General features: G+C 46.6%; 3 protein-coding genes and 1 pseudogene across 7 annotated transcripts; 2 read left to right on the top strand and 2 right to left on the bottom strand.

Annotated features, from left to right (window-relative positions):
* The first annotated feature begins 6,194 nt into the window (after window positions 1-6,194).
* MIDEAS (mitotic deacetylase associated SANT domain protein) lies at window positions 6,195-71,134 on the top strand. 5 transcript variants are annotated; one of them, XM_028091586.2, is made up of 13 exons: window positions 6,195-6,283; window positions 49,178-50,857; window positions 52,032-52,331; window positions 57,269-57,614; window positions 59,586-59,652; window positions 60,164-60,306; window positions 60,408-60,511; window positions 61,243-61,318; window positions 62,007-62,095; window positions 64,223-64,372; window positions 65,545-65,757; window positions 67,210-67,406; window positions 67,779-71,134. In XM_028091586.2, exons 2-13 carry the CDS (start codon window positions 49,409-49,411, stop codon window positions 67,957-67,959), a joined length of 3,315 nt encoding a protein of 1,104 aa, XP_027947387.1. In that variant the 5' UTR covers window positions 6,195-6,283; window positions 49,178-49,408; the 3' UTR covers window positions 67,960-71,134. The 5 variants fall into 5 exon arrangements, with proteins under 5 accessions (XP_027947387.1, XP_027947301.1, XP_027947580.1 ...); XM_028091500.2 differs by lacking the exon at window positions 6,195-6,283 and adding an exon at window positions 30,412-30,921; XM_028091718.2 differs by lacking the exon at window positions 6,195-6,283 and adding an exon at window positions 44,627-45,810.
* Window positions 71,135-72,057: 923 nt separating this feature from the next.
* Window positions 72,058-74,712, top strand: PNMA1 (PNMA family member 1). The gene has a single exon (XM_028102244.2). The coding sequence runs from the start codon at window positions 72,859-72,861 to the stop codon at window positions 73,918-73,920; it is 1,062 nt and encodes a 353-aa protein (XP_027958045.1). The 5' UTR covers window positions 72,058-72,858; the 3' UTR covers window positions 73,921-74,712.
* Window positions 74,713-81,448: 6,736 nt separating this feature from the next.
* On the bottom strand, window positions 81,449-115,317 carry DNAL1 (dynein axonemal light chain 1). The gene is made up of 8 exons (XM_028099734.2): window positions 115,285-115,317; window positions 108,719-108,757; window positions 105,867-105,976; window positions 103,109-103,164; window positions 96,902-96,957; window positions 87,219-87,345; window positions 85,766-85,906; window positions 81,449-81,816 (listed from the first exon to the last, which is right to left on the bottom strand). The coding sequence occupies exons 1-8, from the start codon at window positions 115,285-115,287 to the stop codon at window positions 81,776-81,778; spliced, it is 573 nt and encodes a 190-aa protein (XP_027955535.1). The 5' UTR covers window positions 115,288-115,317; the 3' UTR covers window positions 81,449-81,775.
* On the bottom strand, window positions 94,043-94,173 carry LOC114208746 (U4 spliceosomal RNA; annotated as a pseudogene).
* Window positions 115,318-124,307: the final 8,990 nt, after the last annotated feature.

Genomic DNA, 124,307 nt, shown 5'->3' on the forward strand with positions numbered 1-124,307 from the left:
ACTTTGCCTGGCCCAGCCAGCCAGCCTTCCTGTCCAAGTCATGGTCTGAAAACTGGAGCTCCTAATACACCATGTAGCACATGCAACTAATACATGAAGCAAACACTTCCCAGAAAACACCATATTTAGGAAATGCCATTGTATTCGTTTTCCGTGGCTATTGTAACCAATTACCACCAAATTGGTAGCTTAAGACAACACAGGCTTTTATCTTAAGGCTGAAACCAAGGTGTCTGTAGGGCTGCATTCCTCTCTCGAGCCTCTAGGAGACAATCTGTTGCCTTGCCTTTTCCAACTTCCAGAAACCACCCACATTTCTTGGCTCATGACCCCTCTTCTCCAGCTTCAAAGCCAGCACATGGCCTCTCTCTTCCAAAGTCGCATCTTCCTCTGACTGATTCCTCTTCTGCCTCCCTCTTCTACTTCTAAGGATCCCTGTGATCACATTGGCCCATCCTGACAATCCAGGATAACCTCCTTATATTCAGATCAGCTAATTAGGAAACATAATCCTATTTTAACCTTAATTCCTCTTTGTCATGTAACCTAATATATTCACAGGTTCTGGGGATTGGGACATGGGCATATTGGGGAGGACTATTATTCTGCCTACCAAGTCCCTTCCTGAATTACATTTGGACGATCAGAGGTGAGTGAATGTAAAGACTTGCTCAATGTCTACCTTCCCAACTGTACGATCTATAGCTGATTTGATTCTCCCCATAAGCTGATGGTTGGGGGTGGGGGTGGATCTGTAACAGAAAGTCCAGTTTGGGGGTCTTGGAGACATGTGATATCCATATAGAATCCTTTTTGTTGGTGAATGATTTATTTAACTGACGCTTAACATATATATCAGAGCTTTACAAACTAATTTATTCTTACAATAACCTTATCAAGTCCGTAAAATTGTTATCATCATCCTCATTTTGCAGATAAGGAAACTGAGGCATAGAAAGGCTAGGTAACTTGTCCAAGGTCAGACAGGTGGTGTGTGGAAGAGATGGAACCTGAAGCTAGGCAGTGTGTGGACAGTCCAGAACCCTTGTTCCTGACTACCATGCTAAGCTGCCTTGTCCTCTTGGTTTCTGCCTGTCCCCAGGCCCCTGCTGCTACCAGCTTTGGTAGGTGAACTGGTGGTCCATTCTTCAGCAACACCCCTTCCCACCTCCCATCACTGGCTTCTCCCCTTTGTGACTTAGTGCTCTTTTTCCCCTCTGTTCTCTGTGGTGCAGACCCCTGACCCTCCCCAGGTTGCCTTGCCCCACCAGTGCAGTCACACAACAGGCTGCTTGCTCTCAATGTGATGTCCATGCCATGTGGGAACCACGGGGACTCAGGAAAGCTGAGCCCCAGAGCCTCTCTGCTTACCCAGGCTTGATCACCAGGTCACTTTGACATGGCTGCCCCTAGTTTGGTATAAAACCACCTTCGGGGGTGCCTGGGTGGCTCAGTCGGTTAAGTGTCCAACTTCAGCTCAGGTCGTGATCTCAGGGTCCTAGGATTGAGCCCCCCATTGGCAGGCTCCCTGCTCACAGGGCAGTCTGCTTGCCCCTCTGCCCCTCACCCCACTCTTGTGCTCTCTCTCACTCTCTCTCTCAAATAACTAAGTAAAATCTTAAAAAACAAAACAAAACAAACACCCTCAGGGCAGATTCCTCTCGGAATCCCAGTGGGAAGCTGGGTGAAGGCCTCTGAACTGCTCACTGTAACATTCATTAGGTAATGCACCTTTCGGGCTCTCATTGAAGACCTGGAGAGGAGGAAAAAGCATGATGACCCTCCCCTCTCTCCTCTTTCTCCTTCCCACCATCTGGCTGGCCAGAGAAGGGGTGGCTACTCTTTCCCTGCCTTAGAACTGGCCTAACAGTCCTGGGGGGCAGGGCCCAGTGCTCTGTTCAGAGAGGAATCAAGGAGCTGCTCCTTCAAGCTTGGCCTTGATTTACTAAGGGCAGAGAATTTGGAAGGATTTGGAAAATCTCTTAAGTCACGGCTGGTTTCTTCAACTACCCAATGCAACAACACTTTGAACCAAGCCTGTCATAAGCCCCCAGTGTTTGGGGGTATTTATTACTCTCTAACCTACAACTTTCACGCTTCTTGGCCTGCATGTAGGAGATATGTTTTACACTGTGACTCACACAAATGTATACATGTATATTATCAACAAGCTAACTAAAGCTACACAAACAATACTTACTGCTTAATGCAATGCATCCGATCATTTTTAATGTATGCTTTTTTTAAGAAAAAGAAAAACCCTGGTGGTGACCCATCATCATTCCTATCCCCAAGCCAACTAACTTGCTTCCTTCTCTGGGATCCAGGGTGCCCTATGCGAAGCTCCATTGTAGCGCTTCTCAGGTCACATTGTAATTTATATACCTTTGTCTCCCACTAGGGAGAGACTTTGTCCTTTTCATCTTGGCATGGCCAAGCCCAGATACCAGCAGACATTTAGTAAGTGTTAATTAAAGGGGTGGAATGAAAAAAAAAAGGCCAGTGGTTTCTCTTTTCATAGCACACATCACCTCCTTCTGGGGTAGAGAGCTTGGAGCCTGTCGGTGAGAGACCTGGGCTCAGGGCAGGATTCCTGTGCAAGTTAGTTCATATGCCTCCTGCAGAATGGACCATAATGTGCAAAGAAGAAGACCAGAGACTTTATTTCCCCTCCTTGGATTTTTTTTTTCTAAGCTGACCTGTTTGCATCCCCATGCCAGAATGCCTTTATGTCCTCCTCCACGGTAACTGAAGGCCGCCAGACTGTGGGGACGCAAGATCCAGGGCACTTGGCATTTTTGCAAAGCCAGACTCTAGGAAATGTTCCCATTGCTGAACATACTGGATGTGGTTTAGGTAGCAAAGCAAATGACCTAACAAGGAATATATGTGCTGAGCCTAGTTCCTGTTAAATTAATAGATTCACGTTCTGGCACATCCACAACCTCACAAGTCATAGCAACCGGATGACGGCATGGCAACCCAGCAGCTGTGGCCACGGCACATGAGAAAAATCAGAGCCTGGTGTCTCCAGAGAGAAAATGATTTCTACGATTGCCAGCTTGTACGGGGTTGGCCAAGGGGAGGGGGGACGTGGGGGCAACCACAAGTAGATGCCTGCCCTAGTTAGGGATGAAGGAGTAGAACATCTCTCCCGCTTCCTCAAACTTCGTTTTGTATTTTCAAAGTGAATAATTTGCTCTTGTCGGAGAGGAAATGATATTGAGAGCAAGATACCATCACGTGGAGAGAATGTTCTTTGGGGCCCTGGAAGCAGTGTGGAGGCGATTCTTATCAGAGACTGTCCACCACCTGCTCTTCAGCTGCAGGCCCATGAGCCTTTCTTTCTAGTTTTAGACCTGCACTGAATTCACCACCTCTTCTGGCTGCCAGGCTTGAAAGCCCTTCTTTCCAGCTCTCCTTCCAGGACCAAGGCCTGACGCCACCAGCCCCCGGGGTGTGCCAAGGCCTCAGGAGCAGGGTAACTGCTCTGAGGAAGAGGAAGAGGACACCCAGACAGATGTCAGTTCTTGTGAAACAAACACATCTGCATGTACTATCAGGTGGGTGACACCCAGCCCCCCAGGGCCGCCTGGGCCTGAGCAGCAGCCCACACCCTCTGAGCTGGTTTAAATTCAAGGATGACCCCAGCTCTGCAAAAGGGGTGAGGGCTGGGCCTTTTGTACTTAGGACTCACGTGTGCCCCTTAGGTCTGGTCCAGGCCCCTGCCTCCTCCTCCATGTTCTGCTTTTTCCAGGGAAGGGACCAGGAATCTGTGTGGGGTTGTCATTGGGCCCACATTGACTTCTCTTTTGGCCTGTGTACTAGTTAGTCACGGCTCTGCGACAAATGACTATAAAACATCACAGCTTAAAACAACAAACGTTTATTACTTTATAGTCTCTGTGGGTCAGGAATCCAGGCAGCTTGGTCGGACAGAGGCTTGGTTGGGGTTGCAGGTCTCATCTGAAGGCTCGATTAGCATAGGGAGAGGGGGAGGTATCCCAGGCTAACTCATAGTGGTTGTTGGCAGACCCTACTCCTTCTCCATAGGGCTGCCTTAGGACATGGCAGCTGGCTTCCCCGCAGTGAGTGACCCAAGAGAGAGAAAGAGAGTGCCCAAGATGGAAGACACAGTTTTTTAATAACCTAATCTCACATGATTAGGGATATCACATGATTTCTGCCATATCCTATTTGTTGGAATGGAGTCAGTTAGTCCAGCCCACACCCAAGAAGACAGGATTACACAAGGGTATGGATACCAGGAGGCAGAGGATCATCAGCAGGGGATTGTCTTTGAGACCGCCTACCCCAGCGTCCACACTGTGGTACTCTAGCAAATGCCACTCTGTACAGAGAAAAAGCAATATATGTGTGTGCATATATACGTGTCAGGCCTTCACACATTTACACCATCTGCTAATTATTCCTGGGCATGCAGAAATCCTGAATATTCATGAAATTGTGACTGAGAATTCAGCATCACAATACGGAACAAAGAAATATTCTGCTCTAAAAAAAAGGAAATATTCTGCTCTTATCCTAGCAAATACAGAATATCACATGATTGTTTTTAGAAGTCTGGGTGACATATTGTCTTTACTTCCCTTGATTATATCATTGCTTGCTGTAAGCAGAATGCAGGAAGGAATGACTTTTGTCTATCCCAAAACTGAAGTGGGCAATCTCTCCACCGCCACCCCCACGAGTGTGATGCAATAAAAATTTCAGAAAATTGTAATTATTAAGAGTCTAATAATGCATGTATACTTCTAAAAGCAACATTATTTTTCCTACGTGGTACATTTTGTATTTATAAGGTGCTGTTAATAATGTCTGGGTAGAAGTCAGAACTAGCACATAAGGGCTGCAGTGTGGGGGATTTCATGTTGCTAGGAGAGCTTCATTTGCATACTCCCCATCTTTGGGTGAGTCTGCATTTGTGGCTTCCCATTAGGTATTAACGCAGACCTGGGGATCATTGCCCAGATGTCACTTTCCATCAGTTTCACATCCATCTTTCTGGACAAAGCCATGGAAAAAGATGAAGCATTAGAAAGGGAGGTTCTGTGATCCCGCCAATGTGCTAGTAGAAGCAGTTATTTGGGGAAAAAGGGAAAATTGTTGAGCCCTAACGAATGCTTTTCAACCACCTTTAAAAAGCTCCCTGTTTTCCACAACAAGCTACAATGAAGCTAATGTTTCTGTTATGAAAGCCCTCCACTGCAGTTTCAAATGTCTGCTTCTTTTTTTTTTTTTTTTAAACCACAGCAAAGGCTAACCCCGTTTTCTCTCCAGATTTACCGGAGAGAATTCTTCCCTAAAGACTGCTGTTTAACTACTTTGTTGCTATTTATCAAGAAACCAAAAAGGTGGGGTTTTTTGTTGCAGTTTTGAATACGGTGAGCGAATTTATTTTGGGCAACGGTAAATCTCACAATTATTATTGCCTGAAGCTCATCTTCTCAGGACTCCACCCTACCCTCTAAGTCACTTTTGGCCCGCGATGAAACACGGAATGCATCAGGGCCCAAAGAGATCTTCTGAGAGTTGAGCGTAAAGGAAGAGGTGGAAGTTGCGGGGGAGGATGAGAACATTTTGCAGCCCCAATTTGGACGCTGAAATAGCTCCCCTGAAGTGTGATAAATGGTAACCGTCCGGCGCATTTACAACCGGTGGAAATGACGAAGGACAAGCGTGCAGACCTTTGGAGGGAAAGTGGAGAGGAAACCCGGGTTTTAAGGCCCAGCTTAGGCATTATTTGGCAAAACACAGAGCACTTCGCTTTCTGACTTGACCGTCTAGCCTCAGCGCGAAACTGAAAAACTTTCTCTTCCTCCTCTCCCACCCTTTTGCTTGTGGGGTGGGTGTGTTTCCCCTGGGACCCCCAGCTCGCCAGGATCCATGAACCCCAACACCACGTTCCAGACTCAGCCTTGAGAATCCAGGTTCGGTCGCATTTCTTCCGCGCGGAAACCGCCCGGAGGGGTGCAGGCTCGCCGGACAACGGCCCGTGGCCCCCCACACCCGGGGGCGCGCCGAGCGGGGGAGTCGGCGCCGGGGCAACCGGGGCGCGCAGAGCCGGGGGCGCGGGCGGGCTGGCGGCTGCAGGGCCCGGCGCGCCACCGCGCGAGCTGCTGGGTCACACGCCGGGCCGCGCCGCCCGCTCCGCGAGGAAGTGACGACTGCGCCGTCCCGAGAGCAACAAAGTTTTGAGTCTGCGGGCCGCGCTCGCCTGCGCCCCGCGCCCCTCCGAGCGGCCCCGGGATCCAGCGCGTAGGTGAGCCGCGGGCTGGGCGCCCCCTCCGCCGCCGGGGCGCCGGCGTGGGGCTCGGAAACGCGGGGGGCCGGGGCTTATCCCGGCGGGCGGGGTTGTGGGGGGCCGGGTTGGGCCGGCCGCGCTGGGCGCGGGGGTGCGGGCGGCGCTGCACCGGGGCAAGGGGGGGGCGGCGCGCTCGGCGGCCCGGATCGGGGGCGCCAGGCTGCTCCCCTGCTGTCGCCGGTTTGCCGCGGGGCTTAAAACAGTCGCGGCTGCAGCCGGGCCTCTCCAGGCGCTGTTCGCGAGAGGAGGGGTGCAGGGAAGGGCTGCCCGCGGCCTGCGTGCGGGGCTGGTGCTCCTCCCGCCGTCCCGCATCCCCACAGGCTGCGTGCAGCCGCCCCCCTCCCCCCAGCCCTGCCCGGTGCTTCCCAGGGAAACGTGCTCTTCCTCCTCGCAGCCTTCCGTGAGTTTGCAGGAAGGAAGTTAAAGGAACTTTCCCCCCACTTTTCTTCGTTCGGCCCTGCAGTGACGAAGAGCAGAGCAACTCGGCCGTTTGGGAAAACAACCCTACGCACATCTCAAAAGCAAAACCAGAATTGCCTCCCAAGCCCCCTCTCAACAAATCCCTCCCGACTCCCGCCCCCCACACCAACGTCCCGAACCTGACAGTGATCCCTAAGGCCTAACACTTTAAAATTTAGCCATAAAAACTGTCAGCACACCCACGTACATATGTGAGTGCTTTCTATATAAAACTCCGAAACCCGCTTCCAGTGCACTCTGTGACATCTCGCTCTCTTCTGTTTTCTAAAACTGCTAGGGCTGCAGGATTGTGCTTGCGAACTTTGCTGCTGGTTCCCGCCGCCCTCGGGAGCCTCGTGGCGCAGGGCTTTTTAAAGACCAGCTGAGAAGTTTATGACATCCCTGCAGAGTAACTAGGGGCTGGCAGGCCGGGCGGGCGGGGGGGGGGGGGGGGGCGTCGGGGCTCCCTGGCTGGGAGGCTGCAAGCGTAGCAGCAGCCTCCCGGGACGCGTCGGGGTGCGCCGGAATGTCCGTCGGTGCCGTGGAGACTCCCGACGTGGGACGTCTAGAGGTTGAATGGTGCAGTTCCTAGCAGCAGCTTCCTGCCGGCCTGTAATTACAGCGTGATTGCACAGTCAGGCATTGTTGGCGTGGATGTTTATACACAAGCTATTGTGCAAGACCGTGGTGGCTGCGAACAAAACGCAGATTTGCATTGCAAATGCCCGGGACAGATCTGGGCTTGAGCTGCAAGTCACCAAGTTCTTTCTGGCCTTTCACCTTGGGTAGGTGATTTATTTCCTGGCCTCTCCCTTAATCTCGGACCACTTGCCAAACACCAGAGAAGTGAAGTAGACCCAGGAGGGCAGCAGAGTCCCTCCACTCCCATCTTAGGCAGCCTAAAAACTATCCCAGGGATTGTACCCTTATTTGTGTCGGTAGAAAATGTGGGATGACGTCAGCAGGAAAAGGAGATGGGAGATGGCTATCAACCTCCCTAAACGGGAAAGCAGTTTGAATTAGCAAAGTTGCACCGTGGTGGAGTGGGGCCTGGTTGCAAAGAGGACACGTCAGACTTGTGTGACTGAGCTGGCGAGCTAGACTTTGAGCCTTGAAGTGTCAGCTGCAGAAACTTAGTAGGTGGGTCCTAATTCCTTTATTGTGTTCTGGGCAAAGGGAAAAGTGCTCGGGCTTGGAGACTGGGTTGTCTGTGATGGTGTCTGGGGTGGGCAGGATGGGGGTGGGGGTAGGGAGTGACACCCCCAGAGGAGTGACTCAAGTACATTTTGTCCAGAAGAGCCCCAGGCCCATTTCCTGAGCCAGGCCTGCAGCACAGAGAAGGGTGGGGGTCCTCATACCTGCTGAGCTTCTGTGCAACAGGGAGGGAGCCACGCCTGCAAGCGTGGAAAGAAGGCAAATAGGTTTTCCTGCAGGGCCTCGGATGTGGCTAACGGTAGTGGAGGGATTTAAAACACAGTCAAAAAGCATGTGTAGGATACAGGCAGGGCTATTCTGCTCCCACCCCATGTCTCAACCCGCTCTCTCTTAGAGACAGAGTGGCCTAGGTGGAAGATTCTCGTGGGACAGCGCTCAGCCCCGCACCACGGGGGTGCTGTGTGACTCCGGGGCACCCTCCCACGGTGCTCAGGCAGCCTCCCTGCTCAGAGTGGCGGGAACGGATAGCCCTGGCACCCTGGAGCTTCCCCATGCCTGGCCATCTCCCCAACCCAGTAACTGAGTTTCACCTGAAGGAAAAATGCTGTTTTGCAGCCTCGTGCCAACTGTGTGTCATGGGCACAGTGACAATTTGCCAAAGCAAAACATTAGGGCATAGTCCCTGGCAATCTCCTATGTGCTTCCAGAGACTCGAGGAAACATGTGAAGTCAGCACATTTCTAGGAAGTCTGGGACATACAAGCCCAGTTGCCGCCACAGGGGAATGAGGTTTAGAGCAAAAACACCACTATGGTAGGGGGTCCTGAGCTGCACAACTCCTGTTCCTGGTACGTTTGGGTTTTTCCTGAACTTGACTGTCAAGGTTCTGGTCAGCTGCATCCCCTGACCTGGTTGCTTTCTTAAGAATCTACTGGTGCCCAGCACTAGCCTTGAGGGGCAGAGGAGGGGAGCATTCCCTTATGCCCTCAAAGAAAAGACAGCTTTGAGTCGCAGTACTTTGTGTTAATTTAGGCTGCAGAGCCTAAAGATGCGGAAAGGCCCTCCAGCGGTGTAGGCAGGAGAGCGGTGGAGAGGGACCCCTTCCTTGTAAAGGCCAGAGAAAGAAGAAGGAGATTCCCTGGAGTTGCGGCCCCACCAGGTGCCGTTGCCTACCCACATCTTCAGGTCAGCCTGGCTAATTTTTGTGCCTAACTCAGGCCCTTCTCTTGGCTTGCCCCGATTTGTCTCGGCGTTCAGAGAGCTTGCCCTGCAGTTGTGCACAGCACAGGGCAAGGCCGGAAACAATCCTGACTTCTCTCGCACCTTACGTAAATGCTGACTTAGGGCCCGAAGTTGCTGCCCAGTTCATGGCCTCTGAGCAGCCCTGCTGCCTCGCCATGCACAACTAGGAACAGTCTTGAAAAAGCACTGAGTCAGAACCTGACAGTTTACAAATCATTTTAAGAGGAGAAACCATTGGAGGTAACTCGCAACCTCAGCAACTCTGTCAAAAGCCCCTACATGCCACTGAGAGAGGCAGATGAAGTCTGCTGCAAGACGGTGGTCTCCGAAAGAAGACCTTTTATGCTCCCCAGGCCTGATAGTTATATTTCTGTTCATCTGCCTCCTCCCAGCTGCCTCACTCCCTACACCACAATCCAGTGTTTTGACACCACAACTAACCTCCAAAAAAGGAGGCAGAACACCCCCAGCTAAAAGAGGGCATGCCAGACTCTGAAGAAAGTGCTGCAGTTTTCCAGATGCCTGGTGGTTCTGTGCTGCACGTTTGTTTCCTTCTTTAAAATGTTCTCCCCTTCATTTCTCGTACTCACTGAAGCATCTCTTTGTGAGACCCTTAAACCATTTTTTTTCCTCGTCTACATGACACAGGGCTTTGCTTTGCGACTTTCTGTATCAAGTGCTACTTGAAATATACACAAGGCTTTGCATAAGCCCGGGATAAAGGGCTGCCTGTAATGTCACTTAAAATGCCTGGTTGCAAGGGTCACTGTCTTGCTCAGCAGCCTTCAATGGCTCCCCACTGTCTGCACGGTAAGGATCAAACCTCTAGGCTAGCAGTCAGGGCCTTCCACACACGGGTCTGGCCACCGCTGCTCTCCTGCCCTAACCCTCTGCTCTGACCCAGTGACCCACTCTGTGTGTTTGTCCAAACTGCCGGTGGCAAGCATTCCTACCTCTCATGCTTCCCCGGAAGCCTGGAATGCCTTTTTCTTCTGTTCTACTTGGCTCGGTCTTGCTTTCCCTCCAGCCCTGTTGATGTTCCCCTCTTTAGGAACTTCCCCTGTCCCATCCTGTGCTAACATTCATCTGGGCCCTGTACTGAAGAAAACCTAAAAACCTGGACTAAAGGATTTTTAACATTGCCTTTGGGCTTCAATCACTTCATTCAGCTTCTTCTTTAAAAAAAAAAAAAAGATTTTATTTATTTATTTATTTTAGAGAGAAAGAGAGTACGAGCATGAGGTAGGGGAGGAGCAGAGGGAGAGAGACAAGCAGACTCCATGCTGGGCGTGGAGCCTGACACAGGGCTCTCGTCTCAGGACCCTGAGGTCATGACCTGAGTGGAAATCAAGTGTTGGACACTCAACCGACTGAGCCACCTAGGTGTCCCACCTTCATCCAGCTTCTTAAATATGCCTTTGGGTGGACCACTGTTATCATTTTTCAACTAAACTGGAAGTCCCTGTTTTAAATGTATTTGTATCTCCAAGCCTGGTGCCCTAACTCATCGCAAGTCCCAGTAATTATTTGGTGGTGATGATGACGATGATGATAAAATGGCAATAGCTGTCCAATACTGTCTGCTTGTGTATAGACAAACGCAACCACACCAAGCACCAAGGACCATGGTTCCTATCCTGTATTCTGAACATTTACCCAGCTTTGTCTCCTCCTGCCCATTAGCCTTTCTGGTGCCTCCTGGTTTTGCACTTCATCATTCTGTTCCATTTCCAGAACCTCTTCCCCGTGGGTGCCAGATGGTATCTGTCCAGCTTCCACACTGGCTCCTCCTTGTCCTGATTTGAGCCCAGCTGACCTGCCCACAATGTCCTATGCCTGAGCACCAGCTCTCCGGGGAGAGCCTTCGTCATCTGTGTTGGCCTGTCCTTCCAAGGGAACCAGTCTGATAGGAGGTAGGGCCAACTCTCAGGCAAGACTTTGGGGGAACACGAAGAGGTGCTTCCTGGTTCATTGCGGGTTTGTTTTGCCCGAAGAGTCAGTGAACCTACGAAGCTAGGCTAAACTATAAAACTGAGTCTCTGGGAGATCCTGGCTAAACCCTAACATTGGCCTTGACTGGGCCAGTTCTCATGTTAATCTCAACTTTGTCATATAAGCTAGATTCTTTTTGAATTGAGATATAATTCACATACCATAAAATGTACCCTATAAAGTAGATTCCTAAAAAAATTGTTTTATTTCTTTCATTTTTTTAAAAGATTTTATTTTTAAGTAATCTATACACCCAACGTGGGGCTCGAACTCACAACCCCAAGATCAAGAGTCACACACTCTACCAACTGAGCCAGCCGGGTGCCCCCCAAATTTTGTTTTATTTAAAAATAAAATCTGGTAGATTCTCCCCCCATTTTCTATTTAAAAAGGTAATATATAAATAGGGTTCAAAATTCAAAAGAGATAAGTTATGTAGTATAAAGTAAGTCTCAAAAGTCATTTCAACATTAGACAGGAGATTACTATATATATTATGCCCATATATACAAATGCAGTAGAATTAGAAAAATATCTATTTCAACCTTGAGGGAAGGAAGACCTTCTTAAGAAAGATACAAAGCAGAAGCTGTAAGAAAATATTGATAGATCTGGTAACATGAAATTTTCAAAACATAAATTTCCCATTCTCTAATGTTCCCCATTTCTTCAGTCCTTCAGTGTCCTTGTCTTAGGCAACTATGATTTGTCATTTTTCAGCCATGCTTCCAGAGGTAGCCTCTGCAGATTGAAGAAAATCTGAATTTATAAGCAAATTCTGGCATACTATACACAGGGTTCTGCGTTCTGTTTTTCACTTAATGTATCTTGGAGATTATCCTGTAACAATGCGTGTAGAGCTTCCTCATGTTTTCCACTGGCTAGGTTGTATTCCCCTCTATGAAAATGCCATCATTTATGTAACTAGTCTCCTACTGAAGAGCATTTGGGCTGCTTCCTGTCTTTCTAGACTACACACAATGTTGCAGTTAATATGTCTAATGGACTTTGAATTGAAAATTCTTGAACAACATACATGAGTGAAACTGGGATTTACATAGAAACTATTTCTGAGAAGTTATGCATAAACTACATTTAATAAACCAATAATTTCTAGAATCTGCGGTTTCATTAAGTAATCAACTTTTATTTATTTATTTTAAGATTTTATTTTTAAGTAATCGCTACACCCAACATGGGGCTTGAACCCACAACCCCGAGATCAAGAGTTGCATGCTCCACCGACTGAGCCAGCCAGGCGCCCCTAAACGATCAACTTTTAGAGTTGACTAGGACCTCAGGGACTCTTTTCATCCAGCCCCTGTTTTATAGTACCCGCGATAACAGCATCTCAGAGAATCCTGAGATTAAGAATTTAAAGCTGGGGGGGCACCTGGGTGGCTCGGTCGGTTAAGCGGCTGCCTTCGGCTCAGGTCATGATCCCAGGGTCCTGGGATTGAGCCCCGCATCGGGCTCCCTGCTCTGCGGGGAGCCTGCTTCTCCCTCTCCCTCTGCCTGCTTCTCTGCCTACTTGTGCTCTCTATCTCTCTGTCAAATAAATAAATAAAATCTTTAAAAAAAAAAGAATTTAAAGCTGAGAAGGGCACCTCTAGTAACTCTCATTTTTAACTAAGGTTCAGAGACGAAAAGTGTTTTCTCTAAGGTCACACAGCTGTTGAATGGAAGGATTGGGGCACAAACCCCACAATCCATTTCCTTTTGCCATCCTGCATGGATCATCTTAGTCACCATAATCATTAGTTCCACCATGTCTGTAAGTCAAGGATTCTCTCTCTTCGGTTTCCTTAAGGCAGTACACAAAAATTTAAAAAGAAGAAACTTGGGGCGCCTGGGTGGCTCAGTCAGTTAAGCGTCTGCCTTCGGCTCACGTCATGGTCCTGGAGTCTTGGGACTGGATCCCGGGATCGAGCCCCGAGTCAGGCTCAGCAGGGAATCTGCTTCTCCCTCTCCCTCTGCTCGCCCCTCATGCTCTCTCTCTCTTGCTCACTCAGTCTCAAATAAATAAATAAAATCTTAGTAAATAAAAAAAAAAAACAAAAAGAAACAAACAGCAACAAGCTAGGGGGTTGGAGGAGGAGGTCTTTAAGAAGAGAGTGGGATGCTTTTTTCATAGACTTCTTACCATTTTATTATCTCATTACAATCGTCATTGATCTTAATTGCTATCAACTTGTTGAGTCCCTAAAAACTCCTAACCCGGCTCAGTTGGCCAATAAGATTACTTGGTATTTTCTAAGCGCAGGATGTGGGTTGGGCAACACCGAGGAAATGGAGAAATCCTCCCAGTTCCTAAGATCCCAGTCGTCTCACGAGCGTCCCAGGAACACACTTTTCTCTGCCCTAAGGCACTAGCCCTCTGTTCACTCTGTCCCCTCCCCAGTCTCCCTGTCGCAGGCCACTGTAAGGAGCCTGCACGGATCGTCCACGTGAGTCTGTGTCCACTCTCTCTGTGGCTTCCAAAGAGCAGGTGTTCTGTGACAACTGAGGAGCCAACAGCCACTCCCCAACCCCATTTCCACTTGCCCTAGACGTGGTGAAAAGCTCAGAATTTCCTCTACCATTTCCCCAGGAAGGCTGTGCTGAGCCACCCAGCTGGCATCTAGGATCTGACTTGCCCAGCGCCAGAGAAAAAGAAAACCGGCCAGAGCAGCAGTGGTAACCCCGCCCAGCACAGTTTGCAGGGTACTTTCCCTCGTGTTCTTGATTCTCTCACTCGATCATGCAACATGCACTTATTGAATCCCTACTCTGTGCTCTGGGCTAGGTCCTAGGGGTACAAAGATCAAGATTCAGCCTCCCCCTTCAAGGTGCTCACGGTCTGTGAGGGAGGCAGACATGAGCAAAACCCAAGGACAGTTAGTGGCATGGATGTCAGTGTGAATGTGTTCAGGGGTCTGCTGAGGGACTGGTCACTTCTGCCAGGCCAGAGGAGACAGGAGTGTGAAGAAAGGTCCAGGGTGGCCCCAGTGCCTTGCATGGTGCCTGTGCTTGGTGAATGCTGTGGAATGAATGAATGAGAGGCTTCCTGGAGGTCCTGATTTTGAGTGGAGTTCTAAGAAACTAGTAGGTGTCCACCAGGTGGCCAAGAGAATCAGGGCATTCTCCAAATGGGAAGCAGCCCAGGCAAGTGGGGTGGAGGCGTGACATGGCCTGGGACACTCTGGGAACTGCAGGCAGCGGGGTATGAGGGAACACTGGTGGGACAGAGTGCCGAAGGGGCGGGCAGGGGCCGGGTCTCCCGGCAGCCCTTTGCGTCAGCTAAGAGGTTTGGACCCTACTGTGAGAGCAGTGGGAGCCACAGAAGACTCTGGAGGGAGGGCGGGGGAAGAGGGAGATTGATTTTCTTTTTGAAAGATCATTCAGCTGTGATGTGGAGGGTTGACTAGAGATGGGGGAAGATGGGCGGCAGAGAGACCAGTGGGGAGGTCATTGCAGTCACTGGGGCAAGATGGAGGAGTCTGAACCAGAGCAGTGGGGGAGGGAGGAACTGGATTAGGAAGCATTCAGGGAGTTGGGTTGACAGGCCTTGAGGACCAACCAAATGTATAGAGCAAGGGAGAAGTCAGAATATTTGCTGAGGTTTCTACCTGAAATATAGGAGGAAGAACAGGTTTTAGGGGAGAGACAATGAGTCTGATTTCAGACATGTTGAGTTGGAGGTACATCCAACTCATGAGATGGGACATCCGAGAGAGAGATGTCTAGTGGGTAGTTGGACATACGGGTCCAGGCAGGAGATCCCAAGAGATGGCGAATGGGGGATGTTGCCCTTCTGTGATCCCTAACTAAGCCGTCCCAAATAAACATCATTTAAGTAAAAATGATTACTCACCAGGGCGCCTAGGTGGCTCAGTTGGTTAAGCTTCTGTCTCTTGATTTTGGCTCAGGTCATGATCTCAGGGTCATGAGATTGATCCCCGTGTCTGGCTCCGCACTCAGCAGGGAATCTGCTTCTCTCCTCCCTCTCCCTCTGCCCCTCCTCTCTCTCTCAAATAAACAAACAAACAAATAAATAAATCTTTTAAAAAAATGATGACTTACTGTGCAGCTGCAGCTTCAAGACAAGTTCCAAAGAAACCCAATTACCTCCCTTTAGCCCCTCTGTCTATCAGACCTTCTGGAGCAGACATTTGGGGATCCGAGAACATAGATGGCAGTGGAGGTGGGGAAGCTGATGGCAACACCGAGGAAGAGCATACAGTAGAAGGTGAAGGTGAGAGGATCACCGTTTATGAGGTGCAGTGTGAAGGAATCAGCAGTGGAGACTGGGAAGGAAAGAATGATGAGGAAGGAAGAACCCCAGGAGAGCATGGTGTCATGGAGCTGAAGGAGGGGGGAGCTTTGCATTTTATGAAAACAGGGACCGTGATTTTTGTGCACCTAGTATGGCAGGTGGCACATGGAAAGTTCACCATCAAAGTATTAAACTAAGTTGAAATTGATCAATTATTGATCACTGGGGACGTCAAGAAAGAGAGGACTGAAAAGAATGATTGACCTAGGAATTAGAGGGCTTCTGGGGCTTTGCTACGGGGGCTACTTGTTTGATTTCACCTCCCTGTGAAATAGGTGGTGCAGGTATCACCTGCCCCAGGGTTGAAGTGGCACATGCAAGTTCTAGAAGCCAGGTTTCCTGGCTCCACGTCCACCTTTCCCTGAGTTGATGGAGAACTAGGGAAGAGTCCAAGGGAGTGGCAGTGCCTTTAATTTCTGATACTAATGCCCCAAGCCAGTAGAACCAGGGATAGGGAGGTTGTTATATCCAGCACTTATGGCATTTGTCCATATTTGTGATGATTAGGTGGCTGCAGTCCTCTCAGATGTGTGGGTATTTAAATTAGACTGCCTTCACAGAGGAAAAGATAGAAGCTTGAGTGTAGATGTTACCTTGGGGGGCCAGAGGAACCATTGTGGAGGTAAAAGGACGTAGTGGGGTAGTCCAGGCCTTAGGACTCTGGCTAAATTAGGGAGAAAAGGAATGCATCAGGACAATACATGGTGGCTCCCTGAAAGCCTGAAGAACAAGGGCTCGGACATCGGTCAGGACCGTGGGGGCGCTGGGTGGCTGGAACCAAAGTGAAGGGGATGACGCTGCTGGCCTTGCATCTCTGCCACTGGCCGACCCTGGAGGCTGCTGCCCCCTCCAGAATGAGTTCTGAACGCTCCCGGCTTTTCTGTGCCACTCACTCCAGAGGCAGAACCCAGGCCGAGCATCTGGTTGTCCAGCTCAGGTCACGTGCCCATGATCTCCCTGCTGGAGGTCCTGGAGAATGAGGCCCTGGAGGTTACGGCCTCCCCAGCAGCAGGTGGAGCTCTGCCTCCCACCAGGGCTCACGCTGCCCGATGCCTGAAAGTGGACATGGGAGGAGGAGACGGAGCATCCCCCTTAGGCTATTGAACATATCTACATCTTGATCGTAATCTTTTTTTGACATTTTTCTGAATCTTTTAGCCTCCAGCTAAACTGCAGGATTCTTATATGCTCTGGAGAGCTAAGCATTTCATTAGCAATTAGATTTCTGCTCAAGGAGTCTGAATGATTCCAGTGGAAAAGAGAGGTCATCCCAGCATCTGGATCCCCCCTGCACATTTGACTCCACTTGGAAAACTTTATCGCTGCCTTGTGAGGACAGAGTCCAAGGCTTGGCTCTCTCTAGCTAACAGCTTGAATTCTGTTTCTCCTCTGGGGTGGGGCAAGACTCTCAGGGCCATGAGGTGCTTGGGAGGTCCTACCTTGCTTTTTAGACCGGAGGTTGGTGGTCTGGCTTCAGGCTTGGTTTGTGGCATGACTGAGGTCTCTGGTGCCCCAGCTGTCCAAGGCAACAGGACTGGGCACCTCTCCAGTCCTGAAGATGTCAACCTTGTTGAGATGTTCTACCCAGTATCCTGCTTGAGAGGGAGAGCTCAAGGAGCGAGAACTTGCCTGCCTGGGGCCGTCAGCATCTGCGGTCACATTCCTGCCCAGTTTCCTCATCCACACAACGAGAGGGCGTTGGGTTGGGTGAGTGCTGGCTCCCTTCTAACCCTCCGATCCTCTGGTTGTAGCTCTTTGAAGCAAGGGCACCTTGACTGAAATCTTGATCATTCAGTCCCAATAGCCTTATACAAAGGATTTAATCTCCTTTAAAAAGAAATAGGAAAATGTAGTTTTGAACTTCCTGGACTCAGGCTGAGGGGACTGCCGGCGATGCAAGAGTCTTTCCCCCTGGTCCCTGCAAGTGGGAGCTGCCGCCTGTAGAAAACCAGATCTGTCACAGGCTAGCTTCTTACAGCCCGGACTGGAGGCAGTCCTGAGGCGAGGCTTGGTTGCCCCTGTGGGGTCAGGATGGCCCTCCAGAAGGACAAGCAGGCGTGTTCCTGGCCGGGACTCTGGCACAGTTTATACTGACTTGTGCGTTTTTGCCCCCGTGACATGAAATCGTGTTCAAAGCAGCACTGAAATGGAGAAGAAATCTTGAAGGACCTGGTTATTTTACTAAAACAAAGCTTTGCTCACATTCCCCCCTCTTACATACCTTCACGAGCTGCCCACGTCCTGCAGGAGAAAGCTCACAGTCCTCGGAATGGTGCGCGAGGCCCTCTTTGGAGGCCCAGAGCACCTTCCTGCCTCTTCCCTTGCCACCGTCCCCTTCCCCAGCATGGCCTGTGTTCTCTCTGCTGCTCAGTGCGCTTCTGCTCCTCTGTGCCTGGTGTACCGTTGCTCCCTCTCCCTGGGATGCCCTCCCTGCCCTTTTCTCCCTGGCAGATGCCCACAGGAGCCTCCGGAAGTCACCTGCTTCCCTGCTGCCTTCCCGAGCCTCCACCCTAGCGTCTCTGCCATGGAACTTACCCATGGCCGGGGGCTGGCTCCTCACTGGTGCAGAACTGTGCCTGGCCACCGTAGGTGTCCCGTGGTGGGACCGGAAGGGCAGCCTGCGGGGATGGGAGGGAGTAGTGGGCAGGCCCAGGACCTGGCGTGGACCAGGTGGACACGGCGTGGTGGGTGAACTGTTGGTCTGCACGCGGCCCTCCCTTTGCACCTGTGGGTGGAGTCACAGCCTTGGTGGCTTTGCTGTTTGTCTGAGCCTGCCAAGTAGGCCCCGGTGAGGGTGGGAAGGGAACTTAGGGCCTCAAAGCCTAGCACCTGGGTCCCCCTCACACTGAGGGGGACTCTGAGGAGACATCTGTGATGAGGAACCGGGTTAAAGGTGGCACCCTCCTCCTGATTCTTTAAAAAGGATAAATACCAGCTTCCCTTAGAGAATCCCTTAGTTTTCATGCCTGGCACTGTCTGCTGGCCTTGCACAAGGAAGGAACTAGGGAAAACGAGTCAGCAGACCATGAGAGAAGAGACTGAGGCTCTTTAAAATGAAAGCCTCATTTAATCAGGTGACAGGACAGGACAGGCCGTGGCTCTTCATGTTGGGTGAGAAAGAGAACTAGATCGTCCTGACAATGATTGCAGGGTACGGCGGGAGCCCCAGAGCAGGGACTTGGGGTCTCAGTGTGTCTGTGAGAGGCTTGGACTACGTGGGGTTCTTTCCTGCTCAGAAATCCCACAAGCCTATGAACAGAGTCTGGCAGGTGGTGTCTTGACGGTGCATCACAGTGAAACCTGATTGCTCTCAAGGGCATTCCTGGGACGGAACAGCTGTCTGGGGTCTGCATGCCACTTAGAGAGTACTGATGAGAAGCATCTTCCTGCCATGGCTGATGGGGTGGACTTTTTTTCTTAAAGTTGAACCACACTTAGGGCTGAGCCCACACATGCATGGGCCTGCTTCACTAGTGATGAGTGCATGGCTTATATTGTTTACCGAGTATGTTTCCAGAACTTAGAAACCCATAGTATTTCTAAGGTCTTTAGGAGCGCATTCAAGTGTGTTTTTGTTCTTGGCTCCTTGAAGATCAGCTTAAGCGGAAGCTTGGGTGGTAGGGTAGGTTTGATGTCTAGGGAGGTACTGGCTTGTTTTGGAAGGGACAGCCTGTGGGATTTGCCTTTGTTTCTGCCTCCATGGGGCCTACTGCTCCCTCCTCTCCATCCCAGGTCTCTGCCTCCCTACCCATATCTCTCTGTCCTCCTTCAATGACTCCACAGTAAATCAGCTGAGTTATCTCCAACATCCATGCAGTCATAAGATGTGTGCTCCAGAGGCCTGACCCAATGGGGACTTGTGGAAAGTAGATTTTAAGAGTAGACCTTGAAAAAAAAAAACAACAAGTAGACTTTGATTGGTAGGATTGGGAAGTATTGTCAAGAAAACTACCTTGGAAAATAGGCAATCCAGGTAACTGACACAGAGTTATATATATATATGTGTGTGTGTGTATATATATATATACATATATATATAATTTTTTTCTTTTCTTTGAGAGAGAGAGAGAGAGAAAGAGCATGCCTGTGCAAATGGGGGATGGGGGAAGGGGAGAGGGAGAGAGAGAGAATCCCAAGTGGGCTCCAAGCTCAGTGAGGAGCTGACAGTGGGGCTCAATCTCACGACCCTGGCACTCCTGAACAATATATTTTTAAAATGTAGAATTTGAGGGGCACCTGGGTGGCTCAGTTGGTTAAGCGCCCGACTCTTGATCTCATCTTAGGTCTCGATCTCAGATTATGAGCTCAGGCCCCATGTTGGGCTCCATGCTGGGCATGGAACTTACTTAAAAAATGTAGAACTCGAAGCTATTTAAAAAATGTTAATTTCCTTTTACCTGTAAGTATTACTCTTGGGAATTTCTTCTTTTTTTTTAAGATTACTTATTTATTTACTTCTTTGAGAGAGAGAGAGTGAGAGAGAGCGCACACACGAGTTGGGGGAAGAGCAGAGGGAGAGGGAGAAGCAGACTCCTTGCTGAGCAGGGAGCCTGACTGGGACTCCAGGATCATGACCTGAGCTGCTTAACCAACTGAGCCAGCCAGGTGCCCCTCTTGGGAATTTATTCTAAGGAAATAATTCTAAAGAGGAAAAAAGCTATATGCATAAAGATATTTATAGCAACATTGTTTAAAATAGCAACAAACTGTAAACAGCCTAAATGTTCCACGTGGCTATGTAACTCATGAGTTCGTGATACCTAGATCCAGTGGAATATTGTGCCATTGTGAAATTAATATGAAGGTGATACTAATTCATAGGAAAATGTTGATGAATTTTGGTGAAAAAGTGGTTTTTGTTTTAGCAGGCAAAATTGCAGATACACTTGAGTGCATAAAAACTAATTACACTGGCCATAGTATAAATTGGCACAAGGTAAATGAGGTGAAGTGGCTATGAATAGAGTATTTTGTGTGTTTGAAATTGCTTTAAAAAATATATATACTTTATATACTTTTTTTAAAAAAAAGATCTTAATGTATCAAAGACTTTGGCTCTGGGTGGGAAGGCCAGGGGGAGGGACCTCCAGGCCTCCCATCTGTTACCACCCGGAAGACAGAACTTCTGTGTCTTATCAGCCACCTGCACTGCAGGGGCTGGAGAATTCAGATTGGCTAACTGAGTCTTTTAGTGATGGAAGGCCTGACCTCACAGGCTGGCTAATTGTATAACTTCGGGGCTCCCAGCGTGGACTGCCTGGTGCAGGTGACCTCCAAGTGGCCTCAGAGCCCCAGATGATTGCTCACACCTGGTTTTCCAGGGAACCAGCCCCTTGAGTACGTGTGGCCCTGAAGCTCAGCTCTGAGCCACCCGCTCACCTCCAGGCTGCCTGCCTGGTCCTGGGGGCCTCAGCCACAGGGGGAGGCAACTTATTCTCTCTTCTGCAGTTCCGATAGGCAGCGGCGAGGTATGCTTTGCACACTGACCTCTTGCGGCCCTGCCTAACCCAGGTAGGGCCCTAGTGAGTTAGTGTCTTGGGTGTTTGCAGATTGTATATATTTGTTATAGGATTGAAACTTTGAGTTGCCCTTTATTGCAAGCCTCGGAAAGCCCCCCACATGTATCCAGTCTACCTCTGCCTGCTTAGCAGTCAGGGCTTTCTGAACCCCCATCTTGCCATGAGCTCTGCTGGGACTTGCAACTGTAGGTGTCGCTTTGTGGCTGAGCAGCTGACCCTCTTCTGACCACCTTCTCATATCTCTGGCATCTCATAACCTTGGGACGCCTAGTGAATAGCCTTCTCACTGTCCACCCCACTCTGGTTCTGCCTCCTCACGTGTGTGTAGCCTTTTCTTCTTAATGGGGCACTTTCTTGACATGTGGAGTGTCTGTGTGGTGGGCCCTTGATTGTCCTTTCCCTGTGGCCAGTGTGATTCAGGGCAGGCAACGGAGATTCCTCGGTGTTGTTTGGAGTCCTGAGGTGGGTGGGAGCTGGAGAGCCCTGGGCAGACCTTGTGTAGGCAGGTCGGAGCCTGCTAAAACAGAGGCCACGGCAGCAGTGCGCGTGTGGAGAGATGTCGGGGCCCTGCTGGGGCCCTGGTTATCTCGAGCACCTATCTGTGGAAGCCAAATTCCAGAACTGTCAAAGGTCTGGAGTTTCTTTGTTCTGAGATCAGACTGAAATGGGCCCTTGTGGCTAGAGGTTGGCCAGGGTCAGGGAGAAGTTGGAAAGCTTGTGGGCTCAGGGCTCACCTGAATGCTCCTGAGGGGTACAGAGGCCAGTTTCATATCTTCCGTGATGTGTTTGAAGGCCAGGCGGGGGTGGGGGAGAATATCCATGTGCTTCCCTGGAATATTCCTAGATGCCAAGGTCCCATCCCCACCCCATACAGCGGCCTCCAGCCTGCTCTCATGGGATCATTGCTGGTGGTGTGCGACACAGTCTAAGTAAGAAGCTGTCTTCCTGAGCCCAGGACCCAGCAATAACTGCTCGTCTCAGTTCCCTAATTTAGAGACCACGTGCATGCCCCAGGGCTGTCAGCAGCTAGATTTCTTGAAGCTTGAAACACATTTCCATAGAAACAATGCTATAAATGGTGGTTGAGTTCCTAGGCTAGCCCACAGAGAGCCCTGGTGTCACCTCTGAAGTTGTTGAAATAAGGTATTAGTGAAATTGAGAGCGAAAATGCAGCAGCGAGATCTAGCACCCAGGACGTTAGAGGTTAAATGGTGTGGGTTTATTTGTGTAACTTTGTTTCTTTAGCGGGAGGTATCTTTTCGAGCCCTCCTGCTAAGGGAAGCTCTGGGGCCATCCTGCCCACAGTCATAGCCCTGTCTCTCCCAGCTTGCATCCGTTCTTCCTCCCTCCTCAGGCCAGGAGCCTGGGCTCACCTGCTTCCCGGGAGCTGGGCTGGGTATCTTTATGGTGAGGAAATCCTATTCAATGGCCCTGACATTATTATCATCGTCGTCATTGTTATTTAAACCATCTCCATCTATTTAGAGTAAACATTACACCTTTGCAATTTGTGCTGTTCAGGGTTCTCTTCTGACTGCGGCTAATGTTCCCGTGGATGTTTTAACCTAGTTTGTAAGTCCACCTTTACTATTTCTTTGTGCTGATTTTGTCACATAGCCTGATCAAATGGTTTCGTCAGATTGTTTCCATGTGCCGATCCCTTTCAGGTTTCGTTCTATTACCATACCATACCATAGCCGGAGTGGATTTCAGTTTTGGAGGGTCTGCAAATAGGTGCTATGAGCCTCGTTTGTAAAAACTCCTTTGTGGTGGTATTTTAGATTATTTTCATGGAATCTGGTCTCCCAGTCATAATTACCTGATCAAGGTCTTCAACTCTTGCAACACAGTGCCAAGTCACATTCTGGAAAGGTTTGGACAGGTTCCAGTGGTACAGCAACATCTGTACGGCTGTCTCCTGATGGCCCTGCAGTCAGCAGCTTTCTTGTTTATTTACTTATTTACACGTGGAGTCCAGGCCATAATGGGTCCTTAATGACGTTCTAATTTGCGTATCTTAAATTGCTGGTGAGACTGTACATTCTTCCTCCCGATGATTTACTGTTTGTGTTTCCTCTTGTGTCAAACTCTGTTCATCTTTGTGTCTGTAGAACCTCCCCACTTCCATCTGTCTCCTTAAACCACTCTCCTATCGAGAGACACAATGTCCTGCTTTCCTCGCTCCCTTGCTCCCTCCTGGGTGGGCCCCCCCCCCCATGGCCTGGGCTAACCCGACACCCGCACCTGCCTGGCTCACCCCCTCACTGGCTGACACTGGTGCTCTGGGTGCAGAGGGAGGGGAAGGGAGGGAGAGGAACAGACAGACACTGGAGGCCCAGTGATGGAAGTCAAAGGGGGGGTAGGTGTGGGGCCGGGGCTTGCCTGAGTGGTTTCAAAATAGGTTCCTAAAGTGACCTTCTTGTGAGGGGCTGCTGGGGTGGTTCTGGGGGGAGCCACGCAGGATGTTAGGGCTGGAGAGGGCATTGGAGTTCATCTGGTCTAAGGGTCACCCACTCCAAGGCCCATAGGGAACAAGGGCATTCTCAGTAAGAGAGGCTGGCTGGGTATAGGAGAACAGCACAGGAAAGATAGTAAGTGGCCAAGGAAGCAGTGGAAAGTTGGGGTGTGGGAGTCCCACTGCAGTGCTGCTCCTTTCTACTGCCGGTCTCTCATAATGCCACCCCCCTCGTGTAGCTACTCTGCCCCACCTCCAAGAAGGAGGGCTCAGTGTGGCCAGTGTTCCAATTTTTTTTCATGACAAACCAGAAATCCTGATTTTTATTTTTTTATTTTTTATTTTTAAAAAGGTTTATTTATTTGAGAGAAGGAGAGAGAGCAGGGGGAGAGGCAGAGGGAGAGAGAGTCGTGAGCATGGAGCCTGACACAGGGTTTGATCTCACAACCCCAAGATCATGACCTGTGCTGAAACCAAGAGTTGGACACTTAACCAACTGCACCACCCAGGCGCCCCCAGAAATCCTGATTTTTAGTTCAAATCTCCTGATTTAAAAAAAAATGTTGATAGTAAATTTAATTCACTTCAAATCAAACACATTATATGGGTCAAATAAAATATATCTGGGGGTGAGAATGGATTGTGAGCCTCCAGTCTGTGACTCCTAATTATTCGGCTTCCTTACTGGAAAAACACAAGCCCCGGAAGGTATCCTCATATATCAGAGAGAAGGACTTGGAGAGGCCAGTGATTGAATTCCATCTGTGTGACCTTGGAAGAGGTGTTTAACCTTTTTGAACCTCAGTTTCCTTATCTGTATAATGGGAATCATGGCTTCCTCTCAGGGTGCTGGATGGACCCATTGGGCTCACATCACATCAAGCATTTAGTAGACCTTTAATAAATGTGTTGCTAGGTGCTGCGTGGGACCATCCAGAAAACTAGAGGAAGAACCAGGCTTAGAACTTTGCTCTCCTGACTCCCAGTCCAGAGCTTGTTCCACATCACATTGGCCTGCTTCCATGGGAGTTTCAGGAAGCATCTGGAACAGGGGTCCTTCTGATCCCTGGGAAATTGCAAATCACTTTATGAAAGCTTGATTGCCGCACAGCTACTGAGCCCAGGCAGTGGAGACTCTCAGCTCTGTGGACTTCGTCCTGTGGGCTCCAGAACCCAGGAGATTGAGTCTCGGTAGTAGTGGTGCTGGTAGTAAATAGTGGTGGTGGTGGTAGCAGTAGGAGTATTGACCCTAAGATGCCAGTAACTATCAGATGCACCGTTATTTTTTGCACAACTAAGAAAGACAAAAAGCTGCTGATCAAACCATGACATGCACTCTGAAAAAAAATTAAAAAACAAACAAACCCCAAACCATGACATGCTCTGTTGATTGTAAGATGCATCCTGATTTTGGAGAGGTTAATCGTGCATTTGGGATGGAAGAAATAGTAATGAAAGCAGTGATAATAATAATAATAATGTTACATTTTATTGCTTACCTCAAATGTTCACATGTATTCTTTTTTTTGTGCATTTATCAACAAGAATTTACTGAGTACCCACCATGTGTAGGCGCCAAGGATACATACAAGGCGACTAAGATCTAGACTGTGCTCTGATCCTAGTAAGGAGATGGCTCAATAAGCAGAACAATATATTAGGATGGAGGAAAGATGAACAAGGGGGTGCCACGGGAGTTCCTTAGGAGCAGGGACAGAGGCAGTGAGGGGTGCCTGGGATTGACTTAGGAAGTGCTTTCGGGGAAGGGGATGAAAGAAGCAGGCTAGAGTGGGGAGGACATTATGCAAAAGCAAAAGAAGGATGTGCTGCCGCTGGAGCTAGGTAGCTTCAGCCAGACCCCACAGGGATCCCACAAGTATGACTTGCACCATCACAGAATTGGTTCCACCCTGAGATGGGGGGGTTGAATTTTTTGACCCATCCCCTTGCCCCACCCCCTAATCAATCACTGACTCTAGAGCTCTCTGCCAGCAAAGGCTCCCTTTGAAAAGGGGGCAGCTATGAGCCCTTTGTAACTAACACAGTAGCTGGGGGATTGTGCACCAGTCTGATAAAGGAGATCCAGGAGGGCTCCAGCTGTATATACTCCAGTGGCCTTCCTCTGCTGGGAGTGGTCAAGGAAGGCTTCCCGGAAGAGTTGCCATTGAGCTCAAGTCTGATGGGAGACTAGGGGGGTGGGTTTACCTGTGGATGAAGGTGGGGGGAGGAGGGGCATGTGTGAGCAAGCAGGCATGTTGAGGAACTTCAGCTTGTTTGGCTGTGTGACCCTCGGGCTGGGAAGCAGGACAGAGCCCGTAATGCCTGAAGTGTCCACACCTAACAGTTTGGCCAGTGGGCTCAAAAGGGATGTGATCACTCTAATGGCAGTGAGGATGGTGAGTGTGCCAGGCCAGAAGCAAGGGGATCAATCCGGAGATGAGAAAAAACGATAGCCAACACTTGGAAAAGACTTCGTGTGTGCCACATACTGTGAAGCTCTTGTCTCCATTTTGCAGATGAGAAAACTAAGTGGTTAAGGAACTTGCTCAAGGTCATCAGGCTAGCATGAGCCAAGATTTGGATTTAGGTCTCAGCTTTTACTCTTAAACTGTACACTCCCATGAACACGAACTTGGGATTCTAGTCCATGACCTATCAGTATTTGTTTTCATTTAAAAATAATGTTTTTAAAGCATGCCCCATTGCACACACTCGATCTTGTGGGTCCTGTTCCTCCTGGCCCACGGCCACAAGGTAGGGAAGCTGAGCTCCCGCCAATAGGCAGTGACGGAGTCTGTCTGGGGCTGGTTCCGCAGGGGGCATGGAACCGTGCTGAAAGGAGGCCTTGGCTCTGTGAAGAAAGGGTGCTTCTGGCCCGCCCTCCCTGGCAGCCACACCTGTTGTGTCCTTCCCACTACACCCAGCCAGACGTCGCGCCCCGAGTGACAGCAGCAACTGGGGACATCTGCAGAAGCTGCCTCTTAGGCTTGACAAAGGCACTAAGAACCTAGCTCGGGCCTGCAAGAGAGGGAGGTGGAGGCGAGGGTAGGTGGGAGGGCCAAAGGATGCAGCCAGCTGCGGGCTGGTGTGGCAGGCGCGGCCCTGCCCCAGAACAGGTGACGGAAATGTGAAAGGAGGAGGAGGGTCTCCTGGGTTTTCAAGGATAAAAGAGAAGACGGTGCAGGGACTTCGTGGCACACGGTGGCTTAACTTACTGGCTCGGGTGGTTTTGAGCTCCCTGCCCCCTCAGAAGGGACATGACAAAAAGGGGTGAGGAGAAGGCAATGGCCATCCAAAGAGCGCCCCTCCTCAGGCTGGTGGGTGGCACTGGGGAAGAAGAACGGCGGAAAGGACACGAAGAGACTGGGAGGCGAGCCTTGGAGGGACACCCGGATGGAACTCTGGGTCAGGGTTGGAAAGAGTCTGGGCTGAGCCCAGCAGAGGGTCACCCTGAGGCATATGGGGATGGACCCAGGGGTTTTCAGAGGGGAAAAAGATCTTGCCTGGACTAGGTTCTTGAAAGAAAGAAGCTAGTTTTCGGAGAAGGGGATATAGGCTAAAACAGTAGAAATAAGAACGGTTGTAACCCCTTAAGTGTACATAACATGATACGGTCATAAAGCAGTTTTTTGCCCTTGGAATTCTCCCAAGCCCATAGAAGGTGCGTGTTCTCTCGTTGTCTGTGTAACAAATTCAGTACATCTGTTTTGGGCCCAAAAAAGTGAGGCTCAGAGGTGTCAACTTTCCTAAGATCACGCAGGGTGTTAGCTGTAGTTTGGCAAGACTCCGTCCTGGTTCACTGTTTTTCCCACAGCCTGTCTTTCTTCTGTTGAAACTGCAGGTAATGAGGTCTTAGAGGCGGCACCTTTATTCTGCAAAGGGAAACGACAGCAGGGACACAAGGAACCCAGCACTGTCGATTTGTGATTTCCCCAACTGTATTTGTTCCTCAGTTCCCCAGACTCCAGTAAAGGTTGCTTATTCGCTGAAACACACCATTTGTGCTGGCCTCCATGGAAAGATCCTGACAGAGAAGGGACAATGGAAAAAGGGTAGGAATGCAGGCTGGGGTTTGGGGGGAAGAAAACCCCTGTTGAAATAGTGACTGATGGCAGCAGAAAGTTCGTGGAGGTGGGTGTGTGGGTAGGGACGACCTGGCTTCCTTGGAAGCTTTTTGTTCCCTCTTAGTAACACCTTTTTTGGAATATAATTCAATACCACAGAATTCACCCTTGGGGAAGCTTTTTACTGGTCTCGGGTTGTCCCAGAAGTGGACACTGCTGATGGCCACTCGGAGCCAAGTCCAGAGAGCTGGTGCAGCCCCAGGAAGCCTCTGTAAGGCCATTTTCTGCCCTCATCGGGACCCAGAGTTTGTAAGCCTGTGTTGGGTGCTTTGCCTCCTGGAGTGTTTCTCAGCAGGCACACTCCCTGGGACCTGGAGCTCTGTGCTCCTCTCTTCCCTGCAGCTTGTAAAGGTCGAGAGAAGCCCGCTGTATGGGGAAGGTCCCTAGAACACCTTATTTTCTTCTCCAAAGGGCACCCTTCTTGGCTGCCCCAGAGACTAGAGCTTCTAAAACCAAAACTTTCACTTCACATGTCAGTGATTCTGCACTGTCATATCTGCAGCAAAACTGACCTCCAGGGCTTTCTCGGAAGAGCTGCAGCTGTGTGTGCACATCCTCATCGGCCTGCCTGTGGGAGGCGGACTTCTCCTGCAGGGGGGTGGGGGGGGGGCGTCGGACACCATCTTGAGCCCTCCTCCCCTGCACGGACACGTGCCCCTTTCCTTCCTCTCCTCTTTCTGAAATGGCCTGAGTCTGGAAGCTGAGTTGGGGTGAAGGGATGTGCTGTTCCCAGATGAGCAGGACTCCTCCGGGTCCAGGGAGGTCCTCCCTGACTCCTGTTTCTCATGCACCCCTGCCACCTTCCCCCCTACTCCTCCTGCTGCTTCCTGGGCCCGAGGCCCAGCAGCCCGGCAGCCCGGCGTGGGACAGGGAGGAGGTGCTGGCGGGACGAGGCTGAGTGAGGAGTGCCCTTTGGAGTGGCTCCCACTCGTTCCCTGGAGGTTGGGCCCTGGCTTCATGGTGGCAGGCTCTTCTAGGAATGTGCTTCCCAGCTGGGTTTTCTGGTTGGTTGGGAACATCCCTGGGCTTGCTCTGGGCTGGCTTGAGGCCAGATTTCGGGGTTAGGCCCTGGGGCAGGGGGGGAGAGGAGGGCAGGATGGCCAGAGGCCTGCAGACCTGGCAGCCGTGGGCACTGGACACGAGGTAGCTTTGCTTTTGCTTCCCTCACTTGGATGAGGTGTCAGCGGGAATGAAGAAATCAGACAAATGGAAAAAAAACCAAAAAGCCTTTACACCAAACCCCTGCCTGGGAGTCCTGAGAGTCCAGCCTCTACTTCGGGGCCGGGCCTGCATGCCTGAGCACCCCGGTCCCTCAACTGCTCACTGCCTTCCTCTTGGGGGAGCTGGGAAGAGGAACAGAGAAGTGACAAATGTTTGGCTTGCCCTGTGATCTTGCGCGAGTCACTTAACCTATCCGAACCTCCGTGTGCTCGTCCATAAAACGAGGGGGATAAAACTCTCACACACGTAGGGTTGTTGAGTAGGCTGTGTGGGGGGACGCACTTTGAGTATTGTCAGGAACAATACCGTCATTGCAGATGCTAAATCCTAGAGCCTGGGCTTTTCTTTGTTGGAGGTGGTTTCCCTGGCTCCTCCATTCACTTTTTACAATCACGGAATCCTGGATTTTAAACTGGAAGGGATTTTAAGAGGTCATCTGGTGCAGTCCCCTGGCATACTTATCTCTGTTTGGAAGATGAGACTGCTTTAGGTTGTCCTTTTGCCATATCTGTTCTACCCTGGTACAGTAAGCCCTCTTCCTCCTGGGTGAGGTGTGAGCTCTGGGTGCACACAGGTGCTCCAGCCAGCAAAGGGGTGGGACAGCACCGGACAGTGGTGCTCCTCAGGAGCAAGGGTGGGTCTCTGTCATCTGCTCCCCAGGGGCAAAGGCCCTTGCCCTGCAGGCTCAGATGGTCTGGGAGAATCCCATTCCACTGCCTCTCCCCTTCTCCCTGAGAAAGCAAGAGATGCACTTGCTCCTCAGGACTGGCCACGGGGGAAAGCAGCTGCCAGGACCCGGTGTTTTTTCCTTCAAAGGCAAACCTTCTGACCCATCTCTTTGGGGGAAAAAAACAAAAACAAATGGAAAGAACCTCCCCTGGACTTTCTCCTGGCCCTGAAGCTTCACTGAATGTGGGGGCCAAGAAGAACCTCCTGAGCAGCAGAAATGTTTCTCATCTTCCCACCAGCCAGGCAAGACGGCATGGGATGGGGGGGCAGCTAGGAGGGAGGGGGGGGAAATGTGGGCATGCAGTGAAAAGCTGCCCCAACTGCCTTCAGTTGCTATAATGAAACCCAGGAGCTTTTCATCACCTCAGTAACTGGGTCCTTTATAGGGGCTGGGACGTTTCTCAATAACCTTTACACCACCAGGATGCTGGTGAGCCAAAAGTGAAACTTGGAGAAACTTTAATAAAGTGCCTTAGAGAGGACTGTGCATGATTTACCGTATCCAAAACCAGAGTTCTCTTTGTGGAAGAAAGCGACTTGTGTCCTCCCCAACATCACATACACACTTTCCTGGCAGGCCCGATGGGTTTCCAAGCATTTCGTCACCGTCTCCTTCTGACCTTGGTGTGAAAGGAACGAGCCGCGTGGCCTGTTGGTTCCAGCAAAGCCATCGGGGGCGCGGGCCTGGGCTGAGGGAGGAGGGCGACCCACTAGAGAGTGGAGGCGAGGTCTGCTGGAAATCCCCAGCCCGGACAGCCGCCCAAGGTTTAAGGACGCCTTCTCCGGCCTTATTTGGTCGCAGGAAGTGGGCGGCGCCAGGCCTGCCGGCTGTGAGGCCGACCCGAGACAGTTGTGCTGATGAAGTGGTGGAGCTGGTTCCTGCTCGCCGCCGTGCCGCGCGCGCCGGCGGCCGCTGGGCGCTCCGCGCTCCCAGCCCGGAGTTGTGCAATCCTTTGTAGCACGCCAGAGAGTCCTCCTCCTTCGCTGTTGCCTCTCGCCCTCTCTCTCTTTTTTTCAAGCTGTGAGCTCAACCGATGAGTCAGAGCAGTGCAATCCTGACACTGCATCGCAGGACTGGGGGTGACACGGAGGGAGGGAGAGCGATCGCGAGGCAGACACCGCGGGCGCGGGGTGCGCGGAGGCTCCTGCGCCGCAAGCGAGGGGTGACAGCCCGCGCGTCCCGCCCGGGCCCCGCCAGCAAACTTCCCAGCCTTGGGAGGCGCGGGCTGGCGGAAGCCCTGCGAGCGCCGCGGGGAGGCGGAGGCGCCTGTTTGTTTTTAAAATCCGGGAGTGCGTGCAGGCGGCCGGAGCCTGGGAGGCGACCGAAGGCGGCGGCCCGCAGCGGAAGGGGGGACAGCCGATGTTGGAGCTCGGGCAGGAGCGGGGTAAGTGGGGTTGCCCGGCCGGCGGCCGAGGCCTGCACGCGGCGAGGCGCAGCCCGCCCTGGCGGCGGCGGCCCAGGGACCCCGGGCTGCGCGCAGGCGGTGGCGGCGGGGCGCGCGGGCTGCAGCTCTGCAGGCGCGGCCGGGAGCGGGGGCGCGGGGCTGCGGGGGGCGCGGCGCGTCAACTTCTGCGGCCTGGGCGGTCGGGGCGGGGTGTGCGTGTGTACGTGCGTTCGCCGCTCCGCAGCCCGCGCCTCCGCGGCCCGCACCGCCGGCCCGCAGCTGCGTGTGCCGCGCCAGCCCGCGCGGTGTTTGTGCAGCTACGCAGCTCGCGCGCGGCCCCCGCCCACCCGGGCGCGGTCCCGGCAGGAAAACCCTCCCGAACCGCCTGGCCCGCCGCGCTGGCGGCGGCGGCGGCGGCGGCGGCGTCGACTCGGGAATACGGCTGATCCTCCGCGGGAGAGAAACGTGGTGTCTGGGGGGACCGGCTTGCGTGACCGAGCCCAGGCCCCGAAGGCGTCGGGAGGGGCTCGCGCGAGCTGCGGGAACTTGGCGCAGGAGCCCCTTGCCCAGGTCCTGCCAGTGTGCACGGCAGAGTGGACACGGAAACTGTGCCCGCGCCGGGAGTTTGGGGGGACAGAGGTGCAGGGGCGGCGGGGAGCTGGGGCAAGTGCAGCAGAGGCCTAAGGTGGAGCGCTTAGGGCGGGCGGGCCGGCCTCATCCCGCGCACCCCGGCGCTGCTGGCGCACCTCAGACCTGTCATCCTTCTCGCCCGCCGCCCCCGCACGCCCGCGCCTTTGCGGCCTGCCCAGCTCTCCGCGCGCCTCACCTCGTGCTGTGTTTGTGGTTGCCCGCCCGGAACTCGGGGGCCCGGGTTTTGTCTGGACCCTGCACATGGCCGGCTTGGTGGAGGTAGTCATACCCTCCCAACTCAGGCTTCCAGGAGCGTGTGCACCGGGTTGCCCCCTCTTGGGGGCCCCCACCCAAGCCTCTGGCTAAGGGCCTGGTGCCGCCCTGGGATTTTCAAGCCTCAGCCCCGAGGAAGGCAGACCTGGAGGAAGTACCTGCCGCCTGCCAAAGTGGAGGCCACTGGGTACTCCAGCCCAGCCTCCAGAGCAAGCTGTTGGAAGGATGAAAGGGGAAGTTACTCGCCCCATTTAAAACTTTGTTGGTCACAACTTTGGTGGCTACTTCCTGCTTCCACCAGCCCACATCGGATCAGTGTGCCAGCCTGTGGAGCCTGGCTCTGGGGCCGGTGGGATGGGAGGAGAGCTGGCTCGCCGTGGCTGACTATGGAGGCCTCCGTGGCACGTGTGTGCAGGGGATCCCTGTTGGCAGTTGGGGCTGGGGGGAGGGGAGGTCTGGCTTGCTCCAGCAGGGGGAGCCTGGCCTGATGGCAGCCTGGAGGGCTGGCTTCTCCTTGTCCCTGCAGCTTCAGGATTGAAGCTCAACGGGAGGCCTGGTGAAGGTGGAGGAACTGCAGCTCTGAGGAGAAGCCTCTCCTCCCCTGTGGGGCCCAGCCTGAGGAGAGAAAACCACCCATCCTGCTCCAGAACCTCCCAGGGATGGTGTGGCACAGAATCAGAGACATGCACCCTTTCCAACGGCAGTTAGATGGCTTCAGGACCGAGGGGGCAAAGAGAAACCTTTCCAGGTTGCGAAGTTCCTGGTCCTCTCTCTTTCCTACTGCTCTGGACGGTGAATAATAAGGGTGTAAACATTCAATTACTGTGATAAACCATCGCAGTGCATGGCCCAGTCTCCATTCTAATTGGATTGGCTTCTGGCTGGTTACTGTGATCTGAGTAGCTCCTAGGGGACAAGGGGGTGAAGAACCTAGAGGGTGTCCCCCCCACCATACAGCTTGCTCTGGGACAGTCTGCCCACTGCCTGCTGTGGCTTTTCCAAGTGCCAGGCAGAACTCTCACCTCACTTTAGGAAAGGGTGCCCTGGAATGAGGGAAAAAAAAGGCATACGCAGTTACAGATTCAGTTAAGGGCTGCCCGTGCCTGCAGAACCCAGGGAAGGGCTGCCCTGTGGGGCCGGGAGAAGAGGGGAGTGGGAGAAGGATGTGGGGGGGGGGGCACCTGGGGCATAGTATCTTGGAAGGGGAATGGGCCAGTCTGGGAATCTGGCCTTGATGGCCCCTCTCCTGCAGCTTGGGTCCCTCAGGAGGAAACCTTGCTCACGGAGGAGTGGGATGACCACAAGTAGCTGGGAGATTCCTGCTGATCCTTTTAGGCCTGTCTCAAATGACACTTCTTTGGAGATGCCTCAGCCTTCTTCTGAACACTCGTTTCCGCCTCATGTAGTCATTTGTGTACATATCTACTGTGGTGCTCAAAACATAGACTCAGAGAGTCCCTGAACTCCTTTGCACAGTTGCAGTGAAGTTTCTGTATGTGAAACGCTGAAAGTCTATTTCGGGATGACCATAACCTCTGCCCTAGTGTATGTTCTGTATTGTTCTCACAATGCCTGGCTTCTAGTAGGTGTTTAGTATATGTTAGTTGAAAAATGAACGAAAGATCTCCATGAGAAAAATGAGGGCTTATGTGGGGTGGGCCCAGTGAGTCCCGATGCTGGGATTGATAACGCACCATTGGTTTCAAGAGGGTCAGTCCACGAGTGAGTCTGGTGCCGGCGAATGCAGTTTCTTGGCCCTGCACTACGGCTGGCCTTCCAGAGAGCTGGAGAGTATGTCTGATCGTTCTGACCCCAGAGGGACCTCGGGATGGAAGAGTGTGAAGCCTCCTGCCTGGGAATCTGCTAACCTGGTCATTTCCTTTGGCCAGGCCAAATTGGCATCCTTTCTGTGTGTGTGTGCATGTGTGTATGCACGCGTGTATCAGTATAGAAGCAGCCTGGGGGGCTCCATTCTTCCCTGACTCACCATAGGCTGCAGGAAATGCAGCCAGGGGTTGCATTCCAATGGAGGGGATGCTCCTGCCCAGTGGAGCAGTGACTCTGTGCGGCTGAACTAAATAAACTGCACACAGGGCTGGAGCTAGGTGGACCTGAAATCCCCAGGTCTTACTTAAGGGATCTGCATTTGCATTCGAGACAACATTCAGGATACCCTGAGACTGTGAGCTCATTTTATGAATCAGAGGCATTACCGCATAACTTTGGTGTTAGAAACTGCTATTTGGAATCTAGATCACCCTCCCTCTACCCCAACACACACACACTTACAGGGGCTCTCACAGCCACACACTTGGGAGTGAGAACAGCTTTTGGCCACACCCAGTTCCGCCCCCACACTCAGAACACCATTCCTGGATGGTGTGTGGACAGTAACCCGGGCAGTGACTATGAAGGAAGCTCAGTAGGTGCACAGGAACGAGGACTGGGCCGACCTGGGGTTCCTACTCCAGCTTCTCTACTTCCTGTGTGGCTTTGGGCATTGCTTCACTTCCTGAGCCTCAGTTTCCTCACCTGTAAAATGAGGATGATAATAGTACTTCGTAGGGTTGCTGTGCAGGTTAAACGAGATCACGCATGCGAAGTGGTGCATAGTAGGTACTCAACAGATGGTGGCTATCATTCCACTGATCCCTCCCAAGTTCACCTGTTCACCCTCTTCCCAGGGAAGAGGAAATGAAGCGTGTCCTGCTTATGGTAGGAGGGTGCTCCTCCAGGGCATTGGGGCCTGTGTGAATGAAGCTCCTTTTATAACTCCCTAGGCCCCCGGTAGAGCTGTGTGATCCCCGCCCACCTAGATGGGCCCAGATTCCGGTGCCTCTTTGCTTTTGCGAGGGATTGTGTCCCTGCAGCCCAGAGTTAAGGGCTTAACTTCCCAGAGATCAGACTGTGCTCTCGGGAATCTACCCGCCCAGGCCTCAGGCTGAACTGCTCACGTGGGTGGGAGGAAGGCTGCTTTCTCAGCCACGGAAAAAGTCCCCTTGTCTTTTTTCACCTGAAGCCTCCCTCTGTGACCTCAGTGGAGGCTTGGGTGGAGCTGAGGGTGGGAATTGTCCCTCTAAAGAGCACTTGGGCTCTTTCACCAATCGAAATAGCAGGGGTGGAGTGGGGTAGGGGGGTGGGGGAGACACCGAGGTATTATATAAGAAGAAAGTTGCCACATGTCAGAAAAGAGCTAGGTTTTTGCTAGGGTGGGGGTGGCGGGTCTCCCTGAGGGACTCGATTACTGGCTGTGGTTTGCCAGGGGAGTGGGGAGCTGGTGGGGAAGAGAGGGGCTGGGGGCCTGAGGCTTCCCTGGCAGCCCTTCTTGCTTTTGCTCTTCCTGGAACATAGCCCAGTGCTGTGGCCGGCTGGGGAAGGTGCTCCCTGTTCCCTCTGCCTTTCTCCCCAGCCGCTTGTGGGGAGCTTGTGGGTTATTTTTTCCAGGCTGTGCTTCTTCCTCCAGGAGTCTCAGGAAGGGGGGGAGGGGAGCAGCCAGGGCAAGATTTGACCAGGCCAGAGCTTGGAGAGGGGGAAGGATACCAGGCTTGCAGCCAGAAGGGGGTTCCCTGTGAGGCTGCCCAACTTCTCTGGGGAAGTGGGGTCCAGAGAAGGAAGACGGTGAGGGATTTCGATTCCCAGCTTTTTCTAGCAGTTGGACAGACAGAGGCCCAATTCAGCCTGCTGTTGCCAGAATTTGTCAGTTCCTTGAGGGGGAGGGCCCCCGAGCTCAGAAAGCTCAGAAAAGCTTAAGTGATAACTGGCAACTCTTGAGAGTGCATGTAGGCTGCCTTTTCTCCCCCCTTTCTTCTCTCCTACCTCCTCTTCCTCCTGTCCCTGGTCCTGCCCCGCACCGGCCCCCCCCCCCAGCCTTCTGGCAGCTCCTGGGGAATGTACCTGACTACTGCTCAGCTCCTCCTCCCCACCCGACCTTGCTGTGTCTGACCTCCGCGGCTGGCCCCGGGTCACAGTCCTGGGCTCCCCAGCTCCCAGGAGTCATGCCAGAGCTGGAAGACACTGTGGGACATGGAATCCCATTCCTTCGTTTTCAGTTGGGGAAGTGCAGAGACAGTGAGTTGCTTGAGGTTCCCCTCTGCGTCCACTTTCACCTGAGGCTGGTGGAAAGAGGAGCTGCTCCAGCGTCTTGCCCCCGGTCCCTGTCCCTCCCAGTTTGGAAGGTGGGAGGGCTGCCCGGAGGAGTCATCTGCCGCTCCTGGGTGTGGCTCAGTCCCCGGCTGGCTGCTGGCTCCTTGCTCATTTATTTGTGTGTGTGTGTGCGTGCCTGCATGTGTGTCTGCATGCGTGTGTGTGTGTGTGTGTGTGTGTGTGTGTGTGTGTTTCGTGGTTGGGAGACTGGATCTGAGTGAAAGCAGAAGTACCCATGCTATGTCAACTATGTGACAGGCAGATGGGACCTTATGGGGACAGTGGGGAGAGGAAGAAAGGGCCCGAGGCCTCCGCTGCATGGTGCTCTTTCTGTCCCCGCCTCAGTGCTTGCACGCTGGAGCATAAACAGCCCTTCCCTTCCATGTTGCTAGCAGCTGCCTTTCCTTGCTGGCTTTGGGCAGAAGAGGTGCCAAAAATAACCAGGCGGGCACTTGCACTTGTGGGACATTCACTGTGGTCGCCTTGGGGCAGGCTTACTGGCCGTCTACAGGCTGGGGTGCCCTTGGCGTCCCTGCTCATACCCGCTCTGGCCACCCCTCTCCCCAGCTTCCCTCAGGTGATGGTACTTTCCCTTTTATCGCTTTTCTTTGGGTGAACCCAGGAGGGTGGAGGCTCCATGATGGGCCTGGAAGCTCTGCCAGGTATCATCCGGGGACTCTTGTCTCACCATGTCCCTGCAGGCTCTGCTGGCACAGTGGAGCCCGGGAGGGGCCTGTGCTGGGTGTGCCCCTCCTGCGTCCCCAGGCCAGATGCCCCGCGTGCCTGCAGAGCCCGACACCATTGCTGGGACCTCTCAGCTCCTTGTCCTGCTCTCGCGGGCCGGCCCTGTGCTCAGCCCCCTGCGGGACGGGACTGAGAGCATCAGATGATTCAGGTCCTCCTGGGGTGTTGGAAGACTGATAATGATGTTACTCCTGCCCAGCAGAGGGGAGAGGAAAGCACATTTATCGAGCTTTTACTTTGTGCCAGGCACTCCATATATGTGCTAACCTCATCTAATTCCATGGTAACTATGAGGCGAGGATATCGTGCCCATTTACTATTAGGGAAACAGAGACCCACAGAGAGGCTGGCGATTGGAGAAGCTGGGATGCATTTTGTCAGACCCTAAAGCCCTGGCTCTTTTTACCATGCAGCTCATACTTCCCTGGGCTATTTTCACGTGCACAAGGGAACAATGCTTTGACCCTTGGAATGAAGTGCTGATGGTAGGAATTCAGGCACCTTTAGACCCGCTGATTAGGGGAGATATTTTGGGCTGGGAAGGGCAGGGGAAGACCCCTCTGAGGCCTCCCTCTCCAAACACTTCACAGGGCCGTCAGAAGCCCAGCCTGAGCCACAAGGCCCTCCTGCGGAGGGCAACAGACACCTGAGGGTCAGCTTGTAGGTGTGTTGGCTGGTGGGGGGGGGGCGGGGATTGCTCATGCATGGGAGGAATGGAAAGGCTTGGCTTAGGTCTCCCTGAAACTTTCCAAGTATCTTCTCCTCCCCAGACATCCCAGCCTCTGTAGTCAGCCCTGGGATCAGTTCTAGGACCATAGGCCGGGGGTAGGTGGGATCTTGGGTCTCTCTTCCCGGCTGTTGGGTCTGACCCCTGGCGTCCATCATTCCAGCAAGCTGGGCCCTGCTCTCAGGGAACCTGGTTGGTGTGTACTTGGGGCCTGGGCTGGATGATCTGCCGGTGCCTGGTGCCAAAGGCCTCTGGGTGTATTTCAGGAACAATAAAGAATAAATCAACACAGGAAAAAAGGCCCTGCAGCAGCTGCTCAGAGACTGAAGAAACGCAAGGAATGTGTGAGCATTTGGCAGAGGCCCTGGATCTTGACCGGGGCCTGAGAAAGGGCACGGCTCCGACTGGCTGGCTGGGCCAGTGAGGCAGGCGGCTCTGCCCACCTTGTAGCTCCTCGGGGAGGCCCAGGCAGCCATGCTGACACCCCCTCTGCTGGAGGCAAGTTTTTGTGCTTTTCGGTCACTAGCAGATATTGGGGAGCCATATTGTCCCCACTCTTTTGCTCCAAACCAGCAAGACACCCTCCTCACTGCCTGCCCCAAGCCACTAAGTTGGTCTTGGCACCTTCTGGAGCTGACCACACAGGAGATCCTGGGCCGATGCAGACACCACACGCTGGACACCCCTGTTCCACCTCCCTCCCAAGAAGGACATGAGCCAAACATCAAGGACCTGGCATTGCCAGGAAGTGCTGGGTGTGAGAACATCCACCTGGGAGGCCCCGACCACGCCTCTACCCAAGTGATCAGCTGTGTGTCCTTGGGCAAGTCACTTCACCTCTTAGGGCTTCAGTTTTATTCGTCATGAAATAGAGATGTGGACCAATGATTTTTGGAGCGGGTGGGCATTGTTTGTCTCCCTTAATTAGGATGTGCAATGAACAGCCCTTATTTAGGAATTCAAGTTCTTGAGAAGAAGCCTTTCCGAGAGCCCTATGCAAGAGGCGGGTTGCTAGGCTTGGGGCTGATACTCAGTGTCCTGGGTGGGGGAGGGGGCATTGTCACCAGGAGGAACCCAGTCATGGAGCTGACCTGTTCCAGACTTTAGGGTGCCAGGGGAAGGGACAGGAGCCTGCGTCCCTAGAGGGCTTGGGTTGTCTGACAAGCAGGGGAGAGTCAAGGTTTTATGTGTAAAGAGCTGTTTGCTAGCCATGGGTGTGGGGTTGGGGAATGTGGGAGGGGTGTGGCTTCCTCCTGAGCAGAAGGTGTTGGGCCTTGGACAGATGGTCCCCTGTGGTGGTGATCACCAGCAGCCTCTTCATTTTCAAAGCAACTCACTTTCTGCGCCTCTCTCAGCCACCATAGTTGCCCAGCCACGCTTCCAGAACACCACGGTGGTTTTCAGTCCCGCTGAAGGTGCTCTCCAGGGAGGTGGGAGCAGTCCAGAGGCTGTTGCCATCGATCCCAGCTGCCAAGCAGGAGGCTGAGCCTGAAGCCCTGGGGAGGAAGTTTGCAGAAAGGGCCATGGGTTCCAGTCCCTGTCTCACCTCTATACTCCTATGGCCTCGGGCAAGTGACTGGACCCTTTGGATCTTCAGGTTCCTCCTTGGAAAAGGGGGGAGAATACTAATACCTACCTTGTTTTTTAAGCATGTTGTGGGTAGGGCGCTTAGCACCATCTTGGCACGTAGTGGCACCCTCAAGAAATGTTAGAGATGCTGATGGTGGTAAAGGAGAAGGCCTTATTTTTTTGTGATGTTGGGATTTCACCTTGGCTCCAGGCCCTGCCCAGTGCCAGTGTCTTGCCAAAAGGTGTGGCCTTCCTAAGTGGAAGCAGAAAGCATTGTTATTGGAGTCCTTGATTCTGGGCCCTGCTCTGCTCCTGGCTGTGCATCTGCAGGCTAATTTCTTTCCTCCTCTGGCTGCTTTGTGGAACGAGGAATGGACTAAGTGAACATTGGCATCCCTTAATACTTGGAATCTGTTCAGCTTCCCCATCTGGACCCGGCTTTGCCGGTTGGCTCTGAAGAGAGGCACTAACCACCTTTCTCCATGTGGTATGGAGGCAGGCTCTTATTCCAGCGAGTGAGAATCTACTGACCCTGCTGCTCCCAACTCACCTCTGCTGTCCCCTTCCCTCAAAACCCTATGGGCTTCCAGGGACTTTTACAGACACCCCGTTTTTGACAGACTGGGGCTGGGATTATTTCTCAGTGGGAGTGTTACAGACTACGCTCTACTTGGAAGTGCTCCCAGGAAAAGCAACAGGTGGGAGGGAGCGTGAGGAAGGGGAGGGTCCGCAGCTGGCTTTGTGGGGTTCTCATGTGTAGCATTCCTTCTGAAGCCCACAACAAGTGTGGAATTGGGATTTTTCTGGAAGAATGATGGAAAGACCAGAAACTTTGAAGGCAGACAACAGGGACCTGAGTCTTGCTTCTGCCACTTTAGCAGCAGAGCCTCGGTTTTTTTTTTGTCTAGAATGGAGACAGTAAGATGCCTAGATGGGAAGCTTGTAAGCATGGATTAGGGCATGTCAGGTGCCTGGTATGGGGCAATTGCTCTATAAATGTTTACTTCCTTCCTTTTGGATATTCTGTAGACTGGCAGGGGGAGTGAAAATATTTGCCTGTGCCCCCCCCCCCCCCCGGGGGGAAAAGCAGGCTGCATAACAAGCTGTTACAGCCCCACAGCCCTCTCCCTCCCACGTCTGTTTCGATTCTGGGGTCAAGCTTGGGGTCAGGTTCAGGTTCAGTTTGTGTCCCGTATGGGGGATGGGAGAGGGGCTATCAGGCATTTGCAAAACTCTTGAGATCTGCAGCTTCCTAGGGCTGTGCCCAAGGCGTAGAGACCATGATCTGAGGGAGTGGCCTTGCTGGTCTGGGGAACTTGACAAGTTACTTATAACCTTCATTTCCTGTAAATTCCCCAAATTTCCTTCTGTTGTTGATTTTTAATTCCGTTTCATTTTGATTGGAGAACATGCTTTGTATGGTTTCACTTCTTTTGAATTTATTGAGACTTGTTTTATAGGCTAATTTATGATCTATCCTAGAGAATATTCCATGTGTTCTTGAGAAGAATGTATATTCTGCTGTTGTTGGGTGGAATGTTCTGTAGATATCTGTTAGGTCTAGTTGCTTCTTGGTGTTGAAGTCTTCTGTTCCTTGTTGATTTTCTCGTTAGTTGTTTGTTCCATTATTCAAGGTGGACCGTTATTGAAGTCTCCAGCTATTATTGCTGGATCGTCTTGTCTCTCCCTTCCATGCTGATAGTTTTTGCCTAGTATACTGGGGACTCTGTTGTCAGGTGCATATGTTTCTAATTGTAATATTCTCTTGAGGGATGGATGCTTTTATCATTATAAAAGGCCCTTTTTTGTCTCTGGAAGAATTTTTGTCTTAAAGTCTGTTAGCATAATGTTAGCATGGCCAGTCCTGCTCTCTTTGGTTACCCTTTACATGGTCTTTCTTTTTCCATCCATATACTTTCAACCTATTTGCGTCCTTGAATCTAAAGTGTATGTCCCGGGCGCCTGGGTGGCTCAGTTGGTTAAGCGACTGCCTTCGGCTCAGGTCATGATCCTGGAGTCCCGGGATCGAGTCCCGGGATCGAGTCCCACATCGGGCTCCCTGCTCAGCAGGGAGTCTGCTTCTCCCTCTGACCCTCTTCCCTCTTGTGCTATCTCTCATTCTCTCTCTCTCAAATAAATAAAATCTTTAAAAAAAATAAAGTGTATGTCCCTTGTAAACAACATATAATTGGATCATGGCTTTTTTTTTAAAGCCATTTTCCCCACCTCTCCCTTCTAAATGGCGTGTTTCATCTATTTACATTTAAAATAATTATTGATAGGGTAAGGTTTATGTCTGCCATTTTGCTATTGATTTCTGTCTTACGTCTTTTTTGTTTGTTTCTCTGTTACTCTATTACGGTCTTCTTTTGTGTTAAATAGGTATTTTCGAGTGTATCATTCCTGACGTATATAATGGGACCGAGAAGAGTGAGGGTTCAGTGAGGTGTTGCTGGCACTGCACTTAGCACCATGCCTGACAGATAGTAAGTGCTCAGTAGACATGGCACTCCTGCGGGCTTCTGGCACTGTCAGAGTCATGGCCGGCCCCAGGGCTAACTGAGAGCAAAGTCCACCCAGGCTCCATGGGACTCCTCTCATCTCCTAGGCAGGGTATGGCCCTCTGGCAGTAGGCTCCTTGGGGGAGGAAGGAACAGTGGGTCCTTGGAAGCCACCTTACATCCTTCCCTGGCCCTCTCGTCTTTCCCCTGCTCCAGCACATGGCACCCCCTGGGCTGCCTAGGAAGCATCGCAGCTTCCCACCCCCCCCCCACTCCTCCCCAGACCCATAAACCCATCTCTTAGGGTGGGTTTGAGAGATCTGGTTTGGAGTTGGCAAACTTAGATTTGAACCCTGGCTCCTCACTGTGTCCTCAGGTTGTGACCTGGAACAAGTTACTTTTCAGAGCCAACCTTTTCTCATCTCTCAGATGGGAACAGTGGTTACACAAGTGAGCAATACTCACACTCATGGGGCATGTGGTCAGTGCTGGTGGCTAATATTTCATGTCGCAGTTGCGGGTTCGGAAGGTGTTTGTCCTGCTTTGTCCCCTCCCCCCCACACCCTGCCCAAAGCTCCTAAGCTCCTCAAAGGCAGGAACCAGGGAGCTGCAGCTCCTGGACCAGACACCTGTGACCTGACAACCAGTCCATGGCACTCGCCATTGGGCCACACTGCCTCCAGGCCCTGAGTGCCCCAGTCTTGGTGCAAAAACAGAGGGCATTGAAGAAGTAGTTTGGGAAAATGGTTAATACGGAGCAAGAGCATGAAGATTCAGAAAGGGTGAGAACTGTGCCCCAGAGGCTGCCCTTAGGGGCTAGGCCTTGAAGGAAGGCAGACTGTCAGCATGGAAGCAGGGGAGGGGCGTCCAGGTGGAGGGAACACCTCCGTCAAAGGCTCAGAGTCAGGGAACTCTCCCCAGGCCACCTGTTCCTTGTATTTCTCGCCCCTGCATGGGCTACTGTGCGTGGTAGTCAGTGTGTGTTTCTGTGTCTCTCCTCCATTAGACTGGGAGCTCTGTGCAGGTAGGGACTGTGCCCGGTCTCCCTTGTCTCCCCAGACCTGGAGGGTTGCAGAGAGGGGTGTGTGTGTGTGTGTGTGTGTGTGTGTGTGTGTGTGTGAGAGATGGGGGAGTGGGGAGGGGGAGTTGTTAGGTAGGCAGGTGTGAGATAGCTTGTCTGTGTCTTGGCCTGGGGCAAACTCTAGCACTGGGGCTCAGTTAGGCACAGACTCCAGAGAGCCCTGCCCTAGCCCTGCTGGGGAGCCCAGCCTTTCCAAAAGGGAGGGAGGGGTTGGAGCAGCCTGGGAGGGGGGTGTAAGTCCTTTAGGGCACAGAGAAGGTTATCAGGAGACCAAGAGCTCCCCACGAGGGCCTTTCCAGAGGTTCAACCACTCACAGACCTTAGTGATACTTAATGTATCTCTTCTGGAGAAAGCCAAAACCTGCCAGCTTTGACCTTGGTCCCTGGGCCTCCCAAATCCTGCTGGAAGGGATTTTCGTAGGCTGCCTGTGATGGTTGGTGGCCCTTGCCTAGGAGGAAGGCAGCCAGTCCCCGCCATGTAGGCAAAAGCTGAGCCTGGAGGTTTGTTCCTTTCCAGGCTCTTCCTGGGACTCTGTTTTCTTTTTCCTTCCTGCCCTCCCCCCCCCCCCCGGCCCATAAAACAGACCTGGCTCTCGTGGCTTCTCATGGACATCCTGGCTTCCTGTGGACTTTCGGGAGGGTGCTTGCTGGCAGTGGAGGAGAGGGACAATGAAGGCAGATGCCTGAATGAAGCCCTGAGAGTGCCTCATAAGGCAAAGGATTCCCCTCTCCTGCACATCCCTTTAAAAGCATCTCAGTGTTGACATTATTACCGTCACAACTCAGGCTGCAGCCACCTGGAACCCTGGTCAAACCTTCTGAGCCTGACTGGCCTGATGGCTGAGACCCCTGGGACCTGATCAGCCTGGGCTCTGCATTTCAGAGCTGAAGCTGAGTCCAGAGAAGTGCTAATCTGGGGACTTTCTGGACTGGGAATGGGTAGATCATAGGGCCTGCTTTCTCACGCCCCCGCCCCCGGGGGGGGGGAGGGAGTGACACTTGTCAGAGTCAGGTCTTTGTCCCTGTTGCTGGTGTCTCCTTCCTTACCAGTTTGCAAACTCTTTATGAATAGGACTTATGTGTCCAGTGGTTTGGAGACATGGGGCCCTCTAGCCTGGTATGAACTCCCAGTTAAAGGGGGAGTGGGGTGCAGCATTGCAGATGACTGTGTCCAGAGGGAAGGTTTATCTAGGGCCTGGACAACTCTAGCCAGCCCAAGATGACAGTTCCAGGCCCACTTGCCTAGTCTGGTTGTAGTCACAGACCCAACAGTATCTGGGAGAGAACTTTCCAGGATATGACTGTAGGCTAGAGGGCTAGCTGGACCATGGTGGGCTCCTCTAAGGAGGGCCCCTCATCACTGCCCCTGGCATCCTAGCCAGACACCTTGGTGTCTTGAGGCCCAGCCCAGCCATGTCAGGGCATGAGGTAAACAGATCCACAGGCTCATGTCCCTGGCTATGGTCTAAGCAAGGGTGGGAAGCCGTGGGGGAAGAAAAATTGGACAGGGCAACAGAGGGGTTGGCACTTTTCCAGTTGGCCCGCATATGGTGTGGGGCAGCAGGTGAAAGCCAAGGGGCAAGGAGCTTGTGGGCCAGCAATTCAAAAAGGATTCATGTTCAGCTTCGTTGGAGCTGGCCTGGGGCTACTACTGATAGGATGAGGTGGGATGGGGTTGGGACGTGGCACCTTTTCACTTCATCTCAGGATCATGAGGACGTCTGATGTGCATCAGGGAGAGAGCCTGGGAGCCAGGGCGGGGCAGGAGCCCATGGTGAATACACCGGCCATGAGTGGTGCCTCTGCCTGGGCACGGCTCTGACTCACCTTGGGTGCAGTCCTGAATGAGCATCCCATGAGGCAAGTACAAGCCAAGTGCCGAGATACAGCGGTCCACAAACTCTGCTCCATGAAGCTTTCTGTCTGCTGAGGACAAAGAAATAGGCATCTGGAATTTCATGTGCTGAGCGTGGTGGGGGGGAGCGGGGATGGTGGTTGGGAGGTGTTATGGGTGCATAGGGAAGCTCCTGCCTCAGCCCTGGGGTGAGGGAGGACTTCGCAGAGGAAACAGTGTCTGAGACCCAAAGGGCAAGTAGGACTTGGCCAGATGAAAGGGTTGGGAAGGTGTCACAGGCAGAGGTGCTGCCTCGCCAAGGACCTGGACGCAAAGCAGGAACGCCACTGAATGAGGGCTCAGGCATGGCCGGTTGAGAGAGGTGGCAGGAGTCTGCAGGACTTGTGGGCAGGATAGGGAGTTTAGACTTTGTCCTAACATAGCCTCTCTGGTGCTCAGGGAATTGGCTGGTCTAGAGATTTGTTAGGTGCCATAAATAGGTGTGTTCTGTCTTGGTTGGGGATGCATGAGCTCTGACTCTCCGTCTTCCTAGTGCTGAGTTTGTGAGGCTGGGAGTGGCCCAGGTTGTAAGAGCAGGAGCTCTTTAGCAAGAAGGGTCAGGAGGGTCCACCAGTCAGCTCTGATTCTTGGGTCAGAGCTGAGCCCCTGAAGCTGCTAGGACCAAGTGAAGCACCTCCTTCCTGGCCTTGTAACCTTGACTCACAACAGTCTTGTCTCTCAGATGGCCGCATTCAATGTCTTGAGCTTGTGGGTGGCCCTGGTTTCCTGGTGGTCATGGCCTGGCCCCGCTGCGCTGTGGTGAGGGCTCACTGGACTCTCCAGCCGGTGTTGGGCATGTGGGCAGGCTGTTGAGGGCACTTGGGGAGCTGTATGTGTTCTAGTTGCCCTCCCTGGAAGGCATGGTGTCACCATCAGCATAGAGCGCCCAAAGACCTTTCCAGCACCTTCCCTCATGTGTCTGCAAAACACATATGCGGGTTCAGCACTGTTTTCTTGCACGTTGCTTTCTTCTGTAGAGAGAAAGTATTTTCCACCACAGATCCTCCTGAAAGCCTCATAGGCCCCTGTCATTGATAACAGACTTTTGCCTTGTCTTCAGCCCAGGGGTACCTCTGGGTCTGGTCAGGGACTGGTTACAGCAGTGAGGTGCCCGGAGGAAGAGAGAGTGAATAGAGCTAGGACAGACAATCAAACAGACTGATAAGTGGGTTGCACTGTCTGGGGCCCCTTGGTGACTGTGGGTTTCCTTTTTGCAGTGTTCCTGCATCCGCTGTTAGAGACCCTGCAGCTGGTCCCGTGGGTGAGCTGCCTGCAGAAGTTCCTCATTACACCCTGTTCCCTGTACCCACAGGGAGCTGGCCCACAGGTCAAGAGCCTTTGGAAAAGATGGCTTCCTTCCTCTTCCTCACTGGGAGGAAGGCCAGGCTGACTTCCACCTGAGGAACAGAAAAGTGGGGCTGGGGCACAAGAAATGAGAGGAAGTGGCTTAGTCCTGCCCAGAGTTGCAGGCTGTGAGGTACAAGTAGGGTATGAGAGCTGGAAGCCCCACCAGCAGCAGCTAGACCTGAGGCAGGGGTGAGCTTGCAGGGGCTGGAGGGTCCAGGCCCAGAGGGCTGGGCTGAAGTGGCCCGTGCAGTCTCAGACCTCCTTGTGGGTGGCCCTTCTGTGGTGAAGCCCCATTTCTTGCCTCCCTTCCTGTGGGACTGAGGACCTCAGCCGTATGGGAGGAGAAATAGGAGAGGTTTACCTGCCGACGGTTTGGGCAGGGGTGAGGGGCCTGTCAGGGAGGAGGAGATTTGTGTCCAGAAATCCTTGCTCTGAGATGGTGGGGGGTATGTTGTAGAAGGGGGGGGATGCAGAGAGGGACCTGGTGTCCTTGTGGCATGTCGTAGGGACAAGGAAGAAGAGCTTGGCCTTGGAGGCAGACAGACCTAGGTTCAGGTCCTGGCCCTGCAACACAATTACTGCGTGACCGTTGTCAAGTCACTTAGCCCCTCTGAGCCTCATCTAGCTCGTCTGTAAAATGGAGGTTAAAATAGCAGTGCTTCATGCTTGGGCTTCATGCTGCCTTATAATGCTGTTGTGGAAACTAAACCTATGCAAAGCACTTAGGACAGGCCTGGCACAGGTGCCTCGTTTTGCTGCTGCTGCTGCGCCACCACCGCTGCTCCTTGGAGCCCTGCTGCCTTGGTGTGGCCCCTCCCCTCCTACCTTTAGGGTTCCCAGGCATCTTTCACTCTTCTCACACCCCCAGATCGTGACTTCTCTACTCAGAGGGTCCCAGGTCTGGGTGTCTGTGCTCTTGACACTCATAGCCTTCCAGTGGGGGTGACAAGGAAGGCCTCTGCAGAAGCTTCTGGGGTGATTCAGCCTCCCCGGAATCTGCCCCTTTGGTTTCTTCTAAGCAAGTTCCCAGCCCAGCTTTGGAAACCTACTGTGGGATCCTGAGTGCTGGTCCTTCCTGACATGCAGGGCGGAGGATGGGAGGCCAACCAGCCAGACCAAACAGCTGCTGGTGAGCCAGCTGTGGGGCCCAGGCTCTGTTCAGAGACTCCGCCTCCATCTCTCTCAACCCAACCTGCAGGACCCCCCCCACCCCCCCACCCCCGCTCCAAGCGGCCATCCCCCTGTGCCTGTGTGCCCTCCACTGGGTGCACGCTCTCACACGTGCACACAGCCTCATCTGTCACGTGGCCCTCCCCTTCATCCAGTCCCGGGCGAGCCGGAGACAGGGCTGTAACTGCGGAAGGGGGGCAGCCTGTGCCTGTCAGCAGGGGAGGCACAGGTGCACGTGAGCACCTGAGGGGGGCCCGGGCCCCCTTGAGGCACGTGCACGGGCCAGCTCCCCTCCTGGGCACCCTCCCCCTCCCCTCAGACACATTCTTCCTTCCTCTGTCTTGCTTCTACAGAATGCACACGTCTAGTTTGCTCACGCTGATTGGAGAGGCAGAGCCTGATGCCTGCAGCCAGGACAGTCACAGCCTGCAGCTTCACCATGGTGCCCAGGGTTATTTTCATGGGGGGAAGGTGGCTTTGGGGTCTCTGCTCTGAAATGGGTTGCCTGTCAGGGAATGAGAGTTTAAAGGCAAGAGAAAGGGGTTTGTTCTAAAGGTGGTTTCTCTGGCCCTCTGCACTCCCTGCTTGTCCAAATTGTCCCCCTGCTGCCAGGGCCAGGGTGACTTGGATGTCCACCTAGTCTCTCCCTCCCTCCCCTGACTTCCGTAAGTGAAGACGAAGGGGGTGCTGCTAGCGGGAAGCACGGTCCGCTTACTGCAGGGCCCGGAGCTGAGGAAGGAAATGAAGGAGGAAGTCCCTCCCCTTCTGGGTGCTGGTGAAAGTGAAAGGCAGGTGGGGGGGGGGGGCTGGAGTGAGTCACTGCAGCCCTGGGAGGGGAAGGGAGGCTGGGAAGCTGCGGAAGCCTGTGAAGGGGTGATAGGGGGCCTCGCAGCACTGAGAGCTGGCCCTTACCGCCCGGCCCCAGCCCCAGCCCACCTTGGCTGGGCTGGTTTCCCAGGAACTCCTGGGACTACTAACTAGGACCTGGAGCTTCTAGGGTCTGAGGCCTGAGGTTGGTCTGGACCTGCAGATTTATTCCCCAGGGCTTCCTGAGCTCCTCTCCCCTCCTTCCCCCTCCCTCCTGACCTGACTGGCCCAGGACCAGAATCTTAGCAGCGTTGGGAAGAGGTGGGCTGCGTAGCTTCCACCCTCACAACTTCCCAGAGAGGGAGGAAAAAAACCCTCTGAAGAAAGACAAAGTCTTTAAAAATACATGTAGGTAATAAAAATACATGTAAGTTATAAAATCCTGGTCTTGATATTCACTGTCCTGTAGCAGGATAAATAGAGCAAACTGTTTTTGGTGTTTTTTTTTTTTTTAAGTCAAGTTAGAAAATAAACACAGACGCTGTGAACACTTTAAGTCATACCATGTCACAGAAAAACATTTCAGACCGAAGTTCTAGCAATCTGCATCTCCTCAGTATCGTAGTTGTGCTAGTCCTTTGCTCAGGACACCAGGAGCTCTTTGGCAGGGGAGGAGGGTAGATGAGGATTGCTGACCAGGTACCTGGCTGGATCCTGTCTTCAGCCAGCCAGGGCTGCAAAACAGGTTCTGTGCTGCTTTGGGGAAGACTCTGGCAGCCACAGTCCCACCCAGCAGCTCCTCCCAGGGGTGGGGCTAGAACTGCACAGACCCTTCTAGGGCCTCACCTACATGCCTCCTTGCAGAGGACGCGAGCCTAGCCCTGGGCCCTGGACTCTGCAAGGACCTGGTGGGCTTCCCACCCTGGAGCCCCATAGTTAGGAGTGACCCCTGTTGTCTCCACTTCCTGCATCTGAGATATGCTTGGAGCATCAGAGGAGGCACGGTCTGGATAAAACGCCTTCTGGGTCTGGTGGGGAAGCTACTTCATGGACAGACGTGCTCAGCCCATGGGCAGCCAGACCTGGCCTAAGTGAAGGCCTTTGTTGCCCCTTTAACCATCGTGGCTGCATCTCAGACCCACTTGTTCCCTGGCAGGTGCCTTCGTGCAGTGTACAAATTACAAACCCAAATGCTGCAGGGCAAGGTGGTGGGACAGGAGAGTCACAAAGCGCTGTCTTCTTTTTGTTCCCCCGAGGCCCTGGCTCCTGCCTCACCAGGGCTGCTCTGTGAACGTGGGCCCCTCCCGCACACTTGCGCTGACGTCTGGGACTGGGACGCTGTGGCTGACGCTGTCGTTCTCTCTCTGCAGGCTCCAGGGCCCTGTGGAACATCATGAACTGGGAAGAGTAGCCGAGCCCAAGAACCTCTCCACGGAAGAGCAAGGAAGAGCTGACCGTTTCTCCCTGTGCCTGACCTCATCCCCCTCCTGCTCTGCCCCCACTGGCTCCTGGACAAGAGCTGGGCTTCCAGCAGGACCTTCCCACAGGGGATGGGCAACTGGTGAAGTCGGGCTCACTGCCGGGGCCCAGTTGGCCACACCATGAACCTCCAGGCCCAGCCCAAGGCTCAGAACAGGCGGAAGCGTTGCCTCTTTGGGGACCAGGAACCAGCTCCCAAGGAGCAGCCCCCACCCCTGCAGGCCCCACCGCAGCCCCCAGCCCCTCCACAGTCCACCAGAGTGAAGGAGGAGCCTTACTTTGGGCACGAGGGTCCGGCAGGGGCCGCCCCGGTCTCCCAGCCTGTGGAGCTGCCACCTCCCAACAGCCTGGCCCTGCTGAACTCGGTGGTGTACGGTTCCGAGCGGACCACGGCAGCCATGTTGTCCCAGCAGGTGGGCTCCATCAAGTGGCCCAACTCGGCGGCGGCTCCCGGGCGGGGCCCAGAGCGCGGAGGCGGTGGGGGTGTGAGCGACAGCGGCTGGCAGCAGCAGCCCGGCCAGCCTCCACCGCACACGACGTGGAGCCGCCACAGCCTGCCCCTCTACAGTGGACCCAAGGGGAGCCAGCACCCCGGCGTGGGGGTCTCGACCTACTACAACCACCCTGAGGCGCTGAAGCGGGAGAAAGGAGGGGGGCCGCAGCTGGACCGCTACGGAACTGCGGTGCGGCCGGTGATGCCGCAGAAGGTGCCGCTGGAGGTCGGGCGGCCCCAGACGCCCCTGAACTCTTTCCATGTGGCCAAGAAGCCCCCAAACCAGACACTGCCCCTGCAACCCTTCCAGCTGGCGTTTGGCCACCAGGTGAACCGGCAGGTCTTCCGGCAGGGCCCACCGCCCCCCAACCCGGTTGCGGCTTTCCCACCGCAGAAGCCGCCGCCGCCGCCGCAGCCCGCCCTCCCCCAGATGCCACTCTTTGAGAACTTCTATCCCATGCAGCAGCCCCCTTCTCAGCAGCCCCAGGACTTCGGCCTGCAGCCGGCCGGGCCCCTGGGGCAGTCCCACCTGGCTCACCACAGCATGGCGCCCTACGCCTTTCCCCCCAACCCCGACATGAACCCAGAACTGCGCAAGGCCCTCCTGCAGGAGTCAGCCCCACAGCCTGTGCTACCTCAGTCCCAGATCGCCTTCCCCCGCCGCTCCCGCCGGCTCTCCAAGGAGGGTGTCCTGCCTTCTGCCCCCCTGGATATGGCTGGCACCCAACCCGGACAGGAGCCCACCAGCAACCTGTTCCTGCATCACTGGCCCGCACAGCAGCCGCCCCCCGGCCCCCTGGGGCAGCCCCATCCTGAAGCTCTGGGATTCCCGCTGGAGCTGAGGGAGCCTCAGTTACTGTCTGACGGGGAGAGACTGGCACCCAATGGTCGGGAGCGGGAGGCTCCCACGATGGGCAGCGAGGAGAGCATGCGGGCCGTGGGCACAGGGGACTGTGGGCAGGTGCTACGGGGTGGGGTGATCCAGAGCACTCGTCGGAGGCGCCGGGCATCCCAGGAGGCCAATTTGCTGACCCTGGCCCAGAAGGCAGTGGAGCTGGCCTCGCTGCAGAATGCAAAGGTGAGAGTGGCAGGGGATGGAGGTCTGGCCTGGCAGAGGGCGGCATGAGCCGTGTCTGGGGCCACGGGGGAGCAAGGGATTGCAAGTCCACAGGGCAGTTTTCTCACTTCGATGAAGGAAACAGAAAGAACTCTTAGGCTTCAGGGAGTTCTGAACTCCCTGCGTGCAAAGAACCTCCGCATAGGTACATTCATACCTGAAAGAGAGGGGAAGTTCCTACACATAGGCTTGCAGGCGGGAAGGTAACAGCGCACCATCGTGGGTTGCCTTCTTCCATTTGGCACATGAAGGATTGGGAGTAGGGGCAGGTGAAACCATTGCCAGATCCGGGATACTGAAACAAGAAGGTGGCAGTGGTTACACAGGTGATTATACTTGTCAAAATGCTTCAAACTAATTAAAAAGAGGTGCGTTTTGTTGTATGTAAATATTCCTGCAATCAGGTTGATTTAAAAGAAATGACAATAACAGTGGGGAAGAAGAATGAACAGAATCTGAGCACCTCTCTTGTACTTGCAGTTTTCTTATACCTGATCACAAATAATTTATCATCAAACCCTGTGACAGGGATGCTGCCATTATCCCGTTTTATTGCTAAAGAAGCTGAGGCCCCAGGAGTATTTCCCAAGGTCACAAGGCTAAGATAAAAGTCTAGTATCTGGCTCCAAAGCCAGTGTTTGCACCTTCCTTCCCTAGGGAAGGGGTTTCAGCCCTCCCACACTCCCTCCCCCCATGCCTATGGGCCAGGCTGATATGTCAGAGGCTGTAGAATTAGACTTCCCTCCAGCCAGTTGCCAGGGGGGAAAAGGTACAAAGACCACCATTACCTGGTAACTGGTTCCTTGCTTACTTTCTTTTGTAGAGGTATGTTTTGAATTTAGATACTATTTCATGTGCCATGCCCCGTGCAGGCCAAACAAAACATATCTGTAAGCCATTTGTGGCCTGAGGTGGCCATCTGGGCACCCCTGTGCCAGGCCAGGATCAGAGGCTCTGGCAGAATGGAGGTTATGGAGAGTATTTGGGAGTGTAGTGAGAGAAAAGGTATTCAGGGAAAGACCATTGGGAACCATCATGGGTGTCTTGAGTTCCTGAATCAAATGTGACTAGGAGTCTAGGACTTAACAGGACTACCTTCTAAACCTTACCTCTGTTCCCCCTCCTTCTCCTCCAGGATGCCAATGGCTCCGAGGAGAAGCGGAAAAGTGTGTTGGCTTCAACTACCAAGTGTGGGGTGGAGTTTTCTGAGCCTTCCTTAGCTGCCAAGCGAGCACGAGAGGACAGCGGGATGGTACCCCTCATCATCCCAGTGTCTGTGCCTGTGCGGACTGTGGACCCAACTGAGGCGGCCCAAGTTGGAGGTGTTGACGAGGACGGGAAGGGTCCTGAACAGAACCCCACTGAACACAAGCCATCTGTCATCGTCACCCGCAGGCGGTCCACACGTATCCCTGGGACTGATGCCCCAGCCCAGGTATGAGAGGCTCCCCATGCAAACACCTGTAGTACCTGTGTGCTCCTGGGGGCCTAGTACCATATGGGAAAAAGGAGAACATGGAAATATAGGAGGGATTCAAGCAACCCATGGAGATACTGTTTATATTTTCCAAACCAAACTTACGGATAAATGCACTTATGGGAGACAGTGAGACAGTTTTATACTTGAAGTTGAGACTGCCTAGGAGAATCTAGGGTGTGTGAATCTCTTTCATTTCAGGTCAGCAAATTTTGGCTTCTAATTTGGGTCAGGTTTTGTGCTAGGCACTGGGAGGCAGAGATGTTTACTTGTTCTGTCAGTACAGATATATATATGTTAAAATCTCTCACTAAGATTGAGGTTTTATCTCTTTGATCTTTTAGTTCTGTCAGTATTTGTTTTATACATTTTGATGCTGTTATTAGTTGCATACTCATTTAGAAGTAGATTAGACACTTCATCATTATGAAGTGTTTCTATTTATCTTTAGTAATCTTTTTGCCTCTTAAAGTCTGTTTTGTGCACATCTGACTTTCTTTTGGTTACTGTTGCAGGGGTGGGGGGATGGATGAGATGCGTATCTTTTCCATCTTTTTACTTTTAGCCCTTCTGTATCCTTATGCTTAAGGTGTATCTTTCAAATGGCCTATAATTGGAGTTTGTTATTATCTGTTCTGACAACCTTTGTCTTCTAGAGCATTGATATAGTTTACTTTTAACGTAATTACTCAAATACTTGGATTTAAATCTGCCTTCTTACGTTTGCCTTCTATTTATCCCGTATTGCCTTTTCTGTTCCTTTCTCCCACCCTCTCACCCCCTTTGGATTGATTGGGTTTGTTGTTCCATTTTCCCTCTTTATTAATTTATTAGTTATATGCTTATTTATTCTTATTTATTTACTTAATTATTACTCTTTTATTTATTTCTTTATGACTCTTTTAGTAATTATCCAGGCAGCCTTTCTTTCCTGGATTAATGTGAGAGAACTAAGCCCCACTAAAAGGAATTTGAATTCCTACCTTCTCAATTCACTGGAGGTTGGCACAAAGCTAGTACCATTCTAGATGCATAGGCGAGAAGCTAAGTCGTTACATACAGTGAATGCCTTGTGACATTAGGGCTTGTGACTCTTTTCTGGTTGAAAAGAGCTACTAGAGAGTAAAACATGCATTCTTGGCTTATTGAAATCTAATATAAATTAGTATTTTACCTCTTCCAGAACAATACAAAGTTCTTACAACACTTTTAACTCCATTTTTCACCAATCTCTAACTTGTAGAATTATTAACATGTATTTTCATTCTCTAAACATTTTAACATCACCAAGATGTTATAATATCATTGTTTTTATTAAGTTTTTAATTTTAATTCCAGTATAGTTAACATACAGTGTTATTTTAGTTTCGGCTGTACAATCTTGTGATTCAACAATTCTATACATTCCTCAGTAATAACATTATTGTTTTGTTCAGTTGTTGTTCATTTTAGATTTACTGAAAGACTTAGCATATTTGTTGCTTTTCATTTCTTCTCATATCTCCAAGCTTCTAGCTCAGATGATTTATGTGCTGCTTGAAAAACATCCTTTAGTATTTCCTTTAGTGTGAGTCTATTAATGATGAAATTTATTAGTCTTTGATTGTCTGAAAATTTTTATTTTTTTAAGATTTATTTATTAGCAAGAGAGGAGGAGGATAACTTTGCTGGGTGGAGAATTCTGTTTTGGTAGTTATTTTCTCTTGGCACTTAAAGAATATCACTCTTTTGTCTTCAGACTTCATTGTAGTTACAGTGTTGGGAAATCACCATGAGCCATATTGTTGTTTCTTTGAATATAAGGTGTCTTTTTATCTTATTGCTTTTAAGTGCTTTTTTTTTTTTGTCATTGGTTTTCAGCAGTTCTGCTGTTACACCTAAATATTGGTTTGCTTTGTATTTATCCTGTTTAGAGTTTGTAGTCCTTCTTAAATATTTCTTCTGCGCCATTTTCTCTCTTCTCTCCTTCTGGGACTCCAGTTACACACTTGTTAGAGTCTTTCACCATATCCCCTATTTTTGTCTGTCATGCACTTTTCTGTATTTCCACTTTGGCCTTTCAGGTCACCCCTTCTCTCTTTAGCTATATCTAATATGTTGTTAAGCTCACTCATCGAGTTCTTATTTTTAGTTATTTTTTTTGGTTACTGAATTTCTATTTGGTTCATTTTTAGAGTTCCTAGTTCTTTGATGAAATTTTCAACCTTTCATTTTATTGCATAATTTAGGCGTAGTTTTCTTAAAGTTTATGTCTGATAACGCCATTAGTGGGATCCCCAGGGGTCTCTTTCTGTTACGTTACTTCTTGTTTCTAAGTCACATTTTGTTCTCTTGTATATCTGGTGACTTTTAATTGCATGAAAATTGTTGAGGTAATTAAAGACTCTGGATGATATTCTTGTCTTCCAGAGAGGATTTATCTTTGCATCTGACTGGTAGCAAAGGGCATTAGCAATCCTGAATTACTTTAATTTAATCAGCCGTTGAGATGAGATGATTTTAAGCTGAGCATTACTCTATGTGAGGACTAGTCTATTTCTGATGTACCTTTATTCTGAGGATTTAGCCCTTTGGAGCCCCAGTCCAAAGCCTGGGGGTTTATCAGGCTCTCCTTCCTTGGCAAGGCCTAAAGCCCAATTTTTATTCTGCTAGCTCCTGGATTTGTTAAAAACTCTGTTTAGTTTCACAGTTTCCCAGTTACCTCTTCTAGTAATGCACCCACCTCTAGGGAAAACACAGCTCCAAATGCTGCACTCACCTCTTTCACTTTCCTTTTTTTCCTGTTATCTTGGCTCTTCAAGTCTTTGCCAACTGATTTGCTCTCTGCTACCTTCAGAAATGTGGTTTTTATATAGAGTTTGGAGTTTTTAGTTGTTCTCAGCTGGAGAGTTGGCCTGTGAGTCTGTCCTCTGTAATAGAAAGGGGAGCTTTAAGATTATCATGAACAGCTCAGTGTCTACTCTCTGGGTTGTTATTCCCTGGTTGTGATAGAGATTGGAGGCTAGAGGCCTCAGCTTGTCCCGAGGATGGCCGGAAGGAGCCTGAGCAACTACACAGCTCTGCATGCCCATTTCATAGATGAGGAAGTAGGTCTAGAAAAGGCAAGAGACCTACCTAAGTTCGTACAGCCAAGTAATGACAGAGCTAGCCCTGGAGTTTGGATCTCTTGAATCCCCACCCATGGATACTTTCACTTCACCAGGCTTTAGGAGGAGGTTTATTTATTTATTTTTGGTTATTTGTTTACTTATTTTTTTATTTTTCTTTGTATTACAGATATTTTCAATCTTGCACAAAAGTATAGAGAATGGTAAAATGAACCTCAATATTTAGCCATCCCCTGGCTTTAACGGTTTTCAAAATATAGACATTCTTTTTTTATTTGTATCTCCACTTACTTCTTCCTGCCGCTGGATACTTTTTTTTCGAAACAAATGCCAAACACCATATCATTGCATTCATACATACTTAGGTTTGTATCTGAAGTACACAATACGTAAGCTTTCTCCCTTCCTTCCTCCCGTCCTTCCTTCCTGCCTTCCTTCCTCCCTTGCTCCCTTCTTCCTCCCTTCCTCCCTCCCTTCTTTCTATATATAACCTCAACATTATTATCACACCTACAAAATCAATACAAAAAATATTGTCAAATATTCAAAATAGATTAATTCCATTTCCCTTATTACAAAATTACAAATCATGACAGTTAGCTGAGTTCATGTTGGATTTCTTGTCTGGCAAGTTTGGGGGCCTTCGACTCCACTGCATTTTTTTCTGTGCAATCATCTTGTTCCCCTAAGGGAGGAAGAATGAAGAATTTCATTTCTTCCTAGTCTGTAGAAAAGAAAAAAGGGCACGAATGGGTGAAAGGACATGGCCAGAACCTCACGGAGAGTCAGGGCCCTCTGCTGAAAGGGGTTGTGGGAGCTGGACCCCGGGAGGGGGAGAAAGCCTGCTGTTCCCAGGCCTCCTCAGTCAGTGTGGCCAGCCTCACCTGTCGGCCAGCTGTACCCCCAGGGAGATGATGTGGGTTCCATTCTCGCTTGAGAGGACAGGGATGGGGCAGAGAAAGGCGTCTATTCCCTTACAGCCCTACCTACCCTCTATCATGGGACTGATACTAGGAGGACAAGTTCTGTGAGGACAGGACTGTCTTGTTCATTCTGTGGTCCCGTGCCCCGCTCAGGTCATGGCACACAGCAGGCACCTCCGCCTAATACAGAGCTTGATAGCAGCCGGTATTTCTTGAGCAATTACTACATATCAGGTACTATTCTCAGTGATTTCCATGTATTAATTCATTTCGTCCTCATGGCTAACCCATTTGGTAGGTGTTTATTATTCCCAAGTTAAAAATGATGATGCACAGAGAAGTTAAGAATTTTAGGTGGTAAGTAAAGGAGGTAGATTCCATACCAAGCATTCCGGCTGCAGAGCCTGGACCCGTAACTACTATGGTTTCCTGTCCAATAGCATACTTCACCTCGGGGGTTGGGAACTAGGGCCTGTGGGCCAAATCCAGACCTAAGAATGGATTTTACATTTTATTTATTTATTTATTTATTTATTTATTTATTTATTTATTTATTTGGATTTTACATTTAAAAGGATTATTTGAAAAGGTTGGGGAGGAGGGGAAGAAGAAGAAGAATGGAGATGGGCGTGGAGCCCACAAAGCCTAAATTCACTCTCTGGCCCTTTACCGAAACAGTTTGCTGACCCCCAGCCTAGAGGAGACAGTGAAAGGAGTTTTGGACCTGTTCCCTGTCTCAGGTTTGCCTTGGCGGGTGTAGTGGGCAGACTCAGTTCCAAAGAGGAGACTGACAAGCCGTGGTCAAGTCTTCGGTTTTCCCAGCACATAGGAGGCTGAGCCATCTTGGTTCTATTTCCTTCTCCAGGCTGAGGACATGAATGTCAAGTTGGAAGGGGAAGCTTCAGCGCGGAAACCAAAGCAGCGGCCACGGCCTGAGCCCCTGATCATCCCCACCAAGGCGGGCACTTTCATTGCCCCTCCCGTCTACTCCAACATCACCCCATACCAGAGCCACCTGCGCTCTCCTGTCCGCCTTGCCGACCACCCCTCTGAGCGGAGCTTTGAGCTGCCGCCCTACACCCCTCCCCCCATCCTCAGCCCTGTGCGGGAAGGCTCCGGCCTCTATTTCAATGCCATCATGTCAACCAGCAGCATCCCAGCCCCCCCTCCCATCACGCCAAAGAGTGCCCATCGCACCCTGCTCCGGTCTAGTGAGTGACCCGCCCTCAGGGGCCATGGGGGGGGCAGGGGGTGTGGGGAGGGAGGGCAGTGGGCAGGGATGAGACTCCACTTATAGGGCTGCTGGAGATGGGGCTAAAGCACTGTAGGCAAAGGGGCTCCACTCTCTTCTCTGAGAGAGAAAAGGAGATTTTCCTGGTTCAAGAACAGGCAGGGGTGCGGGGGTGGGGGGGTATGAGCCCAACTGCTTGGGTTCAAATCCCAGTTCTACCATTTACTATTATTTGTGCAAATCATTTAAACCCTCTCAGCTTCAGTTTCTTCAGTATTTAATTGAAGATATTAGTAGTAGTGCGTTGATGATGAGATTGCCAATTTCAACTGTTTTGGGATCCACAAATAGCAGTTTCCTTGGGTTCAACCTAATAGCCACCTCACAGGGTTGTGGTGAGGTTCAGATGCATTAACAAACAAACGTAAAGCACTTAACGTCATGCCTGGAGCGTCACGTTTGCTCTTACTCTGTGGTAGATCCTGTCTCCTGGGTCTCTTAAACAGTTGTTTTGGCCAAGAGCAGACATTTTGGCAGGCCTGGCTAGTGAAGTGTTGAAAAATGTTTCCCACTCCACAAAAGGATCCTGTTTCCTCTGAAAAAATGGGATAATCCTATCTCTTAGGTAGTGGAGGATTAAGTGGGAGGTAGAAGGGTGAGGCTGCGCCATCACCAGATTAACCTCTGACCCTGACTCCCTTGGTGTAGCTCTCTGGTGCCCCCTGGTGTCTGTAGGTGAGAAATGGCTCACCCTGGGCTGGCTGACCTGCCGTCCCATGTACCCTCCAAGCTTCTGAGCTCCTCTCCCTCCCTGGGTTGTGCAGGAAGAAGTCACTGTAGAGACCAGACTGGCAGCAAAGAGAGGCCTCTTGTCCATCTATGAGTATTTATCGAGTACTTGGGTGTAAAGCGTTCAACTGGCCCTGGTGAATGCTTCAGCAGTGCATGGGACAGCATGGTCTGTTCTAAGAGAGTACAGGGTCATTAGGGAGTTAACACGGGAACCTGGGAGACAGAAGAGCAGAGGTTATGAGCAGAGTGGGATCAGTAGCCAGCGACTCAAGCAGACCCTAAGCTCCAAAGCCTGCAGAGGCTCCTAGCCTGGGGTGGTAAGAAAGCATTCAAGAGAGGGTGGGGCTAGAGCTGAGCTTAAACTAGGAAGGGGGTGGGGAGGGCCCACTAGGCTAAGGAAACAAGTGGTACAAAGGCCTGGAGGTGGGATGTGCAGGAAGAGTGATGAACCGTGAGTAAGCAGTGTGCTAGGATCTGGGGTTCAGGCAAGGGGGTAGGGGGAGGTATAGATGGAAGGGGGACTGCATGAGCCAGCTGAGCTGAGGAGTTCAGGTTTTATCTCAGGCTGCAGAGGGGAGTCGGCCAAGGTTTTGGTTTTGGAGCAAGGGAGTGTGTGGGTCACATGGGGCACTAAGATTAGCTCAGGAGAAACTGAGGCTGAGAATCCAGCATGGAAGTGAGAAGATAAGTATGAAATGGGGATCCCTTTCCCCACCTTGCTAGCGTGCCAAAAGTTTCAGCCTCTTGACTAGAGCACCTGCAGTTTAATGTTGGAGTTAATTCTGTAGGGTGGGAGCTCCTGGGGCAGGGACCCAGCTTTGGGTAGGAGTAGTAGTAATAATAATAATAGCTGATATTTATTGAGGGTGAGGCTCTGTGTGATTTCATTCAGTCCTCACATTAACCCTAGGAGGTGGGTAGTAATAGCCCCTTTCAGCAGGTGTGGAAACAGAAGCACCCACATGTTTGGCAGAGTCTCAGTTAGTCGTCACAGTTGCAGGCTGAGGAGCCAGGATTCAGGGGGCCTGATTTCCAAGTGTGAGTCTCTGTGAGTCACTGCTGTGGGTCTTTGCAAACAGAGCAGCCACGTAGGGTGGGGGTGGGGGAGCTTGCTGAAGGGAGGAGGGTGCCGTTCACCAACGTGCCTTTTGTCCCATAGATAGCGCCGAAGTCACCCCACCTGTCCTCTCTGTGATGGGGGAGGCCACCCCAGTGAGCATCGAGCCGTAAGTGCAGCCCTTCCTCTGGCCCGTGGCATGAGGGTGGCCGAGTGGGGTCCAGTGCGTGCGCGTCCCGTGAGGAAGAGGAGGGTCGTGTGGGGCCCACAGAGGGCTGAGCAGGCCTCTGAGATTCTGCAGTGGGTTCTGGGCTTTACTGTCCCCACCCTGCCTCTGTGTGGAAGTCACAGGGAAAGAAAGGACGAGCGCCGTTTAAATTTGCCTCTGAGGAGAATTAGGAGCGTAGTCCAAGAGACTCCTTCTGTGTCTGGAAACCGAGAGCTTCTCCCGTTTCCAACCTCTGGGCCTTGTCTTTCTGGCCGTACCAGGTGCCCTTTGCCAGGGTTCCTCATGGAAGGCAAATTCCCTTACACCCAGTTGGGGCCTTGCTGTGCTCAGCCTCTGCCAGCTACCCGCTGCATCTTCTCCCACCCCGGGGGGGGGGGGGGGGGGGGAGGGGGGAAGGATTCCCTATCACCACGGGGTGAGGCCTCACTCCCTGCACTTTCCACCCCTGCAGACGGATCAACGTGGGCTCCCGGTTCCAGGCGGAAATCCCCTCGATGAGGGACCGTGCTCTGGCAGCTGCGGACCCCCACAAGGCCGACTTGGTGTGGCAGCCGTGGGAGGACCTCGAGAGCAGCCGGGAGAAGCAGAGGCAAGGTGAGAGGGGACCGGAGCCAGGAGGTGAAGGTGGGCTGTCGGGCAGGTGGGTGGGCTAGGCCCGGAAAGTGATTTCTTCTCCCTTCCTACATGTGCTCCAGTGGAAGACCTGTTGACAGCTGCCTGCTCCAGTATCTTCCCTGGAGCTGGTACCAACCAGGAGCTGGCCCTGCACTGTCTGCATGAGTCCAGGGGAGACATCCTGGTGAGACAGCGGCCCTGGTGGAGGGAGGGACCCTCAGGGAGGCTGGCCTGGATCTGGGTCTTCTGCGCAGGAGCCAGGACTGCTGATCTGAGGCGGGCAGGAGGGTCTGACCAAGCTGGGGGTTGTAGGGGCTCCACCCACGGCCATCTTAGTTCCAAAGTCCAGACTTTGCTGCACAGGGCCCTCCCGTCTACCCTAGTCTCCGATTCTGGGTGAGTCCCCACCCTTAGAAAGGCTGTCACTAAGGCCTTTCTCCACCTGTGGCTGTCTGTCCTGGGGGCCGCATAGTCCCTCTTTTTTTTTTTTTAAGATTTTATTTATTTATTTGAGAGAGAGAATGAGAGAGAGAGAGCACGAGAGGGAAGAGGGTCAGAGGGAGAAGCAGACTCCCTGCTGAGCAGGGAGCCCGATGTGGGACTCGATCCCGGGACTCCAGGATCATGACCTGAGCCGAAGGCAGTCGCTTAACCGACTGAGCCACCCAGGCGCCCCGGCATATTCCCTTTTAAGAGGCCCATGGCCTGGTTCCGGAGCAGCCCCACCCCCCATGACCTCGTCATCCCGCCAGACCTCTTGTCCCTCAGCAGTTAAGCGGGGGCAAAAATAAAGGCCCACCCTACTACTCAGAGGGCTGAAGAGGCCTTCTGGGAGTTTTGCCTGGCACCTAGGATGCTTAGCCTACCACTAAGACTCCTGCAGGGCCTTGACCCTTTTCCTCACTTCCCCTTCAGGAGACGCTGAATAAGCTGCTACTGAAGAAGCCCCTGCGGCCCCATAACCATCCACTGGCAACGTATCACTACACAGGTGGGCCTGGGACCTGGAGCCTCGAGGGGTCTCCAGCATCAGTGGGGCCCAGCTTCGTGCTGAGTCACAGCCCTGGGTGTGGGTGAGGAGGTTGCAGGTGGACAAGCCAAGAGCCAGAGTGAAGAAACTGACGCCAAAGCTGGGGTAGTTCTCAAGGGGCTTCCTGTGCCCTGGAGGGGAAGGGAGAAAGGTGTGGGCAGGTGGGAGGCCATGCAGGCAGAAAAGTCCATGGCAGGGTGCAAGGGACAGGAGCTAGGGAGTGCCATCCAAACTAGCATCAGGTGCCTGGAACTTCAGACAGCCCCTGGAGTGCCCTGTCCCCTGCTGGGCGCTGTGCTCTAGAAGGGACACTGACCGAATGGCCTAATCACAGCTGCCACTGTCCTCGACCCCTGTGGGGCAGTGCATCTTGTGTGTGCCAGGCCTCTAGAGCATCGAGGGTTCCACAGGATTACCTCATTTAGTCCGCACCACAGCTGGTGCGGTGGCTTCTGTGATGAGCTCCCAGTTGGAGAGTGAGGGAGTGAGGCTCAGAGGCAAGTTAAGCGGCACAAGCAGGATGAGGATCCAGCCCTGAGAGCCTGCAGAGACCACCTGTGGGTGCCCTCACACTTCCGTGCCGCTCAGGATCGCCCCCTTAGGGGCGCCCGGCTCCACCTCACGACCTCGGCTCCTCCCTGCCCCACAGGCTCTGACCAGTGGAGGATGGCGGAGAGGAAGCTCTTCAACAAGGGCATTGCCATCTACAAGAAGGATTTCTTCCTGGTGCAGAAGCTGGTAAGCTGGGGCAAGTGAAGGCCAGGGACTGGCTGCATGATTTGGGGCTCCCTCTGCCGGTGGCGGGCTTGCAGTCCCTCACCAGGCCCTCTGAGAAAGCAGTTAGGTTAAGGCCACTCGGTATCCTCAGAGACAGACAAAACAAGGGGGAAAGATTGGGCCTTTCCTTCCCTTGGTTCCGAGCCTTCTTCCCTCAGGGTAGTGTGGCCATGCGCTGGGATCTCAGCGGGAGGCCTGAGTGGGCAGACCCAGCGAGGTCAGACTTCAGAGAGTGACCTGCCTTGCGAGGGGAACAGGAAGAGAAGGAGGGCTGCAGAGATGTGAGCCAGTCTCCAAGGGGCTGGGGTACTTCAAAAGCCACAATCAGCATGTGGAGGAGAGATCACCCTAAGAATGAGGGGAACTGAGAGCCAGCAAGGAAGAGACTGTGTAACTGACCTGGGGGGCCGCTGCCCCCTTCCTGCCAGACCCAGGGCTTCCTTCCAGTAACTCAGCGGACCAAGTAGAGGAGGCCAAGTCTAGTTTTCCTAGATTGGATTTATCTTGTCCTCTCCCTGTGTTCTTCTGGGAGAAGAAGAGTGCTTTGCTGATCCAAGGACTTGCATCTTTCCAGCAGCCCTGCCTCACAGAATCTGAGCCTTGTGGACCACTGAGGAAAGAAGGGTTTCCAAGAATGTGTCCTCTTCTCCTGGAACTGTAGATTATGCCAGGACAGCTCTGGGGACTGGGCAAAGTGCTGATGAACTCTCCTACAAGGGCCTTGTTGTGAGGACAGTCATTTGCTGGGGTTTAGCAACACTGCGTTCCCAGATTGGGCAACATTTCTGCGAAGTACATGCCTGTGAAATACACTGCGGGGCCCCTAACGCCTTAATGAAAAGAGCAGACCATTAGTCATACAGATGGTCAGAGAGAATTGATAGCAAAAGTGTAAACAGGATCTAATTAATACATTTGTGACTTGGCCATTCCTGTGAGATTGGAGCACATCTGTTTCCTCCTCGGGCACTGAGGACTGTCACTGACCCCTTGGGCTCTGTGGATAGGACTTCCCAGCTCCCTCTGCAGCCCCATAGTTGGCTGAGCTGCCTGGGAGCCTGGGGCAGAAAGGGCAGAGTCAGAGCAAACAGCCTCTGTGTGGGAAACGCTCCAGAAACTAAACCCAGGAGCCAGATGGATTTGTGACCTGGGAGGGCTAGGGTTTCAGAGGCCGGGAGGCCCCTTGGAGGCTCATCTACAAGTGAAGAGACTCGCCTAAAGGCACACAGCCATTTAGTGGCAGAGTTAGGAGTAAGGCTTGGGCCTTCTGCTTCCTTTTCAGGTTTTCCAGAACTTTCTTAGTGTCCCTTCAGTCCCTCTCTGACATAGGACAGTTTAACATTTCTCTAAGCCTCACTTGCCAGTTGCAGCACCCTGGGGAGGAATGACACTGTTGCCCAGCTTGATGAAGGCAGTTTGTGTTGCTAGGTCTGCGCTGGCTCTGAACATGGATGGTGTCCAGACTTTTTCACCCTGAACTTTTTATTTTGGAAAAACTTCAGACTTACAGCAAAATTGAAAAAATAGTACAGTGAACACCCATGTACCCCTCATATACATTTACCAGTTGTTACCGTTTGCCATACTTGCTTTCCCTCTCTCTCTCTTTCTCTGTCTATATATAAATTTATATACACCCTACTTCCTCTCCCTGTTTTAACTAATCATTAAAAGGTAGTTACAGACATCATGACACTTGATCCAAATATCACTTAAAAACAAGGATATTCCCTTGCAAAACCACAATACCATCATCATACCCAAGAAATTTAAACTGATACAGTAATATTCTCTAATATGCAGTCCCCATTCAGATCTCCCCCAATGGCCTCATGTTGCTTTTAGCTTTTTAGCTTTTTTAGTTTTTTTTCTTTTCTTTTCTTTTTTAACCGTGCTGAAGCATTGGTCAGTGGTTTGTTCAGAGTAGGCATCGGAGGAATGGTTGTATTTCCTGGGTTTCTCGGGTTTAGCATTTGCTGCGGTTGTGGCGGCGGGGGGACGGGACGTGAGTGGATGGAAAAGGCTGGAGTATCCCCAGGCAGGTGAGCTAAACCAGGAACTCTGACCTCAGTTTTGGCTTCAAACCAGATCCAGACCAAGACCGTGGCCCAGTGCGTGGAGTTCTACTACACCTACAAGAAGCAGGTGAAAATTGGCCGCAATGGGACGCTAACCTTCGGCGATGTGGATACAAGCGACGAGAAGTCAGCCCAGGAAGAGGTTGAAGTGGATATTAAGGTGACTCCCTTCCCAGCTTCGGCTGCTTAGAGCCTTGGCTGTGTCTGGGGCCAGGGGCTGAGTTGGGAGCCTGAGGCCAAGCTCTCTGGAAGTCCCTGGAGGGTAGAGAGAGGAAGGCAGTGTCCCTGACAGCCCCAAGGAGCTGATATCCTGGGCACTGGACCCGGACCTTTTAGGTTCCCCTCTCTATCTGCCAGTGTCGTGGTAAGAACAGGTTGTGTTGACGCAGAAGCCCAGGGAGTTTTCCCACAGTATTTGCACCAGCGCTGACTTACTGTCCCCTGGCAGCAGATGTCTAACACTGTTGCCCAAACTGGAGTCATTCTTAATACAGCCATGAATATGTTCTCTCTGCATCCCGACCACATGTCACTGTTACCGATTTTGTCATGTTCACATACCACCTGTGCTTCTCCTACATGCTTTTCTTTAAATCAACTCATTTTTTACTCAGAAGAGAAACATTGTATCACAATCATAAATAGATAACCAGCATTGTTTGCCATAGAAGGTACTAGTGGAAATAAGTAGATAATGAAAACCAAACAATGTTATTAAATTCTAGGTGGATACTCTTACCTGCCAAGGCTCTGAGTCTTGGGCCTGACCTCTGTTTAATTAAATCTGGAGAAGTATAGAGGACCCATTAAGATCCAACTCGAAACTTTGTCCTTGACACAATCAGGATAGAAAGAAAATTGAAAAGTGAATGTTATTTAATTCTCTGTCCATGTATCCACCTATCCACTTAGTGTATCTTGGTGATGTGCTAAGCAGGGAGTGGTTTGGTCCCCAGTGTGCAGCTGGGAAGTGGGTGCAGGTCCCAAAAGCATGACAAAGATGGTTTAGAATTGCAGCTAAGGCTGCCGCCTGGCCAGACCACCTTGCTGAAGGATGTGTCTCTTGGACTGGCATGCTCCCACCCTGCCCCTAACTCAGTCTCAAGTGCTCCGTCTCTTCCTGGGGGCTTCCAGGGCCCCAGACTCCATCGTCTTTCCTAGGCTGACTAGCGGGGGAGCACAAAGAACTGCAGCACGGGAGGCCGCGCGGGCCAGGCCAGGCCAGGCCAGCAGGATGAGCAGGGGCTAGTGGCCCCGGGCTGGGTCAGAAGCAGGGCAGTGCACTGTGTAACTGACCTCCAGGCTCACTGCCCTCCTTCTTGTCCCCTGTAGACTTCCCAGAAGTTCCCTAGGGTGCCTCCTCCCAGAAGAGAGTCTCCAAGTGAAGAGAGACGGGAGCCCAAGAGGGAAGTAAAGGAGACCAGGAAGGAGGGGGAGGAGGAGTTGCCAGAGATCCAGGAGAAGGGAGAGCAGGAAGAGGGGCGAGAGCGGAGCCGGAGGGCTGCGGCTGTCAAAGCCACACAGACACTACAGGCCAATGAGTCGGTAAGTGTGCCCTCCACTGGGGGAGTCCAGGGCCAGGAGGAGGGCTGGAGCTGGGCCTGGGGCTGTGGGAGGGAGGGCAGAACAGGAACATGGAACCCTGTGTGGTAGGTACTGTCATTAGTCCCATTTTACAGATGAGGAAATTGAGGCCCCTAGGTAAGACAACTAGTAGGCAGCCTGACTCCAAAGTCTGCTATCAATTTTTATACTATATTGCTTCTGGATCTGAGACTCAAGAAGAAGGCTTTGTGAAGACCTAAAAGGCATGTGGGACGTTGGGGAAGCATTTATGAGTTGTAGGTCAGGCAGGCTCCCCCTAAGAGAGCTGTGTCCTCACCACGAACGTCTGGCAAGAACGGGCTGAGACCGTGAGAACAACAATGGCCCCTCACACATGTTCTCCACACAGTGCCTTCCTGCCCATTATCTCTCGTTGATTCCTCACGGTAACCCCATAAAGTGTTAACACCTACCTGGAAGATAGAGGGTTCAGAGGTGCTGAGTGACTTGCCTGAGGTCCTGCCCACGGTCCTTGTAGTGAGGTCCTCTGTCCACCGTATCACAGACCAAGAAGCCAGACATACCGGCCAGTGTGTGCAGTGTGCGCAGTGTTCCTTGTCGGGGAGAGTCCCCCAAAAGAGAGCAGGGATGGGAAGGGCCTATTAGGGAACTACCATGAGAACCTTTTAAAAAATATTTTTGTGTTGTACACTTACGCTTGCAGGAGACCCCCCCACCCCCACCCCAGACTGTGGCCAACAGCTGTTTCCTCTCTTCCGAGACTTGGCTGTGCCCCTTTGCCAGGAGCTGTGCTCTGTGTACAAGCTCCATCGAGTTCTGCTGACTTCTGTGAATACGTCCCTATGAGGGTCAACCCGTGCACATACTTATGACTAATGATGGCCATCTGAGGCTCCCCTAACCCAAGGCCCATGATTCCTAAATCCTGAGCAGCGCCCGTCCAGCTCTGTGCCGGGGTCCTCCACTCTCGGTCGTTTGCTTGTCTACTGGGCATTTCCGCTGGTGGCTCATGTTGTCTGTCCCATTCACTAGATTTCGAGTTCTCTGAGAGCAGGGGTTCCTGTCTGTCACCTCTGTATCCCCAGCATCTGGCACAGTCACATGGACTTGAATCTCATTTACGGAATTAAGGCATGAATGAATGGGCTAAATGGCTGAAAACATGCAAACAGCATTAATTGAGACACCAAGGCCCCCCGTCAGATAGATGCATGGAGAAGCCCTGGCTGCCATAGGCTGTCCCACAGAATGACTGTACCAACAGCTTTGCAAAGATAAGAGTTGGCCAAAGACCGGAATGGGCTGCCAAAAAGCAGTGAGTCCCTTGTCACTGAAAGGATTCAAGTGGATTCTAGGGGACCATTTGGCAGGAGTGATTCAGGAACCTCACTTTCCCAGATCTCTCACCTCTCCTTGTCTGATCCTCTCCAGGCCAATGACATCCTCATCCTCCGAAGCCATGAATCAAATGCCCCTGGGTCTGCTGGTGGCCATGCCTCAGAGAAGCCAAGGGAGGGGACAGGGAAGTCACGGAGGGCACTACCTTTTTCGGAGAAGAAGAAAAAACCAGAGACATTTAACAAGACCCAAAATCAGGAGAACACTTTCCCTTGTAAAAAATGTGGCAGGTAAGATGGTGGCCCTTCCACCCCTGGGACCTAGCAGGGTGGCCACGGTTGGGGGGCAGGGGAGAGGGAAGAGGCAGTGGGAACTTTCCCCTTGTCTTCTGATTGGCAGCGAGGGTTTCTAGGGCAGTGATGTCACCTGGCTCCGAGAAGAGGGATGATGGTGCTGAATCAGGAACCCCTCCGTTTGTTCCCTAGGAGGAGGGTGGGGGTGGGCGAGTGGCCAGAGCCCGTCAGGCAGGGCTGAGTGTGGGCCCAGGCGGGGCGCACACTGCGCACACTGCGCACACTGCACACGCACGCACGCCCTAGGCTGGTGGTCCCAGGGGCGTGGGGACGGCCCTCTGACTTGAGCCCCTCCTGCCCCGGCTACAGGGTGTTTTATAAGGTGAAGAGCCGCAGCGCCCACATGAAGAGCCACGCGGAGCAGGAGAAGAAGGCCGCCGCTCTGAGGCAGAAGGAGAAGGAGGCGGCGGCCGCCGCGGCCAGCGCGGCGGCCGCCTCTCCGCACCAGCCGGCCCTGCGCGAGGAGAGCGGCGCGGGGGAGAGGGGCTGACGGCCCGGGGTGGGGGGAGCTCGGCCGCGAGGCCCCGGGGCCGCCCCTCTCCCCGGACCCCCGGCCCTCCCCGCACCAGCCCGCCCGAGCTCCTGCAAGCACCCCGGGACCTCCGGAGGGAGAGAAGAGAGATCCCGTGGACTTTTCTCTGCAAAACGAGACAATAAAATAAACGGCTCTTTTATTTATCAAAGGCCCGGGAGCAGTCTTCAGGGCTGCAGGATCCAGTTCTCTTGCATTCGGTGTCGGAAGTCGCCCTTACGCTTTCCTGGAACAGCCGAGGTCCCTGCCGGCTGGGGCTGTCGCCCCCCTCGGGAGGGCCTCCAGCGTCGCCACCGCCGCCCACGCCGGGACCTCGGCCGCCGCGCAGCCTCTTCCGTCCGTGACAGCACCCCCCCCCCCCCCGGCCCCACGGAGAGCATAGCACTAGCTCACCCTCCTGGCAGCAATATTTCCGCTCCCCAGAGGACCTCAAAGGCTGCACAGGCCCTGCCCCAAGCCCCGGGCAAAAGGGACTCCCCGGGAGGGAGTGTGGTGGTCTCTCTGAGAGGGAGCTCAGCCTGGTACCTGTGCTGTCCCCTACACGACAATGCCCAGGCCTGTGCCGCTCCCGTGACCCTGTCCCAGGCCACCTCTGGGAGGAAGCCTCCCGGAATGCCTGTAGGTCAGAGGACAGGTACCTGTCCCTTTGCTGCTGGCGAGCAGCCTGCTGGGGCTGAAGTTTTCTCGAATGTGTGGGGGAGGGACCGCCATGCCTCCCGAGCCCTCAGCCTGTGGGAGGGCAGGCCGCACGTGGTGGAAGCTGCAGGGTGGGGCTGGAGGGAACTTTTTGATAAACCTTGGCTCTTCCTGCTTCCCACCTTTTTGCCAAACGCCTTTGGGCCCTGGAGGCTGCTAAGGGAGCTTATCTGGGGCCCAGCCTGCTCCTCCCGGGTGCAAGTTCCTCACTGCCTCTGTCCTGCCCTTGGCAGCTGCCCTCTAACCCCATCCCACCTGGTCTAGTGCTGATATCCACAGCGCAGCCCCCAGCCCTGCTTGCTGGAGATTCCTGGATCCTTCCCTGGGAGGGGGAGGTCTCCTAACCAGATTGGACAGGAGCCTTCATTCCTTGACTTGTGTCATTTAAGAGCTATTTATTTATTCTTAATATTTAATTTTTAACATCCTCTCAGGGACCAGGGGCCTCCTGCTTTCCAGAGGCCCGAGTGCATTTATCCCAAAACAAGGCACCTTCTTGGCATCCACCCCACCCCACCCATTCCTAAGACCCTAAGGCCCCTCACCTCGTTGCTCTGGAAGCTTTTGCCAATAGGAGTGATTAGTAGCACTGAAAGAGGGTGGAAAAGTGTGAGGTGTCACCAAAGCCACACAAAGACTAGCAGAAGCAAGGGAGATCAAAGGCAGTTCTTATTGCTACCTCTTCTCTGGCTGTATTTTCAAATTGCCTGAGGGGATTGGCTGGAAGCCAGAATTCTAGTCTTGTTTCTGGCTGGACAAGCCATATTTGGCATGGAGTCACTGAAGTGAAGGGCTGGAAGGTTCTAGAGGCCCCATCACTTGCCAGTCCTATAGGAGTGCTGAGTTATTTTTCTGATCTTGTTATTCAACTTTAGTTGTGTTAAAAGTTCCAAGTGCATGCAAGTATATGACAGATCAGCAGGTTAGGAAGGAGCTGAAAATTCTGCTACTCTCCTTACGAGAGAGCCTAAAGGCGCCATATTTGGTAGCTGGGAGTGGGGAGGGAGTTTTGTTTCTAAACTATGCACTAGCAGGTGTTCTTCAGCATTCATTTATGCATTAATATGGTTCTTTAGGACCCCAGCGATGGGAGTAACAAAATTCTTCTCCCCGCCAGACTCCAGGAAGCTACCTAGAACAACTTCCCAGTTTCCCCCAAAGGCTTCTTCAAGGTCCCAAGACCGCAAAAATCTGGTATACCCTCCAGAAACAGGAGGGTGGCAAATTTAGGCTGTCTTCTAAATCACTTGTGTAATAAGAGTGCCTTCGCAGCTTCGCCCCAAAGTGCTACTTATGTTTCCCGAGGTTTTTTTCTATTAAATAGTATTTAGTTTCAGGCCCCTCCGTGGACATGTAGTAAAAGGAACCCCCTTCATTTAGAGTGATTCTCCTCTTCTAAGCTTATAGAAATCAGACTAGGTGAATGTTGGGGGAGAAAATCAAGCTGATACCTCTGTATTAATTCCACCAGACACTGTATTTTCGAAGGGCTCATGCTCCATGATGGATTCATATCTAGAATATAAGGTGAAAGTTAAAATGTGTAGAGGGCAGTTGCCATTTTTCTAAGTGACCTGCCAATAAAGTAGGTGCAGCCATAAGAGCTGGGATAGGTATGTCCTTTATGGTGCTTTCTCCCTGTGAACACAATAGGCTCGTCTTCTGTTTTTTCTTTCTCTTTTCTATTCAGAGCTGTTTAAGAAGTTAAATGACAAACACCTCCAGCTTTATAATGCCCTCCCCACACCATCTCCCATATCCATCTTCCAGTCTCCATCTACACTTAGCTAAGGGCATGAAACTAACCTAGTGCCTGTGTTCCAGACCATTTCTGAGGTCTCTTACCCACCCAAGGAGACTGTGCTTCAGCGCACTGTTCTCCATGCCTTCAGCAGCCCCCCCTTACAGCTAAGGTACACCCTCATCCCTTCTGCCACCGCCCCCCACCCCGGCACAGAGGTCGTGTGCTGCTTATGTCTAAAGAGATCCCCTATATTTAACTGCCTCAGTGACCTAACCTCTTTCTTCTCATGTGCCAGATGTTAAGATGAAGGAGGAATACGACACATAACCCAAGCCTCAGCTGTTTAAATATATTTTCACTGGGGCTTTTTTTCGAATGGTATTTATTACCAGACTGGCAAGCCTAACTCCTTAGGTTTACGGGAAGTATGCTATTTTTATAAAACAATTGTATGTCCTCCCCATATTTTGCTGTGTTAGTATTTGCCTCTAACAATTTGCAGCTGTTTCACCTTTCCCTCATTTGTCTCTAAGTTGAAGGCCTTGTTTGGAGGGGACAGCACAGGAACAGCCTTGACAGTCTGTAATTATTGTACAAATATTTTAATAGCATATAAATAAGTATATTCCTTTTATTTTGGAAAAAAACATCAGACACTGCCTTTTGTGTGTTTGCTGCCTGTGGCACCCCTTTTTAAAAAGACTGTTACATATTAAAATAGTGTATATATATATAAATATTACCTCTTTTGCTGTACAGTTGTGATAGACAAGACTGAAGATTTTATTTTTTGTGTGCTTTTTATAAAAAAGAAAAAATAACACACTAAAGTAAATCTTGCGGATGTGATTGTAATGTACCTATGTAACTTATTTACTTTTGAATGTTCTTCTGTATCTTTAAACCTTTTATTAAATAAGGTTTTAAAAATTCAGAGTTGAATGCTGTGTTCTTTTGGGGAGATTTTCACCACCTGGGATTGACCCCGTTTTGCTTGCAGGGGATTACGTGACATTTTTGAATTACAAGGATTCTCTTTTATCACCTCTTTGTCAATGACGCCAGGGCAGGAAAAATAACACGCTAACGTTTGCCTGGCCACAAAGATTACTGAAAAGATATTTTTACAAAATTTTAGACAAGAAAAAGTCTCAACTCAGTGTCTCACACAAAAACACGGACACGGGACACTTCCCACGTGTTAGTTTCGTTGAGATGAAGTATGGAGGGTGCAGAATGCAATCAGGTGGCACAGAGGGACCCGCAGTGCTCACGACGGTATTTTCCTACGCAGCGGCAGACCAGTCTGCCTTGATGGACGCATTTCAACAATATCACCTTAACTCCACTCCAGAATTATATTATCTTTTAAATACGGTCCTTTGTTTAAAAAAAATAAATCTGGGAAATGTGAAAAAGTAAATGCGCCATCAGAGTAAGCAGTGCCCGGAGCGCCTCGCTAGCACCATGGCAACCGCTCGACCCCGCGAACCACGGGAGCGCGCGGAACTTGCGTCGTCAAGGCCACCGTTGCCATGGCTACGCACAGCCGCGGGGGCTGGCCGCGACGGACTTCGCTCCCGGAGCCGGCCCCGCCCCCCACTGCGGCAGGAACGCTTCCGCTGGCTGCGGGTCGGACGGCCTGGCAACCGAGCTGCGCCACACCGCCGCAGCCCGTTGCAGCCGGCGCACGGCCGCGCCTCCCCGCCGCTGCCTCCGCCGCCTGTAGCCTCGCTTCCCCGTCCTTCTGGCGCCTCCGCTGCCCGGCCTGTGTCCGCGGTCCTCAGCCGCCCTCGCCGCCTGGAGCCATCACTGCGTCTGCAAAGAAACCGCTTGCGGGCTGGCCTCGCCGCCGCCGCTGAGACCTCAGAACTGTCTCTTCCTTCTGGGACGACACAGCCCTCGTCTGCAAAGCAGCCGCTCCTCACCCGACTGAAGGCCGGACTCCGACCGCGAACGCCGGAACGTCTCCGGGAGGAGCCCCGAGTTCCCCGCGCCCCGGCTGCGGGGAGAAGACGGCCACGCCCCGCGACCACACCCCGGCGCCTCTCCAGCCCCGCGGCTCCTGCCTTCGCCACCCGCACTCGCTCCTCGCCTTCTGCGCTGCGACGCGACACCCTGCCTGCAGGTGGGGGACCCGACCGGAGACGCAGGGTGGCGGCGGACGCGTGATTGACTGCCTGAGCCTCCCAGAGGCTTCGCTGCGAGAACGAGCCGACGGACTGACTGACTTTGGGCGGGGGGCAGCGAAAGGACAAGAGCAGGACTCTGGTGTCATTTGTTACTTGTGATTGCGTGAAGCTTACCTCCCTCGGGCATATTGGGGGGAGTGTCTGCTGCTGTCCCTAAGTCCTAGAGCACAGGGAGCCACAGTCTAATCTGTATTTGTAGAATTGGGATCCTTGGTAGTTGGGAAAATGGCGATGACACTGTTGGAAGACTGGTGCAGGGGGATGGATGTGAACTCCCAGCGAGCCCTGCTGGTCTGGGGGATCCCAGTGAATTGTGATGAGGCTGAAATCGAAGAGACCCTCCAGGCTGCGATGCCCCAGGTGCCCTATCGAGTGCTTGGGAGAATGTTTTGGAGGGAAGAGAATGCGAAAGCAGCCTTGTTAGAGCTCACTGGCGCTGTCGATTACGCCGCGATCCCCAGGGAGATGCCCGGTAAAGGAGGGGTCTGGAAAGTGGTCTTTAAACCCCCGACTTCCGATGCTGAATTTTTAGAAAGGTTGCACCTCTTCCTAGCGAGAGAGGGGTGGACCGTGCAAGATGTTGCCCGCGTCCTTGGGTTTCAGAACCCCGCTCCGGCCCCAGGCCCAGATATGCCAGCAGAGATGCTAAACTATATTTTGGATAACGTTATTCAGCCTCTTGTTGAGTCCATATGGTACAAGAAGCTGACGCTGTTCTCCGGGAGGGACATCCCGGGGCCTGGGGAGGAGACCTTTGATCCCTGGCTGGAACACACCAATGAGGTCATAGAGGAGTGGCAGGTGTCTGATGTAGAAAAGAGGCGGCGGTTGATGGAGAGTCTTAGAGGCCCTGCCGCTGATGTCATCCGCATCCTCAAGACTAACAACCCTTCGATAACCACTGCCGAATGCCTGAAGGCGCTTGAGCAGGTGTTTGGGAGCGTCGAGAGCTCTAGGGATGCGCAGGTCAGATTTCTGAACACTTACCAGAACCCGGGAGAAAAGTTATCTGCATATGTCATTCGTCTGGAGCCTCTTCTGCAGAAGGTGGTGGAGAAGGGGGCCATAGATAAAGATAACGTGAACCAGGCCCGCCTGGAACAGGTCATTGCCGGGGCCAACCACAGCGGGGCCATCCGAAGGCAGCTGTGGCTGACAGGGGCTGCGGAAGGGCCTGCGCCTAACCTCTTCCAGCTGCTGGTGCAGATCCGCGAGGAGGAGGCCAAGGAGGAGGAGGAGGAGGCCGAGGCCGCCCTCCTGCAGTTAGGCCTGGAGGGGCACTTCTGAGGCCCAGGAGTTGGGCTGTGGTGCAGATGTGGGCCACGGCTGCTTTCCTTGTCTCCGCGCTGTCTTACAGGTGTGTCTCTGAGTTGTAAAGGCTTCACCGTGTTCTGTTGTTTTGGGGGGTGGGGGGAGTCAGGCCTGGGTATTTATGTAACATTAGTACAGTGGCGCTGGTGAGCCCCCTGAGCTGCTGCGAGTGAGTCCTCCTAGCCGCAGTGCCGAGTAAAGACCTGCACACAAGTGCTCAGTGTAGGCTCTCGTGGCGGTCGTCAGTTGTGAACCTGTGAATCCGTGACACTTCCCACGGAGGTGAGCAAGTGGGAAACTGCATGTTCAGATGTTCAGGGCAGGGCCTGGCAACACAACAAGTGTTCAGTAAAATATGAGCTGTCCTTAAGAATATCGTGAATAGTTTTTGTGTTTACAGTAAATTGCTCCTCATTTATATTAATGGAAAGAAATGTGACTTAATTAGATACTATTTAGTTATTCAACCTTACAAATTTCTTATTTTTCATCTTGAAACATCTGGATCAGTTTAATTGAAAAGTATTCTGAGACTATGGAATGGGGTGTTAGAAAAATACTGCAATTCTAGAATTATGTAAATCAATTTTTCTCTGTACAAGATACAGAAATAAATTGCATGGGGAGGTCAATAAGAACCAGTTACAGTATCTGTTCCCCCATTTCAAATCTTTTGTCATTGAATAGTTCTTGTTCATGCTGATTCTAAGTGTTCTAAATTTGAAGTTATCAAAATACATGTATATGAATAAAAGAATTTTAAAATTCTGTTGTCTTGTTTTTCTGACACATATACAAAATTTCAGTGTAATTAAGCTCTATATTCTCTTTTCTTAGGAAGACTTCCCCATGTCACTAAAAAAAGCAAACTTCAATTACTTTAAGCTTTATAGCATACTGTAAGTATAAATCGCAGAACCTTTTTTTTTTTTAAAGATTTTATTTATTTATTTGAGAGAGAATGAGAGAGAGAGAGCACATGAGAGGGGGGAGGGTCAGAGGGAGAAGCAGACTCCCTGCTGAGCAGGGAGCCCGATGCGGGACTTGATCCCGGGACTCCAGGATCATGACCTGAGCCGAAGGCAGTGGCTTAACCAACTGAGCCACCCAGGCGCCCCGTAAATCGCAGAACCTTTCAATGTATTCCATTTTTGCACATTTTCTATTAGAAGGCTAAATAGATGTAAGTAAATATTACTATAAAATGTTAGGAAATACTGAAATGGGGCTCCGATGTTATCTAGCAATGCTTTTTCTTCCCTTTTAAATCCCTTTTCAGCTAAAAGTGTTTGTTTTGCTACAGAAATAATTCCTCATACCTGTTTAAAATGAATGTTTCAGATTTATAGCAGCCATTTTATATCCAGAGGATATAAACAGGGAAAGAGTTTAAAAACATGTTTGACTGCAGAGAATCAGTGACTGAAGATGTTTGTCTTGAGATCCCAATAAGTCCAGAAGAGGTTACATGAACATAAGAGTTCAGTGGGGTTTTCCCCTAGTAACAAGGCTTTAAAATTATAGCCAACCTATTTAACAATCTTAAGGCAAAAAAATTATCAAGGCTAATACTGGTATACAGTCTAAAAGATTTTTCTGTACACTCACTTATGTCCTCATCTCCCACGTCAGGTCTGTTCCACCCTCACAGTCTTCTCCTAACTCTCACATCTCTACATATTTGACCCTTAAAACAGATATGCAAGTCTTCGCTTCCCCCACCAAACATGTCCTCATTCCTCCACGCCCCAACTCACAGAGCCTCCCCCTCCATTCCCATCAGCATGGCAGCATGGCACTGGGTACACGCACCCCCCTCACTTCTCAGAATCTTACCTGTACACACACACTCACTCCCACCTCTCCCCCACCCAGCACTCCATCACACCCCACCCCACGCATACAGTGCAGCAGTCTCCCACCCCAACCATACATTCCTGTCTCTCCACACACACATGCACACGTGCTCCCACTGCTGCCCACACCAGCCGGCCACCACATATACACACATTCTCACCCATACATACTACATTCATAACAAAAGTGATTGTGGTCTTCATTTTTTTCACCCAATGTTATAGGCATCCTTCTATGTCTGTACATAGGAATACACCTTTTTATAGCCGCAGAGTTGACTGCATTTTAGAAAGGAGGGTTATCACTTGGGATTCTTTTATTATATATAATAATCATATATCTACATATACATACATATATATTTATATAATACATATATATGGTATACATGTCAGGATTCTAGACAGCCACCCTTTATTCTAGAAAGTAATGAACTAAAAATAATGAGCTGTTTCTAATCTGAATTAAGGTTTTCTCTTTATAGGCTCAGAAATTAAAACCTGCTTTTTAAAGGAGGACAGCAGAAAAAAACATCCTTATAACCAAAAAACTGTGGAATAAAGAAGTAGAAAGTGCACTACGGTACCATTCTGAGACCAAAATTGTATTCAGCCGGTAGCACAGAATATGTGCTGAGACAATGTGTAATGTTACGGCTATAATTGGGTTCTTCCCTGTTTCTTGTGTATCACAAAGGGCTAGCCAATGTCAGGTTTATTCCAGACCACACATCAGGGGCCTATCAACCCATCTTAACCTTGTACACTACTAGTGAGGAGAGTACTAGGAATGGCCAAGTGCGGTAGTCACTTGCTGTCCTGGGAAGCACTCACCAGGACACTAATCATTGAAATGGTGCCCAGAGAACTTACGGTGAAGACTTACAAACCTGGGAGAGGAGATTGTCATTGGTGGTGAACTATAGGAAAAACAAAAAACAAAAAAAGAAATGAGTCAATCTCTTTCCCCCTCTCTCTCATACACATGCACACAAGCTGTGTGGAAAGTTTGATCCAAAGACCAAATTTCTTCAGAATTGAATGTCATTGGAAGTTCATGTGGTTGCTCTGTACTAGCTAAAACTAATGGTCATATAACCAAAAAAGATACATTTTTTTTATAAAATAACACAATTTATTACTATTTTAAAACGTCTCACAAAATAACATTCAGAAACTCAACATTTCTAAATAATTTAACACAATAAGTTTAGTCATAAAGTCATGCTACAAAATTCCTGCATATAAAAGATTATTACCAAAGTATTAATAGATGTTAAAATGTTCTTCAGAATGGAGTTGGTTCTAGAGGCCAAAGATTCTGGAATGACGCTCGTTACCATGCTGACACCCTGGGAGAAGCAGTTAGCTCTATGTATATTCTCTATAGCTACCAACTCACCAGTCTCTGGATGGGATTGATCCCTCCAGGCAACAGCACCTCAGAGGCAGGTACCCTGCAGATCAAAGAAGCAAAGAACTTCCCACCCTTGTAACATGAGCCACAACTTAATTTAACCAACATCTAAATTAATTTTTCAAATCTAGATGTGGGAAAGATAACTCACAAAGTTCCTATTCTGAGTAAGAGAATTCTACTTGACATATTCCCTAGAGGGATGACTGTCAATGTAGCAGACTTGGAAGGTGACACCAAGGAGGGAAACAGGGAAATCCTGACTCTGATTATGTCAACAGACAACTACTGCACAGGTGCGCTTACAACGAGCACGGATGAAGTTGGGTTCTCTAATATCCACATGCAGGCTAGGTACTTACCTACCTGCCCTTTGGGAGTACTTTCCACCAACATCCAGTTCATAACTTTAAAGTGCAAATCTACTGCAAAATAGTTTACTCTCCCCCACCCCCTTGTTAAACTTGCTGGAGCACAATTTGGTTGGCTGGTTCCCCTCCACTTTAGCCCAATATGGGAAATTAACTAGAATCCAGTTATGACTTCTCTAAGTGGCAAGAGAAAGTTTTTCTTCATTTAGTAAAAAGTAAGACTCAGTCTCATTTTTTCTTTCAGTCTTCTTCCTTTGTACTCACTACTTTATAAAAAGGCAGGAATGGAGATTTAGATGTGGGATTTCTAAAAGTTCAGTGATTTTTTTTAAACACACCCTTTTTTTTATTGCACCTATTTTATGGTTTTACAAAAACAAAACAACAACCTCATGCTACAGTGAAGGTAAAGGAATACGGTCAAGTTAGCTGTGTCAGAAGCACCAACTCCACTACACTGAATCTTGTTTTATATTTAATTATTCACAGACACATTAAGCAGCCTAAATAAAGAAAATGTGTGCCAAAGGAATTAATTTCAGTTAAAGGATAACTTTCAGTTCAGCAGTTAGTTTTTTCCCTTTATCAATACTTACAATGTAAGGTCTTCACAAACTGACAGACTGCAGTTAGAGAGACACTAACTACTCATATGATCAATATTTTGACACACCCCCCCACACACACCAATTTTTAAAAGTTAATGATTAAATCCAACCTTTCTAGACCCTACACTTTTCCCATTTAGTCCTAAGAAAAACCCAGGTGGAAGGTTCTGGGTCAGAGAGATGATGATCTTCAATTCCACTTACACATCACCAATTCTGAGAATAAGTCAACAGTTAAAATTCATTTCTTATTCCTTGTTACTCTACTTCAGACCACTAGCAAAAGGTATAAGAAGCATCTATTCAAGCCAAAATTTTTTTCCTCACAAGAACCACATTTAAGTATCTTATAACTGTACCAAGTTAGTGACCAATTATCATGATCAGACATTCCTCTGATCACATTGAAAATTGGTGTCTACACCAGCTAACTTTCATATATGATTACCGAATTTTGCCAAATTTTATACAATATTTTTCTGTATTTAATGACTGCTATAGTCTGGAAAATCCTATGCATTATTGGACAATGAATGAACATTTAAAGAATGAACACTTAAAGAATGGTCCATTTTCTAAAAGCACACTCAAAAAGTTCAACTTTAGAGATAAAGAAAAATCTATCATAAAGTTGAATTCTGTTATAGTAAGAGAGAGGTAGGTTAATAATCACTGTCCTAAGATAAGCAATAATGCTAAGAAATAAAAGTTGAGACCCTGCTGAAAAATGTAAGTTGAACCTTCTAGCCCTGAGTTTCTAATGTTATATGAAAAGTTATTAAAATGACCATTACAAAAAAGCAAAACACCAAGGACCATTTTCCTTCCATCCATGATTATTAAATACATCGCCTTCTCTCATACAACTCTCAGTGGCATATAGGACTACAGAGTGAAAATAAATGCACCCTGGACAAAAGGAATGTTAGTATAAAGCACTGGTTCTTAACCAGGGGCGGATTTGTTCCTACCTCTCTGCCAGAGGGGACAGATGGTAATGTCTGAAGACATTTTTGGTTGTCACAACTAAGCAGGGGGTTCTACTGGCATCTAGTGAAGCCAGAGATGGTGCTAAACATCCTGTAATACACAGGACAATATCATCCAACCCAAAATGTTATCAGTGCCAAGACTGAGAAACTCTGGTTTAAAGGAACAAAATCGTACGAACAGAGAACACAAAAACCTTTCAAGGTCTGACCCAGGTAATACACCCATAAGCTTAGAGTTAGGGAACACAGAAAAGTTGAATTCCTTTGTAGACTAAAATCAAGTTACCTGTGAAAAATTAAAATGCTGAACTGATTCTAGAGCTCTACTATCATTATGAGAATAGAGGAAATTTAAATGAGCCACCAAAATGGCATAATGCTTTAAACCAGGAGCACAGAGAGAATCCATCTAATCCATAAACCAAAGGCATTTAATATCAGCTAAATTTGCAAAAGTAAAGGATGATTTAAGGAATGACTGGAGAGAATGTTCTGAACTTACTCATACACCCTATCTTCCATTTTCTAATGGCATGGATTCTGGCTTTAATTCCATGAAAAGGATGCATAGAAGTCATTCAAATATTTGTTGAGTGAAACTAAGTATGAATTTTGTGTGAAATGAACAAAGAAAAGCACCTTAACATTTCTCTGAGAACTATCAGTGATTAAAAGACATTAAGAAACAAGGAGAAGCAGAGAAAATTAGTTTCTATATTATAGAATTCAGAAAACCACACACCAACACCGTAAGCCATTTTACAGATTCAATATGAAGTCATCCCTTCCTATTACATTCACTTCCAGAGTAACTTTTGAAAATATATCCATACATAGTAAAATGGCTTCAAGCTTGCCTACTGGATGAAGTGCAAACTACAAGTGACGAAGATCATCTTCCCTCCTAGTTTGAGGGACTTAAACATCACCACGGGGAATACTCATTGTCTACAGTTCACAAAAGAAATACCCATAGGCTTTGAATGTATAAGCCAGAGTAAAGATTTCTTCCTATGAGATTATAAGGAAGAACTAAAAGGAAGATAATAAAGTGTTGGACTAATTTTTCCTCTTGCTGTTTGTATTTAGAATTGATTGTCAAAGCAGTGGTCCCTTTAGATCAGAGTGACTCAGAAATCACGTAATTCCTACTTAAATGATAGCTGAAGTTTTCTGAAACCCAGGACTATGCGATCACTTTAAAAAAATGACTCTCCCCTCTTTGATTTTACACAAGTAAATGGGGAAATAAGAATCAGTCTCTGGTTGAGGGACTTTAGGCACAATTTGGCAGAGCGCCTCTGACTTCTTTTCTGCAATCTGTCAATGATTCAGTCATGACCTGCTATGCACTTCATCTGGTTACTGACTACTATACCTTGTACTTTCCAAAAAGATTTTTTTTCCTTACAAATTCTAAGCTCTGTATCCAACTATTGCTTTGCAGTTTTGAGGTTAAGTCACCTACCACACTTCATAGAGAAGGCAATCCTCAAAAATACTGCCATTTGCCTGGGATCCCATAATGAAATATCTCTTCTCTTTTCCCTCCACAATCACTTACATAATTCATTTTAAGAGCTAACTTAGAAATGTTCTAAAAATATATTTTGAGATTCTAAATTTAATCTATTGAAAGGTATCAGATGCAGTCTTTTAAGTTCTATATTCTTATTTATAGCAATCACTTCTCCCAACATGAGGGTCAACAGAACAAAGTTATTAGAGATATATGTTTACATATATCTTACATATATGTTTACATATATTTCCTTATTAACATATAAGGGACTATAAACCAAAAAGTGTGCCTAAGATCAGGTCCACGTGAGTAACATGACCAGAGTAGTGGTCAAAGGAATGATCGTGACAGTCATTTTAACCACTGACCCAGATCACAGCATGTGACTCAAGTGGCCAGGTATACAAACACAACCTAAATTCCAGTTGACAAAGCACACATTTTTGGAAAAACAAATAAGTACATATAACATGGGCTGTAAGGCCTCCAAGATATTAATTTTTCCTTTTTTCACCATAGCTTTTCCAACTGGACTTTGGGAGTCTTGGTTCTAGGACTGCTCTGTATTTCTTCTAAGAGGAACTCTTCCTGTCACCGTGCTGCCTTCTGAACCAAAGGCATGACACATTTGTGCTTCTGAATCATAAGGACATGGACCTTCAGGAAAGATGGTCTACAGATTCAAAAGTTAAGTATATATATTTAAATGCCTGGTCTGAAAAAAAAAAAACCCTAAACAAACTGAATAAAGAACCATATTTGTTGTTAAAAATGACTGGTCTATAAAAGTTTCGGTAGATGGGGCCACGTAGTACATAACTGGGACTGAAGACAAAAAACTGAAAATTCGAGTTTCTAAAAAAAGTACTAGAATGTATGAAGTTGGTGTTACTGTTTTGGGGGGAGAAACACTCAATAGGTTTAAAAAAAGATAGGAATGAGAGATTTGTTTTATCTTAAGAATCTTTTGACCCACAGAGGATCTTTAAAATAGACAATTATACAAAACTTATCTACTGTTCTTATGACATTTAAATAAGTTAACACAAAGCAGGAAACGTGGTGTTAGTTATCTTCTTCCTCATCCTCTTTAATTACTGGGGTACCTAAAATGAAAAAGAAAATATTTCTGGTCATTCTCAACAGATTGCTAAAATTCTAAATGAAAATATTTTCCTGTTAACCTGAGAAGCTATGAGATGCTACGAAGTGTGCCATAATAAAAATAATCTTATAAAGTAATCTCTTTAACTTCAAATGATCCAAAAAGCCTCTCAGGGAAATTCTCAAATGGATTAATATAAGTACTTATGAATATTTGGCTCCCCAAATGCAGAGTTGCAAATAAAATGCCTACAGGTGCCAGGCAGAAAAATAAAGCCCTATACCCAGTAAAAACTTTGTATGTTAAACACAAAGAAATATTCTTCATTTTTCACAATAAAATATGCAATCCCAGTGTTGCCAGAAATCTGAATTTTTATATTACTCTCCCAAATATTAAGCAATAGGGACGAATTTGGGAAAAAATAAAAAGAACCAAAGCACAAAAAACAAAACACATCTGCAGGCTGTCACTGGGCCAAAGGCCACCCATTTCTGAGCACTGGCATTTGAAGCCTGCCCACAATTTGACCCCAATCCACCGTTCTGTCTTAACTCCTCAGCCAGTCACTTTCTGCACCAGCTAAACTGATCAATTCACTGTCTCCCAAACTCACCTTGCACACTCTTACCTCTGGACCCTTGTTCAACAGAGTTCCTCCATTTTGGAATGTCCTCCCACACCAACTCTCCTTCCATCTAAACCCCACCCTTAATAAGGAACCAACTCTAGTGCCTCTTCCTCTGTGATCCTTCCTTAATGAACATTTATGTTCTTTATGGTAGCGAGCAGAGTTTCATCTCTCTGTACTCCCCACAGCATCTTTTCACAGGGGGAGAGTGAATGTGTTATTAGAGTATAACATACAAAGTACACAAATTATGTAAGTGTATGGATCGATAAATAAACACAAAGTGAACACATCTGGTAACCAGCACCAGACTAGGTAGAGAACATTATTAGAACCCCCAAAACTTCCTCAGGCCCCCTTCTAGTCACTATCCCCCCACAAAAGGCATATTCTATCCTGATGTCTAACACCATAGGTTATTTTGCCTGTTTTTGAAATTGATATGAACAAGATGGTATAACATACACTCTGTGTCTGGCTTCTGTTGCTCAACATTATGTTTGCATGATCCATCTATATTGTGTGAAATTTGTAATTCACTCATTCTCATTGCTGTTTAATATTACATTATATGAATATGTCATAATTTGTTCTATTGTTGATGGGCATTTGGGTTGTTTCCAATTCATAGCTATTAAGATAGTGCTGCTATGAACATTCTCATACACGTCATTTGGTAAACATATATATCCTTTTCTTTTGGGTATATAGCTAGGAGAAAAAGTGCTGAGTCATAATGGATATGTGTGTAGAGCTTTTACAGATAATGCCAGTTTTCTAAAGTGGTTATACCAAGTTACATTACCATTTGGCAAGGTCTGAGAGTTCTAGTTCTCCACATCCCACTAATATTTGGCATTATCTTTTTCATTTTAGCTTTTTAAGATTCCCTAGTTTCGCTTATAAGCAACAGAAGAGGAGCAAAAGTAGGCAAGTTAGCAGCTGCAGCTGTCTCTGTTCTGGTCTATCCTATAGACCAAGCTGGTCATCGTAGGGGCTGTTCAGATTGCCCTGAGGTCAGTACTTGGTGGCTTGGTCTACTCAGGGTCTACTTGTGGGGTTCTGTTCCATGCTTAAGGGAAGAGTTTTACTTCCTGTATGCAATCCTGAAAGAAGACAAATGACTTCAAATGGTTTCTAGAATCCAACCAAAGGTGAACATAAAAAAGCTGAAGTCCAAGACTCTAATGTCCCTTCCCCCTTTTTTCTACTTTATTTTTTAATTGAGAAATATTCATTCATACAAATACAATATAAATAATTTAAGGAGTAATAAAGCCAATGATTGTATACCCACTACCAGTTTAGGAAATAGAATATTACCAGCATCTTAGAAACCTGTTTGCCTCTTCCCAATTATTCCTGTACCTCTCCACAAGAGATAATCTACTGTCATTTTACCCCTATGCAACCAGAAAAAAAGAAAAGAACATTCTGCATGATTCCACTGATATAAATTCAAATTAATCTATAGAGGCAGAAAGCAATCAGTGATTGCATTGGGAGGGATGATGCAAGGACCAGGAGAGAGGGATTACAAAGAGGCACATGGATACTTTTGGGGGTGATGCATATATTTATTACCTTATTTTCCCCCAGCTTTATTGAGATATGACTGAGATAGCATTGTGTAAGTCTAAGGTATGAACATGATGATTTGATATACATATATATTATGGAATAATTACCACATGTTAGGTAATACATTCATCACCTTACATAGTTACTTCCGTGTGTGTGTGTGTGTGTGTGTGTGTGTGTGTGTGGTGGTAACTTTTAAGATCCACTGTCTAAGCAACTTTCAATTTGCTGTAAGACAGTATTGTTAACTACAGTCACCATCATATATTCACTATCTTAACTGTGGCAATGGTTTCAGAGGTGTATATGTATATCAAAACACAGCAAATTATACACTTTAAATATGTGCAGTTAATTGTGTGTCAATTAAACTTCAGTCAAGCTGTTAACATTTTTTGGTATAGGAAAATAGATAGGTAAGAGCTTTTCACATCAATAATTCTCAGTTAGAGGACAGATGAGCACATATCTTCCAGGGAGGCATATTGGAATCACCTGTGAAACTTTTTCTGACTATAGAGACCTCTTCACTCTCTCCCCAGAGATTCTAAAATGTCCACTATCTTCATAGGGGTGCAGTCCCATTTAAGAACAACCACTGCAGTAAGCTGGGGTGGATAAAAGGGTTGTATGCTGAGGCTTTGAAAGAGGTAGTAAGGGAGCAATGGGGAGACAAAGAATCTAGGAAGGGTTAACGACAAGGCAGCAGGGGTGGTAAAGAGAGAAGAGAAGGGCTGAGGGACATGGAGGCCTCAACCATAGACAACTAGGTCCTTTTGTTGGGATGTGACTATCAGTATGAGGATGGTGCTGAAGACTACAGGGCAAATATGTATTTGGTACATGGGATGATGATGATCATCATCATCACATAGCTGGATATTACTTATTTTTTCTAAATATTTCCTTTCCCTCCATTCAATCAGGTAGCCTAGTCAGTTCTGGATCACTGCTTCAGGGGCAATGTGCAAAGTAGAGAAAGACCATCAGACCTACTGGATTTTGTCTTTGAAAAGCCTAAGAAGATTAGTGGAAGACAGTTTATGAGAAGATGAAGAAAAATGTGGAAAAGAAGGAGGGGGATAGTGATTCTCTTCAGATTAGAAAGGTTATTTCCCTGGGCTGGCAGAAAAGAGAGAAGTTTGTGGGTTCTGGAGCAGTTGGGATCCTGGCCTGGCCTCCTGGGAGGAGGTAAGATCCAGAGAAGTCTGGGACTATTATCATTTCCAGTTTTGAGATTACAAAAGAACAAGGCTTGGTGAAATTAATTAACTAGCAAAATGACAAAAAAGCTATTAAGTGGTAGAACTAGAACTTGAACCCAGTCAGTCAGGGATATCTACTGACATTGACACCTATCTTAAATATTGGTTAACTAAAATTAGAGGGTGGGGGTAGAGAGAAAACTACAATTTTGATCCAGTTGTGAAAAAGCGACTGCTTACCATTTATGTCTAATTATTCTGCAAAATAATACCTTTGTGACTTGAGAACAAGCCTGGCTTTATTAAAAATTTTTGGTCGAGGGATGATCTTATACCAGTCTAAGTATCCTAGGAGGTTTTCATCTCACCCTGGCTCAAACCCAGACTCTAAGATTTCCTATGGAATGAAATGGCTTTGGAGATTAGAGACAACCTATTTCTTTCTTAGTTTTGCTCCTTTTCATGATTCCATGTCACAAATTCAATCCTTATGCCTCGAAAGCATTGCCCCAAGCTAGCCCAGAGTCACTCACCATCCAGCTTTTTCAGTTTGGGGACTCTCTTGGTCGCCTCTTCAATCCAGTTCCCGTCAGCAGAATGTTTCTCCTCCAGGGGATTGCCTACAAACACCAGGTCTTCCAGGCACGGCAATTCTGCCAGCTTCACAAATTCAGCTACAAGTACAAAGAATACATTCTATATTAAAATGGAAAGTTCTCCTGTTATGATTTTGGGGGTTGAACTCCAGTATCACTAGCCCTCAGTTTGTGACTATTCAGAACAATTTGTTGTTTAAGATTTTGAAGAAAGTAAGGGAAATTATACCATATGAAGTCATTCTCTGAAGACATTATGGAAAGGGAAGGAAAAAGAAGGCATACCTCTTCTACCTTTATGCTAGCCTAAGGACAGGATAAGAAAAGGAGATGAGGTTCAGAATCACAAAGAACAACATATCACTCTCCAGCGAGGGGTCTTCTCTATGCTGTATTGCATCAGTATGGGTTAAATCAAACTGCTTTTGTCTCCACCCATTCCCTTATCTCCAAATTCTTTATTTAAAAAAAGATTTATTTATTTGAGAGAGAGAGTTAGCAGGGGTAGGGGGCACAGGGAGAGGGAGACACAGAATCTCAAGCGACTCTACACTGAGCACGGAGCCTGATGTGGGGCTCAATCCCATGACCCCGAGATCATGACCTGAGCTGAAATCAAGAGTCGGAAAGCTTAACCGGCTGAGCCACCCAGGCGCCCCTCATCTTTGAATTCTTTTTTTTTTTTTTAATATTTATTTATTTATTTTAGAGAGTGAGTGAAAGAGAGATCAGGGTGGAGGTGCAGAGGGAGAGGGAGACAGTCTTATACAGACTCCCCACTGAGCACAGAGCCTGCAGGGCTTGATCTCACAACCCTGAGTTCATGACCTGAGCTGAAACCAAGAATCCAACACTTAACTGACCAAGCCACCCATGCATCCCTCATCTTTGAATTCTCAAAGCAACGCATTCACACACCTACTGAAGAACTCATTACAGTTTATAAACTACTCTTTCCCACTAAGTTGTGAATTCCTTGAAGGCATGGACAGTGTCCTATTCAACTATGTATCTCAAGAGCCTGGCATAGCTCATAACACTTAATAGGGCTTTGGTAAATGCTGAATGAATAATGTACTACAAAAAAACGAAGTCATATAGATGGCAAAGACATATTCCATCCAAGAATTATTAAATTTAAACTGATTCCATTCAGCCTTTGGACTATAATTTTTTTCCATGATGGAGAGGACCAGGATCTATTCAATATAATCATTTTAAGTAAATATTTAAATGTAAATTTCAAGCATTCAGCTGAAAGATAGGAACTCCTATAGCTATTTCCCTGTGTGCTTAGAAAGAAATGTCCCCATTTTGCATCTTGTTCTCTGTTGGGCTATTTTCTATAAACAGGAGGTAGAAGATTAGCAAAGAGCCAGCTTCAGCTTACCCCAGTCTTTCACTAGGTTATTAGACATGTAGAGAATCTTCAATTTCTTCATTACATGGATCCCTTTCAACTTCTCAATAAAATTGTAGGAGATCCACAGTTCTTCTAATGTGTCCCCTACTGCTTCCTGAAAAAGAAAGCAATTTTGGTTTACAAGCTTATTTTCCTCTGTCCCCTTCCTTATAAACATAAAGACAATGGTCTTCAGAGAGAACTGAAACCCACCTGTCCGTTGGCAGGGGGGCTGAGGCTATGTGGGAGTTTTTTCTCATTAAGAAGGCAAGTACAACATTTTCTTCCTCTCTTTAAACTGATCTGAACTAAGAATAGCTACTGAAATCACCAAAAGGGGAAATAATAGCACTATTTTATCATTTTTATTGAATTGTACAGATTTCAAATTATTTCCCTGTATTATATGATTTGATCCTTATAACATTTAAGATAGGCAAAGCAGGTTATTTGATTTCTATTATAGAGATTAAGGCATTTTCTAAGATCACAATGCTATCAAATAATAGAGGTAGGTCTAAATTTAAGGGTTTTTGTTTCAATATTTACTACAGAAACTTTCAAACACAAAAAGTTGAAAGAATCTTATAGCAAATATCTATGTATCTACTACCCAGATTCTACCATTAACATTTTACTATTCTTTTCCTATCACATATCTGTCCATCTATCCATCCACTATCTATCCATCAATTCCTCTTATTTTTTTGATGTATAAAATTCAGTTTAAAACCCACAGTATTTCCATTATGGTATAAAGATCATACTGGCTCTTAAATGCTAGATATAATCAATGGTGGTACAAAGACTCTTCCTTCTTTTATAGACATAAGACAAAATGTAATGATTATTTTCTTTATAAAAAAGAAATGAGGGGGGCGCCTGGGTGGCTCAGTCGGTTAAGCGTCTGCCTTCGGCTCAGGTCATGATCCCAGGGTCCTGGGATTGAGCCCCATGTCGGGCTGCTTGGCGGAGAGCCTGCTTCTCCCTCTCCCTCTAACTGCTTCTCTGCCTACTTGTGCTCTCTATCTCTCTGTCAAATAAATAAATAAAATAAAATAAAAAAGAAACAAGGGGCACCTGGGTGGCTCAGTCAGTTAAGCGCCCGACTCCTGATTTCGGCTCAGGTCATGATCTCCGGGTTGAGAGATCAAGTCACGCATCAGGTTCAACGCTGGGCATGAAGCCTGCTTGGGATTCTTTCTCTCCCTCCCCCTTTGCCTGCCCCCCCCGCAAAAAAGTTCTAGGCAGGAACAATTACATGCTCAATTTCCTCTTATCCCAAAAGAATTAACCTACATCCACAAGGTAACGTCTAGAATGTGGGGCCTAGGTCTATGTCCTGGTAACTTTCCCTTCAAAGACCGCAGAGAAAATAAATGTACCCTGGATAAAGATCCCTAATGGATTTTCCATACTGGTGGAACCAGGGGGAAGCTGAAGGGAGTGGCCTGAATTAGTCTGAGTGCCATCCCAACTCCCACAATTCATCATAGTTTCAACTTTGAGTTGAGAAGAAACACAATTCAAAGTAAAACAAAAAAAAAAGTTTAAATCAGTCTATCCTGGCACTCATATATCAGAACTTTGTGATTTAACCAAACCCCCTCATCTAGTAGTATTCTGATATCTTCTCCCAAAGGACCTAATTAATATACCCTACCTTTCAGAAGAGGGGAATCAGTCTTCAAACAATTTAAGCTGTTTTGCATACATTTTCATCTTAATGTATCTCTAATCATCTCATGTTTCCAATTTAGAAAGTATGAGGTAGCAGGAAACATACTGACTAAATATGGATTAGAAGATTTAGGCTCAATTCTGGGTTCTGCTGCTTAGTTTTGTTTTACGTGTGCATCTGAGGGCTCTCAGTCAATTTCACATAGCCAATTTGATCAATTCTCCAAAGAACCAATTTGCTGAATTTACTCGTTCACTGATTTACTGAAAAACTGTTCACTTATAAATTATAGCAATTCATTTTATTTTTTTAAGATTTTATTTATTTACTTGACAGAGAAAGACACAGCGAGAGAAGGAACACAAGCAGGGGGACTGGGAGAGAGAGAAGCAGGCCTCCCGTGGAGCAGGGAGCCGGATGTGGGGCTCGATCCCGGGACCCTGGGATCATGACCCGAGCCGAAGGCAGACACTTAACGACTGAGCCACCCAGGTGCCCCAGCAATTTGTTTTAGATAGGATAAGATATGATATAAATTCCTTTAGACAGGATAACTTTTGAAGATTTCTGTGATGTTTTATTCATTCGAGTACTAATTTAGTTTCAGTTTAGTTTTCAGCCGTTTGGATGTAACTGTTTTGCCATTACCAAATTGCGGTGCACTTGGGGACTTTGCTTGGCAATATGACTTTGTGGAATGAGAATTTCTTATGTATACTGACTTACTAATGTATAGATTTTGGATGCCCAGAGCATAGTTTTTTCAATACATTTTCAGTCTATTCCACTGTCTATTGTACTTCTGTAAATGTAAGGATTTACTAACCAGCTCAATTAGATTACTATTTTTATGTGTTCTAATCATTTGAGAAGTGATTAGTGTCTAAATTATAAAACTGAATTCTACAAAGATGGACTGACAAAAACAACAGTTGAGATGAAACAGCTGTATATTAAGACTAAATTAAACCTTAAAGAAAAATTTTAGAGGTGTTGAAACCATTCCAAGCAACACAATTTTCTATGTATTTGTTAAGTAGGTAATAATGATAAGATTTTGGTGAAGCAATCTGGTGACTATCAACTAGTAAACCTGGCTAAGTTTGTGTAAATTAGTTCAGTGGAATCTGTCATTAAATACACTGACTCTGGAGAACTGGACATGGAGTAGACAGGTATTTAGCAAACTGGTCTGCTCCTGCATGCGAACAAATCATTCCTCCTAGTTTCTTACTCTGTAAAATGAGGAGGTTGGCATATTGAGATACCATTTCACACTCATTAGATGGCTACTATCAAGCAAATGGAAAATAACAAGTGTTGACAAGTATATGAAGAAACTGGAACCCTTGTGCACTACTGGTGGGAATGTAAAATGGTACAGCTACTACAGAACAGTTTGGTGGTTCCTCCAAAAATTAAAAAATATGATCCAGCATTCCCACTTTTTTTTAGATTTTATTTATTTATTTGCCAGAAAGAGAGCACAAACAGGGGGAGTGGCAGGCAGAGGGAGAAGCAGGCTCCCCGCTAAGCAAGGAACCCAATGCGGGACTCAATCCCAGGACCCTGGGATCATGACCTGAGCGGAAGGCAGCTATTTAATGAACTGAGCCACCCAGGCATCCTGGCACTCCCAATTCTGAGCATACACCCAAAAGAATCAGAAGCAGAGTTTTGAAGAGATATTTGGATACCAATGCTCACAGCAGCATTATTTACAATAGTCAAAAGGTGGAAACATCCATTGGTGGATGAATGAATAAACAAAACAAAATATGGTATATACATACAATAGAATATTATTCATCCTTAAAATGGAAAGAAATTCTGATACATGCTACAACATAAATGAACCTTGAGGACATTATGCTAAGTGAAATAAGCCAGTCACATGAAGACAAATACTGTATGATTCCATTTACATGAGGTATGTATAGTAGTCACATTCATAGAGACATAAAGTAGAATGGGGGTTTTAGAACTGAGGGGAGGGGACAAGGAAATTATTATTCAATGGGTACAGAGGTGCAGGTTTGCCAGCTGCAAAGAGTTCCAGAGATGGATAGCATTGATGGTTGCACAATAATACAAATATACTTAATACCATTGAACTGTACACTTAAAAATGGTTACCATGGTAAATTTTATGTTATGTGTATTTTGCCACAATAAAAAAAAGGAAAAGAAATGAGGAGGTTGGAAAAGAAGTTCTCTAAGATCCCTTTCAGCTATTAAAGTTTATGATTCTTTGAGGTCAACAAACCACTATGTATTGAAAACGAAAAAAAATAAGCGTCTGTTCCGTAAATAGTATTACATTGGAAGTTATAGGAATGGGAAGGGCTTAATGAAGTGCTGTAAAACCTCCATTTTGGACCACATAAAATGATGATTATTATTATTGTTTGTTTTTTATATAAAGTAATGAATTCAGATAACATAATGTTGCTTAGAATTCTTTAGGAAGATCTGGGGGGCACCTGGGTGGCTCAGTCGTTAAACGTCTGCTTTCGGCTCAGGTCATGATCCCAGGATCCTGGGATCGAGCCCCACATCGGGCTCCCTGCTCTGCAGGAGGCCTGCTTCTCCCTCTCCCACTCCCCCTGCTGGTGTTCCCTCTCTGGCTGTGTCTCTTTGTCAAAGAAATAAATAAAATCTTATAAAAAAAAAAGAGGGGCACCTGAGTGGCTGAGTCATTAAGTGTCTGCCTTCGGCTCAGGTCGTGATCCTGGGGTCCTGGGATTGAGGCCCGCTTCAGGCTCCCTGCTCAGCCGGGAGTCTGCTTCTCCCTCTCCCACTCCCCCTGCTTGTGTCCCCCCCCCCTCTGTGTGTCAAATAAATAAATAAAATCTTAAAAAAAAAAAGAAGTCTTTAAGAAGATCTGATTCATAAACAGTTAAGAACTGTTTGTAGGCAATTGATTATAAATATACAAAACAAATAGCTTTTATATTATAAACAGGAAGTGAAGAGAGAAATTACCTCATTCATCGTAGCAACAAAAAATATAAATTACCTGGGAATACATTTTTGTAAGACATGTACAGGCCTTATAGGAATTAAAACTAAAATTCTACTAAAAGACATAAAAAAAATCTGAATAAATCTGCCTATGAGGAAAGTCTCATTATTATAAAGATATCAATTTTCTCCAAATCAATCTATAAATTCAATGTAATTCTAAGACTTCCAAAGGGAATTTATTTTTGTGAACTTGATAAACTGATTTTCAAGTTTCTCTCAAAGAGTAAATGTCTTAAGAAAACCCAACAAACATTTTGAACAAAGAAAGAGGACTTATCCAAATAGGTATCAAAACATATTATAAAGCTAAAGAAAATTAAAGCAGCATGATATCGGAGCTGGAATATATAAGTAAAACAACAAATAGAAAGAAACTTGGCCATCCAGGAACCCACCCATGCATACACAGAGTTTAGGAGGTGGCATTTACAGTGGGAAAAGGAGATTTTTCAATATACAGTTAACCATTTGAAGGGAAAAAAATAAGGTTTGATACCTGCCTAATGCAACATATAAAAATAAACTCCAGGGGACGCCGGGGTGGCTCAGTTGGTTAAGCGACTGCCTTCGGCTCAGGTCATGGTCCTGGAGTCCCGGGATTGAGTCCAGGGTCGGGCTCCCCGCTCGGCGGGGAGTCTGCTTCTCCCTCTGATCCTCCCCCCTCTCATGCTCTCTCTCTCATTCTCTCAAATAAATAAATAAATAAAATCTTTAAAAAAAATAAACTCCAGATGGATTAAAGATATAAACTTTAAAAATTTACACTTAAAAAAACTACAGAAGTACTAGAAGAAAATATAAGACTATTTTTACAATCTAGAAGTAAAGACCTTCTATATAAGATACAAAACATAGAAGTCATAAAGTTTGACAAATAAATTTGACAAAATTTTTTTTTAAAGATTTTATTTATTTATTTGACAGAGAGAGAGAGCAAGCGCAGGAATACAAGCAGGGGGAGTGGGAGAAGGAGAAGCAGGCTCCCCACGGAGAAGGGAGCCTGATGCAGGGCTCGATCCCAGGACCCCGGAATCATGACCTGAGCCGAAGGCAGACACTTAACGACTGAGCCACCCAGGTGCCCCAAATTTGACAAATTTTAAAATTCCATTTGGCAACTACAAATAAAGTAAAAAGACAAGGGACAAACTAAGAGAAAATACATTTAATAATTCTGAAAACTGGATTCCCTGGTGGGCTCAGTCAGAGGGGCATGTGGTTCTTGATCTCAGGGTTGTGAGTTCGAGCCCCTTGGTTGGGTGTAGGGAGTACTTAAAAATAAAATCTTAAAAAAAAATCTGAAAATTGTATTAAATTGAAGTGTGGAATCTGCAATCAGATTGCCTAGATTTGACCATCGTGGCCAAGTCCTCCACCCCTTCCCTCTTCTTCCCTCCTACCCTCTACTGCTCTTCCATCATTTTCTTTTTTATCTATTCATCCATAGAGGTACACTTGGGTTGCTTCCATCTTTTGGTCACCGTGAATAATGCTGCTATAAACATGGGTAAACAAATATTTTCCTTGTATTTTAGGGGGAATCATCTGTTTGTTTCTTTTTTGAGTAAAGAGTAACATACAAGATAACAACAAACAAACAAACAAAAACCCCACACAGTACAAACAAGCATAAAAAGAAAAGTGTTTCGCACCCCACACCTCTTCCTTTCTGCAGAGGCAACAGCTTTTACCAGAAATATGTGTGTGTGTGTGTGTGTGTGTGTGTGTGTGTGTGTGTGTGTGTATAACATATTTGGTCCAACATCTTTGTTCATGTATGTGAGTATGAAGAACTCCTAGATACAGAATAGCTGGGACAAGGTAAATACATATTGAAGACTGTGATAGCTACTACAAACTGCCAGTCTCAGCAACAGTGTTTAAGAGTGCTTGTTCACTATACTTGGGCACTTTACATAACTACCTGAGACCAAGTGTGTTTATCCTGAAATGAGGATTTTTTTTAAATCTTAAGATGAGGACATTATCTACTTGTGAATTGCAAAGGAGACAATGCATATAGTCTGCTACATAGTTAATAAATGTTAACAACAGTTATAGTAATAATATTCTCAACAATGGATATTAGAAATATTGAGAGTGCTTAGAATTCAATAAGAAAAAAATAAAGCCAATAGAAAAATGGGTAAAAACTATAGTTGGTCAATTTCCAATTAGCAATAATCGCGCCTCGGATAAACCTCATTGGCTATGATACTGCCACTGTGCAAAGCTTAGTTGGTCAATTTCCAAAAGAGGAAACATACATAACAAATATATAGGAAGACGTTCAAAGTCACAACTAACTAGAGAATACAGATTAAAACAACACAATATTCCATTTTTGCCTATCATATTGGCAAATATTAAAAAATGGATAATACTCATGGATATTAAGGGTGGAGGGGATAATCCTCACCCATATACCATTGATGGAAGTAGAAACTGGCATTAGCATTGTAAGAGCAATTTGAGGTACCTATCAAAAATTTAAATGCACACAAATATTCTCAGCATTTCTACTTTTAGCAATCTAGCCTATATAAACATTCAAATAACTGTTGAAGGATAGATGTGTGAAGATGTTCACTGCAGCATGATTTGTAATAGCAAAAAAAGAGACACCCCTTCCTCAAGAAAATAATCTAAACACTCAGCAGTATTGGAATAAATACATTGTTATATACTGAAACTGTGTAAAAACTATAATGCTATTAAAAAATAATGCATGGGGGGCGCCTGGGTGGCTGTCAGTTAAGCATCCACCTTGGGCTTAGGTCATGATCCCAGGATCTTGGGATCGAGCCCTGCATCAGGCTCTCTTAGCAGGGAGCCTGCTTCTCCCTCTGCCTGACACTCCTCCTGCTTGTGCTCTCTCCCTCTCTCTCTGACAAATAAATAAATAAAATCCTTAAAAAATAATAATAATGCATTTGAGGGGTGCCATGGTGACTTAGTCTGTTAAGCACCTGCTTCAGCTCAGGTCATGGTCCCGGTCCTGGGATTGAGCCCCATGTCAGGCTCCCTGCTCAGCGGGGAGTCTGCTACTCCCTCTGCCCCTAACCCCACTTGTGTGAGATCTCTCTCCGTCTCTCTCTCTCTCAAATAAATAAATACAATCTTTAAAGAAAAGAATAATGCATTGGGGTGCCTGGGTGGCTCAGTTGGTTAAACATCCCATTCTTGATTTTGGTTCAGGTCATGATCTTGGGGTTGTGAGATCGAGCCCTGCACTGGGCTCCACACTCGGCGAGAAGTCTGCTTCTTTCCCTCTTCCTCTACCTCTGCCCCTCCTCCAGCACATGCTCTCTCTAAAATAAATAAAATAAATCTTTAAAAAAAATATACTATATCTTTATATTTTGACATGGAAGGATATCCCTGATACACTGTTGAATGAAAAAGCAGAAAAAATATGCCCTGTATATTATCAGTACAAACATACATAACATATATATATACACACACATACACATGCACACACACACACAGATATCTATAGGTAAAAAGAGGAAAGACTTTCACAGTGTATTTCATATATTTATGAATTGCTTGATCTTTTTTTATAATTAACATATATTACTCTTAGAATTAAAAATTTAACCTAATAATTTTTGTAATTAGGAATATATTGAGTCACTCAGTAAATATTTACAGAGTGCCTCCTACATGTATCAAGCACTAATATAGACGCTGATGAACAAAACTAATGTACTCATTAGGATTCGTGTGTGTGTGTGTGTGTGTGTGTGTGTGTGTGTGTGTGTGTGTGTGACATGACAGAAAGAGAGAGAACAAATGAAAATTTCAGATAATAATAAGAAAGATGAAAAAAATTTTAAGTAGTGAGAGTTATTGCCTAGAGGGCTACTTTGGATATAGGGTGCTGGGACACTTTTGTGGAGGTGACATCTAAGCTGAAGTGTGATGGCCAATAAGGTAGAAATCCAAAGTAACAGAGTTGTTAAGGCAGAAGAAATAGCAAGTACAGAGTCTTCAGGTGGGAACAGACTCGGTGTGTTCAAGGAAGAGAAAGACCAGTGGAGATTACCAACTAGGAAGAAGAGTAATATGGATTGAGATCTGAAAGGAAGGCAAGAGGCCAGATCATCCATACAAATGGGCTTGTCAGTTTCAGGACATTTACATTTGTTGTCCCACCTCAGTCTGGACCACCAGTCCCTTGGTCAGCTCTGTAGCTTACATCCTCACTTCTCATCCATCTCTGCTCTTGTATATGCCTTATTTTTCTTCATTGCCTTCATCACCACCTGTATTATACAATCTATTGTATATGTAGCATACAAATATTTTCTAGTCTGCCTCCCTCTACTGTAATGGAAGTTCTAGGAGAGCAAGGACTTCATTTCATATTCTTCTGTATCTCTAATGCCTAGAACAGCACCTGGCTTAAAGTAGGCATTCAGGAAACATACTAAATGAATTTGTTAAATGAATAAATAACATGAAAAAAATGATCTTTAAATATTAAGTAAAAAAAAAAGAGATGCAAAACAATATGTATAGTATGATTTCATTTTCTACATACCCATCAAAGAAAAGAAAAAAAGGCAAGAAAGATGACAATCAAAATGTTAGCAATATTTATGAGGTGCCTGGGGGGTGTAGTCAGTTAAGCATCCAACTCTCAGTTTTGGCTCAGGTTGTGATCTCAGGGCTGGGATCGAGCCCCACCTCAGGCTCTGTGCTCAGCACAGAGACTGTCTGTGACTCTCTCCCCCTCTCACTCTGCCCCTCCCCCTGCACACACTCTCTCTCTCTCTCTCTCTCTCAAATAAATAAATCTTAAAAAAATAGTTACCAATATTTAAACTGTAAGTGATCTATAGGTACCTTTTACAGTTGCTTTTCTACTTTGTAAAGTTTCTGAAATGGACAAATATTACTTGTATATTAAGGGAAAAAAGTACATGCTTTTTTAAAGAAATAAATAACAACCTACCAGTCCATTTAAGTTCTTTATGTTGTTTCTTCCTAAAGACAATATCCTCAAGTTTTCTGCAGTGGAAAAAAAACAATTTTTTGTTTACGAGAATCATATTATAACTGTTGTAAATCCAGTATAATAAAGTATTAATACATTTTATATAATAAATATACTTATATGGTGAGTAAGAAAGGCTGTATTAATTAAAAGTGGTATTCAAGTCAATTCAATTCAAGAAACTGACTTACTTATCATCTAAGGCAAACACTACAACTATAATTTCACATCATGACAATATTAAATTTACAAATGGTTAGCTATTTTGAATGCATGGTTTTAAATTGCTGGCTAGTAAAAATATTTCAGGGATAAGATAAGAGGAAAGAAGATTTGAACTTTAAATTTGGAAGCATATATATTTCAAATCTACTACAGTATAAGGACTCACACTAGAAAATAGGAACATATTTATGTATAGTCCACCTCACTCCACAAAGGATTAAAAGTGAAATCAAATTAATTAGTATTTAAAAAATCTTTTGCTTTCAGTCTTTTAAAGAATTAGATTGTGATTTGCTTTAAAAATGCTTATTTGTATTTTTTAAAAGGATGGTTCTATTTGTGTATCTATAGGCTATTTCTAGAAGAAAAAAAGAAAATAGAAAGAGTAGTTGCTTTATGGTCAGAGGAAAACTTAGTTTCCATTGTAACCTTTTTTGAACTGTTTGCATAAAACCGTGTGCATGTATAATTTTTCAAACTTAAAAAAAGATTTCTAGAAAAATAAAGGAAACTTCATTTCTGTTCTAAAAAATTGTTGATTACTTATGCATAAGTTATACACTTAGTTTTCACAATGTAACCTTCGGTAACTATGTTGTCCAATATGATAGTTACTAGCCACATGAGGCTATTTAATTTAAATTAATTAAAATTAAATACAATTTAAAATTCAGTTTCTCAGTCATACTAGCCACATTTCAAAAGCTTAACAGCTGTATGTGGCTAGTGGTAACTATACTGGGATGGTGCAGACAGCTCTATTGGATTGCACTGTTTTACAAAATCCATAATTCAGTGGTTAAGAACACAAATTCACTTAACTGAGTTCCAATCCCAGCTCTCTAGGGAAGCACCAAACTTCTTTGAATCACAGTTTCATCACATATAAAATGAGGAAATATAATATCTACCTTATAACGATATCAGGATTGGGGTGCCTGGGTGGCTCAGTCAGTTGGGACTCTTAGTTTCAGCTCAGGTCATGGTCTCAGGTTCAAGAGATGGAGCCCTGTGTTGGGCTCTGTGCTCAGCACAGAGTCAGCTTGAGATTCTTTCCCCTCCCCCTCTGCCCCTCCCCTCCACCCCCACTCACGCTCTCTCCCAGATAAATAAAATAAATAAATAAAATCATTATAAAAAGAAGAATATCAGGATTAAATGAGATAATTTTCTAAAACATTCAGCATAATGCTTAATCCATGGTAAGTACACAATAAATGATGTCTGTGTCTATGTATGTGTTTGTGTGTGCATGTGTGTATCAGGCATACAGGGTTACATAAACTTTGTTTTAATTTATTTAATTTAATGAATTATTTTAAATTCTGTTATGAGAAACATTTAACTTTCAGGACAAAGTATTTTAAGAGTGACCTAATTCATGCAAAATGCTTTAATTGTTGAAAGAAGACCCCGTTATGGACTGAACTGTGTCCCCCTACCCTAAAATTCATAGTTGTAGTCCTAGCACCCAGAATAGGACTGTATGTGAACACAGGATTTTAAAGAGGTAATTAAGGTAAAATGAGACCATTTTAGGTAAAATTCAATATGACTGGTGCCTTTAGAAGAAGAGGAGATTAGGACACAGAAACAGAGGAAAGACCATTAAAGACCAAGGGAGGGGCGCCTGGGTGGCTCAGTTGGTTAAGCGACTGCCTTCAGCTCAGGTCCTGATCCTGGAGTCCCCGGATCGAGTCCTGCATCGGGCTCCCTGCTCAGTAGGGAGTCTGCTTCTCCCTCTGACCCTCTTCCCTCTCGTGCTCTCTCTCATTCTCTCTCTCTCAAATAAATAAACAAAATCTTTAAAAAAAAAAAAAAAGACCAAGGGAAAAGATGGTCATCCCTAAGCCAAGGAGAGAGGCCTCAGAAGAACTCAATCCTGCCAAAACCTTGGTCTTGGACTTCTCGCCTCCACAATTACCAGAAAATAAATTTCTATTGTTTAAGCCACCTAGTCTGTGGAATTGATTATGGCAGCCCTAGCAAACTAATACATCCCATATAGCTATAAATGTGTGAAAATTAAATATTTAAGAAAAATCACATAATCAATTATTTTTTAAAGCTTCTTGATATGGAAAGATTGGCATTTTATTTTTTCTATAAAAAAAGCTTATTCAAAAAGTTATTTGGAGCACCTGGGTGGCTCAGTCAGTTGTGTCTGCCTTCTGCTCAAGTCATGATCCCAGAGTCCCAGGATAGAGCCCCTGGGCAGGCTCCCTGCTCAATGAGGAGTCTGCTTCTCCCACTCCCTCTGCCCCTCCCCCCCTCATATTCCCTCTCTTGCTCACTCTGTCTCTCTCAAATAAATAAAATCTTAAAAAAAAAGTTATTCACGTAATTATTGAGCATCTACTATATGGTAGGAACAGCTATAATCACTTGTGATGTAACAATGAATAATACAGATAAAAATTCCTGACATTGAGCTAATAATTTGCCAGATGATAAACAAAATAAATATTTTAGATACTGACAAGTGTGAAGGAGAAAAAAAGCAGGTAAAAAGAATGAAATGTCAGGGGGCTGGGAGCAGTTGACATTCTGGATAGAGGGTGACTTCTAAGACTTAAAGGAAGTGAGGCAGCTAGCCATGAGGATCTGTGGAGGAAGAACATTTACAGGCAGAGGAACTTCAAGGACAAAGGCTTTGAGGCAGGACCACATCAGAAGTGTTCACAAAACACAAAAAGCTGGCTGAGAGAATGGGAGGAGAGTAATAGGAGATGAAATTAGAAAGATAATGGGTCTTGGGGATGTGTGAGAAAGGAGTTAAGATATTACCAGGGAATTTGGCCTAAGCAAAGAGAAGAATGGAACTGTTGCTATCTGAGAAAGACATACAAAAAGTTGGTTTGGCTGGGGCTGGAGAAGGATATCAGTACTTAGATTTGGACATGTTAATTATGAGATGTGTATTAGACATCCAATGGAAATATCAGGCAACTGACCAAGAATCTGGAGTTCAGAGGACATGCCTGTGTTAGAGGTACAAATGTGAGAACCATCAGCATATAGACGGTAAAGCCATGACCTGGACAAAATAATCCAGGGAGCAGGTGAAAATAGAAAAGAGAACAGATCCAAGAACTGGGTCCTGGGGTACTCTAACACTTAAAAGTCGGGGAAGACTGGGAAGGAGAAGTCTAAGAAATCAGGAGGGTACAGCATCCCAGAAATCAAATATTGAAATTGCTTCAAAGAGGAACAAAATCATCCATGTCAAAATATGCTGCTAAATCAACTAAGATGAGGATTGAGAAACAACCTCAGGAACTGGAGATAACAAATATACACAACTCTTCCAAAGATAATATCGAACTTAATATGTAAAACTCCTTTTTTTAAAAAAATACAACTCCTTTTAAAAAAAAATACACATGAAAATGGTGACGGAAGGCTAAAAAGATCTTACTTATTACTGTGTAAGGAAAGAAATTATGATATCAAAGTTAATGACAATGAGAATAATATTCTTAGAAAGAAAACTCTGGGAGCTCCTAGGTGGCTCAGTCAGTTAAGCATCTGACTGTTGGTTTTGTCATGATCTCGGGGTCATGGGATCGAGCCCCGAGTGGGCTCAGTGCAGAGTCTGCTTGGGATTGTCTCTCTCCCTCTCCATCTGCCCCTCCCCTGGCTTGTGCGCTCGCACATGCACTCTCTCTAATAAATAAATAAAATCTTAAAAACAAAAAAAAAGAAAACTCTGTTATTAGTATTGAAGGTCAACTGAAGAGCAGAAAGATAGGAGACAAAAAGATCAATTAGGAGGCTATCACAAAAGTCATAAGGTAGTGTCTTTCACACTATGGGTGATATGAAATCAACTTAGTGGGTTATGGCAAGCAATTAAAAAAATATATTGTCTCATTATCATTCCACCAAATCAGAGATCTTTAATGGTTCCTCTTTGCCTAGTGAAGACCAAATGCCTTAATGTTGCATTCAAAGTCATCTAAAAGCTGTGCCACCCTATTCACACCTGAACACATCATTCTTTTTTAAGACTCTTTGCATTCATTAATGCAGTGCTTTTTTTCTTTGAGAACAGCCCCTTCCTCTAACAGGAAAATCCTATAAGAAACAAGATTAAGAATGTCAAGTTTAGGGGTGTCTGGGTGGCTCAGTAGGTTAAGCATCTGCCTTCAATTCAGCTCACAATCCCAGGGTCCTGGAATCAAGCCCTGTGTCAGGCTCCCTGCTGAGCGGGGAATCTGCTTCTCCCTCTCCCTCTGCCACGTGCCCCCTACTTGTGCACGCGCTCTCTCTCTCTCTCAAATAAATAAAATCTTAAAAAAAAAAAGAATGTCAAGTTTAAATGTCATTTCTCCCTCAAAGACTTCTCTAGTCATCATCATAATTACATTTTTTTTAGGAACATGACATTGGATTATAATAATAAATATCCACTTCATATAGTTATTGTGAAGATTAAATGAGTTCATATATATAAGTGCTTTGAATAATGCCTGGTGGATATATGCTCAAGAAATACTAGTTATTTTTACAGTTAGTGAGAAATATGTTCTATCACTTTCGATAATGAGCTCCTTGAGGGCAAGCACTGCATCTTACTACCATCTCTTCCAAATCTCCGTCCCCCTCCCAGGACCTTACTCAAAGTTGGCATTCAGTATCTATGTAGTCCCGGAGAGGAAATGTTTACTAACAGAGCTATGCATGAGATGACTCAATCTATTCCAGTTAGGTTTGTAAGAAGAAAAAAAAAAGAAATCTTTAAAAAATTTATACTGGAACCTATGCTATAAGGGTAAATTTTGTTTTACAAACCTAGTCTGCTTCGTGTGTGTATTTATTAGATATGTGTATTCATGTGAACATATGTACTGAGTCAGGAATTCATGTGTAGTCCTTACTGCGGAAAAGCGGTCAAAAGTGCTTGAAAAACACAATTGAAGGGAGAGAGAACGTGGGTCTAAATTAAAGCTGTAACTGCTGGAAATGGAAAAGCAACAAATTACTTGAGAGCTCTTTCCAAGAGGAGAGTTAACAAGACTTCGTGATGGACTTGGACGCAGGTCTCAGGGGAAGCAAAGGACAAAGAGGGGGCTAAACAACGGCTCACCGAGAGGTGCCTGGACCTCGAACCTTGGAGCCTCTGCGTGCTACCTTATATGGGGAAAAAGTACTTTGCAGACGTCATCAATAAGGATCTTAAGATAAGCACAGCATCCTTGATTATCCAGGTATCCCCTAAACGCAGTCACACATATCCTCATAAGAGGGAGGCAGAGAAAGATTTGACGCAGACAAAAGAGGAGAAGTCAATCTGACCACAGAGGCAGAGATTAGTGATGCCCTCACGAGCCAAGGAATATGGCAGCCATCAGAATCTAGAAGAGGCAAGGAACAGATTCTCCCCAAAAGCCTTCAGAGGCAGCGTGGCTCAGTCAAAACCTTGATTTTGATCCACTGAAACGAATTTTAGACTTCTATCCTCCAGAACTGTTCTTTTGTTGTTCCTGTTGTTTTTCAGAACTGTTACTTTAAGCCACCAAGTTTCAGCAACCATAGGAAACTAGCAGGAGTCAGAGCCCTCGGCAACTGGGATGGTGGCAATGTCATTAACACAGATAAGGGGCACAAGAAACACAATGATGGTGAGGAATTAAAATTTAAATATAACAAGTATGAAACACAAGACAAATTTGAACAAAAAATATATAATTAAAAAATCTATTCTATTTAATTCTAACTCTATAAAAGCTTTAAAATGTCTTTAAAATGTTTAGATCTTGTGTTCTAATTTTCTTTGGATGACCAAATTTAAGACACATGGTTTATATATTCTCTCTGTTATCTGACAATTACTGTGGTTAAAACAGGTGCCAGCTTCTGGGATTACATAGTGTCTCTGGAATGTTTATTCCAATAACGAGAAAATCCAAGAACCATCTGTTACTGTGGATCACTTACTTAAGCCATTGAGGTTGGCAATTTTTTCAATGCAGTTTGTAGACAGTGAAAGCTTCCTTAAAAAGAACAAAGGAAAACTTGAATTAATACGAAACAATTTTAAATGGTGTAGCAGACAGATAGATAAATAAATAAATAAATAAATGGTGTATCAGAAATTATTCCTCTAGTGCCCAAACAAGATAATATTTAAGTCATGTCTTCTTTTTACACTGAATCCTTTTTTCCCTCTCAGACATGGCATGTATTCTTTCATTTTGAAATCCTCATACTTTTTTTCTGATTACAGAAGTTAATACATATTCATTGTACAAAATTAAAAAAAAACTTTCTGAAGTAATTTGGTGTTTTCTATTAAACTTTTTAAATGCATGTGTTCTTTGGCCCAGTGATGCATTTCTAGGAATACATCCTACTGAAATACTAATACCAATGCCAACAGATATATAAGCTAGATTATTTAGAGTATTATGTAACAAAAAAAAATGGGGAAAAATCTATAAACATCTAGCAACTGAGGGATAGATAATGGAAAAACTATGCTGTCACTAACACAAATTAAATTGGGCTCCAGATACCAGCTTGGGAAGATGTCCATGATGTGCAGTCAAGTTCAAAACCACCTAACAGAACAATACATTTTATAAGATCCCTTTTGATAAAAAAGCAGATATATGCACGTGCAAAGATATTTATTTGCTCATGTGTTAAATCATTCAGAAATGTATACTGAAGAAGTCATATGTAATCCTAACCACACAGATTCTCCCAAAGAGAACTACTTTTAATGGTTTGTATATATTTGTCTAGGTTTTTTCTACTCATAATTTAATTATATAAAAAAATTTTAGGGGTTTCTCGTTTCTCAGTTGGTTGAGCATCTGACTGTTGATCTCAGCTCAGGTCTTGATCTCAGGGTCATGAGTTCAAGCCCCGCATTGGGCTCCACGCTGGGTGTGGAGCCTATTTACAAAAAATATATATATATACTTTACAGGGAACACAACTACACATTCTTAGTCTTCCTTTCTTGACAAAATATTTAATATTTTAGAATATTTCATGCAAAAAAATAAAAGCTAATTTTGTTGAACACAATTTGTGTCCAGTATTCTTCCAAGTACTTTACATAAACTGTTTTAACCATCACAACAATCCTGTGAAATAAGTACTATTATTATAATCCATATTTTACAAATGAGTAAACTGAGGTACAAAGATGTTAAGCAATTTGCCTAATATTACACAGCCAGAAAGGGGCAGAGTCAAATTTAAAACCCCCCAAAAACTGACTCTAGAACATGTGATCTTATCCTTGCTGATATGACTTGAGGAAGAATTATTCATTTTTTTACAAAAGCAATTACTGTACAGTGTAAATTATTGGTCAAATTGTATATTTTCTAGTAATCCCCAACTCCTGACAACTACCAGTGAAAAATGGAGTGCCTTAAATCTGGGACTATGATTGGGGATGAATTCTTTAATTGTTGTTTAGGCAACCTGCCCAAAGAGATTGTCAGCAAAAATATGAACAGGGTGACTCTTTCCAAGCAGTTTCCAAGGTACTTTGGTACTAAGAACAATACCTTCTCAAATGTTTGCCTTTGAGAAGGCTTATGATAAAAAGATATTTGACCACTTTGAAACAGTGCTCTTTGAAATCATGCTTTTGAAGCAAAAAAAAAAAAAAAAAAATCTAAGGTGGAGTTTTATATAATACACTGTGCTGTCATCATAAAGGACAAGTTGCATACAATAACTATGTTTGCTTTTCCCATTTCCCTAAGGGAAATGAAACATAGATATTAGTCTAATTCATGGGTTCACAAATTATGTGTCTAAGAGGTACTCAAGTTGCTTATGATAAATACAGATTCCTAGATTTCATCAGTAGATATTCTGTTTCTATAAATTTGGGGTGGGGCTTACCTCCTGTATAAGGAGATTCTTATGTAGGTAGTCAGTGCACTACACTTCAAAACACACAGGGTGGGGAAATCAAAAAGAACCCCAAGTGATTCTATAACATTCTACAGCTCTGAGAAGAGACACTTCAGCCTGAGAGCATGGTCACAAGGTGTCATGGTTTAATTGCCTCAAATTAGCCACAGAACCTTGCTAAAAAGTACGTAGAGTATTTAGAAAATAAGTTAAGAGGAATTAATAAAGATCTGATACTTAAAGTCATGGGAAAATAGAATTACAAAATAATAAGTATAATTTGATCCCAATTAGGAAAAGAAATTAGAAGGTTCTATATCAAAATGCTAACACTGGTTCTCAAGAGGTGATACAATTTTGATTGATATTAATTCCTTTCCTTTGTGCTTTTTGTATTTTCTAGATGTTTTACAATGTATTTTTATAATTTGAAGAAAAAATTTAAAGCAGCATCTCTTAGGCTTCTGGTAAGCATAGTACTGACTGGCTAATTTTATAAGAGAAAGTATTAGATTTTATGACAGAATAATATAGTCTTATTGTGTTATTTAGTTTCTCCCAAGAGACAAGGAAACGTCTATTTTCCAGGCACATTATACAGATTTTACTGTTAAAAAAAATACTATATTGTTCAGGGTTACTTTATTAGTAGTCCCATAAACCAATAATCTCTTATGTTTGGCCTTGCCAAAGGGGGAATTACATTAACCAAACAAACAAACAAAAAAAGAAAAATGAAGATCACAGGAAACAAACACATTTTTTCTAGTTTGTGTATTTAGAAAAGAAAGGGAAAAAAGACAAGAGAACTTACTCGCAATTAGCAAGTGTGGACAAGGATGCATCCATCTTCTCTATAGGGGGAATCTGAGCATAAAGCTTTATCTCTTTGGCTTCGGATGGCTTTTGACTGGTTTTCTCTTCCTATGATAAAAAATTAGTGTGGAAGAAAGTGAACCCTGATTGTAATACAGAACTAAAAAAGTCCAGAATATCCTAAGGCTTTTAATGTTTATTTCAAAACAATTATTAGAATTTCATAACTCTGTGCATTCTTTACAATTCACTTGCTGACATTTACTAACTGACCCTGATAACCAGGCTTCTACATGGCTGGTTCAGATAATTTATTGTTAGGTCCCAACCAAATGGAAAGGAGGAGGAAAGAAAAGAACTTTTATTTCTGTAATATTTAAAATCCTTGGGACGCCAGGGTGGCTGAGAGTCAGTTAAGCATCCACCTCTGGCTCAGGTCATGATCCCAGGATCCTGGGACTGAGCCCTGCATCAGGTTCCTTGTTCAGCAGGGAGCCTGCTTCTCCCTCTGCCTGCCGCTCCCCCTGCGTGTACTCTCTCTCTCTGATAAATAAATAAATAAATAAATAAATAAATAAATAAATAAATAAAATCTTTTAAAAAATAAAATAAAATCCTTTAAGTCTATCAATAAACAAAAACAAAAATACAACAACAATAACATTTTCTTGGGAAGAATTCTTTGTCCCTAAGAACCCTTTTCTTAAATATCAGATTTAGATCTCTAAGATCAACTATTTTGTCATCTCATCTTGCTTTTTCTTTTTTTTTTTTCAATTTTATTTATTCATTTGCCAGAGAGAGAGTACAAGCAGGGAGAATGGCAGGCAGAGGGAGAAGCAGGCTCCCCGCTGAGCAATGAGCCCGATGCAGGACTCAATCCCAGGACGCTAGGATGATGACCTAAGCCAAAGGCAGACGCTTACCCGACTGAGCCACCCAGACATCCCTCCTCTTGCTTTTTCTATACACAGTTCAGTCTGAGATAGAACCCTAAAATGCCAAGAATTCTGGAAGATAACATACTTACAACACAGCTGAGGTCAAAGCTATTTGCTCTACTATTACTTCTATTCTATCTCAGATTTTCAGTACTATGTACACAATTTAAAATTTAATTACCAATATATGCTGCCTCGAAGTACCTCAATACTTAAAGTTAGTTCTCTCTCTCCAACAAAACAGGAAGCTCCTAAAGTGAAGGGCCCATTTCCTTTGCTTTCCTGTATTTTCTATAACATAGTGCACTATAAGACACACAGAGGCTTGTTTTTAAAAATCAAATCGTAACATGTCAATACTAGAAAATACATAATTAAAAAAACAAAAAAAGAAAACACAATAAGTTGAAAGAAAAATATCTAATACACATCCACTCAGTACTTATTTTTGTGTCATGCATTTGTAGGTTATGAGAGGGAACTGATACATAGTAGATCCTCAATAAATGTTAGCTTAGTCAGTGAAAGAGTGAGCTTAATGTCTTCAAATAATCTTAAAAGTCAACGATTTATGGCCACAATATAATCTAGAAATAGAACCTACAACCCAAAACAAAAAAGCAACCACTTATTATTGTAAGTAAAGTCCTAAAATCTGATTCAAAGAAAATCTAATACTAACTTTATTCCATATTTACTTTTCTTCTTTAACAAAACAGATTTTTCATTAAACAAACAGAAATAAATTTTTTAAATGCAAAGTACAAAGAAGTTTATAAGCACTAAAACAAGAATTCAAATATTTCATTATCCTATCCACCCTGTTTTCCCTAGACACCAAGCCTTCTGAAAGACTTTTGATTCAAAGCTCAGCCTCAAAAGCAAAAGATACATTATTATACAAAAAACTATTGATAATATCCACAAAAAAGTTATCACTTGGCATAGAAATTGAGGTGCTATCTCTAACTCTATGGAAATTCTATTTATGATGCTGAATTACAACTGTTCAAACTTTATAGAATGTTTTATTCAAAATATTTCTGGTTTATATTCATGTGTTTTATAATGTAGTTTCCTTTCTTATGTTAGTATATGCTGTAGTATTTTCTTCCAGCTTTACTGACATGTAACATTGTGTAAGTTTAAGGTGATGATTTTATACATGTATATATTATAAAATGATTAACACAATAAGGTTAGCTAATACATCCATCACCTAATTTTTTTTTTTTTTTTTTTTTTTTGGTGCTAAGAACTTCTAAGATCCACTCTCTTAGCAGCTTTCAAGTATATAATGCAATATTACTAACTATAGTCACCATGCTGTATATTAGATCCCCAGGACTTGGCTTATAACTGGATGTTTGTACCCTTTGACCAACATCTCCCCATCTCCCCCACACCCCAGTCCCTGGCAATCACCATTCTACTCTTTGTTTCTGAGTTCAGCTTTTTTAGATTTCACATATGTGTGAGATCATAGAGTATGTGTCTTTCTGTGTCTGATTTCATTTAGCATAATGCATTCAAGGTCCATTCATTTTGTCAGAAATGGAAGGATTTCCTTCTTTTTTTGTGGCTGAATAATATTCCACTCTGTATATATACAATTTTTTTATCCATTTACACACTAATGGACATGTAGGATATTCATACTGATATAATCCACTGATTTTAATCAGATTTTCCCAGTTTTACTAGTACTCATTTATACGAGTATGAATGTGTTTGTATGTGTGTATTAAGTGTATACAATCTTATCACCTATATAGGTTCATGTACCCAACACCACTCTAAATAGTTCCAGTACCACAAAGATTCCTTGTATTGAATGGTCAGATCTAAAGAACTATCCAATAATTCTCCTTGTATGGTTTCTAAAAGAGATAAAAATTCATATACTCACCCATCTGGCTAGAGCTTCTTTGATTGTTGTTGCTTTTGCCTTAAAAAGAGAAGAAACAAGAGTGTCTTTATTGGTATGATTTGTTGATTCAATTTTCATGCAATGATTATTAGCCTTGGCATCTACCATTGAAAAGATTAACTTTTTTTCTTTGAGACTTTATATGCAAACCAAGTGTTTTAATTTCCTGAAATCAGGGTGATTTATTTAAATGCCTCTCAGAGAAATTAAGGAAATCATGATGTAATGCCCATATACTTCACTCCCACTTGGTTTACAAAAAATATATAGCTTTCAACATTTGATATTAAAATAGATCTCATTTCATTGATTCTAAGATCTACATCTTTTACATTTTAACATCTTTGAAATTTGGATGCATTTTAAAACCAGGAACGATTTACAATTACAGTGGCCAGGTGGCAGTGGTGATGATCTAGAAAAATATTAACCATTTTATTTCATATATATATTCCTTTTTATGTTTGCAAAGAATGACATATGATAAAAATCTACATGCCTAAATACATTTAAAAGAACTCTGTCGTATATATACACCACATCTTCTTTATCCATTCATATGACCTCACTGATATGAGGAATTCTTAATCTCAGGAAACAAAGTGAGGGTTGCTGGAGTGGCGGGGGCTGGGAGGGATGGGGTGGCTGGGTGATAGACATTGGGGAGGGTATGTGCTACGGTGAGCGCTGTGAATTGTGCAAGACTGTTGAATCACAGATCTGTACTTCTGAAACAAATAATGCAACCTATGTTAAGAAAAAAGAAAAAAGAAGAAGATAGCAGGAGGGGAAGAATGAAGGGGAGTAAGTCAGAGGGGGAGACGAACCATGAGAGACGATGGACTCTGAAAAGCAAACTGAGGGTTCTGCAGGGGAGGGGTTTGGGGGGATGGGTTAGCCCGGTGATGGGTATGAGGAGGGTGCGTTCTGCATGGAGCACTGGGTGTTATGCACAAACAATGAATCATGGAACACTACATCAAAAACTAATGATGTAATGTACGGTGATTAACATAACAATAAAAAATTAAAAATAAATTAAAAATAAAATTAACTTATGATCCAGTAAAAAAAAAAAAGAACTCTGTCAATAGGTACAAAATAAAAATTCTTAAGTGATAAGAAATTACTTGTCATGGTTTAATTCCAACTTCCTATTTTTCTTTCTTAGAACATAAAATAATGTTGCACCTTATAATCAAAAGTATCTTAGATTCAATTTAATATGACACTTAAAACTTTAAATGTGAGAAAAGGAAGACATTCTTTGAATCACTGCTAGAGTTCATTAAAAAAAAAAATCCTAAACAATACCAAAAGGAAAAGTTTAAAAATACAGTTGACCCTCCAACAAGACAGGCATTAGGGACACAAACCTTCCCACCCCCACCCCCTGCAATACAGTCAAAAATCTGAGTATAACTTCTGACTCACCAAAAACTTTACTAATAGCCTACTATTGACCTGAAGCCTTACCAATAACATAAACATTTGATTAATACATATTTTGCATGTTATATGCATTATATACTATATTCTTACAATAAAGTAAACTAGAGAAAAGAAAATATTATTAAGAAAATCATAAGAGGGGTGCCTCGGTGGTTCAGTAGGTTAAGTGTCCAACTCTTAGTTTTGGCTCAAGTCATGATCTCAGGGTTGTGAGATCAAGCCCCATATTGGGCTCAGTGTGGAGTCTGCTCAAGATTCTCCCTCCCTCTCAGCCGCTCCCCTCTGGCTCACATGCTCTCTCTCTCTCTCTCTCTAAAATAAATTAAAAAAAAAAGAAAAAAAATCATAAGAGAAAATACATTTACAGCATTGCAGTGTATTTTTTTTTAAGATTTTATTTATTTATGGGGCACCTGGGTGGCTCAGTTTTTAAGTGTCTGCCTTCGGCTCAGGTCATGATCCCGGGGGTCCTGGGATAGAGCCCCACATCAGGCTCTCTGCTCAGCGGGGAGCCTGCTTCTCCCTCTCCCACTTCCCCTGCTTGTGTTCCCTCTCTCGCTGTGTCTCCCTCTGTCAAATAAATAAATAAAATCTTTAAAAAAAAGATTTTATTTACTTGAGAGAGAGAGAGTACAGGCAGGTGGGGGCAGCAGCTTACCTTCTTCTCCTTCATCTCTAAGCCTAGATAATTTTACAAGTAAATTCTGCAAGTTTTCAAGGAACAGATATTCCCTGTTAGACAAGTTATTTCAGAAACCAGAAAAGGAGGGAAAGCTGCCAATTTATTTTATGAGGCTAGAATAACCTTGATGTCTTAAAGAGATAAGAGGCCCTCTTTACTTCTCAACACAGATTTGAAAATCCTAGGTACAACATTAGATCTCCAAAGCCAATGGTGAATAATAATTGTGATCAAAAATGGCTGATCCCAGGAGCATAAGGATTGTTTAACAAAAAAAAACCTATAAATGTAAATCATCTATTAATGGATTAAAGAGGGGGAAATCACATTTATTTCAGTAAAGTGAAGAAAAAGTACTTAATAAAATAGTTCTACATCTGGGGTACCTGGATGGCTCTGTGGGTTAAGCATCTGCCTTTAGCTCAGGTCATGATCCTGGGACCCTGGGATCAAGACTTCCCTCTCCCACAGCCTGCTTCTCCCTCTCCCTCTGTCTGCCACTCCCCCTGCTTGTGCGCTCTCTCTCACTCTGTTAAATAAATAAATAAAATCTTAAAAAAATATGTAAAGTTCTACACCTACTATTAAAAGCTCTCAACAAAGAGCTACAGGGAAATTCCCTACTTGATAAAAGCTACATACCAAAAAGCTATAGCAAACATCATACTTAATGAAGAAATTCATTCATTTCAGCAAATGTTCATTAAGTGTCTTCTATGTACCAAACACACTTTTACATGCTTGGGATATACCAATTAACAAAACAAAGATCCCCGCCTTCGTGTAACTTATATCTACTGGCCAGAGACAGATGGTAAACAATATATTTAACAAATAAATAAATTATATAGTATATTAGAAGGTGACAATTACTAAGGAAAAAGAAAATACAAAAACAAAAAGGTTGAATTTGGTAAGAGGTATCAGGATGTGTGTTTATGTGTGTAGACTATGTTTATTTTAAATAAGGTGGTCAAGGGGCGCCTGGGTGGCTCAGTTGGTTAAGCGACTGCCTTCAGCTCAGGTCATGATCCTGGAGTCCTGGGATCGAGTCCCACATCGGGCTTCCTGCTCAGCAGGGAGTCTGCTTCTCCCTCTGACCCTCTTCCCTCTCGTGCTTTCTATTTCTCATTCTCTCTCTCTCTCAAATAAATAAAAAAAAAATAAATAAATAAATAAATAAATAAGGTGGTCAAGAAGAGCCAAATTGGGAAGATAACACTAGAAGTATTCTCTTTAAGATCCCAAATATATCAAAGATCCTTATTATCATTGCTACTGTTTAACATGGTACAAGAGATCTTTATCAATGTTATAATAAAAGAAAATACAAATTGGAATGATTAAAAGGAAGAAATAAAACTCACTATGCTCACATGACCATCTACATAGAAAACACAATAGAATAAACTGACAGATAGAACAAATGGAATTCAGCAAGTGAAGAACACTGTTGAGAGAGTTGACAAAAAAGTTGGGAGAAGGTATTTTCAACATAAAACCAACAAAAGACTAATAGAGAATATAGAAGGAACTCCTAAAATTCAAAAAACAAAAACATCGAAAAAATTAGCAAAAAATATAAACAGAATTCACAGAAACTGAAATCCAAATGACTAACAATATCATGAGGTATTGGAACTCACTGAAAATCAGAGAAATGCAGAGTAAAACAATGGAATACTAAAATACATCCTCAGATTGGCAAAAGTTAGAAATTTGGTGAGAATGTAGAACTCTCATGCATTACTGAAGGAAGTAAAAACTAGCAGAGCCAGGGGTGCCTGGCTGGCTCAGTCAGCAGAGCATGCAACTCTTGATCTCAGGATGGTGAGTTCAAGACCCATGTTGGGGGTAAAGCTTACTTAAAATCAAAACAAAACAAACTAGCAGAGTCATTCTGGAAAGCAGTCTGAGAGTGCCTAAGGAAATTAAGTATGCATAGGCCCTATGACTCTGAAATCCCACCTCTGCGTAGATTTCCCAGAAAAATCCCTGTATGGGTCCATGAAAAGATACATATAAGAATACTTTCAAATTGGAAGCATTCTAGCTGTCTACAAGTTGGTTTATGAGGTTACTAGTTCCCCTAGAGATAGCAGGAGTCAAAAACTGAAATGCCTTGGGGTGCCTGGGTGGCTCAGTCGTTAAGCTCTGCCTTCGGCTCAGGTCATGATCCCAGGGTCCTGGGATCGAGCCCAACGTCGGGCTCCCTGCTCCGCGGGAAGCCTGCTTCTCCTTCTCCCGCTCCCCCTACTTGTGTTCCCTCACTCGCTGTGCTTTCTCTTCAAATAAATAAAATCTTTAAACAAAACAAAACAAAACAAAACTGAAATGCCTAAACGACCTCTTTAATGGGTAAAGCTGGCCATATAAAGAGGATAACCTCTATTCTGTCATTAGAAAACAGCAGACATGTGGGACTTGGGACAAGATTTCTTCAAATATTAAAACTCCATTATTGAAAATAACACCCTTATTTTATGTACCATTAAGAATGAAAAGATGCTGCCAATTATATGACACCATCATATTTCAGTAATACAAAAATGGGGCAAAAATGTGTCCAGTTGTGAAATACGGTATTTCTCATTTTTCAGAGAGGCCATAAATCTGGGTTTTGATGTGAAATACAAAATACAATCATTTAAAGACAATGAAAGCTAAGGTTTTCTTTTTAATAAAGATTTTATTTATTTATTTATTTATTTATTTATTTATTTATTTATTTATTTGAGAGGGAGAGAGAGCAAGAGCACAAGAGCAGGAGGAGGGAGAAGCAGACCCCCGCTGAGCAGGGAGCCAGACACTGGACTTGATCCCAGGATGCTGGGATAAAGACCTGAGCTGAAAGCAGACGCTTAACTGACCCACCCAGGCGCCCCAGAGGCTAATGTTTAGTTAATTAAAAAACTATGTTGGCCTGATTTCTCGAGGGCTCTGGAACTACCAGTTTCCAGCCTTAGCTAGCTTCATCTAATTACTGGTTCTGATTCGCTATTTGAAGATTTTCAGTAATTCTCATGCATCATGCTTTCAGAATCATTTAGGGCTGATTATTTTGTCACCTGCATATAAACCTAGGTTCCAGAACTTTTTACTTTCTTTGGCAGTGGTTTTCAGATAAATGCCTGTGGAATAAAGTAAAGAAAGTGTGGGGGGAAACTTTTAAAAGAGTGGTATTTATGGGGCGCCTGGGTGGCTCAGTTGGTTAAGCGACTGCCTTCAGCTCTGGTCATCCTGGAGTCCCAGGATCGAGTCCTGCATTAGTTCTCCCTCTGACCCTACCCCCCTCATGCTCTCTCTCTATATATATCTCATTCTCTCTCTCAAATAAATAAATAAAATCTTTTTTAAAAAAAATAAAAGAGTGGTATTTAATCTTGTGGTTGAGGGCAGGCACGATTTCGTCATCATTTCAGTTTCCTGGGCTCAATTTCTGCCCACTTAAACAGCACTGGAATCACAAAAAGAAGACAACTAATTATACTTATTCTTCATAAATATCCCCATCAGGCAGGACAATCACATACATCGCTAAAACAGCTTTGACTGGGTCTGTAATCAGCCAACAACATCCCTTTTCAAACTACTAGGTGGAACTACCAAATCTGTAAGCAAAACTGCACATTTTAAGTAGGAGTTGAGGAGCACCAGTAGGTAAAAATCACTACTTCATAAAAGGCTTTGATTGGATAAATCACTGATAGATTTCAAATCCAAGGTAGTAGTATTTCTCAAAGTGTGGTGGGACGCCCTCCAATTTCTGAATCGCTTGTGGTGCACTGTCGAAATGCACGTTCACGAATCCCATTATATTAAAAATTCATAATCTGCATTCCAGCAAGCTCAATCTTCAGCCGACTATACTTACGCATACTTAAATCTGAGAAACGCTATCCTAATATATTCTATCCGAGTGGGCTTTACAGTGCTACCTAATAACTGCACTTACAGTCATTCAGAGGACAACCTGGGCACCTCACAGGTTAGGAATACAGCTGCACTCGGTGTTACACACACTCCTCTGGTAACCAGCTCCCCGCGCCCCATCTCGCCAGGGGGAAAATTACTTCCATGACCAGAAATATCCTTATTCACACTCTGCCTTCCATCACCTTTCCCACTCTAATCTGCTCTTTTTCGAGAAATTCCTGCTCTTTGCGCCCCCTTTCTCTCTCAGAGTCCCTCCACATGAACCAACCTCCAATCCGCCCCAGGCCGCTCTCACCCCAAACCTCCCCGTGCCAGGGCTTCTCCTTCGCCTCAGGCCTCTGACTGCAGAGCTAGCGTCCGTTACCGGCTTCCTTCCGCTAATCGAGAACCCCCCCAACCCTCAACACGCCACAGTCACCCTTTTCCACCTCCAATCTCCTCTCCTCTTTGACTATGAGGCCTAGAAGGTACTCACCATTCCGGCCGTTGCTACTGTCACTGCTCTGGTTGCTAGGGCCCGCCGAGGTCAGTGCGCGTGCGCAATTCTCGGAGCCCTCCGCGGATCCCACCCCCGGCAGCTGTCCTTTCTCTCCGCCCTCAGGGTGGCGCGTGCGGGGCATTGTGGGACCGCGCAGCTGCCGCCTTGGTCCTCCGGTCGGTCCGCCGCTGGCGTGCCAGCGGCTGCGGCTCGCAGGATGTGAGAGTTTAACCGCGCAGAGTGGTCAGGAGATGCTTTCTACTGAAAGCAATTTCAGCTGATCTGCAGTGAGGTACCTGCCTAAAGTTTAAAACTTTAAAACCTCGCTATAAAAATTCTTTCCCGTAAAATAACTTTAAAAATTCCCTTCTGCACATTGCCCCTCCGCATCCCCTCCATCTACTGTGATTCACCTGTAGTCCGACTGAAACTAAAATCAGCTGAATTTCCTCGGTTGCCTTCCCCCAACCCCTCAAGGGAGCCAGAGGCGAATTAAAGCATAAAATGCTGGTTTTATATAACCGAGATGTCTCCCTCTTCCCCTTCTCCTATTAAATTTGACAAAAATTATAAAAATATTGAGTTGCTAGAGGTATGGATAAATGCGGATGCGTATATACACTGCTGTTTATAATTGACAGCCTTTCAGGAGAGCTTTTGGCAATAGTATTAAAAGCTTTAAAAACGTGTGCACCTCTGTGACCCAGCAGTTCCACTTCTAGGACTTCATCCTGAATAAATAATCAGACAAGTGCACAGAGATTTATGTTCAAAGTTTTAATAGCAAAAAGAAAAACAACCCAAATGTCAAGGAAAAGAAGAATTGGTATTATCAAACATCCAAACGATGAAATAATATACTTCCATTAAAAATGTTGCTGAGGGCGCCTGGGCGTCTGCCTTCGGCTCGGGTCGTGGTCCCAGGGTCCTGGGATCGGGTCCCGCATCGGGCTCCCTGCTCCTTGGGAGCCTGCTTCTCCCTCTGCTTCTCTCTCTCTCCCTCTCTCTCTCCTCGTCTCTCATGAATAAATAAATAAAATCTTTAAAAAAATGTTGCTGAAATGCATCTATTCACATGCAGTCATAATGTACTAATTTAAAATGCAAGTTACCAAACAAAATACTTGGTATAATTTTCTTAATGATATACTGAAGGGGTGCCTGGGTGGCTCAGTCCGTTAAAACTCTGACTCTTGATTTTGGCTCAAGTCATGATCTGGGGTGGTGGAGCTCATCCTGGGCATGGAGCCTGCTTGGGATTCTCTCCCTCTCCCTCCCTCTCCCTCTGCCCCTCCTCCCACTTGTGCACGCACTCTCTCTCTCAAATAAATAAATCTAAAAAATATACTGTATGGGGCGCCTGGGTGGCTCAGTCATTAAGCGTCTGCCTTCGGCTCAGGTCTTGATCCCAGGGTCTTGGGATGGAGCCCCACATCGGGCTCCCTGCTTGGCGGGAAGCCTGTTTCTCCCTCTCCCACTCCCCCTGCTTGTGTTCCCTCTCTCGCTGTGTCTCTCTCTGTCAAATAAATAAATAAAATCTTTAAAAAAATAAAAAATATACCGTACACACATTTATACGTAACATATATCTAAAAGATTATGAGGGTCTAATATTTGCTGCAGATTGAATTGTATCCCCCCCCACTCAAATTCATATGTTGAAGCTCTAACTCTAATGTGACTGTATTTGGAAAAAGGGCTGTTAAGGAGGTAATTTCAGTTAAATGAGGCCATGAGAGTGGGGCCCTAATCCAATATCACTAATGTCCTTATAAGAGGAATAGACATACTAGGAGTGGTGGTCACAGAGGAAGGGCCATCCAAGGACACAGTATGATGGTCATCTGCAAATCAACAAGAGAAGCCTCACCCAAAACTAACAGTCAGCATCTTGATTTTGGAATTCCAGCCTCCAGTACTGTGAGGAAATAAATTTCTGTTGTTTAAGCCACCCAGTCTGTGGTATTCTGTTACGGCAGCCTGAGCAGACTAATACAGTGTTCATTTTGCTTCTTTATTTTCTGATTATTCTATTCTGCAATATATATGTATATATTTTTATAGGCTCCACATCAGGCATGGAGGCCAACATGGGGCTTGAACTCACGACCCTGAGATCAAGACCTGAGCTGAGAGCAAGAGTTTGACCTTTAACCAACTAAGCTACCCAGGAGCCTCTGCAATGTGGATATTTTAAATTTTCAAATAACAAATTCCATTTTTAAAAAGGTAATTTTATCATATTTATTAAAAAACAGGAAAAACTAAATTGTTTATTAAAGAAAATTAAAATAGGTATTCATAGGGGTGCCTGGGTGGCTCAGTCAGTTAAGCATCTGCCTTCAACTCAGGTCATGATCCCAGGGTCCTGGGATCAAGTCCCTCATAGGGCTCCTTGCTCAGTGGGGAGCCTGCTCCTCCCTCTACCTGCCACTCCCCTTGCTTGTGCTCTCTCTGACAAATAAATAAACAAATAAATAAAATATTTTAAAAAAATAAAATGGGTATTCATAATATATCCCCTTTTTTCTCATAGCGTTTTATTTTGTTTTGTTTCAGATCTCCACACATCTCCACACCTCTCCAAACTAGAATTTATCCTGGCTGCCAAAATCTCCACCAGTTTTGTTGATGTGGCTGCAATGGCAATTTAATCCTTGAACATATCTAATAGCCTAACAGAGTATGCCTTTTACTCAAAACTGTGGATTATGGGCGCCTGGGTGGCTCAGTTGGTTAAGCGACTGCCTTCGGCTCAGGTCATGATCCCAGGAGCAGCCTGGCATCGGGCTCCCTGCTCCATGGGAAGCCCGCTTCTCCCTCTCCCACTCCCCCTGCTTGTGTTCCCTCTCTCACTGTGCATGTCTCTCTCTCTCTCTCTCTCTGTTAATTAAATAAATAAAATCTTAAAAAAAAAGAATTTGAAACATCTATTACATTTTAAAAATAATGTTAATTTGGGGGAGGGAAATCATTAATACTACAAATTAGGGTGACAGCACTTCATCCTCTGCCAAGAGCCCAAAATATAGTTCTGACGAGATCCACTGATCAACCAAAATCAAAGACTGATAATTAATACTTTAATCTTTCCCTTCAATTATGTGGAAGAAAAAAACACTAAACTGAAACTAAATTATGAGAAGGTCAGAACTTTTAACATTTTCTAATTCCACATATATTTTTAAAGTTTAAAATCAAATCTCAGAACTTCAATTAAAATTATTTTAATATATTAAGGCTCATCCAAAAGTGCAATTAAAGTTTTGGTGAGGGTAGTGGAAAGTCAAAGGGATGAACTCTGTCTTTCCCTCAGATAATTACATTGTCCACTTGTGTAATTATCAACTTGGGAGGAGAACTGGAGGGTGCCTATTTTTAAATATATTTTTGAAGCAAAGTGTGAAGGAAAGTTGTTTTGTTTTTAAGATTTTATTTATTTATTTGACAGAGATAGACACACAGTGAGAGAGAGGGAACACGAGCAGAAGGAGTGGGAGAGGGAGAAGCAGGCTTCCCGCTGAGCAGGGAGCCTGATGCGGGGCTCGATCCCAGAACCCTGGGATCACGACCTGAGCCGAAGGCTGACGCTCAACGACTGAGCCACCCAGGTGCCCCTGAAGGAAAGTTTTTTAAAGTACAAATACAGAGATAAAGGAACTGTAAAGAATCAGTGTTTCTCAGTAATTGGTCGGCAGTTTTAAAGCAAGTATTTTAGGATTTCTAACTTTCTTTAAAGATCCTAGAACAGGTGGCAACTAGAAAAAAAAAATCAAAACCTGATTAACAACAGAAAGGATTCTATGACTTCAGTCAACCACAAATTAGTCTCTGTGTCATCTTGTTAGAATTCACTCCAGCCTCTAATATGAGAAAGTTATCATAGCCCAGTGTCTCCTCATCATAAAACCAAGGACCTATATTCATGTATTCACCCCTGTTCAAAAACAGTTTTATAACCTCTGGGACACATAATAGCAAACTAATTATCATACACCAGTTTTTAAAAACCTTTGGAAGTACAGGTAACAGGGAGGGTAGGTGGGAAGGGTGGGTAAATGACAGATTGAAAACTGGTTTTCGGGGCGCCCGGGTGGCTGTCATTGAGCGTCTGCCTTTGGCTCAGGTCATGATCCCGGGGTCCTGGGATCAAGCCCAGTGTCAGGCTCCCTGCTTGGCAAGAAGCCCACTTCTCCCTCCCACTCCCTGCTGCTTGTGTTCCCTCTCTCGCTGTCTCTCTCTCTGTCAAATAAATAAATAAAATCTTCAAAAAAAAAAAAAAGAAAGAAAACTGGTTTTCACTTAGCAATTACCTTGAGTTCAAGCTCAAACAAACCAAACATGGAGAAACATGGATAGTAACCAAAGTTACAGACTCCGATGAACTTGAAGCAAGTATTCTTACTTCTTTTAAAAGCTTACAGATGCCCGCGAGAAGTCCAGATTTCAGTCAACACTTGTTAAAAATATTCAACCTATCCCTTAATTCATTCTGTGCATACTCTAAACTTAACTGTCTAGTTTGTTAGACTTTACCCTAGATGCAAGTGCAAAAACTCCAAGATCTTCTTCCAAGACTCAATCTGAACAACAGCATGAGCTTTGAGCTGTCCACCTCCCAAAACAGGCACTCCCAACACGGGATCCAGCGATACAGAGAAAAAAGGGCTGTAAGGGGGATCTATTCTGTGGCCAGCACTAGGGTAGCTTAAAAGAGTGAAATTCGTCTTCCCATGCTCTGTGAGGTGCTTCACAGCTATGTCCGCATAAACAGAATTCTTCCAATGCCTGTCATCCTCTCCGACTATGACAAGGAAATGGGCATTGGCTTTTTCAAGGGGGATACGGCTTTCCTGGTAGGCTGGGTCCAAGGGGTCCTCCAGCGCTTCTTTAATATCGTAAACCCCTGAACCCATGGCAGAGATTTTATCTAGGTTGAAAGGCAGGATGGCAGGATGAATCTACCACATGTAAGGGCAGTAGTTGTGTTAGAGATGCAGCCATTGATGCTCACAACTGCAGCTATATTTGGGAGAAAGCTAGCCATGGAAAATGCCAACTCGGCCCCTTTGCCAGAACCAATCACTCCAATGTTTGGACCTTTAACATAGAGATTGAAGAACAAGACAAACAAGGGGGGAGGGAGAGAGAGAGAGAGAGAGAGAGAGAGAGAGAGAGAGAGAAATCATGATTGTTAACAGCCTCGCAAAGCCCTCAATAAAGAAAAAACATTTATGTATTTATCAGATGGCTTATTTATTCATTTATTTATCCATTCATTAATTCATTCAACAGGTATTTGTTATAGATGTTTTCCAGCCCATTAGTACCACTTTCTTTATTCACTCTCTCCTGGACCTAAGGAGTTAATTTTAAATACATTTCTCTCTACAATCTCACTCACCTTTGGGTGACTTTGCACAAATTTAGCTGCCTCCTCAAAGTAATCTAAATTTAAGTCCCTCATGATTGGAGGTAGATCTTCATAGCCAAAAAATGGCAAAGCCAAAGTAGCAAAACCTCCACAAGCCAGGAGACTAGCTCAAGATTCATTTAATCCTCCATCACCAAACATATCAATCAAACCAGGAAAAGGACCGTCTCCTATAAACGAGGAAAGAGGATTAATCTGGGATTAGATGACAGGACATTTAATGGACTATGATACCTAGCTAATATTTTCTAAAGCAAATTCTAATTGTATAATTTATATTTTAAAAAATTATTATTTTTTAACTTTAAAAATTTTTTTAATCTTTTTTTTTTTCTGTTTTAAAACATTCACCTATTTGCCTTGGGAAAAAAACATCTGTTTTGGCTGAAATAGGTTTATTGTTGTGGTTGAAATGGATACTTGTTTCGGCTATTTTGAAGCTATAAATGTAAGAATGTTTTTATCTTTTTTTCCTATGAGAAAATCACTCGGAAATGGAAAAAAATATGAAAATTTGCACCAAAGATATGGAAAATGTTTTGGTTTGAAGTGTAAATCCTAATTAATCTAAGCAAATAGTTCTGGCAGTCTTTGAGATATGAAAGTATAATACCTCATTAAAAAAATCCAACTTTAAAGGGCCCTTTGAGTTCTCAATGAGCTTAAGAAACAAAGTCACCAAAATCCCTAAATAAACAAAGTTTACGCTATTTTAAAGGTCTAATGATGTTGTAATATAAATGAATAACATGTGTGGTGTAGGGGCCAAGGGCAGGCTGCCCCTAGATTAACCACTTTGGTATATAACGATTATTTTGCATTTGAAGGAATTCAGGGGAGTTCCCCTCAGAATATGCCACTTTGGCATGTGGATTATTTTGAGCTGAAAGCAACTGAGACCCTGCAGTTTCAAGAGAAACTTTTGCCCTCCCTTAATGACACGGAAAAATCTAAGTTGGGGGTCTTTCTCAGAATGAGGGTTATTACCAGAGATAAGTTTTATCTGAGTGCCATCTATACGGCAGGGCAAAAATCTAATTTCCAAACATCTGTTCTTTTTATTGCCCTGTGAATTGCATTCCTTCCCTTTGAAGTCCTAGACCCCTAACCTTTTCTCCTTAGTTCAGGATGACATATATACCTCGTTTTGCCTGACTATCTTTGGAATTTCCATGTCTGTGGATTCCCCATACATACAAAATTAAATTTCATTTTCTCCTGTTAATCTGTCTCATGTCAATTTGATTCTTAATCCAGCTAGAAGGACCTTGAAGAGGACAGTAAATTCTTGCTCCCTCACAGTGGAAAGGGAGTAAAATGTCAAACTATTTTCTTCTAATATTGATGTTATTTCTCTTTCAACATTCCTTTTCTAGATTTTGTTATTCATTCACTATTCCAAGAGAAGAATGTCTCAGCCAATTGCCTCCTAGTATTTTTCAGATATAGTCTTCTGTGTTATTCCAATAAAAGTCTCAGATAAATCTATAAAAACGGATTAAGAGGCAAGAACATTAGAACATAAACCAAACTAAGAGATCTAAAATTCCAGTGCCAAAGGCCGTTTCTAAATTTTCAAATCTAGAAACAAGTTAAGGTACATCTAGCCACCAAAGTGAAAGCCAGGGTGTATATATTAAGGTAGCGATTTTTACAGGGTGGTTTTCTTAACATTCAGATATCTTGGCATATCTTGATCTGCTCTTTTTAAAATTAGATAAATCTCAAGCATCTCTGGATTCAAGATTACTTTCAGAAAGCCTAAAGCAAACCATGAAAAAGACAATAACACACAGATCCTCAAATTATTCCAGCAATAGATTTTTCCAACCACAGGTCTATCACATTAAAATAACTGAGAATTTGTTTATTTTGTTTCAATTTAGTAATTGGATCCCCAGTATGTAAATTTGCTAGTACCTTATAGGCTCTAAAAAAAAAAAAAAAAAAAAGCCCACCCACCCTCAACTATGAAAGTGTTTTAAATCTCTCATTTAAAAGATTCTTAGTTGGTCCTAAGGATCCTGAGAGTGAGAGTAGAAAATGAGCCAGACTGTTTTGTTTTGTTTTGTTTTTAAAATAAAAACCTAACTATTTCACTCATTCACTCTGCGCGTTTGTGGTCAGTGTGGCTCTCAAAGAATTTGACTACACCCTGATTTTAGCACCATCTAGGTGTGTGATTTGATTAAAACACTTTAGGCCTCAGTTTTCTCATCTATAAAGAAACTGTTCTTTGATCTATGAAATGAGAAACAGAACAGTTTCTTCATGATGAAGGTCTCCAAGGAATCAGAGTATGTCAGAATTAACAACAAAAAGGTCATTTGTATCCTAACGTAAAACCAGTATTTAAAAAAGGGGCGCCTGGGTGGCTCAGTCATTAAGTGTCTGCCTTCGGCTCAGGTCATGATCCCAGGGTCCTGGGACAGAGCCCAGCATCGGGCTCCCTGCTCAGCGGGAAGCCTGCTTCTCCCTCTCCCACTCCCCCTGCTTGTGTTCCCTCTCTTGCTATGTCTCTATCTGTCAAATAAATAAATAAAATCTTTAAAAAAAAGTGAACAATATATGTAATAGGACTTCAGTTATGTTGGAGCTTGAACGGATACCAGTGAAAGATTTGTATCCACTGTTCTCGTCATTTTTACAAGAAATAACTTAAAAAGTCAAATTACCACAAAGCTCTGCCTACTAGAGAGGCAAGCAAATACTTCATGCTAGAAACTATAGCAAAGATGCTCACAAGGAATAGCATCGGGAGCAGTAGGAGTTTAAAGGGGGCGGCAGCTGGCAGAAAAGAGGTACCCGAGCAGATTAAATTTAAATCCCAGTCACCATTTAGGAGAATGACTGTCCCGCCTGATGTCTAGGGCGACAAAATAAAGGAATTAAGGCACCCGTTTTGTTTTCAGAAGATAAATTAGCCAGCAAAGCAAGCCAGCTTTCATAAATCGACTTCCTAAACCCATGCAAAGCCCTCTGCGGAAAAGACCTCACGCAACTGGGGGCAGCAAGAAGACGCCCCGCAGGCGGCCGGCCTGCAGCCGAGCGCGGCGCAGCTCAGGGCTGGAGAACCAGCGCTGCACCTGGGCAGAGGCCAGCGCCGGGCCCAGCGACACCGCCGGCTGCCGCGGTGCGTGGTGGACGGTCACCTCCACTTTGAGGGGGCTTTTCATCACTCCCCTCGGCATCTGGTTGAAGCAGGGATCCTCTGAGCCGACCGGCGTGAGGCTCCATAAGGAGCCCCATGGGCTCCACGCCCGTGAGGTCGCCGCCCAGAGCCGGGTCCCTGGCCAGGTCCAAGCCCCCGCGGCCGTCCGCCTCGTAGTGGGCCAGCGAGTGGAAGAGGCGGCCGCGGCAGCTGACGGCCGACGCTCGCAGGGTCACCCGCGCCCTCGGGCCTAAGCCTTCCACTTTAATGTCCAAGGAGCTCGTCGGCCAGCCCAATCGTAGGGGTGACGGTCAGGGTCGTAGCCTTCTGGGAGAGAAGGGCCGATGTGGACATCGACCTCCGGAGTAGGAGGGGGATCCCGGCGGTTCCGAGCACGGCCTGGGCAGCTTTCCACATGGCCCCGGGATCTTCGCG

This window comes from Eumetopias jubatus, unplaced genomic scaffold, assembly GCF_037043125.1.
Source record: "Eumetopias jubatus isolate StellerSeaLion01/CBP00866 unplaced genomic scaffold, mEumJub1_p1.0 scaffold_7, whole genome shotgun sequence".
Taxonomy (NCBI): Eukaryota; Metazoa; Chordata; class Mammalia; order Carnivora; family Otariidae; genus Eumetopias; species Eumetopias jubatus.

Coding starts and splice junctions, on each gene's coding strand:
- MIDEAS (XM_028091586.2), top strand. CDS start 49,409: ATGAACCTCCAGGCCCAGCCCAAGGCTCAGAACAGGCGGAAGCGTTGC. Junction 50,858..52,031: donor CCTCGCTGCAGAATGCAAAG/GTGAGAGTGGCA, acceptor CTTCTCCTCCAG/GATGCCAATGGCTCCGAGGA. Junction 60,512..61,242: donor AGTCCAGGGGAGACATCCTG/GTGAGACAGCGG, acceptor CTTCCCCTTCAG/GAGACGCTGAATAAGCTGCT.
- DNAL1 (XM_028099734.2), bottom strand. Junction 85,907..87,218: donor TAACCTAGTGAAAGACTGGG/GTAAGCTGAAGC, acceptor TTGTACTTGTAG/CTGAATTTGTGAAGCTGGCA. Junction 81,817..85,765: donor CAAACTGAAAAAGCTGGATG/GTGAGTGACTCT, acceptor TTTTCATTTTAG/GTACCCCAGTAATTAAAGAG.
- PNMA1 (XM_028102244.2), top strand. CDS start 72,859: ATGGCGATGACACTGTTGGAAGACTGGTGCAGGGGGATGGATGTGAAC.